This window comes from Entelurus aequoreus, linkage group LG10 (assembly GCF_033978785.1).
Source record: "Entelurus aequoreus isolate RoL-2023_Sb linkage group LG10, RoL_Eaeq_v1.1, whole genome shotgun sequence".
Taxonomy (NCBI): domain Eukaryota; kingdom Metazoa; phylum Chordata; class Actinopteri; order Syngnathiformes; family Syngnathidae; genus Entelurus; species Entelurus aequoreus.
In genome coordinates, this window is record NC_084740.1 from 72,082,879 (window position 1) to 72,187,878 (window position 105,000).

At 38.8% G+C, this 105,000-nt stretch overlaps 3 protein-coding genes across 5 annotated transcripts; 1 reads left to right on the plus strand and 2 right to left on the minus strand.

Moving 5' to 3' along the window:
• Window positions 1–1,115: 1,115 nt before the first annotated feature.
• Window positions 1,116–20,004, minus strand: hspd1 (heat shock 60 protein 1). The gene is made up of 11 exons (XM_062061615.1): window positions 19,839–20,004; window positions 14,940–15,115; window positions 10,438–10,773; window positions 10,277–10,372; window positions 7,134–7,227; window positions 6,895–7,063; window positions 6,725–6,824; window positions 6,414–6,659; window positions 6,175–6,349; window positions 1,835–2,013; window positions 1,116–1,763 (listed from the first exon to the last, which is right to left on the minus strand). Exons 1-11 carry the CDS (start codon window positions 19,939–19,941, stop codon window positions 1,602–1,604), a joined length of 1,836 nt encoding a protein of 611 aa, XP_061917599.1. The 5' UTR covers window positions 19,942–20,004; the 3' UTR covers window positions 1,116–1,601.
• Window positions 20,005–20,371: 367 nt separating this feature from the next.
• LOC133659012 (MOB-like protein phocein) lies at window positions 20,372–47,206 on the plus strand. Of its 3 annotated transcripts, XM_062061618.1 has the most exons (9): window positions 20,372–20,534; window positions 29,150–29,305; window positions 31,522–31,584; window positions 38,904–39,004; window positions 39,094–39,136; window positions 43,294–43,380; window positions 43,474–43,553; window positions 43,625–43,736; window positions 46,395–47,206. In XM_062061618.1, exons 1-9 carry the CDS (start codon window positions 20,532–20,534, stop codon window positions 46,527–46,529), a joined length of 780 nt encoding a protein of 259 aa, XP_061917602.1. In that variant the 5' UTR covers window positions 20,372–20,531; the 3' UTR covers window positions 46,530–47,206. The 3 variants fall into 3 exon arrangements, with proteins under 3 accessions (XP_061917602.1, XP_061917601.1, XP_061917600.1); XM_062061616.1 differs by lacking the exons at window positions 20,372–20,534; window positions 29,150–29,305 and adding an exon at window positions 30,877–31,020; XM_062061617.1 differs by lacking the exons at window positions 31,522–31,584; window positions 38,904–39,004; window positions 39,094–39,136; ... (2 more) ...; window positions 43,625–43,736; window positions 46,395–47,206 and adding exons at window positions 29,386–29,475; window positions 29,549–29,725 and having other exon boundaries at window positions 20,376–20,534.
• Window positions 47,207–48,069: 863 nt separating this feature from the next.
• rftn2 (raftlin family member 2) lies at window positions 48,070–74,136 on the minus strand. The gene is made up of 9 exons (XM_062059727.1): window positions 73,726–74,136; window positions 57,990–58,170; window positions 55,339–55,447; window positions 54,003–54,180; window positions 53,704–53,922; window positions 51,770–51,876; window positions 51,519–51,622; window positions 49,213–49,294; window positions 48,070–49,074 (listed from the first exon to the last, which is right to left on the minus strand). Exons 1-9 carry the CDS (start codon window positions 73,862–73,864, stop codon window positions 48,877–48,879), a joined length of 1,317 nt encoding a protein of 438 aa, XP_061915711.1. The 5' UTR covers window positions 73,865–74,136; the 3' UTR covers window positions 48,070–48,876.
• Between the last annotated feature and the right edge of the window lie 30,864 nt (window positions 74,137–105,000).

The following is a 105,000-nucleotide window of genomic DNA, read 5'->3' on the forward strand; positions in this document are numbered from 1 at the left end:
AAACTGCCAAGATACCTGTGGCGGTGGGGGCGTGGTCACCATGACATCGTGTAATTTGCATAATTTACTACAATGATTTGATTTTCTCAAAAAAGGCTCAAAAAATGTATACTTACTAATTAATAACAGTTTTGTTTTAAATGTCCATCCATTTTACAATATAATTACAACACTTTATGTACATATTTATATACAGATTTGAACAATAAGTTATTCACTGAAATATATTTGTGGTTCTTACAAAAAAATATCTTATGAAATATAAAAGCTAAAATGTCTCTTAAAGCTCTGCCCCTTTAATTAGGGCATACTAAATAATTTCACTTTAGCCTACTACTACAACCATATTATTTACCAGCAACATAAAGTGAAACAGAGGCAGAGGTGTCCTGCCACAGTCAGTAACAAATAAACAGAAAACAGTAGTGGTGGTAGATAGACACAGAGCTTCATCAAACATCTGATCCACTGAACAAAGAGCTCCAAAAATCTTGAACTTTAGACTGCCATCAGTTTTACTCCCTACACTTAACCATGTGTTTCCTACTGCCTGCAGACTTTGCACCCTTTGTTATATACACATGTTGTTTCTAATATAAATACATTTAATAAAGTCAAATACAAATAAGGCAACAAGAGAAGTATCCTACACTTCTCTTTTGTAAAGTAAATCTGAACAGCCGATATGGGCATCTACATCAACTATATGATTTGCCTGAGAAGCTGGAGGACAAAAAAAAATAAAAAATATTTGTGGTGGACGTAATTCTTTCGTGGCGGGCCGCCACAAATAAATGAATGTGTGGGAAACCCTGGTTTTGTTTTGAATATGTAGGCCTAGTGTGTATTTTAATAGTGTTAAAACGTTTGACAACCACTGACTTCTTACATTTAAACACAGCTTGAGCACTACTGCCACCTGGCTGCAGACTTGTGTATTGCTCAATGCATGAAGTCCTTACCCTCCAATGTATCCGAGAGCTTGGAACTTAACACTCGGCAGAATCATTAGAATGAATTCAACAACTGAAAGCTCAGTCAAAAAGTTCCTTTTCAAAAGCAGGTGACATCTCTCGTCCTCATCTACATTTTAGGCATACAAGCAGCGACAAGAATCATTTGGAAAATGGTTTAATTAAATCAAATGCGCCTAAACCTGCACCATCAGCAGGACAGAATCATGATAAACATATATATATAAAAAACAAAACTAAATTAAAGACAAATGCAACATTCCTGACTTCACACCCATTTTTGTTGTTAGGTCTTTTCAAAGATGGGAAGTTTTTCCCCTGCAGGAAGGTGATGGAAGCAGAACTAACTGACGGGTGTTTGACATGATTACTTCACTGGTTCCAGCTGCTCATGTGGGTGTAATAGTTAGACTGACCAGCAGAGGGCGCCGTCACTGTAAACGTTCTCCCGGTTGATCCTGCAGGGGAAAAAGCGGTGAAGTTGGGACAAGACGTTCTCCTCTGACGCGTGGCGGGGGAAGAATGGCCGACATCCTGGCGGTTGGTCAGTGAGTTTGAGGAGTCAGAGGTCAGTGCAGGCACCGCTCTGTCCTTTTCAAGTCTGTACAGTGGAGGGAGGCGGGCCTTCTAGAAGCCCATGCCCCCGCCCATGCCGCCCATGCCACCCATGCCTCCCATGCCGCCTCCGGGCATCTCCTTCTCCTCCTTGGGGATCTCCGTGACCACGGCCTCGGCGGTGGACAGCAGGGAGGCCACGCCCGCCGCGTCCAGCAGCGCCGTCCTCACCACCTGTGAGCGGGCACCTCGTCAGTCACGTGACAGGCGACACTTCCGCGTGATCAGAGTAGACGAGGTGGTACCTTGGTGGGGTCGATGATGCCCTTCTCCACCATGTTGACGTACTCGCCCAGCATGGCGTCGTAGCCCACCTCAGGGGGGCCCTGCAGGATCTTCTCCACCACCAGGGAGCCCTCCACGCCGGCGTTCTTGGCGATGGTCATGGCGGGGATGCGGAGCGCCCGTCGGATGATGTCCACGCCTGAAAGGCGAGTGGGTGAAAAGAACACTTAGGTTCTGCTTAATCTAACATTGCACTACTTGGTTACAACCAGCAGGGGGCACACTTATGTTTGCTGGAAAAATCTAAAACAGAGGCGTCCAACTTTACATTTTAGTAGTTTTAGCCTTTAAAACCAGTGCATTATATAGACTTTTTTATTTATTTTTTAAAATAACTAGTACCGTATTTTTCGGACTATAAGTCGCAGTTTTTTTCATAGTTTGGCCCGGGGTGCGACTTATACTCAGGAGCGAATTATGTGTGAAATTATTAACGCATTAGCGTAAAACGTCAAATAATATTATTGATGTCATTCACATAAGAGACTAGACGTATAAGATTTCATGGGATTTAGCGATTAGGAGTGACAGATTGTTTGGTAAACGTATAGCATGTTCTATATGTTATAGTTATTTGAATGACTCTTACCATAATATGTTACGTTAACATACCAGGCACGTTCTCAGTTGGTTATTTATGCCTCATATAACGTACACTTATTCAGCCTGTTGTTCACTATTCTTTATTTATTTTAAATTGCCTTTCAAATGTCTATTCTTGGTGTTGGCTTTTATCAAATACATTTCCCCAAAAAATGCGACTTATACTCCACTGCGACTTATATGTTTTTTTTAGGGATGTCCGATAATGGCTTTTTGCCGATATCCGATATTCCGATATTGTCCAACTCTTTAATTACCGATACCGATATCAACCGATACCGATATCAACTAGGGATGTCCGATAATATCGGCCTGCAGATATTATCGGCCGATAAATGCGTTAAAATGTAATATCGGAAATTATCTGTATCGTTTTTTTTTTAAATTAAATCAACATAAAAAACACAAGATACACTTACAATTAATGCACCAACCCAAAAAACCTCCCTCACTCATTCCCACAAAAGGGTTGTTTATTTCTGTTATTAATATTCTGGTTCCTACATTATATATCAATAAATATCAATACAGTCTGCAAGGGATACAGTCCGTAAGCACACATGATTGTGCGTGCTGCTGCTCCACTAATAGTACTAACCTTTAACAGTTAATGTTACTCATTTTCATTAATTACTAGTTTCTATGTAACTGTTTTTATATTGTTTTACTTTCTTTTTTATTCAAGAAAATGTTTTTAATTAATTTATCTTATTTTACTAATTGTTTTAAAAAGGACCTTATCTTCACCATACATGGTTGTCCAAATTAGGCATAATAATGTGTTAATTCCACGACTGCATATATCGGTTGATATCGGTATCGGTTGATATCAGTATCGGTAATTAAAGAGTTGGACAATATCGGAATATCGGCAAAAAGCCATTATCGGACATCCCTAATATCAACCGATATATACAGTCGTGGAATTAACACATTATTATGTCTAATTTGGACAACCAGGTATGGTGAAGATAAGGTCCTTTTTAAAAAAAATTATAAAATAAAATAAGATAAATAAATTAAAAACATTTTCTTGAATAAAAAAGAAAGTAAAACAATATAAAAACAGTTACATAGAAACTAGTAATTAATGAAAATTAGTAACATTAACTGTTAAAGGTTAGTACTATTAGTGGACCAGCAGCACGCACAATCATGTGTGCTTACGGACAGTATCCCTTGCAGACTGTATTGATATATAATGTAGGAACCAGAATATTAATAACAGAAATAAACAACCCTTTTGTGTGAATGAGGAGGGAGTTTTTTTGGGTTGGTGCATTAATTGTAAGTGTATCTTGTGTTTTTTATGTTGATTTAATAAAAAAAAACCCAAAAAACCCCCGATACCGATAATAAAAAAACCGATACCGATAATTTCCGATATTACATTTTAACGCATTTATCGGCCGATAATATCAGCCTGCCGATATTATCGGCCGATAAATGACATCCCTAGTTTTTTTCCTTCTTTATTCGGCCGGTGCGACTTATACTCCGATGCGACTTATACTCCGAAAAATACGGTAACTACAAATTAGCAAAAAAGCTAGCATGCTAACAGCTTTATGCCAACATGCTTACAGTTAGCATTACTCAAATACCTAAATATTTGACACTGAGGTGTACACCTGCAAAATTAGCAAAAAAAGCTAGCATGCCAACATGCTTACAGTTAACATTAGTAAAATACCAAAATATATAACACTGAGGTGTGTACTCAAACCGGATTGATAATCTGATCCGGTGAGCCGGCCAAACTATTGGCACGCAATTGGAGGCGTTTGTGTCAGTGAAGGACAGGAGGTCACTGGACAAACTGCTGGCCATCATAGACAATCCTGCCCATCCACTCCACCAGACAATTAAGGGACAACGGAGTTCATACTCCAACAGGCTCCTTCAACTTCCTTCCCGCACTGTGCGATTCAAGAACTCCTTCATTCCACACTCCATCCAGCTGTATAATCACTCGCCATACAGCAATAGATGACATCTGCCTATTACCTGACACCTGACATGTTAACTACTTCTCTTTGTTTATAATGTCTATTTTCTATTTCCTGCTGGACCTACTCTCTATTTTATGCTGTTGCTGTCATATAGACTGTATATACTGTAATATTGTACATGGTCATTGGTTTATATTGTATATATGTTATAGACATAATATAATATATCTGTATATAAATTACTCTGTACACATATTATGTATATATTCGTATATATGTTAGATTTTTTTTTTATAGCTATATTAGTCTATTTATACCTGCATTGTCCTTTCCATCATTGTAACTGAGCTACTGTGTTGAACAATTTCCCTTGTGGATCATTAAAGTTTGTCTAAGTCTAAGTCTATAGCTGCTTAATATACTAAAAAAACATCTAGCATGCTAATGTTAGCATCCTAAAATGCTAACTAACGTAATGTGTTTAAAACGCTAGCCTGCATTAAGTACCAAAATATGACTGGAGGTGTATAGCTACAAAATTAGCTAAACAAAGCTAGAGTACCAATGTTAGCATGCTAACCGACATTATTCGTCGACAAAATGTAATGCTGAGATGTATACATGCAAAATTAGCACAAAAGCTAGCATTGTAATAAAAAAAGGGTAATGGTTGTGTTAAAAAATGAGGTATGGGCTGCTCTTAAAGAATATGTACATAACTTAATTGTGCTTTTCAAAAACAGAGGCGAAAATAAACGCTAGCAGACTACCGCATTTTTCGGAGTATAGGTCGCACCGGCCGAATAAAGAAGGAAAAAAACACAAGTCGCACTGGAGTATAAGTCGCATTTTTTGGGGAAATGTATTTGATAAAAGCCAACACCAAGAATAGACATTTGAAAGGCAATTTAAAATAAATAAAGAATAGTGAACAACAGGCTGAATAAGTGTACTGGAGGTGTATAGCTACAAAATTAGCTAAACAAAGCTAGAGTACCAATGTTAGCATGCTAACCGACATTATTCGTCGACAAAATGTAATGCTGAGATGTATACATGCAAAATTAGCACAAAAGCTAGCATTGTAATAAAAAAAGGGTAATGGTTGTGTTAAAAAATGAGGTATGGGCTGCTCTTAAAGAATATGTACATAACTTAATTGTGCTTTTCAAAAACAGAGGCGAAAATAAACGCTAGCAGACTACCGCATTTTTCGGAGTATAGGTCGCACCGGCCGAATAAAGAAGGAAAAAAACACAAGTCGCACTGGAGTATAAGTCGCATTTTTTGGGGAAATGTATTTGATAAAAGCCAACACCAAGAATAGACATTTGAAAGGCAATTTAAAATAAATAAAGAATAGTGAACAACAGGCTGAATAAGTGTACGTTATATGAGGCATAAATAACCAACTGAGAACGTGCCTGGTATGTTAACGTAACATATTATGGTAAGAGTCATTCAAATAACTATAACATATAGAACATGCTATACGTTTACCAAACAATCTGTCACTCCTAATTGCTAAATCCCATGAAATCTTATACGTCTAGTCTCTTACGTGAATGAGCTAAATAATATTATTTGATATTTTACGCTAATGTGTTAATAATTTCACACATAAGTTGCTCCTGAGTATAAGTCGCACCCCCGGCCAAACTATGAAAAAAAACTGCGACTTATAGTCCGAAAAATACGGTAATAGCAAATAAATTGACATACAAAAAAGTGAGCTAAGTACAAACCAATTTTCTGGTCGTCGTTGGCAACCTTGAGGCTGTCCAAGGAGGGGATGCAGCGCAGCAGAGCGCAGCCGCCACCTGGCACGATGCCTTCTTCCACGGCGGCTCGAGTGGCGTTCAGGGCGTCGGTTACGCGGTCCTTCTTCTCGTTCACCTCCACGTCGCTCGTCCCTCCGACCTGACGGACGAATCGACATTCAGCGCCATGTTTGTGACATCGAGGCTGCCGCGCGCGCGCACACCTTGAGCACGGCCACGCCGTCAGACAGCTTAGCCAGCCGCTCGTTGAGCTTCTCCTTCTCGTAGTCGCTGGTGGTGCTCTCCAGCTGCTCCACGATCTCGCTCGCCCGCCTCTCCAGCTCGGCCGGCTTGCCGCCGCCCTTCAGCAGCAGCGTGTCGTCTTTGGTGATCTGCACCTCGCCCACTTTGCCGAAGTCGTGCGCCTGGATGTCTTCCAGTGCTAGACCCACCGAGTCGTCCCCAAACACCTGAGGAGCAGACAGGTATGGGTGCACTGCTGGCACTTCACGTCTAGGGGGGGAAGAGGACCTACAGTGCCCCCGGTGGCGATGGCCATGTCCTTCAGCTGGTTCTTCCTGTTGTCTCCGAAGCCAGGAGCTTTGACAGCAACCACCTGCAGTCCCACCTTCAGCCTGCAGGTAAAAAAAACACCCCACATTTCAGCAATGAGTCTGGCGGCGCAGGTGTTGTGACCGACCACACCTGTTGAGAACCAAGGTGCTGAGGGCCTCGCCGTCCACGTCCTCCGCCACGATGACCAGAGGCTTGCGGTGCTGGTTGGCGATCTCAAGGGCGGGAACGATGCTCTGCACGCTGGAGATCTTCTTCTCGCTGAGCAGCAGGTAAGCGTCCTGGAACTCACACTTCTGACCTGGAGGAGGAAATGGTACGTTCAAACGCCAGGCAGGAAGTTGCTTTCTAGAGTGAGGGGGAGTTCTCACCCTTGGCGGTGTTGATGAAGTACGGCGAGATGTAACCACGGTCAAACTTCATGCCCTCAATCACCTCCAGCTCATCATGGAGAGTTTTGCCATCCTGGAAGAGCAAAATATGAACATCGTCAGAATATCCAATATGGATATTTGATATCAGCATCATGCAAACTGTCCGATACAAGCAGCGTGTTTAAGTTAACATCTACACGTCCTCCAAATATTAGGGCTGTGGATCTTTGGGCACCTAACAATTCCCTCCGATTCCTAGGGTGACGATTCCATATCGATTCAACTCCAGTCACACAGATTCTTGCAATGTATTTGGTATAATCATTATTAATACACTTTTTCAAAACAGGTTACAGATTACAAAAGCTCCCTCCCGTTGCAAGGAGATGGCCTGAAAATATATTTTTACAAATAAAATTATAAAAAAAGTAGAGATGTCCGATAATATCAGCCTGCCGATATCGGCCGATAAATGCTTTAAAATGTAATATCGGAAATTATCGGTATCGTATTTTTTTAATTTTATTAAATCAATATAAAAAACACCAGATACACTTTTAATTAGTGCACCAACCCAAAAACCCTCCCTCCTCATTCACACAAAAGGGTTGTTTCTTTCTGTTATTAATATTCTGGTTCCTACATTATATATAAATATATATCAATACAGTCTGCAAGGGATACAGTCCGTAAGCACACATGATTGTGCGTGCTGCTGGTCCACTAATAGTACTAACCTTTAACAGTTAATTTTACTCATTTTCATTAATTACTAGTTTCTTGTAACTGTTTTTATATGGTTTTACTTTCTTTTTTATTCAAGAAAATGTTTTTAGTTTATTTATTTTATTAATTTAAAAAAAAAAAGGACCTTATCTTCACCATACCTGGTTGTCGAAATTAGGCATAATAATGTGTTAATTCCACGACTGTATATATCGGTATCGGTAATTAAAGAGTTGGACAATATCGGAATATCGGCAAATCGCCATTATCGGACATCCCTATAAAAAAGCTATACATCTTATTTTTTGAAAATTATGAATCGATTGAATGAATCACCCTAAGAATGGCAATTTATTGCTGATTTTTTGGTTATTCCTTGTTTTACTTTTGTAGCTGTATGTAGAAATAGCCCCTCTGAAGTGGCAGCTGGTTGCATCTTTTATGTCCTTTAATTTTTCCCTCGTTTTCATTCCAAGATGGCCGCCAGGAGAAACTCGTAGTTGTTGCCATTTCCTTTGTTTACCAAGTCAAATTCCTTGACCTTTAATTAGAGATGTCCGATAATGGCTTTTTTGCCGATATCCGATATTGTCCAACTCTTAATTACCAATTCCGATATCAACCGATACAGATATATACAGTGGTGGAATTAACACATTATTATGCCTAATTTTGTTGTGATACCCCGCTGGATGCATTAAACAATGTAACAAGAATTTTCCAAAATAAATCAACTCAAGTTATGGAAAAAAAATGCCAACATCGCACTGCCATATTTATTATTGAAGTCACAAAGTGCATTTTTTTTTAACATGCCTCAAAACAGCAGCTTGGAATTTGGGGCATGCTCTCCTGAGAGAGCATGAGGAAGTTGAGGTGGGCAGGGATGGGGGTGGGGAATATTGTAGCGTCCCGGAAGAGTTAGTGCTGCAAGGGGTTCTGGGTATTTGTTCTGTTGTGTTACGGTGCAGTGTCCTCTCGAAATGTGTTTGTCATTCTTGTTTGGTGTGGGTTCACAGTGTGGCGCATATTTGTAACAGTGTTAAAGTTGTTTATACGGCCACCCTCAGTGTGACCTGTATGGCTGTTGACCAACAATGCTTTGCATTCACTCGTGTGTGTGAAATGCCGTAGATATTATGTGATTGGACCGGCATGCAAAGGCAGTGCCTTTAAGGTTTATTGGAGCTCTGTACTTCTCCCTACGTCCGTCCGTGTACCACTCCATACAGCGGCGTTTTAAAAAGTCATAAATGTTACTTTTTTGAAACAGATACCGATAATTTCCGATATTACATTTTAAAGCATTTATCGGCCGATGATATCGGCAGTCCGATATTATCGGACATCTCTACTTTTAATCATACTTGTCCAATAAAGAGGATTCTGATAAGCACACAAGCTAAGTATATTTTTCTACTTTAGTCACAAGTCATTTACAAAAAGGAAACAGGAGCCAGCAGCCACACAACAGCCAAGCACACAATAGCACACAAGCTAGACATAAGTATTCAAGTGTCCTTAATTGAACAATATTGCCATGTAAAACAGACCATTGGTCAATATAAACAACAATTATAGTTGCATATTACTTAGACACAAAGTCTTCAAGGCAGAAGCGTATTAGAAAGTATCTAGTAACAAATGTGTCCGCACTATTCGACTTACTGCGTTTTGAGCTTAACTGATTATTGTGGCCACTAGGTGGCACCAAAAAGCAACACTACTTCAACTTAAAGACAGCATTTGTCCATTCCAGACTGTTAATAATAAATAAGTTAGTGTTTTTCATTGTTCGGACTAATTTCACTTGATCAATGTTCTAACATTCTACACTACAGAATAATAAATGCCTGTATTAGTTGTGCTGACACATGGGATCAAAATCGGTATCGGCCAACACTCGAAGCTACAAAATTAATATCGCAGCTTAAGTGACAAAACTGTATGGAGAAAACCCTAATCAGATAACTCATCTTTCAATTAACTCTTCCAATTTCAGTTACCATTTGTGGCTGTAGGCAACCTCCTAAATGTATTTATTACTTCAACAAATACGTGCATTTCAGGTATCACAAGCAGTTGTATCATCCTCAGCCTGCGCTTTGAACTCATCAGCCCTAATTATGCTGGTTCAGCAGTTTGCTCTTTACTGTAATTCCATTATTGGTTCTGTGGCAGCTGCGTTGTGCAAACATATTTGCTAATAAACCACCATGAGGTCGAAGAGAGCTACGTTCTTCCTCCCACTTTCTCATGCATGCCAAATCATTAAATGACACAAATGACTTGTTACACAGGAAATTACAACTTGCATGGAAACAGGAGTTCAGAACATTCCTCTGTATTAAAAATCTTTTTTTAAATTTTTTTTTAACCATGTGGTCAAATGTCTTTAAGACAGGGATACTAACCTTGACAGTGATGACTCCTTTGCGGCCAACTCTCTTCATGGCGTTGGATATGATGTTTCCGATCTCGATGTCGCCGTTAGCGGAGATGGTAGCGACCTAAACACACAGTTGGTTTGTGAGAGATGTTTCTAACTGGACAGTTTTTCTTTGCAAATGCTGACCTGAGCGATCTCCTCGGGCGTGGTGACGGGCTTGGAGAGGCGCTTGAGCTCGTTACAGATGTGCTCCACCGCCATCATGACGCCGCGGCGGATCTCCACGGGGTTGGCGCCCTTGCTGATGGTGTCAAAGCCCTCCTTGGCGATGGCGCGGGCCAGCACGGTGGCGGTGGTGGTGCCGTCACCCGCCTCCTCGTTGGTGTTGTTGGCCACGTCCTGCACCAGCTTGGCGCCGATGTTCTTGTATTTATCCTTCAGCTCAATACTCTTGGCCACCGTCACGCCGTCCTTGGTCACCTTGGGGCTGCCCCAGCTCTGCTCGATGATGACCGTGCGGCCCTGGGATGGACGTTGACGCACAGGTGAGGCTCAAATAACCACAGACTCGCATAGTGATTCATGACACAGTATCGCGATACTGCCATGGATGGAAAAACTCTTAGGAGAAACAATGGTACCTCAACGTATGAGTGTTTTGAGATAAAAGCAGTCTTTCGGCTCATTAAGTTGCAAGCAAAATTGGATTTACAAAATCCCAGTCTTTAGTGTCACAGTGAACTCCAGACAAAACATCCGGTCTTGCTCGCTAACGTTAGCTTATAGCGAGAGATCGACATAAATTTGTTTTTGAGAAAGTGAGTGTGAAGGACAGGGCTGAGAAGAACTGGATGATATTCATTGAAGAAATTAAACATGAGAACGTGTAGCTAGCTAATTTTGTGAAGCATTTGTAGCGTAACACTGCTAGTCCACGCTAGGGATGTCCCGATCCAGGTTTTTGCACTTCCGAGCCGATACTGATGTTTTTGCACTTCCGATCCGATACCAATACTGGCCTTATCCGAGCATGTATTAAAGTTTAAAGTTATTTAGCCTACTTATTTGTCAGATTCATGTTGAAAAGGGTTTTAGTACTCTTGATAACAACTAGCCAGCTGAATTAGGTGAGTTTGAATAATACACAATGGAGATGTTGACGTGCTGAGTTTCAAGCACGCGTTATTTTCTAGCAGGGGACTTTTCAAATGATGCTACATATTAGCAGTAATGCTACTTTTTATAGCAACGCTTTTGCCCCACACTTGACAAATTACGGTTGTCTGTTCGACATATTTCCACTTGAAGCCAAACCACCGCCAGACAATGGACCCCCTGCTGTTTTTGGGGGGAATTAATTCTTCCTTCATTATTACCGCTCACACGGCTGCGCTTGCATAACAGCTAACTTTAGCCATGCTGCTACCTCTCTGCTGGGAGAGGGCGTATACGTATGACGTGACAGTATGTGACGTATGTAGTAGGTGCGCTTGTCTGTCTGTGAGAAGGAGACACAGGAAGGAGTGGGAAGAGCCTGTAGTGTAATGCCAGCAGCTAAAAGCAACTGTGTGAGAATGTATACTCGAATATCACAATATAGTCATTTTCTATATCGCACAGAGACAGCTGACATTTTTACCGGTAACTTTAAATTCACAAGGCCGTCTTAACGGTTAGGACACAGACCTGTGTATGTGCTGAAGGTGTGCCGGAAAATGCGGAACGGAAATTAGGGAGCAGCAGAAAAGTGGAATGTGTTATTTAAATCGGTGCGTTGGAAAACACGGACCGGCCTCTTTTAAAAAACTGGATCTGGATCGGCATTTTCCCATGCCTTGCCGATACGCATTTTTTGGCAAATATCGGCGGCCGATCCGATCCAAATATCGGATCGGGACATCCCTAGTCCACGCCCTTCTGTAGCAGAATGAGTCGATAACGGCAGCCAAGGACCTTAAAATTATATCTAAATGATGGACACTCAGTGTTGGCGTTAAAGCACTTTGTGTCTTTTTACACATTGAAATCAAAAAGGACTCGCATTTTATGGAGTCCGGATTTTTTTTTTTTTTACCGACCCTGAACTCCGGTTTGCTTCCTTCCCTTTTTTTTTATTTTTTATTATCGATTATCGCTTACCGCCAGTGTTTTGTTTTGTTTATATTTGCTGGTGTCGTGCGAAATTCTGTATCCCTGAAATATTTAGTGTCCCCTGCTAAAGGAGCGCGCATAGGGGCAGAGCTCTGTGCCTTGTTCAGACAGCGGCAGCACTTTTGTGTTATTAGCGATGTCAATGATACAACATTCTTACAATCATGCTTTGATTGTCAAAAATGTTGGTGTGACATTCCGACCCAAATAAATGCTTTTGATCATCCGTACATGACGTGTTGTACTTGTATTCACATCGCTGCTTCTCTATTGTATACGTGTCATGCTGCAGAGTGGTTGACCAGTCTCCCTATTTTATGGAAATTACATTAATAACATCCTGTTATTTGGTTATTATTTATTTCATCTTCTGATAGATTATAAAATAACACCAATATAATAGTAGAAAATGGATGGATGGATAGATAATGGGAACAAACACTACAGGGTAGACTCAATTACATGTTTAAAAAAAAAACACATTTTATGCCAGAAAATATGTCCCACTTAGGTTTATTTTCCTCAACCTATGTACTAACATCATGTGGATTATATGTACAGACTTGGCATTGTACAAAACTTGTGAATTCTGACTTATTTTATTAATGACAAAAAAATAGTAGGGGATATGTAATATTTCAGCATATTTCTGTGCTGCCATTAAATGTGTCCCCCTTCTATTTCCCTCAAATTATGTAGTAACTTCATGTGGTTTATTATGTACACTTTTAGTATCATTTACAGCTAAATGTGTACATTTGGACTCATTTTGTTAATTACAAAAAAGTTAGTAGGGGATACCAAATATTTCAGCATATTTCTGTGCTGCCATAAAGTTTGTGCCCCTTCTATTTTCTTCAATTGATGTACTCACTTCATGTGATTTATAATGCACATATTTAGCATCAACAACAAAACCTGTGAATTTGGACTCATTTTAAACATATATACATTTGTTGAATAAAACCTCTTGTTTTTAATGAATGCTTAGGTCGGGGGTCGGCAAAGGCTCTTTAGCGCCGCACTAGTGGCTCCCTGGAGCTTTTTAAAAAATGTGTTAAAATGGAAAAAATGAGGGAAATTTTTTGTTTTAATATGGTTTCTGTAGGAGGACACAAAACGTTCTAATTGTTATAAATCCTACTGTTTGTTAAACATGCTTCACTGATGAGTATTTGGCAAGCGCCGTTTTGTCCTAATTTCAGCAGTCTTTGAACACAACTTCCTCTCACTCTTGTTAGCGAGCTAGCAAAGTAGAAGCTAACACTCTTACCGAGGTTGAGACCGCATTCGCCCTCCAGACGCCAGACATGCCTCTGCTTTAATTTCTCGCGTATCACAGATGAACTGCCTTAAAAACAGGGTCCGCTTTGTAAAATGAGCAAGTTTGTATTGTTTAACCATGTTTTGTACCATGTTTTTAACAAAAAAAAGAGGAAATATCCTCAAACTTTACATGTTGACACTGCCGTTTTTGCAAGTGACCCACTTCCAACCGGAAAAACGGGCGTCGTGACGTCACAACTATTGACAAATATAATTTACGGCAACAAATTTCATTATCGACAATGTCAACTAATCGTTGTAGTCCTATCAGACGGTAATGTTTTTTTAAGTTTAGATTGGGGTATGTTGTTTCTTAATAAGGAAAGACGTAAATATCTGTTTTCATATTAGCATTTAAGCTGGCGTGCTAGTCAGAATTTATCAACGTGCATTTATCAATCAAGCTTTTTTATCATTTGATTTAAAACTAATACTAACCATCAAGAAGTTGTCATTAATACAGTTTATGGTTACACCCCATACACTTGCATGACAGTAAAATAACACTAAACATTTGTTTAGCTAACGCTACTAATAGTTACGATTAAAGATATCAACTTGATTGTAGCAGCAGTGAACTTTCTTTTAATTTACAGTTTTTAGACCGTGAAGAACGGCAAAATGTTACTTGGTTTATCGGCGCTGTACAACCCCGCCCTGCTTATTTTGTTGCTCTATGTTTTACAGTAATTGACTTTTTATTTATTTTTTTTACACTCGTGTTCCCATTAATGTAAAAAAAGAGTGATTTCTTTAACATGAGTCATTGTTTATGGGTTTTAAGATTAACAGTGCGACTTCATAGCTTACCAAAGTCCGACTAAAACCATTTTGACAGATTCTTCAGCCCTGTGTGTAATGTTTTGGTATTGCTTCCTTACGGGTACTTGCTAGCATCATTCATTAAACCGGCATCAGCCTGCAGTTCACAAGTATCTTTTAAGTGTGACTGCCATCTACTGGTCACACGTATTATACCATGTATCAAATACATTTGCTTCAAGGTCGGTAAGGACACCCGGAATTATTCCGTACATTAGGTGCAACGCGTTATAAGGCACACTGTCCATTTTTGATGAAATTAAAGGATTTTAAAAGTGCCTTCTAGTAAAAAAAATAGGGTAACGGTTTACAAAGAGTACAATTCGACCCTGCAACAGACCATTTTACATGATTTCATATGGGAAAACCTTTTGACCAGCAGACTCTACCTTGGGGCCCATGGTGACGGCGACGGTGTCGGCCAGCAGGTCGACGCCCTGCAGCATGAGGGCGCGGGCGTCGGCTCCAAACTTAACGTCTTTGGCGTAGGCGCGCGTCAGGTGAGGAGCCAGCGCCCTGCACACTGGCCTCACTTGCTTCATGACTGTGGGTAGACGAAACATGGCTGCGGAGAGAAAGAAAGGGGAGGGGGATGGAAACAGTGTCACCATTGGGGGCAAAGTACAACTAAACAATCATTCTCCAAGGCCATTTGTCCATCCCACACAGGTCAGGTGGGTGACCAAGTAGCCACTGATGGCATGACACCTCTAAAATAAGTACTTACACTTGACCATTTGTCCTTAGTTGGGCACAATTCTTATTTTCCTAGCCTGCGCTCACACTTGAAATGCAATGCTCTGTTCTTTTTTATACATTACTGCAATTACCCTGACTTTGTGGATTATTTATACTAGTTCTAATTATTTCTACTGTGCAACGTGGCGGCCATCATTAATTACTTGCAAGAGAATCCATTGCTTGAACCAAATGTGTTGGTTATCTTTAAGGACTTCCAACTAATGTTTGTCCTCTAATAGCGTGGTTGAACGAAGGGCATGCAATACTCCACCAAGACACTAGGGGCGGTATTTTCCAGTGAATTAACTGAGCTACCTTCGTCGACAGCAAACAATGATAATTTAAAAAAAAGGTGAGTGTTACTGGAACTGGTAGTAATTGATGCGTGACAATTGCCACTTATATTGCAAATGTTGTTATGAAACCAGAGGAAATGACATATGAGCAAAGGTGTGCTGTACGATTTTTTCCGGAGGTGCATGTCAAGCTACGCAGGATGCTTTGGAGAGGGAGGGGCGAGCAAACGTGCGCATCTACGCAGGAGCATAATTCAGTCTTCAGAACAGTGTTTCTTAACCATAGGGCTGCCCAAAAATATAAGTAATACACTTGTCCACCACTTGTGGCAGTAATGACAATCCCAAACAGAAGAAGTCTGGAGCCATGGTCATAGACGTTCTTTAGCGCAAAAATATGACTTAATTGGTGAAGCTGTATTTTCATTTGCACTTAAATTTTACTGACACTTTACATATATATTATTGAGTTAAAATGTTGTTTCGCACTGTGTAATTGTATGTACATTTATTTTTCTTCAGTTTTTATGAGTCCCTTTATTTTTGTAATCAGCCTGACCTATGCTTTAATAATCTTTGTGAATAACACAAAGATTATCATTTGACAAGGTTTAAACTGCATGGTTATATATAAATATTGAACATGTTCCAACAGCAGGACCATCAAAAGGAACCTACACTTTAAAGTAAATGATCACAACTGTAACCCTTTCAAATCCAAGCCCTAATTATCCCTTTTAAGTGTTTATTTGCCTAATCTCCTTTCATGTGACTTTCACAGCCACATGACAGGGACATTTCCAATATTGTGCTGGCAGTCAGACAAAAAAACATTTTGGGGAATTAGAGATCTTTTCTTTTTTAAATTTAACTTTCAGTTTTCATGTACAGTACAGGCCAAACGTTTGGACACACCTTCTCATTTAAATCTGTATTCTTTATTTATAGGACTATTTACATTGTAGATTGTCACTGAAGGCATCAAAACTATGACACCTGTGAAGTGAAAACCATTTCGGGTGACTACCTCTTGAAGCTCATCGAGAGAATGCCAAGAGTGTACAGAGCAGTAATCCGAGCAAAGGGTGGCTATTTTGAAGAAACTAGAATATAAAACATATTTTCAGTTACTTCACCTTTTTTTGTTAAGTACATAACTCCACATGTGTTCATTCATAGTTTTGATGCCTTCGGTGACAATCTACAATGTAAATAGTCATGAAAATAAAGAAAACACATTGAATGAGAAGGTGTGTCCAAACTTTTGGCCTGTACTGTATGTGCATCCTTTCCCCAAGGCCATAATGAATAAATTACTTCCCTGGTTTAATCACGCAATTTATTTAGACAGTACAAGGTTTTTATATTTTTATTTTTTTACTTTAACAGCTATACAGTCAATGATCAAAAAAGAGTGAGGAGACTTTGACCACTGGCAAATTTCGCCCCTAAATTCAGCCTGAAAGAACTTTGGATAAAACTGTTACCAAGTTTTGTGCAGATAACTGACATGCATTTAAGTAAAATGTTGAAAAACATTTCCGGAAGACATTTTGACAATAAAATTACATGTGTATACAAATACATAAATAAGCACATTTTAATTATGAAAGCAAGTAAATTAATCATGATTCATCTAAATTCCAAAATCCATCCATCCATCCATTTTCTACCGCTTATTCCCTTCGGGGTCGCTGGAGCCTATCTCAATCTCAATCGGGCGGAAGGCGGGGTACACCCTGGACAAGTCGCCACCTCCTCACAGGGTCAACACAGATAGACAGACAACATTCACACTCACATTCACACACTAGGGCCAATGCAGTGTTGCCAATCAACCTATCCAAATGCGCATGTACCCGGAGGGAACCCACGCAGTCGCGGGGAGGACATGCAAACTCCACACAGAAAGATCCCGAGCCCAGGATTGAACCCAGGACTACTCAGGACCTTTGTATTGTGAGGCACTAACCCCTCTCCCACCGTGCTGCCTAAATTCCAAGATGTGATTTTAAAACACAACAATTTGACAGCCCTAATAAAAACATATTTAAAGGCTACATCGTGTTTAATTAAACCCTGAAGATGTGTTTTATTATTAATGAATTAGTGAACGAGCAGGCTTGTGCACTAAAGATGATATGCTAAGCAGCCACCACACGTGTTCTCTGAAGGGACCTCACAAGGTCATGTACTTTTACTATCAGGTGCTGCCAGGAATTATGGGCCTTTAGGAAAAAAAAATGTTCTACATATTTTACATTTGACATATTTTATTAATCTCCCGACTTGAAATTGTCCCCACATTCCCTCTTTAAATGCGTTAATGCCTAAAAAATGAACGAACTCCCCATCTTTACTAACGGACTACAATAACCTTTTTGTAGTGCATAACCCCTAATCTATTTAGTTTGTGACGCGTACGTTTTGCTAGACAATTGCATTACGTTTCATTTAGAGACGATATAGGCTCTACCCGCGTTAAGAAAACTATTTTAGGTGTGCATTTTCTTTGAAAAGTGTCCATTAGTGACGGGTCCGGCAACACTGATGCATCGGCGCATGCGTCGAGGTCATAGAGCAAAACTCTGTATCGGTGCGCGTACCGCTTTTAGAAAGTCACGTGACCAATCATGAGCTGTTTCGGTCACGTGACTGATACGTGAACTGTGTCGCACTGACGCCTCCTCTGTGCCCTGTGAGCGGGTCTTTTCTACGGCCGGAGAAATAATAACTAAGAGGAGAAATTGCCTAAAATTTAATACGTTGGAAAAACTGGGTTTTTTAAATAAAAATGTGTAAACGGCGTGGCGAAGTTGGTAGAGTGGCCGTGCCAGCAATCGGAGGGTTGCTGGTTACTGGGGTTCAATCTCCACCTTCTACCAGCCTAGTCACGTCCGTTGTGTCCTTTGGCAAGACACTTCACCCTTGCTCCTGATGGCTGCTGGTTAGCGCCTTGCATGGCAGCTCCCGCCATCAGTGTGTGAATGTGTGTGTGAATGGGTGAATGTGGAAATACTGTCAAAGCGCTTTGAGTACCTTGAAGGTAGAAAAGCGCTATACAAGTATAACCCATTTATCATTTATTATCATTTAAATTTTTTAAAAAAAAAATCATTCACAACACGTTCTCTTAGATTTTCATGTTATGATACATGTTCACATTATTTATTGATTATATCTAAAAAAAAGATATTTTTATTTAAATGAAGATATGAAATAATCTTAAATTAAATACAATGAATTGGTTTATATTATTGTATATACTAGGTCATAAAATCAGTGTCAGTTGAGTCGGTCCATAGGTTGCCTGTAGGGATTTTTAATGTCCAGCAGATGTCAGTATTTATTGTCACAGTACCGACACAGTATCAATACAGTTTTGCAATGTGTCGAAACGCTTCATGACGCCTCATCAACCCATCACTACTAAGCAGCCACAACTTATCGATTATAGAAATAGTTGGCGATTAATTTAGTCATCGATTCGTTGGATCTATGCTATGCGCAGAGGCTACTTTTTTTAAATATTTTTTTTAATAAACCTTTATTTATAAACTGCAACAAGTACAAACAGCTGAGAAACAATCAAAATAAGTATGGTGCCAGTATGCTGTTTGTTCCCCTCAATAAAATACTGGAAAGAATAGAAATGTAGTTTGTCTTTTTTATCCGATTATTAATCAAAGTAATAATCGACAGATTAATCGATTATCAAATTAGTTGTTAGTTGCAGCCCTACAGCCACCACACGTGTTCTCTGAAGGGACCTCACAAGGTCATCAACGGTGCTGCCAGGAATTATGGGCTTTTAGGGGGAAAAAATATGTTCTACATATTTTATGAGTCTCCCGACTTGAAATTGTCCTCACATTCCCTCTTTAAATGCGTTAATGCCTAAAAAATGAACGACCTCCCCATCTTTACTAGCCTAACAGACTACAATAACCTTTTAGTAGTGCATAAGCCCTAATCTATTTAATTTGTGACGCGTACGTTTTGCTAGACAATTGCATTAAGTTTCATTTAGAGACGATAAATAGAGTTAAGAAAACTCTTTTAGGAGTGCATTTTCCTCGAAAAGTGTCCATGTGCAGTACTGGATGTTAGCAAGTTCGGCTAGCTCGGCTAAAGTAGTCGGAACGTCGCAGCGCATTTTCTACTCTTTTTCGCGTCGCTTCAGTGTAATTCGGCGTAGTTAGAAAGGTTATTATGTTGGTGAAAGATGCTGGATAGTGTGGAGGTACTTACTTGCGACTTGGAGGGCTTGGAGCGGCGAGTAGAGGAGGCACGTCGGAGCAGACGAGGTGATATAACGAGTGGAAGCGAGGACCGTCCAGATGGAAGTGCACATGGCCTATCACATCCGGGTACTTCGCCGGCACGCCCGGAACTCTGAATAACGTGTTTGCGGTCATTGAAAAATGCCGTGCGTGTAGAGTTTATATGGAAAATAAACCCAATTCAACCACTAGTTGTTGTTTTATTATCATAAAAGTGGACAATGTGTCGTTATATTACATCACAGGCTGTGAAAAGATGGATGTTACTATATGAATGCTCGTTCCGGGGCCGACGCTTCCAGAAATTTCTCTTGCGCTATTGGAGGAAAAAAAAAAAAAACAGAGGTCAAAGTTGACATTGTGCAACATTGCACTATGTTCGAATTTGGACCCCCGACAAATAAATCACAATAAATTGTTGCAACATTTTATCCCTCGTTTAAAAGCACTGTTATAATGAATGTATCCGTAAATGACACGGTTGATGTGGAACGTTCTGGAATTTCCTGACACTTTGAGGAGGCCAGTGAAGGTCGCACGGCGCTGCGCATGCGCGGGAAGATTCTGGACGTTTCCTCACGTGGAGAGAGACATTCCCCCCCTTCAGCAGCAAACTCTGCAGGTGACACTTCGTCGACCACCGAACGTCACAAGATAAGCCATGGTAAGATTAAAATGATATGATCTTTATTCTTATAATAAAGATAACCTCTCCTTGTGTCAGAAAACTTCCGAGCTCAAATGCTAGCATGCGTGCCGGCTAGCATCAGCTAGCCTAGCAACATCTAATGCTAGCCTTCTATGCCACACATTGGCAAGGTCATGCAGCAAAAGGAAGCTATTTCCAAACTCTACGATTTGTTAAATATTGTTTAGAAGCTTTGTGTATAACTTACAATTGATATCTTACCTAATAAGTACAGTTATCTACGAGCGAATGAATGAACACCGTAGCATTCCATGTGTGTCACAATTGTTTCATTTTTACGAGGTGCAGACGATTCTACCAAAACTTCAACATATTTTAACCCCAATGAGTGATATTTCGAGGGAAGTTCACTTAATTGACTTTGCAAACTGAGTTATTGTGTAGAAATATAGGGAAATAACTACAAATGTACACTACATTCGCTAACCGTGTTACAAAAAAGATCAATTAGACTGATGCAAAATGTTGGATATAGAGAACATACAAACACTTTATTTATTGAGTCAAAAATATTAAAGTTCGGTGATTTGGTAAAATTGCAAACAGCTAAAATGATGTACAAAACAATCTATAACGTGCTACCCAAGAATGTACAACAATTCTTCTCAACTAAAGAGGAGAAATATAACCTTAGAGGAAAATCTAATTTAAAACATTTGTATGCACGTACAACACTTAAAACCTTTAGCATATCAGTATGTGGAATTAAATTAGGGACGGCGTGGCGAAGTTGGTAGAGTGGCCGGGCCAGCAATCGGAGGGTTGCTGGTTACTGGGGTTCAATCCCCACCTTCTACCATCCTAGTCACGTCCGTTGTGTCCTTGGGCAAGACACTTCACCCTTGCTCCTGATGGCTGCTGGTTAGCGCCTTGCATGGCAGCTCCCTCCATCAGTGTGTGAATGTGTGTGTGAATGGGTTAATGTGGAAATACTGTCAAAGCGCTTTGAGTACCTTGAAAGTAGAAAAGCGCTATACAAGTATAACCCATTTATCATTTATTTATTTATGGAATGGATAAGGTAAAGAAGTTAAACATTGTACTGATATGATCCAGTTTAAGGTTGTTCAAAATAATAGTGCTTACAAAGTACAAAGAAGAAGAATTGTGAGAAATACTTTCAACCTTATTGAAAATAAGATATTCTTCATCTCAGTATGTTAATAATGACTGAATTAATTAATTATATATTATAAAACTGTTGTGTATACTAATTCACAGATGGTATTTTATTATATAAAAAGGTCAGTAAATGATTCTATGTATTTGTAAACGCTCTGAAGTGGGAAAGGGGTAGGATTAAATAAGCTTTGCTTCTTCCTACTCTTTTTCGGACATGATGTAAAGTGAAATGATATGAAATTGTGTGATGCATTATACTGTAAGTGTGTTCATGTTCGAAATAGACTAAAGAAAGAAAGAAACTGCTTTTCACCAGTGGTAGTCTATAGGGGTGGGTATCTTTAGGCACACAACGATTCGATTCAGTATTGATTTTCGATTAAGTATTGATTTTCGATTCAATACGATTCTCGATTCATTACATTCTCGCAATGTAATTGTGATGAAAACTTTTTCAAAGCAGGTTTCAGGTTAGAAAACTTTGATTGAATCAATATGGCCTGAAAATATAGTTTTAAAATTGATTGATTGAGACTTGTAGTACCGTATTTTTCGGATTATAAATCACAGTTTTTTTCATAGTTTGGCCGGGGGTGCGATTTATACTCAGGAGCGACTTATGTGTGAAATTATTAACACATTACCGTAAAATATACAATAATATTATTTATGTCATTCGCGTAAGAGACGAAGCAAATGTCCGCATTCGTCACACACACGTCAGCAATCGTCACACACGTCATCCAATAAGAATTCGGCGGGGGCGGGTCACGGCAGAAGTGCATTGTGGGTCATGGGATGCTAACTGCTGCTACATCCGTAGCTATTAAAATGGATTATTTCAACATTGGCGGTAATTTATACAAACTGAGAAGGGCTGAACAAAAATGGCACCGAAAAGGAAATCATATACTGCAGATTACAAGCCGGACATAGTGAAATATGCAGCAGAAAACGGCGATCGAGCAGCAGAAAGAAAGGGAGCGGCGCATACCAGGAGCGACAACGAGGAAGAAGATTTCATGGGATTTAGCGATCAGGAGTGACAGATTGTTTGGTAAACGTATAGCATGTTCTATATGTTATAGTTATTTGAATGACTCTTATAATAAATGATAAATGGGTTATACTTGTATAGCGCTTTTCTACCTTCAAGGTACTCAAAGCGCTTTGACAGTATTTCCACATTCATCCATTCACACACACATTGTGTTACGTTAACATACCAGGCACGTTCTCAGTCGGTTATTTATGCCTCATATAACGTACACTTATTCAGCCTGTTGTTCACTATTCTTTATTTATTTTAAATTGCCTTTCAAATTTCTTTCTTGGTGTTTGATTTTATCAAATAAATTTCCCCCAAAAATGCGACTTATACTCCAGTACGATGTATATGTTTTTTTCCTTCTTTATTATGCATTTTCGGCCGGTGCGACGTATACTCCGGAGCGATTTATAATCCGAAAAATACGGTAGTAGATTGCACAGTACAGTACATATTCTGTACAATTGACCACTAAATGGTAACACCTGAATAAGTTTTTAAACTTTTTTAAAACCACGTTAATCAATTCATGGTAAGTGCTGAAGTTTTTTTATTTCTTTTAAATTTACTTTTGAAAATTATGTATCGATGTATAATTGGGTTGAATAAGAATCACGATTCGGATGTAAACAGATTTTTTGTGCGCCCCTACAACAGAGGTGTCAAAGTAGGGATGATGTTCGAAACCGGTTCTCCCGGTTGTTCGATAAGAAAAGAACCGTTCCATAAGAAAAGAACCGATTCCATGGACTCAAATCCCTTTTTGAGAACCGGTTCCCGTTATCGAGGCCACTATAGTAAAGAAAAAGAGTTGGTTCTTTATTCGAATCCCTGGGAACGAATCCCGTCCCACAAGAAATGCCCTGTGGGACATCACAGGAAATGACGTAGCTCAGTCATTAGATTGAGCTACGTCATTTCCTGTGATGTCACAGAAGCAGCAAAAATAATGGACCGGAAAAAACGCCTCAAGGCATGGCTATTCACCTATAGTGATCACACAACAGTCAATTTAAAAAAAATTTTTTTTTTTAGGGGGGTAACATCAAAATGTATTTATTTATTTTATTGTTGTCTTATAAAATAAAAGTGAGCTTTTGTTAAACCAAATATTGTGTTTTTTTCCATATACAACAACCTATCTGGATTCGATAAGAGAATCGATAAGGAATCGGTTTGATAAGAGGATTCGATAATGGGCTCGAACTCGATAATTTCTTATCAAACATCATCCCTATGTCAAAGTCGCTTTCACTGAGGGCCACATCGCATTTATGTTTGGCCCCAGAGGGCCGCTTCTAACAGTGAATACTATTATTACACAATTTTTTTAATGCATTTTATTAATAGATTTTTAAAAAACTAAAATGTATAAAAAATATGGTAAGTTGGAATAATTTCACCTCAAAATTGTGTGTGTTACTGTAAATGGAAAAACAAAACTGCTGTTTTTATGGGGAAAAAAAAAAAAGGCAGCTCATTTGCCAGGCTTTTACTGTGAAATTGACATTTGTTTTTTTACTGTAAATAAAAAACAAAAACATTTTGGCACCTGAGCTGCCAGTTTTTTTTTTTTTTTTACCGCAAATTAACAACTGTAGATTTTTCTCTGTATTACTGTAAATGCGAAAACGACAGCACAGTTTATTACAGCAAAAAAAGTACAGTTTTTTTTTAATTCAGAGAAAAATGCTGTACATTTTTACTATGAAATCCATTGCTACTTTTACATTGCACAATTTGATGCATAACTTACTTTGAAATCATTATTAGTATTTACTTCTTTTAAAAAAAATGGTTTGAATTAGACAATATTTAAGTTAACATAATTTGCGATTACATGGAGTACATATATTATTTTCTCCCAAAATAGAAAGAAATAATGCATTTAGTAAGAGAAGTTCAAGTACTTTACTGATATATATTATTTCCAGGCTTTCGAGGGCCAAATAAAATGATGTGGCGGGCCACATCTGGCCCCCGTGCCTTGAGTTTGACACCTGTGCCCTACAAGGTATCATTTGTTATTAAATAAAAACATGTAAGCACCTAATTTACCTCAATTAATGATATTTCGAGGGAAGTTCACACTAATTGAACTGCTTAATTGAATGTACAAACTGCTCTCTCCAGTTTTAATCTAATACAAGTACAAAATGACTTGCATATAAAGTTATTCAAGTTTTCTAGTTAAACGGTAGAAAAGGGGATCATACCCGTCTATGCAACTTGAATGCCTGCACTACTACTACAACAGCCTTGACTGCTATTTGTATTATGATAAACTCTGCGGCTTTGGTGTGTTTTTGTTTTGTAACAAATAGCAAAAATAAACTTCGGGAATCGAGCCAGGGGTATTTTTTTGAGGGTCTTCGTCCTTCACTACAACAAGCAAACAACTAACTTGTTTATCCAAAATTAAAACTAGCTATGTCATCACTAAACACACCATTTTTTCAGCGTCCTCGGCGGACTGCCTTGGTATTTTTATTACAGCTACTCCCACAGTCTTTGTCCCGGCAGGAATCAAACTACACAACCCCCTACCTCACCTCCCTACATCCACCCCCAAACGACCTTGAGTGGAGGTCATTTGAACGTCTGCGGCGACCATTTTTGGTGGTTTTAAGCCTCATTTGCAGGAATGCTAGCTGATGTTATTTATTCAGCTTGCTAGTTAAAGACATAATAAAGACAAGCTGACTTTCATTTGTATTCATTTGACTTCACAAAGAGGGTAAACAAACTTTGTCATGTGTCTTCCCCCAGCTTATCATGTTAATCATTCCTTCTGGCAAAGTTTATCTTTGACCACTTTCAACCAAAACGGTGCTTGTGTATTTGTGACTGCGACACAATAATTAATATCCAATTTGTTCCGCACTGCAATGACATTGCAGAATATAGTTCAGTTACAAAAGCCTCATGTTGCTGGGGTAATACAAGCTTTAAGCCCCCTAGTGGTTTTAGCTCTCTTACATATATTAGCTTTTGTGTAGGGCTGCAACTAACGATTAATTTGATAATCGATTAATCTGTCGATTATTACTTCGATTTAATAATCGGATAAAAGAGACAAACTACATTTCTATCCTTTCCAGTATTTTATTGAAAAAAAACCAGCATACTGGCACCATACTTATTTTGATTATTGTTTCTCAGCTGTTTGTACATGTTGCAGTTTCTAAATAGAGGTTTATTAAAAAATAAAAAAAATACAATTAAAAAAATAATTGCATCTGCGCTTGCGCATAGCAAAGATCCAACGAATCGATGACTAAATTAATCGCCAACTATTTTTATAATCGATTTTAATCGATTAGTTGTTGCAGCCCTACTTTTGTGTAAGAATCAGCATAATTCTGTAAGAATTTGGGATGGGTACCGAATTCGGTACTTTTACAGGCACCGACCGAATTCCGTCGGTACTACCGGGGTTCGATTAATGTAAAATCAGACAGTGACATATTTTGATACCTTTGTTGCATGTGACGTCAAGTCCGGTTGCAGACTAAACACCGGCTCACGTAAACGATCACTCAGCCAAACTCCCTCAAAGTAATGTTGCATTTTTCCTCACCAAGAAAGCAAGCATGCTTGGTAAAAAACACTCGAACGTAAAGGAAGGCTCCACTCTTCCAAAATGCCGTAGCTTGTTGCTAATTTACATCTGATTTGCAATAGAGAGGCTACTATTAGCATTAGCGATTTTAACACCTCCAAATTTAATAATAAAATCTACAACTAAGATGAATGTTACAAACAGCTGGTTTGTAATAAGCATAATACTTACAGCATAAACACTTTGTAGGGCGCAACGTAACAAATTCAGCTTCCTGCAAGATGCTACTTCCTAGTCAGACAACATACCATAGATAGCCTATACAATACTGCCATCTCATGTCTTGGAAGTACAACTGCATGCAAATGAGACCTAAATGTAATAAGAACATAAGTTATAACTGGACAGCACCGTTGTCATGATCAGCTCATTTTTAAATGTTACATTATGCATTTAAAAAAAAAAATCAAAGACAATATTTATTAACACACGCAAGTACCGAAAATTGGTACTATTGAGTAACTGTATTGATTCCCAGGGACCAGGAATTGGTACAGTATCGGTTAAAATGTAAACGGTACAAAGTTATGAGTGAAAAGTTATAATCTTGCGATAAAAATGTGTGCACTTTTTGAGTGTCATATTTTAGGGAAAATAAAAAATGTAACACCAAAAATACAAGTCATTTTTGTGTAAATAATTTTGTCATTTAACACTAATTTTTAATGTTATAATACATTCTACAGTACTAAAGTATTATATTTTTAGAAAAAGACAAAATTAAAAAAAAAAAAGTTTACTTGTATAAAATAAAATAAACAAGTAGTATTATGAGTCTTATTGTTTACAGGAACGTAGTCAAACTAGTAAAAGAAAAAGCTCAAACTTGACAAGAATATTACATTTTTGCAGTCATTAAGTGGGTATGGCAACAGAGTACAAATAGAAAATTAATAAATGATTGTTTTTACAAAATAGTTACAAAAAAGTCATTGAATAATGACATTTTTGTCATTTTACAGTAACTAGGTTCCAATATTTATGAGAACAAACTCTACAGCAGTCCTTCTCAAATAGTAGGGCGGTGCGATGCCAGGGGGGCGCGGGTGACATCGGGGAACATGCTTTTTTTTGCCGTAGCAGGATATGAAGAAGTACGTGTAGCACTTTGCTTCACTGTAACCACGGTGGGTGACGAGGAAAGACCATTGTGTTTCCTTTCTTGTTATTAAGCTTACAGTGTAATGCAGAGGTATAGTTATAACCATTTTGTAGACAAATTATTCTATTTATAGTCACGGTGGAGACTAAATATAATTAAATATGAGGAATATTGAAATAATAAATTCATAATTATGAGGAATAGTTTTCATTTTTGCAAGAATATATTCAAAGTATGTAATTAAAGTTTAAACTTAATTTGAATGAAAATATAAATGAATCATAATTATAATGTTGCAGTAAAAAAAAGTCATAAGAAAAAGTGTGCTCTTACAGGACTGACATTATATCTGTAGAATGGTAATTTTATGAGCGATTGGAAATGGTACATGGATAAATTAACATTTCTCCAAGTGAAATTAAAATAGGCGAGGTGGATCTTAAGCTGCATAAACCATGAAATACTAATTATACAAAGTGACACATGTTGTAATTTTCCATGAATTAAGTTGTAGTATTTAGTATAGTACGGGGGTCGGCAACCCGCGGCTCTAGAGCCGCCTGCGGCTCTTTAGCGCCACCCTAGTGGCTCTCTGGAGATTTTTCAAAAATGTATGAAGAATGGAAAAAGATGAGGGGAAAAAAATCTATTTTTTTGTTTTAGTATGGTTTCTGTAGGAGGACAAACATGAAACAAACCTCCCTAATTGTTATAAATCACACTGTTTATATTAAACATGCTTCTCTGATTTGAGTATTTGGTGAGCGCCGTTTTGTCCTACTTATTTTGGCGGTCCTTGAACTCACCGTATAGTTTGTTTACATGTATAACTTTCTCCGACTTTCTAGGACGTGTTTTATGCCACTTTTTCTGTCTCATTTTGTCCACCACACTTTTAACGTTGTGCATGAGTGCACAAAGGTGAGTTTTGTTGATGTTATTAACTTGTGTGGAGTGATAATCAGACATATTTGGTCACTGCAAGCTAATCGATGCTAACATACTATTTAGGCTAGCGATGTGTACATATTGCATCATTATGCCTCATTTGTAGGTATATTTGAGGTCATTTAGTTTCCTTTAAGTCATCTTAATTAAATGTATATCTCATGACACACTATCTGTATGTAATATGGCTTTTAATTTTTTGCGGCTCCAGACAGATTTGTTTTTGTATTTTTGGTCCAATATGGCTCTTTCAACATTTTGGGTTGCCGACCCCTGGTATAGTAGATTCTCCAGTAATCAAGGGATAATATTTTGAGGAAAAAGGCAAAAAATAGTACTTATAAAATAACAAACATACGTATATTATTATGAGTCTTATTTTTTTACAGGAACAAAGTTAAACTTGTGAGAGAAAAAGCTTAAACTCGATCAGAAAAATAATACATTTTGCACAAAGTGGTATGAGAACAGAGTAGAAACAGTAGATTAACACATTTATAAAGTCTCAATTATTAAAATGATCGCTTGACATGACAAGCGGTAGGAAATGGATGGATGGATGTTTTTATATTCCCACTACTATTGTATTGACTTACATAAATGCAACAAAAGGGAGTAATATACAAGGTGGACAGTGCCCCCTAGTGGTCAAACTTTGTTACTGTGGTCGTATTGTTGTTGTTTTTTTTTTTGTTAGTTTATTATTATTGATTTGTATTTCTTTTCAGGCCTTCAGAAAGTTCCTGCCACTGTTTGACCGTGTGCTGGTGGAGCGTCTCACCGCCGAGACGGTGACCAAGGGCGGCATCATGCTGCCAGAGAAGTCCCAGGGCAAAGTGCTGCAGGCCACAGTGGTGGCTGTCGGACCCGGTTCTGTCAATCAGGTCAGAACGTCACTCTGGGTCTTGTTTGCGTCAACTGTGGTTAGAAATACAAATATATATATATATATTTTTTGTTCCAGAAAGGAAACATACTGCCAAACAGCGTGAAGGTTGGAGAGAAGGTCCTCCTACCAGAATACGGTGGGACTAAAGTCAGTCTGGATGATAAGGTATAATGCACCCCTTTCTTGTTTTCTCAAAATGTCTGCTTCAATACTTGATCTTCTTCTTCCGCCTATTTAGGACTACTTCCTGTTCCGTGATGGTGACATCCTGGGTAAATATGTGGATTAAGTCAAGATAAGGAAAAAGTCATCCCCCTCCCACCTCGAGAGAAGAAATCATGTTTTTTTTTTATGTTGTATCAACTGTAAATAATTCTAACCACATTTTGTTACAATAATAAAAGATTGTCATTGATGTTCGCCTCCATGTATGCTGCCTTTCCTTATCTTTATTTCTGTGTTAATTCACTTTCAAAAAAAGCAACTTACGCTGCAGAATGTGTTGAGACAAAGATGATTTAGTAGCAAAAAACGTTGGAAAAAGTTCTGACTTGACAGTTTACAAATAAGCAAACGGCATCGGTCCATAACACAAGTCATTTTTTTCAATATTTAAAACAAAAAAGGTACATTAGCTTGAATGATGACATTTCAAGTAGTAGTACAAGTAATCCAATTATCGTGTTGTAATTCACAGGAAGATTAAGCTCGTCAAAATAGGTAATATTTTCAAGTAACGTAATCAATAGAGCTGTGAATCTTTGGGTGTCCCACGATTTGATTCAATATCGATTCTTGGGGTCACGATTCGATTCAAAATCGATTTTTTTTTTTCGATTCAACGCGATTCTCGATTCAAAAACGATATTTTCCCGATTCTAAAGGATTCTCCATTCATTCAATACATAGATTTCAGCAGGATCTACCCCAGTCTGCTGACATGCAAGCAGAGTAGTAGATTTGTGTAAAAAGCTTTTATAATTGTAAAGGACAATATTTTATCAACTGATTGCAATAATGTCAATTTGTTTTAACTATTAAATGAACCAAAAATATGATTTATTTTTGTGAAAATATTGGACACAGTGTGTTGTCAAGCTTATGAGATACGATGCAAGTGTAAGACTATTGTTCTTTTTTTTAAAATATGTCAATGAGGGATTTTTAATCACTGCTATGTTGAAATTGTAACTAATATTGATACTGTTGATAATATTAATTTTTGTTTCACTACTTTTGGTTTGTTCTGTGTGGTGTTTGTGTGTCCTCTCAATTGCTCTGTTTATTGCAGTTCTGAGTGTTGCTGGGTCGGGTTTGGTTTTGGAATTGGATTGCATGGTTATGGTATTGCTGTGTATTGTTTTTTTTGGATTGATTAATAAAAAATAAAATGAAAAAAAAAATAATTTAAAGAAAAAAAAATAAATCGATTTTTTAAAAATCAGAATCGATTCATCGCACAAGGTGAGAATCGCGATTCGAATTCGAATCGATTTTTTTCCCACACCCCTAGTAATCAAACGGTAAATAATGAAAAAGCATTGTAGTGACGTCATTTCGATGCCATATCTCCAGTATCGGTGTTGGGGCTTGTGTTGTGAAGTTATGGTACAACACCGCGGCTGGCCTACATCCGGGTATTTTGTCGAGATGGTCATGGCGGAGGGGACTGCAGTTCTCAGGAGGAATCGGCCTGGAACCAAAGCGAAGGTACGTTTCGAGCCGCCGGGAAGGAGTAAATATGGCTTAAAACGAACAACCGACTCAACGTGCTTCGTAACTGTTCGACTGGAGTGGTTTTACCGCCTGTCTTTGGTGGAATTTGTCGGTCACGGACTTCGATGCAGGGAGGGCCCCGAGCTCGCCAACATTAGCATTGGCTCCGTCTACTTGCTGGAGTTACTCCACGTCTATAACATCTAACGATTGTAACATGTTGTAAGTTAAACCAGAATAAGTCGTAAATAAACGTTGTTGTTGTTTTACCGACATAAAACCCCGTCTGTGTGTGTTAGTTCTGCAGGAAGCAGTCCTAGCCCATTAGCTAGCTTCAAGCTAGCTTGGTAGTCGTGAGTCATGGTCGAACGTAAACACAACATTCACCAGTCGACCCATTTCAATATTTACCTCGCTCATTGCTTCAGTTAAACAGTTGTCAGCATTTGTTTTTTATTTTGGGATTCAAACACGCCATTTTCCCCCTGTGTGTAGGACTTCTACAACTGGCCGGATGAGTCATTCGAAGAGATGGACAGCACCCTGGCTGTTCAACAGGTGTGTATGCGTATAGATGTATGTTTGTATGTGTGGACAGGCCACACTTTTACAGAACTACTTCAAATAGTGTGTTTATATTGGACAAAAAAAGGTTGGCCAACAACGTATTTTTTTCCTTTTAGGTCATATATGCATTCACTAGTTATGAGACAGAATTTCTGTAAAACACTCACATTGTGCTGTGAATCGGTGATAACACTTTGGGAGCAGAGAGACCTTCTCATTTCTGTCACAACTCTGATGGAAGAGTGCATGTGACGCTGAAGTAGGGCTGGTCGATATATCGCGGGTTTGTCTCTGTGCGATATACAAAATGACTATATCGTGATATTCGAGTATACGTTCTCACGCAGTTGCTTTTAGCTGCAGGCATTACACTACAGCAGGGGTGTCCAAAGTGCGGCACGGGGGCCATTTGCGGCCCGCAGGTAATTTTTTAACGGCCCCACGGCACATTCTAAAAATACGATGGAAAAAAAAAAAAAAACATAAAAAGTGGTATAAAAGAGCAAACAGGTGAAACGTAACAAGAAAATGTTGCATTATTTACTCTAATAACACAAAGCTGCCATGCAGGCTGTTTTTTCTTTAAAAAATAATCCATCCATCCATCCATCCATCTTCTTCCGCTTATCCGAGGTCGGGTCGCGGGGGCAGCAGCTTAAGCAGGGAAGCCCAGACTTCCCTCTCCCCAGCCACTTCGTCCAGCTCCTCCCGGGGGATCCCGAGGCGTTCCCAGGCCAGCCGGGAGACATAGTCTTCCCAACGTGTCCTGGGTCTTCCCCGTGGCCTCCTACCGGTCGGACGTGCCCTAAACACCTCCCTAGGGAGGCGTTCGGGTGGCATCCTGACCAGATGCCCGAACCACCTCATCTGGCTCCTCTCGATGTGGAGGAGCAGCGGCTTTACTTTGAGCTCCCCCCGGATGGCAGAGCTTCTCACCCTATCTCTAAGGGAGAGCCCCGCGGCGGAGGAAACTCATTTCGGCCGCTTGTACCCGTGATCTTGTCCTTCCGGTCATAACCCAAAGCTCATGACCATAGGTGAGGATGGGAACGTAGATCGACCGGTAAATTGAGAGCTCTGCCTTCCGGCTCAGCTCCTTCTTCACCACAACGGATCGATACAGCGTCCGCATTACTGAAGACGCCGCACCGATCCGCCTGTCGATCTCACGATCCACTCTTCTCTTTAAAAAATAATAATGAATCAAAATCAATGTCATTATGAATTATTGACCTATTCAAGGCTCCATTTACTTCACATTAAATATTTCACTTTGAGATATTTTGTGGGGAAAATGTTGCATATTTTTTGGTTGCCATTTAAAAAAAAAAAAAGTTTTTTAAAGAAGGGCCTAAAACGAACAAACAAAAACAACAATAAAACTTATAATTGACGGATAGATCTGAAGTTGATCTTGAGACTATTGTGGTAAAAGTTAAAAAAATGTTGGATTTATTTTGTTAAACTTTACTGAGCAGTACCCTTTTGGATGCCCAATAATTTTAGTGGGACTTTTTTTTTTTTTTAAGTGTCATTGCTCAAAAAATAATGAATTAAAATCAATGTTGTTATGAGTTATTGACCTTTTTAAGACTCCAATTATTATATAATCTCAAATATTCCACTTTAAAATTTTATTGGGGGAAATATTGCATATTTTGTGTTTTTTTCCATAAAAAAAACACGGTTTTCCTTGACAAAAATGGCATACAACTTAAATCTTTAAAAGCGTTATATTGACAGATAGACCTAATGTTGATTTAGAGCTTTAAACCTTGAATAATAATAATAATCATAATAAATAATGACACATTTGTAATATTTTTTTTGACCAAAACCTTTTGGGGTCCCCGGGATCATGTCTGAGTGGAGGCCTAAATGTATCTTTTTTTATATACACTACCGTTCAAAAGTTTGGGGTCACCCAAACAATTTAGTGGAATAGCCTTCATTTCTAAGAACAAGAATAGACTGTCGAGTTTCAGATGAAAGTTCTCTCTTTCTGGCCATTTTGAGCGTTTAATTGACCCCACAAATGTGATGCTCCAGAAACTCAATCTGCTCAAAGGAAGGTCAGTTTTGTAGCTTCTGTAACGAGCTAAACTGTTTTCAGATGTGTGAACATGATTGCACAAGGGTTTTCTAATCATCAATTAGCCTTCTGAACCAATGAGCAAACACATTGTACCATTAGAACACTGGAGTGATAGTTGCTGGAAATGGGCCTCTATACACCTATGTAGATATTGCACCAAAAACCAGACATTTGCAGCTAGAATAGTCATTTACCACATTAGCAATGTATAGAGTGTATTTCTTTAAAGTTAAGACTAGTTTAAAGTTATCTTCATTGAAAAGTACAGTGCTTTTCCTTCAAAAATAAGGACATTTCAATGTGACCCCAAACTTTTGAACGGTAGTGTATATATTGTATTGGTTTTTAAAATAAAAAATATCAAAATGGCCCCCGCTTGCTTTGATTTTTCAGTGTGCGGCCCTCAGTGGAAAAAGTTTGGACACCCCTGCACTACAGGCTCTTCTCACTCTTTCTTGTCTCCTTCTCACAGAGGCATAAAACAAGCGCACCTTCTTACATACGTCACATACGTATACGCCCTCGCGGAGCAGAGAGGTAGCGGCATGGGTAACGTTAGCTGTGGTGCGAGTGGTAATACGAGAGAAAGAAGGTGTGAATCTGGTAACAAATGAAGGAAGAATTAATTCCCAAGGAAAACAGCAGGGGGTCCATCGTCTGGCAGTGGTTTGGCTTCAAGTGGGAATATGTCGAACAGACAACCATCATTTGTCAAGTGTGGAGCAAAAGCGTTGCTACAAAAAGTAGCATTACTGCTAATTTGTAGCATCATTTGAAAAGTCACCTGCTAGAGAATGAAGAGTGCTTACTCCGCATGTCAACATCTCCGTTCGGTGCCACACCAACAAAATGCCGAGGCAACCATTTCCACATCAACACCGTATGAAAAAAAAAAAAGACATAAGGAGATAACGTCTGCCGGAACCTTCCACATAGCGAAGAACGTACACAATTTGATTTCCTATTGTGCAGCTCATTTTTATTTGACACTTATTGAAATATTTTGTGTGACATCATGCACAAAAGTGCACTTTATTTGTTTTAAACTATTGTAGTGGCGTTCTGTACAAAAAGTGCACTTTAATTTAGTGTTGTTTTGATTTGTCATCTTAGTGACATCATGCACAAAAGTGCACTAATAGCTTGTTTTAAAATGTCTGACAATTTTGCACTTTCTGTTTTGAAATGACATGAATGTTTGTGCTACTGCTTAATAACTGTTTAATTAATAAATACAGTTTTGGTCAATTGACTTAGTTGTGATTTCCCTCTCTGCATGAAAGTTTAAAATGAGCATATATTAATGCAGTATGAACAAGAATGTTTTAATGTAGACACATAGAATCATCATACTGCTGTGATTATATGCATCAAGTGTTCATTCAAGACTAAGGCAAAATATCGAGATATATATCGTGTATCGTGATATGGCCTAAAAATATCGAGATATTAAAAAAAGGCCATATCGCCCAGCCCTACGCTGAAGACGTCTACGCAGTCCACCAATGTTTTTTTGTACGGATCAAAATACTGGACCACAACAGTCATGCCAACATTTACACTTTCAGTACACATTTTGACCCTTAAAAACATTAACATTGAAAACATTAAAGTACCAATGATTGTCACACACACACTAGGCGTGGTGAAATTTGTCCTCTGCATTTGACCCATCCCCTTGATCACCCCCTGGGAGGTGAGGGAAGCAATCATTTTTGGTGATTTAACCCCCAAGTCACACCCTTGATGCTGAGTGCCAAGCAGGGAGGTAATGGGTCCCATTTTTATAGTCTTTGGTATGACTCGGCTGGGGTTTGAACTCACAACCTACCGATCTCAGGGCAGACACTCTAACCACTAGGCCACTGAGTAGTAGTAAAAAGGCTTGTTTGCTACACTGCGCCCCCGCGCCCCCTCTGAATTCAGGTCAACATGAGTATGCGGTTGTTTCAGATGCTGGTGCTGCTACGGCTTGTTGTGAAAATCCAGTTTTGCAGCCTCTTCTATAGCGTCTTGGAAAGTTCTGGATGTTTCCTTTTAATTAAAATCAGGAGTAACTGTACAACAAACTTTTTCCTTGGAAACAACAAAACAATATTGTCAGTAGCTGCTGTCATATTTTCCAAATAGTTCAAGAAAGACCACTACAAATGAGCAATATTTTGCACTGTTGTACAATTTAATAAATCCGAAACTGATGACATAGTGCTGTATTTTACTTTTTTATCTCTTTTTTTTCAACCAAAAATGCTTTGCTCTGATTAGGGGGTACTTGAATTAAAAAAATGTTCACAGGGGGTACATCACTGAAAAAAGGTTGAGAACCACTGCCTTAATTGTTTCCAAACAGTGCCTTTTAAAACGGCTGATCAAACAAAACAGAAGTCATCGTCATGGACCCACTAGCTGCGGAAGCTAGTTCTCCAATCAGCTAAACAGACTCAATAACTCCATTGTGACGTTTTGGTGAATTTATTGAGGAATTTGTGGAACTGAAACAATACAAAAGGAATGCCGTTGTAAGTTACTAAATACTAACACAGACACGTGTTAACGGTTTAGCTAATGCTAACAACGCTAGCTTTATAACATTACAATAGCAAAATAACACACCTACAGACATCACACATGGGACAGTTTAGTAAGTAAGAATTGTTTCAGTAATATTGTAAAAACTTACAAACGTTGCTTGGAGTGATGAATGAAGAAACCGTACGAGTAGAAACGCTATGGACAACTAGGAAGACGGAACAGCACTTGTACTTTCGGTTCAAAACTCTAAACAGAAGAGCACTGCAGCACCTGCAGTGAGCGAACTCGTCCAAAAGCACAAACAATAACACGCCTTTTCGGTGTCTTTGCTTGCTTTTTAGAAAACTATTTGCTTTATGGCGGTCAGCGGGAAAAAAAATCCATAAATTAGCCGCACCGTTTTATAAGTCGAAGGGTTCAAAGCGTAGGAAAAAAGTAGCTGTTTATATTGCGGAATTTACGGTACATCAGCAGATACAATATATACACGTATGTTACCAGTATTTAGTATATAAAAAGTGATCAGTGCAGTAGGTAATAACTGCATAAGCATCAGCCCTTCTTTTTTTTCACCGCAGCGGCCCTGCCAAACGACCCCTCCCCCACAACCCTTCCCTCCCTCCTGCTGTGCTGGTCGCTTTTCCAGTACGTCTCTTCTGCTTACCTGTCAAAACTCCCATTTTTGCGGTGAAATCCAGTTTTTGTCCTTCTTACCCGGCGTCTTCCCTGTGCCGTTGTGTTTGCTTTCACAACTGCAGCGATGGCGTCTGTCTGCGACACTCGGAGCGTGGGCTCATTAAAGGAGCGCCGCAGGTTTCATGTTCTGTGATCAAATAACGTGACAGAGATGGATGGACATGAAGAAGATACTTCTGCTAAAAATACAAACTTTGTGTAAATACCTTGAGAAGTAGGAGACTTATTGAATAAGTGAATAAAAGCAGGCAGCAGCTGACACATTCTCATACTTTCTGTAACATCCAGGCAGAAATGATGTCAGCTAGCTTGAAAAATGTCTCACCTATAAACTTTGTGAAACAGCCCAGAATTATTTCTATTTAAATGTTTGCAATATTTCAAAGTTTCTCACGAGGCAACCTTACAATGTAATAAATCTATAAAATGGTGTAAAAAAAAATAGTACCGTATTTTTCGGACTATAAGTCACAGTTTTTTTTCATAGACTTATACTCAGGAGCGACTTATGTGTGAAATTGTTAACACATTACCGTAAAATATCAAATAATAATATTATTTAGCTCATTCACGTAAGAGACTAGACGTATAAGATTTCATGGGATTTAGCGATTAGGAGTGACAGATTGTTTGGTAAACGTATAGCATGTTCTATATGTTATAGTTATTTGAATGACTCTTACCATAATATGTTACGTTAACATACCAGGCACGTTCTCAGTTGGTTATTTATGCGTAACATAACCCAGTGGTCCCCAACCACCGGGCTGTGGCCCTGACCGATTGGTACCGGGCCGCCCAAGAAATTAAAAAATAAAATAAAAATATATATATATTTTTTTATTATTATTTTTTTTAATTATTAAATCAACATATAAAACACAATATATACACTACCGTTCAAAAGTTTGGGGTCACCCAAACAATTTTGTGGAATAGCCTTCATTTCTAAGTACAAGAATAGACTGTCGAGTTTCAGATGAAAGTTCTCTTTTTCTGGCCATTTTGAGCGTTTAATTGACCCCACAAATGTGATGCTCCAGAAACTCAATCTGCTCAAAGGAAGGTCAGTTTTCTAGCTTCTGTAACGAGCTAAACTGTTTTCAGATGTGTGAACATGATTGCACAAGGGTTTTCTAATCATCAATTAGCCTTCTGAGCCAATGAGCAAACACATTGTACCATTAGAACACTGGAGTGATAGTTGCTGGAAATGGGCCTCTATACACCTATGTAGATATTGCACCAAAAACCAGACATTTGCAGCTAGAATAGTCATTTACCACATTAGCAATGTATAGAGTGTATTTCTTTAAAGTTAAGACTAGTTTAATTATCTTCATTGAAAAGTACAGTGCTTTTCCTTCAAAAATAAGGAAATTTCAATGTGACCCCAAACTTTTGAATGGTAGTGTACATTATGTATCAATACAGTCTGCAGGGATACAGTCCGTAAGCACACATGATTGTATTTCTTTATGGAAATGCGACTTATACTCCGGAGCGACTTATACTCCGAAAAATACGGTAGGTAGCAAGTTATTGTTATGTCGAGAAATCCCATATTTTTACCAATTTTCCCAGTAGATTTCCCATATTTTGAAATACAAATCTTGATGCTCCTCTTAAACACACGTAATAAAAGTTTTTGTGAAATCCCCTTTTGTTTTTTTCTGCTAAATTAACCACAACATTATGTCGCTACTGGTACGGTGTTTCCTTAAAAATAATGTTAAAAAACGACTTGTCCAGCTCTTTACTGATATGTTCTATTCATGTTTAAATAACCTTTACTGCAAATGAAAAAAAGGCTCCAAATTGACTACTAACAATCGGTATTGGCCCTGGAAAAACATTTGGGTCGATCTCCAGTTATGATAGGTTTAATAATGACTGGCGGCCCTTGTTTGTTTTATTGTCACCAAAACATCTTGTCGTGAACAAGCTCTGCTTTAACGAGGCTGGATGTGCACCTATTGTCTTACAGTACATCCAGCAGAACATCCGCTCAGATTGCTCCAACATAGACAAAATCCTGGAGCCTCCGGAGGGTCAGGATGAGGGCGTGTGGAAGTATGAGCACCTCAGGTATGAAAATGTGCAACTACAGTTTTCATTTGCTTACTTAAGAGTTTTTTTTTGTTGTGTTGTCTGATTTGTGTTCTGTCGATTTGTAGACAATTTTGCTTGGAGCTCAACGGACTAGCAGTCAAACTGCAGGTAGGTGCACCCTCTACTGGTTAGCTTGGTGCCAAGTAGTAACAAATTGTACTTCCAGACAACATTGTTCTGCTTAATAAATACCTGGTGTGGAAACAGCAGTTCAGAAAACCCAGTCGGAGAATCCAATGTCATATTTACACACAGGACTGCAATCCAGTGAAATTTTTACTTGGGTTATAGCTATTGGCTGTTCTATATCTTAGTCTGACTTTCATAATTGGCCATGACGCATGTGTAGAGAGAAGAATAACCTTGTGAGAGACAGAAAGTGAGCAAAAACAAAAAAAATATGTTTAGAACTACAATTGAACTTTGTGTCACTTTTTTTATGTGATTTTTGAGAGGAAGGAGGGCCCCACAGCAGCACCCACTGCTCCTTGAAAAGAGCGATACGGGTCTTCCTGTCAGTCTCCAAAAGCACTAGAAAATTTGCAAGATTTGTCACTATTAGCTTCTTTTAAAAGTCTTTAGAAAGGTCTAAAGTACTTAAGAAATATGGTGACAAACCCATTAAGTTAGCAAAGTTGATCCTTCCTGCTACATCTTCTTATTCTCTGGCAGGCCAAGTCAGTGCGCATGAGCTCTGTTAAGATGTTGGCTAAGAAGTTACGATGCAAATCGTCACCATCAAAGGGTAGCTCCAAATCTATTAGTGCAGCTCACCACAATATATATGAATGTATATGAGGGCAACACTGAAGGAGCTATATTTGGTGGTAGGGCTGGGCGATATGGCAAAAACCGTATCACTATATAACAGTTTTTCATTTGTCGATATCGATAATTATTGATATTTTTAATGACCTCTGGAAAATTAGGACCAGGAGAAAAATATATTGAATGAAAAAAAAAAACATTTAAAATGTAACCTTCCGCTGGTTATAATCCCCTCAGCTATCAAGGCAGAAAGGAAAGGAAATGTCAACACAAGCATGGAAAAAACTCAAATGTAAACAAAATTGTAAAATCACATTGAACACTTAACAATAAACACTTAAAACGAAGGTGCACAAAAAAGGAATATGTAAGAAATGATTAAAGTGTAACAAATAAGTGCAAAGTGTGGAAACAGAGAAATTAACTATTTTCTGCAGGTTTAGTGCCAGGAAGTTACAGCTGTGCTCTAAAGGGTGAGCACGGCCAAGGTGGTGTGGTATTACCGGTCTTGGTGGGGACGAGCGCCTTGCATAATTTAGAGATCACATTGGTCTGACTACGGTTCGTTTAAAAAAAAAAAAAAGAAAAACTGCCATACTGTCCAGGTGACTTTTCCTGTTTTATCCACAATTTCTTAATTTTTACTTTCTCTTCTTACTCCATACAAGACAACAAGTTGGCGCAACCCAAACTGATATTTGATACTGTCATCTGATTGGCTGTTAGCGTGTCCCTCCCACTGATCAGTGATTACTTTCTGTGTTGCTTGGTTACCAGAGAGCGAGTGCCTTTGTTCATGCAACCAAACTTGCTTTGCAACTTCCGTTTTCCTCAGACGAAAAATGTAATCGAACGCATTTTTTATTAATATTGATTACGTGTCTTATCACGTTATATATTGATATTGTTTTATCGCCCATCCCTATTTCGTACCTGATATAATGAAAAAAAACTCTTATTTAATATATAGGATTATAGATAGAGATGTCCGATAATGGCTTTTTTGCCGATATTCCGATATTGTCCAACTCTTAATTACCTATTCCGATATCAACCGATACCAATATATACACTTGTGGAATTAACACATTATTATGCCTAATTTTGTTGTGATGCCCCACTGGATGCATTAAACAATGTAACAAGGTTTTCCAAAATAAATCAACTCAAGTTATGGAAAAAAATGCCAACATGGCACTGCCATATTTATTATTGAAGTCACAGTGCATTATTTTTTTTAACATGCTTCAAAACAGCAGCTAGAAATTTGGGACATGCTCTCCCTGAGACCCACTACAACTATGGGAAGTACTATACTTTGACTTTCACAAAGTGCATTATTTTTTTATTTTTTTTAAACATGCCTCAAAACAACAGCTACAAAAACAATGAAGGCACAAAGCTTCAGTCCAGAGTATACTGGAGTAATAAAGTAAACAATAACATAGTCCTCCTTTAGTATACTGCCTGGCATACTTTATAACAGGAAATTATAAACTTGGCTAAATCTGCTCTGCTCTAACGTATTTGTATGAGTAACACAAATGTGCTGCAAGCTAGTGGTGAGTGCTTGAAGTGGCCTGGCAGTCAGTCAGAGCTTCTGAAATGCTGCGTTGAGACAGGGGTGGTTTTTGTTGTATTTTTGTTTTTTCTCGGCGGAGTCTTTAAGCGACAACTGTGTGGTACTACTTTTTTTCGCTGTTTGATTTTCATCCATCTTCCGCTTCTATTCATCGTGTATCTCCTTATGATTCTTAAAGAGGTGGGAGATCAAATTGCTCGTATTAAAGGAAGACGTCTTGGTTCCTCCTCGCATAACCGACTTTTTGCAGACATTGCAATTTGCCAGTTTTTTATCCGTCAGAGACACTTTAAAATAATCCCAAACCGTGTCGTTAGTCAGTCACCGAGCGAGCTGGCTTGTTAGCCAGGCTACAGCACCGGCAACAACACACTCTTGTTGTTGTTATGCTCCGCTCGCGGCGGTTTGATGAGGTCATCAAGCGTCGCCAGTAAACTTCTCATGCTGCAGTCGTGCTGCAATTCCTGTGTTGTGTGTATGGGAGAGGGGAGAAAGGAGAGGGGAGGGGCTGCTGACTGGGAGACGCAACTGCTCTGTATTTCTCATAAATTTTACTTTTTGAAACCGATACCGATCATTTCCGATATTACATTTTAAAAGCATTTATCGGCCGATAATATTGGACTGCCGCAGTGTTTCCCATAAACGGCCAAGATACCTGTGGCGGTGGGGGCGTGGCTATGGGCGTGGTCACCATGACATCATCGAGTAATTTTCATAATTTACTACAATGATATAATTTTCTCTAAAAAGGCTCAAATAATGTATACTTACTACGGTAATTAATAATAACAGTTTTGTTTTAAACGTCCATCCATCCATCCATCCATCCATCCATCCATTTTACAATATAATTACAACACTTTATGTACATATTTATATACAGATTTGAACAATATTATTCACTGAAATATATTTATTAATTGTGGTTCTTACAAAAAATATATCTTATAAAAATATAAAAGCTAAAATGTCTCTTAAAGCTCTGCCCCTTTAATTAGTGCATACTAAATAATTTAACTTTAGCCTACTACTACAACCATATTATTTACCAGCAACATAAAGTGAAACAGAGGCAGAGGTGTCCTGCCACAGTCAGTAACAAATAAACAGAAAACAGTAGTGGTGGTAGATATATACAGAGCTTCATCAAACATCTGATCCACTAAACAAAGAGCTCCAAAAATCTTGATCCTACACTTCTCTTTTGTAAAGTAAATCTGAACAGCCGATATGGGCATCTACATCAACTATATGATTTGCCTGAGAAGCTGGACAGGACAAAAATAAATAAATAAACATTTATTTATTTATTTATTTTTCTTTTTTTGTGGCGGCCTTAATTCTTTCGTGGCGGGTCGCCACAAATAAATGAATGTGTGGGAAACACTGCTGCCGATATTATCGGACATCTCTAATTATAGATAATGAAATTACGGACTATAGTTTCCTTGGATTATTTTTTTGTTTAAGTATTTGAGTGTCCAGCGGGATTAAATGGGACATTAAAAATGTGTTGCATAATGAGTTTCCCTAATAATTATAGGATTTAAATAAACAAATATTTACAATAAAAACTTGTGGAGGGAAAACCCAAAACATTTTTTTAAGTACATTTGTCTTCCTATTTTATGTGAATAATACATAACAGGTGTGTTAAAAGGGCGTTGCGATGCATACCTCCACCTGCTGTACAGAGTTGTAACAATAATCTACTTTCACAGACAGTCCCATTATAATGTGTTTATGACTGAGGGTGAACCGGTAGTGCCAAATACATTTGTGGGGTTCGGAACTAAAAAAAAAAAAATGTATAGGAAGTGCTGTTATTAAAGATAATATTCAACAAAATAACAGAGAGCTTTATTTACCCTCTTAGTCAAGAACATTTAGTCAGTTGTTCCCTTGCACGCAGAGCGAGTGCCATCCAGACACCTGCACCCAGATGACAGCCACCGAGCAGTGGATCTTCCTATGCGCTGCCCACAAGACCCCTAAAGAGGCAAGTCCCAGGCGCAGTCTTCCCGGACACGACTCCTTTTCCCAATCTCTGTCCCCTGCTCGACGTTGATTGTGTTTTTGTTTTCGTTGACAGTGCCCCGCCATCGACTACACCAGGCACACGCTGGACGGAGCTGCCTGCCTTCTCAATAGCAACAAATACTTCCCCAGCAGGTTAGTCGCGTCCTTCACGTCACTTCTTCACACAACAGCGGCACGTTTCAGCGTTTTATCGTCGCCGGCAGGGTGAGCATCAAGGAGTCGTCAGTGGGCAAACTGGGTTCGGTTTGTCGTCGCATCTACAGGATATTCTCCCACGCCTACTTCCACCACCGCCAGATATTTGACAAGTATGAGGTGCGTACGCTCCCAAAATGGCCGTTGGCAGCGCCATTGTTTACTCATGCATAATTAAACATGTCGGAAACATGGTAGGCAGAAGCGGACCCTATTCAATCCACGTTTCTGTGTTGTGTACCAGTGTAGCTGTTTTTACTCAAGGGAATGAAAATGTGTTTGTTAGTACAGCTTGAGCTGGTGAAGAACTCAATAGAGGGGTCCCGATACAAATGTTTCACTTTCGATTACGATACCAAATGTGGCCGGTACAGATACTGATGCAGGACGATATCAGGAGGAATCATACATACTTTTTATAATTTTGTAGCGTGGAATGTTAGAAATGGTTTAATCAAGTGAAAATGGTCCAACAGAGTTTGATTGATTGATTGAAACTTTTATTAGTAGATTGCACAATGCAGTACATATTCCGTACAATTGACCACTAAATGGTAACACCCGAATAAGTTTTTCAACTTGTTTAAGTCGGGGTCCACTTAAATTGATTCATGATACAGATATATACTATCATCATAATACAGTCATCACACAAGATAATCATCATAGTATGTACATGGAATTATTTACATTATTTACAATCCGGGGTGTGGGATGTGGAGGGGGGGGGGGTTTAGGTTTGGTTGGTAACAACACTTCAGTCATCAACAATTGCATCATCAGAGAAATGGACATTGGAACATTGTAGGACTGACTTGGTAGGATATGTACAGCAAGTAGTGGACATAGAGAGATCAGAAAGCATAAGAATTAAGTATCTACATTTGCTTATTTACATTTGATTATTTACAATCCGCGGAGGTAGGATGTGGAAGGGAGGGTGTTAGTTTAGGGTTGAAGTTGCCTGGAGGTGTTCTTTTAGTGCGGTTTTGAAGGAGGATAGAGATGCCCTTTTTTTTTACACCTGTTGGGAGTGCATTCCACATTGATGTGTCATAGAAAGAGAATGAGTAAAGACCTTTGTTAGATCGGAATCTGGGTTTAACGTGGTTAGTGGAGCTCCCCCTGGTGTAGGGTGTATTGTAGGTTTGAAAACGCTAACTTGTTCATTATTAACAGTCTGGAATGGACTTCTACTGTCTTTAAAGTGAAATAGAGTGGTAATTGTCTATACTGAGAGGCCACAATAATTCATTAAGTTAAGATCATGAGGCAGTTGGTTGAATGATGCGGACACGTTTGATACTGGATATTTTATAACAGCCTTGGACGCTTTGAATGTGTAAGTAATATGCAATACGGCTAAGCGATTATTGCAAAATTAATAATTACAATTATTTTGATTATCAAAATCACAATTATTAACACGATTGTTCACTAGTATTTATTGTACCGCCAAAATTCAACTTTGAATATATTTTGAATGATCCAGATATAAATCAGTAACAAATGAGCAAGTAAAAAAATCATAACACATTTGAATAAAAGCTTTTAGACTTATTTTACCACCGTAGAGTGTGTGCTTTTTGTAATGTAATAACGTTTTGTTAATTAAATGTAAAAATCCTCACATTTATAGATGCACTACATCTTTGGACAGTTTTGACCAGTATTTTAAGACAAAGCATAATCATTTTGTAAATGTATCAATAGGTGTTTAAGTGTTTAAAGTACTTTTGGAAACCTTGATTTTGTGAGCACAGTCAGCCCTTATGTCGAGCAAGAGGAGTGTGCTGCTGGTCTGAGCTAGGGCTGCAACTAACGATTAATTTGATAATCGATTTATCTGTCGATTATTACTTCGATTAATAATCGGATAAAAGAGACAAACTCCATTTCTATCCTATCCAGTATTTTATTGGAAAAAAAACAGCATACTGGCACCATACTTATTTTGATTATTGTTTCTCAGCTGTTTGTAAATGTTGCAGTTTATAAATAAAGGTTTATTAAAATAAATAAATAAATAATAATTTATTTATTTTTAATTTAAAAAAACAAAAAAAAACCTCTGCGCATGCGCATAGCATAGATCCAACGAATCGATGACTAAATTAATCGGCAACTATTTTAATAATCGATTTTAATCGATTAGTTGTTGCAGCCCTAGTCTGAGCTATAAACTGACTAATTGAGGCAGTTAAAAAAAAAGAGAAAGAAATGAAAATCAGAACCTCTCAAGTTGCGACTGCTGTTTGTACATGGATCTTACATCGATGATGTCGTTCACAATGACACAAGCAGATGAAATGTGTTGTATGTGTATGGATTCTTGTAACTAGCTCTGCTTTGTAGTTTAGCCGCTGTTTCAAGTGGGTGTCGCCACATTGTTTAGTTCAGGGCGAAGAGGAAATGTTTACCTTTTTTAAATGACTTCAACATCGGATGGGTACAACCCTATTATTTATTGTTCAGTGATAATTACAGTGGCTATGTAAAAAGAGTGGATAAAATAAACAATATTGCTTCTTTGAGACAGACGCACTCTCGGAGACTGGCATAGACAAACACAGCTCATTAGCGTAAAAGTTATAAACACCCAAATGGTGCGTTTACTAAAGCATCAAAGCTAACACTTCCAATACACTTTTGTTGGACCTCCGAGACGTATTTCAAATGGGAAAAAAATCCAATGATGTGACATTAAACGAGAGCGTGACGGGAGGAAAGAGACGGAGCGTCATGATCATCATGTGTTTCTCTCACGTGCGTGGACAGAATGAAACATTCCTGTGTCACCGCTTCACGCGCTTCGTGATGAAGTACAACCTGATGTCCAAGGACAACCTGATCGTGCCCATCCTGGAGGAGGAGGTGCAGAACACATCGTCGGCCGGTGAGAGCGAGGCCTGAAGCTCACCGGTAAAAAGCAAACAAGGGAGACAGGAGAAAGAAACGCACACACACACACACACACACACTACTGTACAGTGTACTAAGACTCCTGCCTGGTTACTTGCTACCATAGTCACCTGTGTCTAACCTGCAGGAACCGTTAGTGTACCTTCCTTGTTGGCCACGCTCTCACACGTCTCCTTTAGGGCACACTTCATCTTTTCAGCAGCTGGATTTGCAAAAACAAAAGTAATCAGTGATGGATCTAGTTGACACGCACCTGACATCCATGTAAATAATACCCAATCATCACCTCTGCTAGCTCTCCTTTTCTGACGGTGCTTCTTCACTCTTTTTCTACGTCTGCTTCGGTTTGCGTCGTCTCGTTTGGAGGGGAAGCTTCTTTTTCGCTGTCCCGCTACGGTGATCAATCAATAAATGAGTTTATGTATGATTGCTAGGGAAAGACAAAAGTAGGCGTGTCTTGTGTGCTAGAGAACAACTTGTAGTTTACTCCCAAGCGGAATATTCTTCGTGTTCATAGACCAATGTCTCACACCGCCTCCCTTGCATTAACTTATTTTGTTAATCCAACCCACCTTTTTTTTTTTTGGTTTTTAAATGGACTAAAAAAATAATTTTGTTACTGTCGACATTATCATGATGTCTGTTAATAAAAGACTTATTATTCTGAACCTGGCCTGGGAACTTTAATTGGCGTGAAAGGACAAATGAGGGGTAAATAACACCTGTGTTTATTGCAACAAACACCATATCCACAACAGGAAGCAAATTGTACAACTCAAAAATGACAAGTGGAGTTATTAATACTGACATAGGAGAGGAACACTGTACGTCTGTTTTTAAATGTCTTTTTTTTTCGCTACAGTAGCAACATTTTCATAACATGTTTATATATACAGTACAGGCCAAAAGTTTGGAAACACCTCATTCACAATAAAGCAAGAAATTCTACTAATCAACCCTGGTAAGGCACACCTGTGAAGTGAAAACCATTTCAGGTGACTACCTTTTGAAGCTCATCAAGAGAATGCCAAGAGCAAAGCAGTAATCAGAGCAAAGGGTGGCTATTTTGAAGAAACTAGAATATAAAAGATGAGGTGGCGATTTGTCCAGGGTGTACCTCGCCTTCCGCCCGAATGCAGCTGAGATAGGCTCCAGCATCCCCCGTGACCCCAAAAGGGACAAGCGGTAGAAAATGGATGGATGGATGGATGTTTTTAGTTATTTTACCTTTATTTTAGTTAAGTACATAACCCAATATGTGTTCATTCATAGTTTTGATGCCTTCAGTGACAATCTACAATGTAAATAGTCATGAAAATAAAGAAAACTCATTGAATGAGAAGGTGTGTCCAAACTTTTGGCCTGTGCTGTGATATATATATATATATATATATATATATATATATATATATATATATATATATATATATATATATATATATATATATATATATATATATATATATATATATATATATATATGAACTTCAGATCTTTCCTTTGACATAAAGTTTTCATTTTTTTTCAGTTTTAAGTCAAAGAAAAAGTTTAAACACAAAATATGCAAGATTTTCCTTGCTCAAAAATGGAAATCCATTTAGAAGATCTCGTTTGATGGCTTTAGCTTAGCCATTTCTGGGGGGGTTCCTGGAACTTAACTCCTGGCAAAAGCTACAAGAACAACTGTAGATTAAATTATTGTACAAATTATTGGACCAAAAGTTGGTACATTGAAAAAAAAGACTGTCGGTACCATAAACACAAACATCGTAATACTGTTGAATCGTCATTTCAAGACGAGAACTATGTGGGCAAAAGTATTGGGACAGAAAGTGAAAAGTGAAGAAAATGTGGACCTGTTCCCCTACTTTGTATCTGTAGAACTTTCACTCTTCTTCCAAGACTTTCTACAAGAGTTTGGAGTGTCTGTTGTTTTTTTTAATTCCACCAGACTCGCCCAAGCCTGCCTTGTGCAATGGAAACAGGACAGGAGCCTCGCCCAAACTGTCCCCACAAAAAAGGATGCAATGTTAAGAAGAATTAGTCATCAAATCATGATTTGTGTTGCTATCTTGTTAAAATGTGAGTCTGATGGCGTCCTGTGTTCCAGGAATGTAAACAGGAGTGTTGGAATGTTTCAGGACATCTTTGAGGGTAACAAAAGGGAACCATTGTCACTGTGCAGAAATGATGGGAATGAACCTTCTGGAACAAAAGTCGCCTAAAGCGGTGATCGTCCTCTCATTATGGCTTCTGTTAAAAAAAAAGTGCTTCCACAGTGGAGGAGCAAGGAGTCAGGATCTTCCTCCATCCGGGACCGCCTGAGCATCACACAGGCTCACATGCAGGTGACCTCCGCTTTCCCCTCGTCCGGATCAAAGCCGCCCTCCTCCAGGTGTGACAGAGAACTGGGGAACCCGCCTCCGAATACCGGGAAGCCGCCGATGCCCCCGGCCGCGGGGGAGAGCTCTTCCCTGGGCGCGGCGCTGCTGCCGGACCGGCTCAAGGAGCGACTGGCCACCTCACTGTGCACCACCTGCAGGTACACAGTCATTTTATGTACTCATTGGGGAAAGGTGTAAACACCGCAAATGTCAAAATAGTTTGAAAATCATATGCAGTTCCAACGTACGCCACCAGGGTGCAGTGTAGACCGAAAGTTCCATGTGCTCACCTGGTTCCTGTGGTGTGATGCTGCCTGATTCCTGACTGGTCTCTGAAGAAACACCACCTGCTTGGTGGCAAGATTCCCATCACTGACAGAGAAATTAAGAATTAGTAAGGAGGCACTTTTTACGCTTTATTTATGGAGGTTAAGTCGTGTCTATTATAATTATTTCAAAAATTCAGTTTATGAAAATTCAGTGCATACAAAAAGTTGTGTATTAAAATTCATTGCAGTAAAAAGATCAATGCAGAACCAGTCTGTAAAAATATTCTGTACATAAAAAATTTTGTGCATTAAAAATTGTATAGAACAATTCAGTGCAGAAAAAAACGGTGTAGAACAATTCAGCGCATAGAAAAATCAGTGTAAGAAAATTAAGTGTAAAAAAATCCATTGCATAAAAAAACAGTATAGAACAATTCAGTGCAGGAAAAAAACAGTGTAGAACAATTTAGTGCAGAAAAAATGTATTGCAGAAAAAAGCAATGTAAAAAAATCCACTGCATAAAAAACAGTGTAGAACAATTCAGCACAGAAAAAAATCAGTGTATAAAAATTCAGTGCATAGACTTAGACTTCCTTTTTATTGTCATTCAAATTTGAACTTTACAGTACAGATAAGAACGAAATTTCGTTACATAAGCTCATGGTAGTGCAGGATAAAAAAGCAATAAGGTGCATATATAAATAAATAAATAGGTTACTGTACAGATAAATATATTGCACTTTTTCACATGCATCCACGTTTATGTATGTGTTATATTGTCTTTTTTATTCCAGCGAGTTAATCCATTTTGGGGGGAGTTGAGAGGATAACTATGATGCGTTCAAGAGTCTTACGGCCTGAGGGAAGAAGCTGTTACAGAACTTAATTTTGCTCACAAATATTTAATGACACTGTCAGCATAATTTGATGTTAAAAACTTCAGTTTACAAAATTCAGGTACATAAATTCAGTGTCCAAAAAAAACCTAACTTTCGTAACATCCATCCATTTTCTAACGCGTGTCCCTTTCGTACACAAAGACACAAATTAACCTCCATGCCTATTCACTTGCCACATAACAATTGGTATGTTTACATGCACTAAATGAGTCTGGTTTCTCAAATAATCAGGTTTCTTTTGCTTCCACGTGTGTTTGAGAGGCCGCCAAACCTTTGAAGATGTTTTTCCTGTCATTTCAATATGCAATTTAAACATGTCATAAATGTTACTATAACATTAATATAGCTGCAGAAGTTCAATAATATAGTTGCTCCAATTAAATGAATGTCTAACCACCTACACCTAGTATTGGCTATAATTACATTTTTAGTTGTTTTTATTGTAAACATTCCATAAGGTGGTGCCACATTTACATGCTTTGACAGTGACATCACTATCTTGAATTTGAAAAGTTTAGCATTTTAACAATAAATTAAAAAAAAAAATCCAATAATAAGAATAACATTCTAATCTGTGGCTGCCTGAGGCTGAGCCAATCAATGTCAACGACACTGGATAGCACCTTCTGATCGGTTTGGTGTTATCTAGTGGCCAATAATACTATAGTATTGATATATTTTGTTCAATTAGCCATTTTTGTGCTTTAAAAATGCTTAATTTAGACCAAAAATATGGAATAATGCTTAGAAGAACAACAACTTTTGAGCGTGATGGGAAGACTGTATATGGACATTCTATGGAGGTGAATTTGTGTCTTCTTTTCGACATTAAATTTAAGTAACTGAATTTCTTGCGTTTGAATTTTGTTAACTGATTTTTTGTACATCAAATTAAAAAAACAACAGTGTTTTAAAATTCACTGTATAAAATTCCGGGTATGAAAATTCAATGTATAAAAAATTGTGACACGGGTCTTAAGATAGGATAGACTTTTATTTATCCTAAAATGGGCTTTTTTATGCCCTCTTTTTCCAAGTTCCACATCATGTGACTTCAAACTAGACACCTCATTGGCTGGTTCTGAGTCAGGATCAATTGCTTCAGTCTTAATTTACCGGAAGTGAATCTTGCTTTCTGAAGCAACACATTTTTCGACACTGAATTTTTTTCAATGAAATTTGATGTAAAATAAATTAAATTCACAAAATTCAAACGCAAACAATTCAGTTACATAAATTGAGTGTCAAAAAAGCTTTGGTAATAAAGACACAAATGAACCTCCGTACATTTCATTCTTCTATCATGAAATGAAATATAAATAACGAGCATCAGTGGAAAAGGAGCATTATTATACATTTAAAACCTTTTTTTTGGGTGTATTTGTGTTACGGAGAAGAAAAAAAGGATATGCTGTTTGCACGTTTACCTGTCATGGCGGATGATGGGCGTGGGCAGCACGCACATGAGCAGCCATCCAAACTCAGCCAGTGTGTGAAGGAGGGGCCCGTAGTCGGTTTTCACGTTGGAACCCTGCACAGATGCCACGCCCTCGCTTAAAAATACAAACAATGCACAAACGCGACCTAACTGCGCTCCAACGAACATCACGGCATATCTTAGCAAACTCCATACTCAGCAGAAATCTTGTAATAAAAACATATCGAGTTGTTTTCTGACCTCGATGACGGTCCACTGCTCCACCACGATAGTGTCGTTGGCGGGAGGGGCGGTGCTCTTTTCCTCGTACACGAAAAGGCCCTCCAGCGACCGCGGCACAGGCTCGCCTGAAACGTAATATTACTATTATCATTTTTTCTGCAAAGACTCGAAGCGGACATTTTGACCATAAACCCACAACGCTCTGAGATATCATCATCAGCGTGAAGAAACAGGAAGTGAGACGCTTCTAAATATGAACACAGTGCAGGGTTTGGTCATAATCACAACAGGAAGAGAAACAAAAATCCCTTTTTATTTTAGACATTCCAAATGGTGTCAGAATCACACTCTTCCTTGCCTGTGGACTCTCAGTGTGCACCAACTCATTTTGCACCAGGAAATAAGTCTCTTCTCATTTTGTGTAACCAGACTCTCATGCCAGGACTCTGTTTTTGATCGTGCGCAGACTCTGATTGCAATCGTGCGCAGACTGTCTGCCCCAGCACTGACTCAGTTTGCTATCATGCGCGGCGTTGGTACGAACACTGTTTGCACTCGTAAGCAAACTCAGTTTTTGATCAATTGTGGGCTCCGTTTTGACTTGTGCGCGGACTCAGTTTGCCTGTACCCGGACTCGGTTTGCCTGTACCCGGACTCACGTTGTTTGTGCGCGGACTCGGTTTGCCTGTACCCGGACTCACGTTGCTTGTGCACGGACTCGGTTTGCCTGTACCCGGACTCACGTTGCTTGTGCGCGGACTCGGTTTGCAATCGTGTTCGCACTCGGTTTGCGTTCATCTGCGGACTCAGTTTGCTTGTGCGCAGACTCCGTTTGCTCTTGACTTCATTTGCAATCGCCGCAGACTGCATTTTCCCGTGCCTGGACTCAGTTTGCTTGTGCGCAAACTGTGTTTGCGATCGTGTGCGGACTTAGTTCGGGATCGTGCGTAGACTCAGTTTGCTTTTGACTTCATTTGCAATCGTGCGCAAACTTAGTTTGCATGTGTGCGGACTCTGTTTGCGATCTAATTCGGACTTTGTTTGCATTAACGCGAAGACTCTGATTGGGATCGTGCGCTGACTCAGTTTGTTTTTGACTCCATTTGCAATCGTGTGCAGACTACATTTTCCCATCTGCGGACTCAGTTTGCTCTTGACTCCATCTTCTATCGTGCGCAGACTACTTTTGCCTGTGCCTGGACTCTGTTTGCTTGTGCGCAAACTGTGTTTGGGATTGTGCGCGGACTCAGTTTGCCTTTGATTTCATTTGCAATCGTGTGCAGACTACGTTTGCTTGTGCGCGGACTCTGTTTGCGTTAATGCGCAGAGTCAGTTTGGGATCGTGCACGGACTCTGTCTGCCTGTGCATTGACTTTATTCGCACTCGTGCACGGAGTCAGTTTGCTTGTCACTCCGTTTGCGATCGTGCATAGGACTCCTGTTGCCCAAGCTCTGACTCCATTGGCGCTTGTGCGCAAACTCCATTTGTGCTCCTGTGCTGACTACGTTTGCGCTGACTCTGTTTGCGCTCATAAGAAGACTCGGTTTTCGATCGTGTGCGGGCTATGTTTGTATTTGCTCGTGGAGTCTGTTCGTAATCTTGCGCAGGCTCTGTTTGCCCAAGCCAGGACTCAGTTTGCTCGTGCGCAGACTCTTTTGCTCGTGACTCCGTTTGCGATCGTGTGTGGACTACTACGCTGTCTCAAGTTGCACAAGCGCGAACTCCGGCACTTGGGCGCAGACTTCATTTGTGTGGACTCTGTGCTTGCACAGTGCGCACGTGTCTTTCCATAGCCACGCAACGGGCCAGCAACTCCCCACCTTTCCGATTTAAACGCCTACTGTCTTGCGGAAGTGTGAGCGCAGAGTACGGTTTCTATGCGCACAAATGTTGGCACCGTTTTGACGTCGTAATTCCAACCACAGTGCCACAGGAGCACGAAGACGCTGACCTCTGGGCGTGTCCCAGTAGACGAAGGAATCCACCAGCGACCAGCCTCGGCGGTAGTAGGCTGCCGTCAGCTCCAGCCAGTCGGCCTCCAGGGCGCTGACCACCTGACCCTTCCTGGACACGCGCATAGAGAGCGCCCCCTGGTGGTACTGACAGGCCAACGAGTCCAGAGGGGCACAACCGGGAACCCAGGAGTGGAAGAAGACCAGGAGTCGCATGTCTGGAAAGAAAGAAGGAGTTTGATGCAGATCATTGAAAGAATATTTGAGAAGACGACGTAAAGATGGTGCGTCCACAGACCAGGACTGTAGGTGTTCTCCTCCAGCTCCTTGTCTCCAGGTGGCGTGCGAGGGGGAGACTGCGGCGGCGAGTGACAGCCCCCCTTAGGACTGTGCATCCTACCGCCATTGCTCAGACCGCTCACCTGCTGGAGGACCGAGCCCACGAAGCGAACTCCTCCTCGGGCGCTGCTGTTCACCTTCAGGAGAGACCAAAAAAATAATGGCTTTTTTGCCGATATCCGATATTGTCCAACTCTTGATTACCGATTCCCGATATCAACCGATTCCGATATATACAGTCGTGGAATTAACACATTATCATGCCTAATTATGTTGTGATGCCCCGCTGGATGCATTAAACAATGTAACAAGGTTTTCCAAAATAAAACAACTCAAGTTATGGAAAAAAAATGCCAACATGGCATTGCCATATTTATTATTGAAGTCACAAAGTGCATTATTTTTTTTAACATGCCTCAAAACAGCAGCTTGGAATTTGGGACATGCTTTCCCTGAGAGAACATGAGGAGGTTGAGGTAGGGGATAGCAGGTGGTGTATATTGTAGCGTCCCGGAAGAGTTAGTGCTGCAAGGGGTTCTGGGTATTTGTTCTGTTGTGTTTATGTTGGTTACGGTGTGGATGTTCTCCCGAAATGTGTTTGTCATTCTTGTTTGGTGTGGGTTCACAGTGTGGCGCTTATTTGTAACAGTGTTAAAGTTGTTTATACGGTCACCCTCAGTGTGACCTGTATGGCTGTTGACCACACACACTTGTGTGTGTGAAAAGCCATAGGTATTTTGTGATTGGGCCGGCACGCAAAGGCAGTACCTTTAAGGTTTATTGGCGCTCTGTACTTCTTCTTACGTCCGTGTACACAGCGGCGTTATAAAAAGTCATACATTTTACTTTATGAAACTGATACCGATAATTTCCGATATTACATTTTAAAGCATTTATCGGCCGATAATATAGGCAGCCCGATATTATCGGACATCTCTAAAAAAAACAAACATTCCAGATTGAAATGTGTGCAACGTTTTTTTTGCTTATAGACGCAGCGAAGACAAATTAAGTGCACTACTCAGCTGCAACCAGCAGAGGCGCTGCTGAGTCAGTCTCAACTGAAGAGAAGTTGAGCTACAACGACTTAAATCTCCTATGGAAGCATTATTCTTCCCCTAGGAAACAGGAGTTCAGAACATTCCCTTCTCATAAATATATTCCCTACAAACCATGGGGAATTTACTCAAATGTCTTTGTTCATGTGGACTGCGGACGATTTTCAGTCACGTATGGAGAACATGGCTTGCCTTCAAGAGAAGTTACGCTGACATGACAATTGACGTGAGGCTCACCCTGTCAATGAGCGCTCGAACGGTATCGCCCGTCAGCGAGTCCCCGGGTAGCGGCCACTCCTCCACCCTCAGCATGGGCACGCTGTGACACATGGACGCCGTCTGATGACTGTAAACAACAACAACAAATTCACAGTTTTTAAATCAGATTAATAACACTTTTGAAATTGGATTGATCACGATTAATAATGTTGCGACAAAACTTGTTGTCAACAAAAGTACGACAACATTGCCGCATTGTTTGTTGTCAATGTACTTGTAGCATTCTTGCTAGCTCAAAAACATGTTTGGCTGTAAAACGCTATTTTAAACTTGTTCTTTAATAAGAGGATTAATTGTTGCAATTTATGCAAATTAACTCGGTTTTATTTTAAAGGGGAACCGCACTTCATTCATAATCTATGTGGGACAAGAACATGTCTTTCTTTTTTATGCATTCTAACGCGTAAATAGACGCGAGTAATAGGTAGCTAACAAAGGAGCTGATTTAGATCTAGCTATTCCACCTATAAAGCGCTCTAAAAAACATCCTAAAGCTTCCATCAACGTTTTATATACACGCTGTAAGTATGTATGTAATGTAGTAACATTCATAATAACATATAATATTTACATATTTTGCTAATTTCAAGTATACGGCGGTGGATTGATTTCACAGATGCAAAACAACGTTCAATTTTCCCTTAAGTAACTGCTAATCATAGCAGACTTTATGATAGTACTTTGGGACAAATTATGATTTAGAACATGGGTGTCAATGACCTTTAATTATACGCAGCATTTACTTATAGACCCAATGCAAACAACCTTCTCTAGTCATGGTGAAAAATAAAAAATAAATCCAACCAACACAAAATGTCACACACAACATAGTAAAAACATTTCTAAATTACACCCATTTAAATCCATTACAAAGCAATTGCAAAACACTCTCCACACTTATCCATGTTTTGGTTGCTTGATATTTTTGATTGATTACAAAACATTAAGGAGACGGAAGTTAACAAGGGAGAAGTCCAACTTTCACATTCCTTGCATGGAGTGAGAAAAGAAAGTAAAAATTAACAAAAGAGGAAAATTCACCTGGACAGTAAGGCGGTTTTTGGGATTTTAAAAATGGGACCAATGTGGTCTAAATGATGCAAGACCGGTGATACCACACCACCTTTGCCGCACTCACCCTTTAGAGCAGTGGTCCCCAACCACCGGGCCGCGGCCAAGTACCGGTCCGCGGACCGATTGGTACCGGGCCGCACAAGAAATAAAAACTTTTTTTTTTTTTTTGTGAATTAAATCAACATAAAAACACAATATATACATTATATATATCAATATAGATCAATACAGTCTGCAGGGATACAGTCCGTAAGCACACATGATTGTATTTCTTTATGAAAAACAAACAAACCCCCCCGCCCCCCAGGTCCGTGGGACAAATTTTCAAGCGTTGACCGGTCCGCAGCTACAAAAAGGTTGGGGACCACAGCTTTAGAGCATTGCCGTAACTCCCTGGCACTAAACATGCAGAAAATAGTTATTCTCAGATTTCTCTATGTTTACATTTTCACACTTTGCACTATTTTATTACACTTTATTAAACATTTCTCACATATTCCTTATGTTTACACCTTCATTTTAAGAGCTTATTGTTAAGGGTTCTATGTGATTTTACAATTTTTTATTTATTTTTTTTTACATATTTTTGAGTTTTTTCCATGCTTGTGTTGACACATTTCCTTTCTGCCTTGATAGCTGAGGGATTATAATCAGAGGAAAGTTACATTGGAAATAAAAATGTTTACATTTAATTAGGGCTGCAACTAACGATTAATTTGATAATCGATTAATCTGTCGATTATTACTTCGATTAATAATCGGATAAAAGAGACAAACTACATTTCTATCCTTTCCAGTATTTTATTGAAAAAAAACAGCATACTGGCACCATACTTATTTTGATTATTGTTTCTCAGCTGTTTGTGCATGTTGCAGTTTATAAATAAAGGTTTATTAACAAAACAAAAAAAACAAAAACATTTATTTTCTTTAAAAACAAACAAAACAAAAATTGCCTCTGAGCATAGCATAGATCCAACAAATCGATGACTAAATTAATCGCCAATTATTTTTATAAATCGATTTTAATAGATTTAATCGATTAGTTGTTGCAGCCCTAAATTTAATATATTTTCCTCCTGCTCCTTATTTTCCATAGATCATAAAAATATCAATAATTATCGATATAGACCGATTTAAAACCCTTATATCGTGACACAGTTTTCAGCAATATCGCCCAGCCCTACGAGGCAGAGAAGTTATTGGGGGATTAGTTCTAAAGGAGAAAATGTGTATTTTGGATCTTTTGTGACACCAGTCTTGGGACTTTTATGACAATGCAATAGAAAAAAATGAATGAATGAATGCCAACCAATCGAGTCCTCACGCTATTGGCCGCGGATTCCTGTTGTCAAGTGGCTTTCCAGCCAACAGAAATGAGCGTTTCAGTCAGACAGGCCCTTTACCAGCATGACCTTCTTGCATAGTTCCGCATGAAATATGCAGCTAGCCCCATCAATCATTCATGGAATTACTCGACAGTTTGGCGAGAGCGCACTTTGGTTTGAATTTTTGGAAGTTTCAAGTGAGCCTACCTTAATCTGGGCCGGGCCAGGACGACGCGGTAGAGCAGGCTGAAGGGGAGCGAGCGCGTGCGGCCCACAGACAGGATGATGGGGTGCAGGGCGGTCAGGACGTAGCCTTGCGTGTAGTACGGCTGCAGCGCCTGGGGCAGCTCGGCCAGCGAGGAGACGTACTGCACTGTGGGACGGCTACCTACAACATGGCGGGGTGGAGGACAAGATCCGGGTCAACCAATGCTGTGATAGCGCTAACTGCTGAGCCAGCATTAATAACAACAAACATGACTTTCACACCGCCAGCTGGGTGGCCATCGCAACATATCAAAGCGCATGCAGATGTAGATACAGGCTTGCCCCTAGTTTGCCAAGATACCTGTCACCACGACGTCATTGCCTAATTTGCATATTCTGCTATGATAATAGGATTTTCTTTAAAAAAAACAAAAAACAAAAATGTATACATACATTTAACAACAAATCTGTTATTAATAATTAGTAATAACTAGAGATGTCCGATAATATCGGACTGCCGATAAATGCTTTAAAATGTAATATTGAAAATTATCGGTATCGGTATCAAAATTATCGGTATCTGTTTCAAAAAGTACAATTTATGACTTTCTAAAACGCCGCTCTGTACACGGACGTAAGGAGAAGTACAGAGCGCCAATAAACCTTAAAGGCGCTGCCTTTGCGTGCCGGCCCAGTCACATAATATCTACGGCTTTTCACACACACAAGTGAATGCAAGGCATACTTAGTCAACAGCCATACAGGTCACACTGTTACAAATATGCGCCACACTGTGAACCCACACCAAACAAGAATGACAAACACATTTCAGGAGAACATCCGCACCGAAATAAACAACAACAGAACAAATACCCAGAACCCCTTACAGCACTAACTCTTCCGGGACGCTACAATATACACCCACCCCACTCCAGCAGCACTGAGAGCGGACTCAGCCAAACTACCTCTAAGTCAGGGGTCACCAACGCGGTGCCCGCGGGCACCAGGTAGCCTGTAAGGACCAGATGAGTAGCCCGTTGGCCTGTTCTAAAAATAGCTCAAATAGCAGCACTTACCAGTGAGCTGCCTCTATTTTTTAAATTTTATTTATTTATTTGGTCTCGCTTTGCCCGACATTTTTAATTCTAAGAGAGACAAAACTCAAATAGAATTTGAAAATCCAAGAAAATATTTTAAAGACTTGGTCTTCTTTTGTTTAAATAAATTCATTATTTTTTTTACTTTGCTTCTTATAACTTTCAGAAAGACAATTTTAGAGAAAAAATACAACCTTAGAAATGATTTTAGGATTTTTAAACACATATACCTTTTTACCTGTTAAATTCCTTCCTCTTCTTTCCTGACAATTTAAATCAATGTTCAAGTAAATTAATTTTTTTTATTGTAAAGAATAATAAATACATTTTAATAAAATTTTTCATTTTAGCTTCTGTTTTTTCAACGAAGAATATTTGTGAACTATTTCTTCAAACTTATTATGATTAAAATTCAAAAAAATTACTCTGGCAAATCTAGAAAATCTGTGGAATCAAATTTAAATCTTATTTCAAAGTCTTTTGAATTTCTTTTAAAATTTTTGTTCTGGAAAATCTAGAAGAAATAATGATTTGTCTTTGTTAGAAATATAGCTTGGTCCAATTTGTTATATATTCTAACAAAGTGTATATTGGATTTTAACCTATTTAAAACATGTCATCAAAATTCTAAAATTAATCTTGATCAGGAAAAATTACTAATGATGTTCCATAAATTATTTTTTTAATTTTTTCAAAAAGATTCAAATTAGCTAGTTTTTCTCTTCTTTTTTTCGGTTGAATTTTGAATTTTAAAGAGTCGAAATTGAAGATAAACTATGTTTCAAAATTTAATTGTCATTTTTTTCGTGTTTTCTCCTCTTTTAAACCGTTCAATTAAGTGTAAATATCATTTATTATTAATAATAACATAGAGTTAAAGGTAAATTGAGCAAATTGGCTATTTCTGGCAATTTATTTAAGTGTGTATCAAACTGGTAGCCCTTCGCATTAATCAGTACCCAAGAAGTAGCTCTTGGTTTCAAAAAGGTTGGTGACCCCTGCTCTAAGTAATGTTGCAATGTTCAAAGCCAACAAAGCAATTGACTTGAAGTAAGGCCAAAAATGCGCTAGCTAAGCTTAATGCTAATATAGATCGGCTTTGCACGAGCGATTTTACGTACGTGGTAATTTCAACACCTCCAAACTTGTTATGAAAACTACAACTCGGTTGCACGTTACAAACAGCTGCAGCGAATTAATTACAATACTTACAGTATTAACACTTTTTAGGGTGTAACAAAATACTAGATTTAGGAGTAAACCATCTTACTTTAATACTATCTCTGACAGGGTAAACTAACTTTCAATAAGCAGAAAAGGAAACTTTTTTCGGGAATTCTTAAAACCCATTGTTAAAAAAAACATAGAATCCGTTCGATTAATTTATCGACGATTAATCAAAACTGTTGTTTGTTGAAATTGCGATTTGATTGCTAAGGTGCTAACGTTAGCTCTGTCCATGACCACACCTCAGTATAAACTTGCAACTTTCCTCCAAGCTGTGGTCAGTGAAAGCCTTACAGAAGACTCCGCCTTAAAAAGTATGTCAAACAGCTCCGCCCCCTTTTGAGCTCTTGAGCAGCCCGGTGGACAGCTGTGAGACCAGCGGAACCCCAATGAACCCAGTCAAGTCGCAGCCGGGCAAACACTTTACTGGCATTCCTGCGGGGACCGACGCCCCGCCCTGCTTGCCTTGCTGTGCGGATACACAACAACAACAACAACACAACATAACATTCCACAGCTGCACACCGGACACACAAGTCACTTTTACGACGACTCTCGTTACACTTTAGCACAAAACCGTGGAATACTTGTCTCAAATCGAAACAAGGCCGCGTTCAATGTGTCCCCTGAGGACCATACACACACACACACACACGCACGCAAACACACACACACACACACAGTGTTATGAGGAGCAACACCCCCTCCCATCCTGCTGCCACTGGCTCTGTCAAAGCACACTGAGGCCTCTGTTCAGGGCTGTGAAGGAGCAACAAAAAGCGACGGCGGACAAAATAAAAGCACTGACGGAATAGCAAAGAGGCGGAAAAGAAACGGAGGTTCGGAAGAAACAAGAGGCGTCTCATTATGCCGTGACGGATCGGCCGCGGAGACGGGGGCGGGAGGGTGTTTTAGAGCAAAGTGGATTTTATGAGTCCATTAGTGAACGGGAGAGTTTTAGGAAGGAGTGAGGAGGAGAGATCTGCCCGGCAACCAGCAGATCGGGTAACAAGGGAAGTGTTAGCAAAAGTTGCGCCACGCTAGCAACCGCAAATCAGATTAAAATGGATTCATAATGTAGATATTTACATACACATTTTACACACAGTAGCATTAAACACCAAGTTATTACTTTTCTTTTGTCAGATGCTGAAAAAATTGGTTTGCTAATGCAATTTAGACTATTACGTCAAATCTGCCCGGCAACAAGTGTGACAATGTAATGTTAGCAATAATGGTATCAGGGGGCTAATACACAACGCTAACATCTAGAGATGTCCGATAATGGCTTTTTTGCCGATATATTCCAATATTGTCCAACTCTTAATCACCGATACCGATACAGATATATACAGTCGTGGAATTAACACATTATTATGCCTAATTTTGTTGTGATGCCCCCGCTGGATGCATTAAACAATGTAACAAGGTTTTTCCAAAATCAATCAAGTTATGGAAAAAAATGCCAACATGGCACTGCCATATTTATTATTGAAGTCACAAAGTGCATTATTTTTTTAAACATGCCTCAAAACAGCAGCTTGGAATTTGGGACATGCATGAGGAGGTTCGGGTCGGGGCGGGGGCGGGGGTGTATATTGTAGCGTCCCGAAAGAGTTAGTGCTGCAAGGGATTCTGGGTATTTGTTTATGTTGTGTTACGGTGCGGATGTTCTCCCGAAATGTGTTTGTCATTCTTGTTTGGTGTGGGTTCACAGTGTGGCGCATATTTGTAACAGTGTTAAAGTTGTTTATACGGCCACCCTCAATGTGACCTGTATGGCTGTTGACCAAGTATGCCTTGCATTCACTTGTGTGTGTGAAAAGCCGTAGATATTATGTGACTATTATGTGACTATTATGTGAAACTAAGACCGATAATTTTGAAACTGATACCGATAATTTCCGATTATTACATTTTAAAGCATTTATCGGCCGATAATATCGGCAGTCCGATATTATCAGACATCTCTACTAACATCCCATTATTACTATTGGACGTAATGCGATTGAGCTATTTGTTTATGTTAGTTTGGCCCGTTAGCATGAACGGAACGTTACCGTTTTTTTAATTAATGTGGTCATAAATCTAAATGTTGGACATTTGTTTTTGTCAGGGTACTTGTTTGGAAGCAATGATGTAAATAAAACATCATCTAGCCCCTACCCACCCCTGCCACAAATAGATTGCAGTCCTGTTGGAAACACTCAAATTAAGTCGTAACTTTTCACGGTAATAAAGTCGTACATTTTTAACGAAAAAAATGATTTTGCGGGACCTGTCAACTTTGCTACTTTACTCTTAAAACATTGCAATATTTTTGTAGTAGTACATTGACTTTTGTCCCACGTGAGTGTATTATTTTTTTACAACGTACAGTTCTGCAAGTTGGTGTTTGTCGTCGATAAAAGGTCGATTACGTCACGTTTACGGTGCATTTTCGTGCATGAACGCAATGGTAACGTTTTAGGTAATTTGTAGCAATGCTAGCAAAGTTACATAATTGCAGTACATCACGTGTTTACACTTGCACAGTTCAACATGTCGGAAAAGGATTTGAGTTACATGCTAAAAGTATCTGCATGCTCATGGTTGCTAGCACACGATGCTAACATCGCTTCCAGCAACAATCATTTTTTTTGTACATTTATTTGGTCACAAATCCAAATATTGAAGGAATACATTCATAACTCAATAAGAAATCTTCCTGTCAACAAGCATTTCTACAAGCAAAAGTTACTAATTGAAGCGTTTGCAGCGACCATGGCTCTGCGCTACATGCTAACATGCTAAAACCACAATGCTAACATACCACTTCTAGTCATTTAGCGAACGTTATTTTTAAACAGTTTTTTCAAATCCGTCTTGGTAGTTTGTATAACACAATGCCAACATGATAAAATCACTTAACAAAATTGTACACAATTGAATGGTAATCAAATGTACTGTATATTCTTGTTAGGTTAGCTTGTAAACCTGCTAACACTAGCATTAGTTGACGAAACATTTAGTTATCCTTCTTACTTTATTTGGTCAGGTAGCTAATGCTAAATCAATCAATGTTTATTTATATAGCCCTAAATCACAAGTGTTTCAAAGGGCTGCACAAGCCACAACAACATCCTCGGTTCAGATCCCACATCAGGGCAAGGAAAAACCTCAACCCAGTGGGATGACAATGGGAAACCTTGGAGAGGACCGCAGATGTGGGTGACCCCCACTAACATAATAGTGAGAGTCCAGTCCATAGTGGATCTAACATAATAGTGAGAGTCCAGTCCATAGTGGATCTAACACAATAGTGAGAGTTCAGTCCATAGTGGATCTAACATAATAGTGAGAGTCCAGTCCATAGTGGATCTAACATAATAGTGAGAGTCCTGTCCATAGTGGATCTAACATAATAGTGAGAGTCCAGTCCATAATGGATCTAACATAATAGTGAGAGTCCAGTCCATAGTGGATTTTACATAATAGTGAGAGTCCAGTCCATAGTGGATCTAACATTATAGTGTGAGAGTCCAGTCCATAGTGGATCTAACATAATAGTGTGAGAGTCCAGTCCATAGTGGATCTAACATAATAGTGAGAGTCCAGTCCATAGTGGATCTAACATAATAGTGTGAGAGTCCAGTCCATAGTGGATCTAACATAATAGTGAGAGTCCAGTCCATAGTGGATCTAACATAATAGTGCGAGAGTCCAGTCCATAGTGGATCTAACATAATAGTGTGAGAGTCCAGTCCATAGTGGATCTAACATAATAGTGAGAGTCCAGTCCATAGTGTATCTAACATAATAGTGTGAGAGTCCAGTCCATAGTGGGTCTAACATAATAGTGTGAGAGTCCAGTCCATAGTGGATCTAACATAATAGTGAGAGTCCAGTCCATAGTGGATCTAACATAATAGTGAGAGTCCAGTCCATAGTGGATCCAACATAATAGTGAAAGTTCAGTCCATAGTGGATCCAACATAATAGTGAGAGTCCAGTCCATAGTGGATCTAACATAATAGTAAGATTCCAGTACATAGTGGATCTAACATAATAGTGAGAGTCCAGTCCATAGTGGATCTAACATAATAGTGAGAGTCCAGTCCATAGTGGGGCCAGCAGGAGACCATCCGGTTACTATGCTAAACCGTGCTAATTTGCCAATTTACACGACAACGCGACATTATCTCGCCATCAGACTCTCGCAAACGCCGCTGGGCGGGGGCGGGCGTCCACGTGTGCGACTTCCTTTGCCAGATTTAATAAATCAAAACCCCAACTTTAATCTGAAATAATCCAGATGAGCAGATTAAAAAGAGATTATAGAAAACTGCACTCATCACTGGAAATGATGACAGACACACACGTATTTTCATAAATGGGACAGTGGACAATGGCCGTCATCTACAGCATAAATCTGACTTTTATTTTTAGTTTGTGGTGTTTTGTGTTATGAGTGTTTGTTTGTGGAGTGTGAATAAAGGGCGACACACTTCAGTAGTCATGTGTTGTCTGGCTCCTCTTTTCCCTGTTTATTCTTCGTCTACGAGACTATTATTGTTTTCCCCCGTAAACTTTTGAGTCACCGCTATTATGGGCAAGAACAACACACACTTTGTCTCACTCACTACAGAGACTTTTTAGAAGAGGTCAAATTTGCACACAAAAAAACCATCTCAACGTACCCAAACTGGAATAGGTTTAGCATTTTTGGATACTTCTGTAAAACATAGAGGCAGACGTAAAATTGATGTTTTATTTGCATATAAGAGTAATACAAAAAGAACAATTAGTATTGGATTTTCCCCTTGAAAATGTTATTTTCTTATTTTTCATTATAAAAATACCACATTTCCAGGAATTTCACATATTCTAGGATTGTTTGTACCATGCAAACTGATTGAATTTTTTTTTCAAAAGTCCACATTTCTCAACTGATACAAACCATTCCACCAATCAAGGCTACCGTATTTTTCGGAGTATAAGTCGCTCAGGAGTATAAGTCTCACCGGCCGAAAATGCATAATAAAGAAGGAAAAAAACATCTATAAGTCGCACTGGAGTATAAGTCGCATTTTTGGGGGAAATGTATTTGATAAAAGCCAACACCATGAATAGACATTTGAAAGGCAATTTAAAATAAATAAAGAATAGTGAACAACAGGCTGAATAAGTGTACGTTATATGAGGCATAAATAACCAACTGAGAACGTGCCTGGTATGTTAACGTGACATATTATGGTAAGAGTCATTCAAATAACTATAACATATATAACATGCTATACGTTTACCAAACAATCTGTCACTCCTAATCGCTAAATCCCATGAAATCTTATACGTCTAGTCTCTTACATGAATGAGCTAAATAATAGTATTTGATATTTTACGGTAATGTGTTAATAATTTCACACATAAGTCGCTCCTGAGTATAAGTCACACCCACTATGAAAAAAACTGCGACTTATAGTCCGAAAAATACGGTATTTATTTTTCATGTCAAAATATTCCTGTTTTTTACCGGATTTCCCACTTCTCCATAACACTTATTCCATATTAAGATGCACATTTCCAAACCAACTCAAAAAATTCCAAAGTCAAAATTAAAGATGTCCGATAATATCGGCCGATAATTGCTTTAAAATGTAATATCGGAAATTATCGGTATCGGTTTAAAGAAGTAAAAGTAATTACTTTTTAAAACGCCGCTGCACGGAGCGGCGAAAGTATAGTATTTCCCATAGTTGTAGTGGGTATTAGGATTATCTCAGGGAGAGCATGTCCCAAATTCCAAGCTGTTGTTTTGAGGCATGTTAAAAAAAAAAAAAAGCACTTTGTGACTTCAATAATAAATATGGCAGTGTCATGTTGGCATTTTTTTCCATAACTTGAGTTGATTTATTTTGAAAAACCTTGTTACATTGTTTAATGCATACAGCAGGGCATCACAACAAAATTAGGCATAATAATGTGTTAATTCCACGACTGCATATATCGGTATCGGTTGATATCGGAATCTGTAACTAAGAGTTGGACAATATCGGAAAATCGGATATCGGCAAAACAGCCATTATCGGACATCTCTAATTAAAATGAATCGCGATTCTTACTCGTAACAATTCTTAATCAATAAAAATCGATTTAAATTTTTTTAAATTATTTATCTATTTATTTTTTTAATCTGTCCTGTCCAGTCACTCAGACAAATCATATTGTTGATGTAGATGATCATATCTGCTGTAAATATTTACTTTAGAAAAGAAAATGTTGGATTCATAGCCCTACTGGGTAGTGTGCGAATTGTTAGCATGTCGGTTCAAAATCGACTTTTCATCATTTAAACCAAATTTCAACTGAAATTGCTTTTTCTAGTTTTAAATATCTTCTTTTTTTTTTTTTTATAAAAAAAAAATTATAGTCAACAAATCTATTCAGTTTTTAAAAAAAAATAAAACAAAGTCGAACTGCTGGGTGCCATCCATGCAAATAAACACTCGAAAAAAATCAAAAATAACCCCAAAAAAATATAGAAACTTTAAAAATATATACGTTCAGGGGTGTCCAAACCTTTTTCCATTGAGCACACTGAAAAATCCAAGCATGCGGCGGCCACTTTGATATTTTTCGTTTTCAAAACCAATACAATGTATAAATTTTTTTTCAACCTTTAGGGCTCCCCTCAGGTTTGGTCCTGGGGACCCGGAAGGGTCTCAGCCATTTAAAAAAATAAAAATAAAGTCATATTATTTATTACTATTTAACGCTTAAATATCTAGATCAGCTTCAGGTCTATCTGTCAATATAAAGTAAAAAAAATAAATAAAGTTTTATGCCCTTTTTGTAAAAAACAACAACATGATTTTTATGGCAAAGCACAAAATATGCAATATTTCCCCCCTAACTTTAAGGGAAATATTTGATGTGCGTTAATTAGAACCCTAAATAAGTCAATAATTCATAACATTGATTTTAATTCATCATCATTTTTTGAACAATGACAGTTTTTTTTAAATGATTGGGCATCACTCATAAAAGTGTTAAAAATAATCATTCCAATAATTTTTCAACCATTTTTAAATTATTTTTATTTTTATTTTGTTTGTTTGTTTTATGCCCTTTTTTTTCAAACCTTTTTTTTTTTTAAATGGCAAACTCTAAATATTGAAATATTTGATGTGAAGTAATTGGAGCCTTGAATAGGTCAATCATTCCTAACATTGATTTTGATTCGATATTACTTTTAAATAAAAAAACAACCCAAGAAAATGACTACAGTACAACATTTCACTATCTATTGATATAATCCCATATATTTAATATTGTTTTTTAAAATTATTTTATTACCAAATACTTCAGTGTACGTTTAACTAAATATAGCAGGAGACGTCTTTCTGACCTGGATCTTCTCGCTGCGTTGAAGCTACGTTTCTAGGACACTGTCAAATTTGTCTAACGCTTGAATGTGGACATGGAGCAATTAGCGCCCCCCGCCCCCGCTCGCTCCTAACTCCCAGAGCTCCCAGTAACCCCATTCTATACGTCATACTGAGGGGAAACAAGAGCACGTCAAAGCGAAGGCGCCTCATGGCTTGGACTGCACTTTATTGACAAGAACGTCAACATCAGTCATGTGATGGCATGATTTTTACGTGACGTGCCTGAAGAAAACGGACATGTTGTCATTTTTTCCTGCCTGGGAAGCCACCTGAGTCGCTCTCAGCTTGTGTAGCATCAAATAGCTTTTTCATGCTGCGTCCAAACTGGACTAGAACTCCGGTAAAACAAACAACGTGACAAAATGTAATATGGTCACAAATGGATAATAAACACATTATAATGGGACTGTCTGAGTGTAGCTTGTTGTTGCAACTCTGTAGAGTAGATGGCGGCATGGCTGGCCTGCCAGAGAGTCAGAAGACATAGCAGGACAAATACGTTTTGCCAACTTAGTGGCTTTGTCGCCATATTTAGAGACTATTCAGACTCTCTTTATAAAAAAAGCGACGAGCGATCTTATCGGACACTTTTAGAGACTCTAACACAGTGGTTCTTAACCTGGGTTCGATCGAACCCTAGGGGTTCGGTGAGTCGGCCTCAGGGGTTCGGCAGAGGTCAAGACACACCCGACTCATCGTGTAAATAACAACTTTTCCCTATCGGCGTATTATGGATACCCCCAAACAATGTTCCCTCTAATTTTCCATAAGCGTGAGCAAACGCAAAAACTCCTTGAGCATTCAGTGGAGCCCATGTGAGCAACATCAGACGTGCACATGAACTGTGGTCACACCAGTCCCAAACCTGACTAAATAACAAGTTCAATGTTTTATTATTATAATCAAATGACAGCAGTCATTTCCATGAGATTATTTTCTAATATAAGTGTTTTGGCCCACTTACAATGACAATAACAAAACATATTGTTTTTTCAGGAGCTGTGTACTATTATTGTATGTCTGGGTGGGGGTCCTGCTTTGGAAATAATTTGTACCCTTTCAGATATTGCATTTAGTTCCCACTTAAACATTCACATGTTGCACAATGAGATGTAAACATGGGATCATGTGTACATTCCTGTAACTTTCTGTTTGTAAAATATATCTTTATTAGTATTTCTTTAATATAATAACATACATTAATGATTCATATTTATAAATTAAGATTAAATTAAGAATTTTAATTTTTTCACTAAAGAAGGGTTCGGTGAATAAGCATATGAAGCTGGTGGGGTTCGGTACCTCCTACAAGGTTAAGAACCACTGCTAACATGAAAGCATGTATCGCTCTACTCAACGAGCAGCGGGTGCTTTTCATTTGTATTTCTAAGCATATTTATGGCAAATTGTTAGGGGTGCTCCAAAAAGTTGTTTTACGTCTTATTTATTTCAACAACAAAAAAAAAATTGCAAAAAAAATAATGCAAATAAAACCTTTTTATTTTTGAATAATCTGTTTAAAAACATTTTTTTGAGGCTATTTCCGCGCTTACTTGTTGCACGTTTACGTCATAGGTCAACAACCAATTGGATCTTTTGCAACCTGTTTCGAAAATGTTTTATGATCATTTTCATTGTATTGCAAGAATCGGTTTGAATCGAGAATCGATCCTTAATCGAATCGTCACCCCAAGAATCGTAACTGAATCGCAAGTTGTTGTAAGAGTTCCATCTCCACAAATGATGCAGATCAGACAATGACATTGTTTCGCGCCAACTCCGCCCCCACACGACCCACTGCCCAAACTAGATTGCAGTCCTGTAGGGAAAACTCAAAATAAGTTGTAACTAGGGTCGTCCCGATACCAAAATAAAGGGGACCACAAAAAACGGAACATCTTACAATACATTAAACATATGTTTCTTATTGCAATCAAAGAAAAATGTTGCCCTCAAATAAAATAGTGAACATACTAGACAACTTCTCTTTTAGTAGTAAGTAAACAAACATCCATCCATCCATTTTCTACCGCTTGTCCCTTTTGGGGCAGCGAGGGGTGCTGGAGCCTATCTCAGCTAAAAGGCTCCTAATTTGTCTGCTGACGTATGCAGTAACATATTGTCATTTTCCATTCTATTATTTTGTCAATTATTAATTAGTAATTTACTGTATTTTTCAGACTCTAAATCGCAAGTTTCTCTTCATTCTCTAGCGGGTGACTTTTCAAATGATGCTACATATTATGTAATGCTACTTTTTGTAGCAACGCTTTTGCCCCACACTTGACAAATTACGGTTGTCTGTTCGACATCTTCCCGCTTGAAGCCAAACCACCGCCAGACGATGGACCCCCTGCTGTTTTTCTTGGGAATTAACTCTTCCTTCATTTGTTACCAGATTCACACCTTCTTTCTCTCGTATTACCACTCGCACCACAGCTAACGTTACCCATGCCGGGCGTATACGTATGTGACGTATGTAAGAAGGTGCGCTTGTTTTATGTCTCTGTGAGAAGGAGAGACGAGAAAGAGTGAGAAGAGCCTGTAGTGTAATGCCCGCAGCTAAAAGCAACTGCGTGAGAACGTATACTCGAATATCACGATATAGTCATTTTCTATATCGCACAGAGACAAACCCGCGATATATCGAGTATATGGATATATCGCCCAGCCCTAGGAAGAAGCAGATCCTATTCAAACTGTGCTGGAAACAATACACACATTAGGTGTCTGAATTCATCAATTGTAATTATTTGCGTTTTTCTGTATTTTGGACCATAAATCACGAGTTTTGCGACTTAAAACATTTTTTTTTTTACATATTAGCAGTGTGTGCTCACGATCGTATCCGGTTTATGACCGAATCACCATTTTCTTTCCAAATAGGTCACATGGTCACCAGACGAGTGCATGAAGGGATTAACCCCGAGGGAAAAAAATCACAACGTTCCACTCAGATTATCATTAAATTTCATATATAGTGATAGCTAGTAGTGGTCGTCAATGAAGGTGTGTGAGTTACTACTACAACTACTACGAAGTAGTAGTAACCTAGGGGAGGGAAAACCTTCCCTGACCTATTTCTCCATAGGCTGAAAGAAGAAGGAGCCTGTTGCTGGGAAGAATGCTAACATTAAAGCAAGGATGCTAACAGTGTCAAACACCAGAACAACAACATAAAACAATAGTATGTTTGGGGAACCATGGCGCGATTAGGAAGAACCCTGTGTTGATTTCCCTGACTGATCATCAAAAAATGTATTACAGAGAGAAAAAAATACAATAAATATTATGAAATATGAATATAATTTTAAAACAATTTTCCCCATACTGCAATTAAAAACAAAATATTGTACAATCTTAATAAATTATATTTGTATTCCATTATTTAGCAACACTAGCATAGCTGACATCACAGTCACTTTTTAAAGCGAAGAAAAAAAAAACCCTACTATATATGACTGGTGGATGCTTGTTATTCCAAGATGTGTAGCGAAGCCTGTCTTTCAAATGGGCTGCTTGCGGATGCCTAGAGGTCGCAAACTTTATAGTTTGTTTCAAGCCTTATATCCCGTCGTATTCTGTCATAACATGACTGCAAATTGTTAGCCGCTTTTCTTAGACTGCTTTCATGTTTGTGTGGACGAGACAGCGGTGAGTGACACGCCTGAACAGCAAACTAGATACCGACAAGCAGGATTTATTCAACATAATTAGTCATTGTGAAAAATATAGACACTTTAAAAATATATATGTTCAGGGGTGTCCAAACTTTTTTCTCCATTGAGGGGCCACACACTGAAAAATCAAAGTATGTGGTGGCCATTTTGATATTTTTAATTTTCAATACCAATACCATGAATAGATTTTTTTTCAACCTTTAGGGCTCCCCTCAGGTTTGGTTCTGGGGACCCGTAAGGGTCTCAGTCATAACTGTTTTTTTTAAAATAAGTTATATAATTTATTACTATTTAACACTTAAATATCTAGATCAGCTTCAGGTCTATCTGTCGATATAAAGTAAAAAAATATATTAATACATTTTTAATACCGTATTTTTCGGAGTATAAGTCGCTCCGGAGTATAAGTCGCACCGGCCGAAAATGCATAATAAAGAAGGAAAAAAACATATTTAAGTCGCACTCTTATACGTCTAGTCTCTTACGTGAATGAGCTAAATAATATTATTTGATATTTTACGGTAATGTGTTAATAATTTCACACATAAGTCGCTCCTGAGTATAAGTCGCACCCCCGGCCAAACTATGAAAAAAACTGCGACTTATAGTCCGAAAAATACGGTAAATTATTTTTCATGCCCTTTTTGTCAAGGAAACCCCTGATTTTTATGACGAAGCACAAAAATATGCAATATTTCCCCCCTACATTTTTTTAAGTCCTCGGCTCAGATCCCACATGTGAGTTATTTGGAGCCCTAAATAAGTCAATAATTCATAACAACATTGATTTTAAATCATTATCCTTCTATGAACAATAACAGTTTTTAAAAATAAAATCCCACTAAAATTATTGGGCATCCAAAAGGGCCACACTCATAAAAGTGTTAAAAATAATCATAATCACCCTTTTTTTTTTTTAAATGATTTTTTTTTACTTTTTTGTTTTATGCCCTTTTGGTAAAAAAAATTATGTTTTTTTATATGGCAAACACACACAATATGCAATATTTCCCCCCTATTTTTTTTAAGTGGAATATTTGGTGTGAGTTAATTGGAGCCCTAAATAAGTCAATAATTCATAACAACGTTGATTCATTATCATTTCTTGAACAATGACAGTTTAAAAAAAGAAAAGAAATTCCACTAACAATTTTGGGCATCCAAAAGGGCCACGCTCATAAAAGTATTAAAAATAATCGTACTTTTTTAAAAATTTCAACTTTTTTCAATGATTTTTTTTTAACTTGTCTGTTTTATGCCCTTGTTGTCAAAGAAAACGTTTTTTTTTATATATGGCAAACACAAAATATTTAATATTTTCCCCAGATAATATTTCAAAATGGAATATTTGATGTGAATTAATTGGAGCCTTAAATAGGTCAATAATTCATAACAACATCGATTTTGATTCATTATTATTTTTTGAGCAATGAGTTTAAAAGAACAGCCTAAGTATTTGTTTATTAGCATCAACGTCGCAACTTTCTCTTGTTACATTTCACCTGATTGCTCTTTTATTCCACTTTTTAATGTTAAAAATTATAATTTTTTATTTAATAGTGTTTTTAGAATGTGCCATGCGCCGTTAAAAAATTAGCTGCGGGCCATAAATGGGCCCCTGGCCACAATTTGGACACGTCTGCTTTAAGCCACTGATGGTAACGTAACATAGGTGGCTGAGTTTTTGTTTTATATTTGAAAAATTTAACTTAGAGCTACAGCCTTTTAGTTAGGTATTTTTACAAAGTCGTGTAGTGCACTAAAAATTATTATAATGATAAAATTAGTTAGGTTGGAAGTATTCCAAGAGCTTGTATTTAAGCATAAAAATATAGTGTTTTGTGGCAAAAAAAGCACAGATTTTTTCAAATTCATTTTCAATGCGTTCCTGAATTAATGTTAGAAATGATTTAATGTTTTTCAGTATCAAATGGGAATTAAAGGATTTAATTTTGTCAATAAAGTTGATCTATATTTATTTGTTTTCTTTCATGTTAATAAGGACACAATGTTATGCAGAGGTGTACTTATAACAGTTTTATAGACAAATGACACCATTTATAGTTGCAGCAAAGCTAAAAAAGTGTGGCTGCAGAACAAATGTTTTAAATAATATTTAGTGCCGATGTAAAAATGCTACTGTGTGATTCTGTAATAGATGCCTGGTACTCTCTGAAGTTGAGTGAATAAACACCCCCTGCTTCTGTATGAGGACCATGTTATTTATGGACACCACAAAGAAACTCTTGAAAGATGATTTTTTTATTTTTTTCAAAGTTTGGAGTAAAAAGTGACAAGCAAATACCTTCCAAGCTGAAGTCCAACAGGACATAATCGTAGACGGTCTCGGTTTTAGTCTCCACTTGAGGTCTTTTTAGCGTGGAGTAGATCTTCCCGGGGCTGCTGTCCTCCGGGTCCTCCAGCTTCCTCAAGCCGCAGCCCATGGCCTCAGTGGCGGGCAGAGAGCACCGGAGGAGCCGCTCACAAAAAAAAAACAACGAAACAAACCTTAAGCTTCCACCCGCCGTCTCCCGGGGGGTGTCTCACTTCTGACGGGATGAGTTCATCCTCACACACGCTGGTGGTCCTCCAACGGGGCTATTGGACAATAGAGGCGGAACAAAAGAGCGCTTAAGTCGGTGCTGAAAGACTTGTTGTCCCGCTGTGTGGAGGAGGAGTAGCGTGCTCTTGCCTTGGAGGAAAACTTTCCCACGCAGTCAAGCGCTACAAAATGACTCGACTTCCTGCTGCGTTTTTCAAAATAAGAGCACTTCTCGTTTTTGTCTTCCAAAAGGTTTGATTGATTGATTGATTGATTGAAACTTTTATTAGTAGATTGCACAGTACAGGACATATTCCGTACAATTGAGCACTAAATGGTAACACCTGAATACGTTTTTCAACTTGTTTAAGTCGGGGTCCACATTAATCAATTCATGGTACAAATATATACTATCAGCATAATACAGTCATTACACAAGTTAATCATCAGAGTATATACATTGAATTATTTACAATCCGGGAGGTGGAATGTGGAGGGGCTTGGGTTGCTATCAGCATACTTCAGTCATCAACAGCAGCAGCTTTATTTTTTGTCCATTCTTAACATGTACAAGACACATAAGAACTGAAATTGCATAGCATGGCACACATAAACCTGGTACATGTAATCACAACAACTCGCAACAGAGGAGGGGAGAGTTGGGACCCTGGAGGCCGGCTGCCGCTATTAAAGCGCTACTCAGCCCCCACAGCCCCCACAGCCCCCACAGCCCCGGAGGAATTAAGCAGTCGTGAAGGCTTTACCACCCTCACCAAAAGGCAAGACAGAAAAAAAATTATATCATCTGAGAAATGGACATTGTAACAGTGTAGGTCTGACTTGGTAGGATATGTACAGCGAGCGGTGACCATAGTGAGCTCAGAAAGCATGAGAACAAGTATATACATTTGATTATTTACATTTGATTATTTACAATCCAGAGAGGTGGGATGTGGTGGGGGGAGGGGGTTAGGCTAGGGTTGTAGTTGCCTGGAGGTGTTCTTTTAGTGCGGTTTTGAAGGAGGATAGAGATGCACTTTCTTTTACACCTGTTGGGAGTGCATTCCATATTGATGTGGCATGAGTTAAGACCTTTGTTAGATCGGAATCTGGGTATGACGTGGTTTGTGGAGCTCCCCCTGGTGTTGTGGTTATGACGGTCATTTACGTTAAGGAAGTAGTTTGACATGTACTTCGGTATCAGGGAGGTGTAGCGGATTTTATAGACTAGGCTCAGTGCAAGTTGTTTTACTCTGTCCTCCACCCTGAGCCAGCCCACTTTGGAGAAGTGGGTAGGAGTGAGGTGTGATCTGGGGTGGCGGTCTAGAAGTAATCTGACTAGCTTGTGCTGGGATGTTTGGAGTTTAGATTTGAGGGTTTTGGAGGTGCTAGGGTACCAGGAGGTGCAAGCGTAATCGAAAAAGGGTTGAACAAGAGTTCCCGCTAGAATCTTCATGGTGCTTTTGTTGAACAGAGAGGAGATTCTGTAGAGAAATCTCGTTCGTTGGTTGACCTTTTTGATTACCTTGGTTGCCATTTTATCACAGGAAAGATTAGCCTCTAGAATGGAACCTAGGTAGGTGACCTCATCTTTCCTGGTGTATAAGGGGGTGTATATTGTAGCGTCCCGGAAGAGTTAGTGCTGCAAGGTGTTCTGGGTATTTGTTGTGTTGTGTTACGGTGCGGATGTTCTCCCGAAATGTGTTTTTCATTGTTGTTTGGTGCGGGTTCACAGTGTGCCGCATATTTGTAACAGTGTTAAAGTTGTTTATACGGCTACCCTCAGTGTGACCTGTATGGCTGTTGACCAAGTCTGCTTTGCATTCACTTGTGTGTGTGAAAAGCCGTAGATATTATGTGACTGGGCCGGCACGCAGAGGCAGTGCCTTTAAGGTTTATTGGCGCTCTGTACTTCTCCCTACGTCCGTGTACACAGCGGCGCTTTAAAAAGTCATACATTTTACTTTTTGAAACCGATACCGATAATTTCCGATATTACATTTTAAAGCATTTATCGGCCGATAATATCGGCAGTCCGATATTATCGGACATCTCTAATAAAAATGGTAAAAAAAATACCCCACCAACTAGGGTTGTACGGTATACCGGTACTAGTATAATATCGCGGTACTAATGAATCAAAAACGGTACTATACTCTGTTTGAAAAGTACCGGTCCCCCATTTATTTTTTTTAACGGGCATGACGGCGCACACACATGGAGTACTTACAAGCAGACACAGTGTGTAGACAGAAAAGGGAGAACGGACGCATTTAGGCTTAAAAAACTAACGATAAAGGTGAAGTTATAACACTGAAACGTCCTCAGGAAGAGGTGCTTTAAGACATGGCTAGCTAGCTAGTGGCTAATGTCCATTTGAGTGTTTCAGCTACTTCTAAATCACTAATCCTCGTCTCCATGGCGACAAATAAAGGGATTTCTTACAAGTATCATCCCTGCAGGACGAGGAATAGCTAAACATGCTTCACTACACACCACAGGAGGATACAATAGTTCACCGGCGTCACCACTAACAAAAAATAACACTCCTCAATGTAAACAAATGCCATGGGTCTATCTACACTTGACATCCACTGTAATGATACCAAGTACAGGAGTGTATCTAGTCGATACAACTATGATTACTTTGATATTTTTTATCGTCACAAAATCTTGTTTTCAAATTCACATTGTGTTTATAAACATAGTAAATACGCCCTTGGCCACATGAGGACTTTAAATACGACCAATGTATGATCCTGTAGCTAATGTAAAGTATCCAAACAACAAGAATAAGTGATTATTACATTTTAACAGAAGTGTAGATAGAACATGTTGAAACAGAAAATAAGCAGATATTAACAGTAAATGAACAAGTAGATTAAGCGTGTCCTTTATAATGTTGACAAAATAATAGAATGATAAATTGTACAATATGTTACTGCATACGTCAGCAGACAAATTAGGAGCCTTTGTTTGCTTACTTACTACTAAAAGACAAGTTGTCTTGTATGTTCACTATTTTATTTAAGGACTAAATTGTTCTTCGATTGCAATAATAAACATATGTTTAAAGGCCTACTGAAATGATTTTTTTTTATTTAAACGGGAATAGCAGATCCATTCTATGTGTCATACTTGATCATTTCGCGATATTGCCATATTTTTGCTGAAAGGATTTAGTAGAGAAAATCGACGATAAAGTTCGCAACTTTTGCTCGCTGATAATAAAAAAAAGCCTTGCCTGTACCGGAAGTAGCGTGACGTCACAGGAGCTAGGATTCCTCACAATTCCCCATTGTTTACAATGGAGCGAGAGAGATTCGGACCGAGAAAGTGATGATTACCCCATTAATTTGAGCGAGGATGAAAGATTCGTAGATGAGGAACGTTACAGTGAATGACTTGAGAGGCAGTGATGGACGTATCTTTTTTCGCTCTGACCGTAACTTAGGTACAAGCTGGCTCATTGGATTCCACACTCTCCTTTTTCTATTGTAGATCACAGATTTGTATTTTAAACCACCTCGGATACTATATCCTCTTGAAAATGAGAGTCGAGAACGCGAAATGGACATTCAGTGCCTTTTATCTCCACGACAATACATCGGCGAAATGCTTTAGCTACGAGCTAACGTGATAGCATCGTGCTTTAACTGCATATAGAAACAAAATCAATCAATCAATCAATCAATGTTTATTTATATAGCCCTAAATCACAAGTGTCTCAAAGGGCTGTACAAGCCACAACGACATCCTCGGTACAGAGCCCACATACGGGCAAGGAAAAACTCACCCCAGTGGGACGTCGGTGAATGACTATGAGAAACCTTGGAGAGGACCGCATATGTGGGTAACCCCCCCCCTCTAGGGGAGACCGAAAGCAACGGATGTCGAGTGGGTCTGACATAACATTGTGAAAGTCCAGTCCACAGTGGATCCAACACATCAGCGGGAGTCCAGTCCACAGCGGGGCCAACAGGAAACCATCCCGAGCGGAGACGGGTCAGCAGCGCAGAGATGTCCCCAACCGATGCACAGGCTAGTGGTCCACCCGGGGTCCCGGCTCTGGACAGCCAGCACTTCATCCATGGCCACCGGACCTATGCAACTCCCCCTCGCAAGGGACAGGGGAGAAGAGGAGAGAAGAAAAGAAACGGCAGATCAACTGGTCTAAAAAAGGGGGGGTCTATTTAAAGGCTAGATTATACAAATGAGTTTTAAGATGGGACTTAAATGCTTCTACTGAGGTAGCATCTCTAACTGTTACCGGGAGGGCATTCCAGAGTACTGGAGCCCGAATAGAAAACGCTCTATAGCCCGCAGACTTTTTTTTGGCTCTGGGAATCACTAATAAGCCGGAGTTCTTTGAACGCAGATTTCTTGTCGGGACATATGGTACAATACAATCGGCGAGATAGGCTGGAGCTAAACCGTGTAATATTATATATTATTTATAAGAAATAAACCCCTGACTGGAAGGATAGATAGAAAATCAACAATACTATTAAACCGTGTATATGTAAATACACGGTTAATGCTTTCCAGGCTGGCGAAGGTTAACAATGCTGTGCTAACGACGCCATTGAAGCTAACTTAGCAACCGGACTATGCTAAAAACATTAGCTCTCCACCTACGCCAGCCAGCCCTCATTTGCTCATCAACACCCGTGCTCACCTGCGTTCCAGCGATCGGCAGAAGGACGAAGGACTTCACCCGATGCGTTTGGCGGCCCGGAGACGTAGGAAGTCAAGGTGAGGTCGGCGGCTAGCACGGCTAGCGCTCCAACAAAGTCCTTCTGGTTGTGTTGCTGTAGTCCGCTGCTAATACACTGATCCCACCTACAATTGTCTTCTTTGCAGCCTTCATTGTTCATTAAAAAAATTGCAAAAGATGTCCAGAATACTGTGGAATTATGAAATGAAAACAGAGCTTTTTGTATGGGATTCTACGGGGTACCATAACTTCCGTTACGCTGACTTCGTCACGCGCATACGTCATCATACCGCGACGTTTCAGCCGGATATTTCCCGGGAGATTTAAAATGTCACTTTATAAATTAACCCGGCCGTATTGGCATGTGTTGCAATGTTAAGATTTCATCATTGATATATAAACTATCAGACTGCGTGGTCGGTAGTAGTGGCTTTCAGTAGGCCTTTAATGTACCCTAAGATTTTTTGTTAAAATAAAGCCCAAAATGCCATTAGTTTGTTGTCCCCTTTATTTAGAAAAGTATGGAAAGTATCGAATTACATTTTTGGTACTCGTACCAAAATATTGCTATAGGGACAACCCTACCAACAAAAGATAACATTGATCATGTCATCAGAGTACAAGTCAATTTGCATTCATTCAACGTGTGGCCTTGATCAAGCGGCTCAGTCCTGTTACTGTAGTACAGCGTGGTCCGGTCGGTCACGTGACTCCGACACCCCCGCCCCCGAATGAGACCATCTGTCTGTCGCCTTGTGACGACCCACTCTCATCTTGAGCAGTAATTCAATCATCTTATCTTCCAGCTCTCGTGTATACCGAGCAACTCAAAGGCTGCCTCTGTCATCAACCGCCAGGTGTGCCCCCCCGTCACCTCACAGCTGGATGCCACACCTTTGGACCTGAATCAAGGTTGGACAAAACCACTTCCTGTTTCACACAAAATGACTCGGACATTTTTTTTTTCTCTTCTGGATTCCATTGTGACTAAAACAACAAGAAAACTCATGCAATTAAACAGCAGTGAGACTGTCAGCCAACAACAACAGCTGCATTTATTCTTGCCAGGGTCACACACACACACTCACACACACACACACACACACACACACACACACACACACACACACACACACACACACACACACACACACACACACACACACACACACACACACACACACACACACACACACACACACACACACACACACACACACACACACATACATTCTTGTATTTGTTACCTTCTTGAGACCTACCTCTTTAGGACCGCCCTTTCTAGAGATATAAAGGATATAAAGGTTTGTATTTACAACATTAATAATATATACATACTATGCAAATATAAAAAAGCTTGTTGTGAAAAATGATTTGGAATTTCACAAAAAAAAGGTCACAATTTCACAAGAAAAACTTACGATTTTGGCAGTATTATAATAAAAGTCATAATTTACTCAATGCAAATCAAACTGTCACGGCGCGGGCTCCGTTGGCAGCGTGCCGAGACACGCCCACATGCCGGCAAGTCTGTGTCCGATCAGCAATCTGCACACCTGGGACTGATGAGGCCGAGCTGTATAAGGACCAGTGGACCCAAGGATCCTGGCCGGAACTTAACCATTGGTTACCCTACGCTTTCTCGAGTTCTCCTGTGATCCCCTGTTGTTCCCCTCTGGATTCTGGACTGCCTCCCTTCATCCTCAAACCTCCGCTTGGACACGGACCCCTTGACGCCTCTCTCAGCCCCACGGACCTCCCGCTTGTCTCAAGGACCTTCTTCTGCTTAGCCCCTTTGGACTTGTTTGCTTCCTCATCCAACAAATAGGTAATACTCAACAGCTAATCATTCATACACATAGTCTCCCACCATACACCCCTTTTGGATTAGTCCATTCTCTTGTTTAGTATATATATACCGTATTTATCGGACTACAAGTCGCAGTTTTTTTCATAGTTTGGCCGGGGGTGCGACTTATACTCAGGAGCGACTTATGTGTGAAATTATTAACACATTATCGTAAAATATCAAATATTATTTAGCTCATTCACGTAAGAGACTAGATGTATAAGATTTCATGGGATTTAGCGATTAGGAGTGACAGATTGTTTGGTAAACGTATAGCATGTTCTATATGTTATAGTTATTTGAATGACTCTTACCATAATACGTTACGTCAACATACCAGGCACGTTCTCAGTTGGTTATTTATGCCTCATATAACGTACACTTATTCAGCCTGTTGTTCACTATTCTTTATTTATTTTAAATTGCCTTTCAAATGTCTATTCTTGGTGTTGGCTTTTATCAAATAAATTTCCCCCAAAAATGCGACTTATACTGCAGTGCGACTTATATATGTTTTTTTCCTTCTTTATTATGCATTTTCGGCCGGTGCGACTTATACTCCGAAAAATACGGTATTCAGTATTGTGTATTATTATATATATCGTGCATATATATATAATAAAACGTAGAACAACATTACCCCCTTGTGGAACTGTGCCGTCACTACTCCCCTTGTATACATAACACAAACTTTTACAAAAAAACGTGAACATTTGTGCAATATTATGATAAAAGTTGGAATTTTACTCAATAACAGTCGCAATTTTACAAGAAAAACTTAAAATTTTGGCAATTTTATGAAAAGAGCCGTAATTTTACTCGACAAAAGTCACAATTTTATAAGAAAACTTAAAAATTTGGGCAACATTACAATAATAATCGGAATTTTACTTGGCAAAATTATGACAAAAGTCATCATTCTACTAAAAAAATGTCACTATTTTACAAGAACAACATAAAAATTGGCAATATTGTGATAAGTCTGAATTTTTTATGAAAAATGTCACAATTTTGCATTAAAAAGTAATAATTTTACATAAAAAAGTAATCATTTTACGAGAAAATATTGCAATATGACAAAAACAGAAAGAATATGAGAAATTGTTCCCAATTTTATAAGAAAAAGTCGACACATTGTGAGAAAAAGACTGCTTTTAGTTCATTTATTTTTTTTGTTTTTGAATTGGTTTTTAATATTCATTTTTTTACTTCAAGTTATTACAGTATTTCTCTATGCACATGTATATATTTTTAATTCATTTTGGCCAAAGGGGGAGCATTTCAATTTCTTACACACACTTGTTATTACGTATGTTGGCCAGAGGGGAGCACTTTTAAAACCGACACACAGTCAATTTGAAAAATCCCTCCTTTTTGATAGATTTCACCACCAGGGGTGCAAATGAGACATCCTGTATTAGATGCAATGGTTTTCCGTAGTGGGACCATGATTTATGTCCTAAAAATCACCGGTCCTCATATGGAAGATACTTTTCCTTGTTGATGTCTCAAGAAGGGTAGAAATACAAGAACACACACACACACACACACACACACACACACACACACACACACACACACACACACACACACACACACACACACACACACACACACACACACAGGCCCATTATTCTGCGTGCGTTCATATTTTGTTGTTCTCTCTGATGATGTGTAGCCAAAGGAAGGAAGGAAGGAAGGAAGGAAAGAGAGGAGGGAGGGAAGGAGGCCAAGGAGAGAAGTAAAGAGGAAACACTTAAAAAAGTATATTTATAGAACATTTATACCGCTTTGTGCTTACTTTTATTGTATTCTAATGAAAAAGGACGACTGCTGAATGAGGTTGAAGTGTCTGGCAACGTTGAACCGTGTTGATTCGTAGGTGAATAGCGACATCTGGCGGTAGTTAAGAGTCACGGCACCCTATTAAATGCAAACAATGTGAGTTTTTTTTTAAAAAAGGACTCCTGCATTGTTTACTGAGAAATGAACGACATAAAATCCCAATTATTGCAAAAAAAAAAAAAGGAAATGAAGCATATTCGACCCTCAAAGGTTTTGTATTGAACTCGGTTATATGACAATGTTGCAAATGTACAACGCAAGATGACTTTGGTTTAATGTGATTCGATTCTATTTTAATGCAAGCTCATTTAATGTAAGTCAAATATGTTTAATGTAGACTTTTAGTTGGGAACCCACGTCAATACTTCTCAGCACTTTTATTATAACTGATTTGTCCTTATAGACTTAGCATAGTTAAATTAATTAAAACACTTAAATTAATTTAAAAAAGAAAACAAAATTACAATTGATGTACCAACCTTGTGTTATGGCCCTCAATGTATTTCAACTGTAATAAATTATATAATATACATTAAATTAAATAAATTAAACACATCAAATTAAATTAAATGTATTAGACTTAGCACAGTAAATTATTAAAACAATTACATTAATGGTAATTAATAAAAAAATAAAATAAAATTACATTTAACGTACCAACCATGTGTTATGGCCCTCAATGTATTTCAACTGTAATAAATTATATAATATACATTAAATAAAATAAATTAAACACATCAAATTAAATTAAATGAATTAGACTTAGCACAGTACATTTTTAAAACAATTACATTAATGGTAATTAATACAAAAATTAAATAAAATTACATTTAATGTACCAACCTGTGTTACAGCACTCTATATTTCACGTGTAATGAATTAGATTAAATGAAATTGAAAACATCATCTTTAGTCTGTTAAAATAGCCAATTTTCTTGTATATTGTCATATTTCCAAGAAAGTTGTGTTTAATAATTAAAAAACACACTATTTAACTCTAGTAAGCAAGGCAAGTTATTTATAGAGCAGAATTCCTACGCAAGGCAATTCAAAGTGCTTTACAAGAAAATTAAAAGAAGGCAAAAATAAAAAATTTAAAATCACGATTCAAATTCAAATCATAAAATAAAATCATCATTAAAAACAATCATGATTTAAATCAAAAATCATAAAATAAAATCATCATAAAAACAATCATAATTCAAATTAAAATCACAATGTACAATCATAATAGAAATAATCATAATTCAAATTAAAATCATAAAATAAAATCATCATAAAAATAATCATAATTCAAATTAAAATCGTAAAATTAAATCATCATAAAACAATCATAATCCAAATTACAATCATAAAATAAAATCATAAAATCAATCATAATTCTAATTACAACCATAAAATAAAAACCTCATAAAAACAATCATAATTTTAATTAACATCATAAAATAAAATAATCATAAAAATGATCATAATTCAAATAAAAAATAAAAAAATGAAATCATAAAAACAATCATAATTCAAATTAAAATCATAAAATTAAATCATCATACATCAATCATAATTCAAATTACAATAATAAAATAAAATCATCACGAAAACAATCATAATTATAATTAAAATCATAAAATTAAATAATAAAACAATCATAATTCAAATTAAAATCATAAAATAAAATCATCATAAAAACAATCATAATTCAAATTAAAATCACAAAATAAAATAATCATAAAAATAATCATAATTCAAATTAAAATCGTAAAATTAAATCATAAAACAATCATAATTCAAATTACAATCATACAATAAAATAATCATAAGATCAATCATAATTCTAATTACAATCATAAAATAAAAACCTCATAAAAACAATCATAATTTTAAGTAACATCATAAAATAAAATAATCATAAAAACGATCATAATTCAAATTAAAATCATAAAATAAAATCATAAAAACAATCATAATTCAAATTAAAATCATAAAATGTAATCATCATACATCAATCATAATTCAAATTACAATAATAAAATAAGATCATCACGAAAACAATCATAATTCAAATTAAAATCATAAAATTAAATAATCAAAAAACCAATCATAATTCAAATTAAAATCAAAGAGTGTAGATAAAATAGTTTAAGTTGTTACATGCACAATTAAATGAAAGTGTTTTCAACTTGGATTTGACCATTGCCAAAATGGAGGCCTGTCTCACATCTTCTGGAGGACTATTCCAGATTTTAGGAGCAAAAAACTGAAATGCAGCCTTACCATGTTTGGTCCTGACTTTTGGCGCCAGCAGAAGATCACTCCCTGAGGTTCTCAGAGGCCCAGATCAGATGTCACATTTGGCACAAGACCGTGAAACGACTTGTTTTAAAGTCTATTCTCTGAGCTACAGCAGCCAGTGCAGTGACATAAACACCGGACCAACATGAGCATATGTCCTGTTTCTAGTCGGGACTCGAGCAGCAGCATTGTAAATGTACTGCAGCTGCTTTACAGTATAATATTACATTTTGTATAATATATATTTTTAGTTATACATATATATTGTAGTGTGTTGATAATGAAATACAATGATCATACACTAGAGCAGGGGTCACCAACCTTTTTGAAACCAAGGGCTACTTCTTGGGTACTGATTACTGCGAAGGGCTACCAGTTAGATACACACTTAAATAAATTGCCAGAAGTAGCCAATTTGCTCAATTTACCTTTAACTCTGTTATTATTAATAATTAATGATATTTATCTTTGTGGAAACACTGATCATCTTAATGATTTCTCACAATAAATATATATAGAAACAGATAAATATCAATATGCAACACTTTATTTTTATATTTTCTCTAAGTGCACATTTTTCAAATTGAACATTTTCAAATGATCACTTCTAAGACAGTCTTGTGAAATCACAACATCCCATTTTAACTAGCTAGCCACTAACATTATTTTTAACAAATCATGAATTACTTTGCACCATGTTTGTACAAATAATAACTCATGTAAAATACAAAAGTAAACGCTCAAATTTTTAAATCATGTCACACTTTGAACTGGACACCAAATCTGTTATCTGTTTCTTTGTCAGTTAGTGGGAAGCCTGGCATTGCATGCTGTTAACTAGTGTGTTGTACTCTGGTGTGTAACTTGACACTGCAACTCTGAGTGAGTCTTGCAGATGTGCATCAGTGAGGCGTGTTCTGTGTTTGTTCTTGATGAAGTTCATGTCAGAAAAGGCTGATTCACAAAGATAAGATTTTTCCTCATTGTTTGCGGAACCTTCTTAATCTTTTGGACATATTTTCACAGCAATCTGGCCTTAAGCTTAATTATGATAAATGTAAAATGTTAAGGATCGGAAATCTAAAGGGAACATCCTTTCGAATGGAATGCAAAGTGCCTGTTTTGTGGACAGATGGACCAGTTAACATACTCGGTGTTGTTGTCCCAGAAAATCTGGAAGATCTAGGCTCAGTAAATTATGATAATCGACTAAGAAAGCTGGACAAAATTATGCAATTATGGAAAGGGAAACCCCTAACCTTGTATGGTAAAATGTCTATTGCCAACTCGTTAATTATTCCTCAATTTATTTATTTGTTTTTGTCATTACCAGCTCCATCACAAAACTTTTTTAAGATTTATGAGCGGAGGGTCTTCGAGTTTGTCTGGAACGGCAAACCAGAAAAGATTAAAAGAAAGGTTTTGTACAAAGAGTATGAATATGGGGGCTGGAACTTCTCAACCTTGAAGCTATGTGTCTGTCTTTAAAAGCATCAATTGTTCCAAAGATGTATTTAAACATTGAGTGGTACACAAATGTCCTGTTGGACAAAAAACATGTACTGTATCAAAAGAAATTGTATCCTTTTTTACAAGTGATCCCCTCCCAGAGAGTCTGCTGGGAAACATGGCGGGGTTCATAAAGGAAACAATCCACTCATAGTGGTGTTTTCAATTTGATGTGCCAGAAAAAAGAGACGATATTTTGCAGCAGTTAATATGGATGAACTCCAATATTGTAATAGGTGGAAAGCCTTTCTTTTGGAAAAATATGTTTGAAAGAGGAATCATTTTTGTCAATGATATTATCAATGAGAATGGTAAAATTATGAAGTATGATGAATTTAGAGCTATGTATGGTGATGCTTGCTCAAGCTTTTCATTTTATCAACTAACTGGAGTAATTGGGAAAAGATGGAAACAAATAATTAATTATGGAACTACTAAATTATTAGTTTGTAAACCTCTAATAAGAAATTCTAGTTGGTAAAAAGGAACTAAAATAATAAGAATTTTTTTTAATTTTATTTAATAAAGAAATCTTTGAAGGCTGCCTCATACAACACAAATGGAAAATGGGAGGACTTTTTTGACTGCCCGTTGCCATGGGATGCCATATTCAAACTAATATATAAAACCACTATCGATGTGCAAAATCGTTATTTTCAAATTAAAATTATTTATAACTTCTTACCCACAGGGAAAATGTTAAAATTATGGAATATGACAGAGTCAGATGATTGCCGATTTTGTTGTCAGGAGCCTGAATCCACCCTGCATTTGTTTTGGTATTGTCATATTGTGTCTTTGTTTTGGGTGGAAGTTGAAAAAATGTGTTTAAGGATTGGTTTGTTTATGAAGCTTAATGTGGTTTCTGTTATTTTAGGAGAGTTCATTGACAATCATGATTTAGTCAATTTAATTATAGTACTCGGTAAAATGTTTATTTTTAAGGCCAAAAAACAGATATTCACTTAGTATTACTTTCTTTAAAACATTTATTCAGTATTTTCTAACTTTAGAAAGTTACATGGTTGAAAACGATAATGATGCCAAAAAACATTAAAAAAAAGATGAGAAGTCCTCAAAGGCTTATTTTGAAAGTATAATTATGTTTATAGATTATATGATATCTGTTGTTGTGTTCCCTAATTTGAGTGACCTGGACATAATCTGGACTGTACATAAATGCTTATTTTGAAAATGTAATTTTGTTTATAAATTATATGCAATCTGTTGTGTTCCCTAATTTTTTTCTGTGTACATGAATGAAGGTGTGTGTTCCGACTTGGACATTATCTGGACTGGGCCTGGTTTAAAAAACCCTTTAAACAAATCTAATTTCATTGACAACCTGGTCTGTTGAAGATAAGGCCCTTTTTTAAAAAATAAAATAAAATAAGATAAATAAATAAAAAACATTTTCTTGGATAAAAAAGAAAGTAAAACTATATAAATATAATTACATAAAAAATAGTAATTAATGAAAATGTTAGTGGACCAGCAGCCTATACAATCATGTGTGCTTCAGGGACTGTGTCCCTTGCAGATGTGTTGTCTATGTTGTGGGAACCAGAATATTGGTAGCAGAAAGAAATAACCCCTTTTGTGTGAGTGGGTGTGGATGAGTGTGCATGGGGGAGGTTGTTTGGGTTGATGCACTGATTGAAAGTGTATCTTGTGTTTTTTCTATGTAGATTTAATTTAAATTTTTATTTATTTATTTATTTATTTTATTTTTTAAATTTATTTATTTATTTTTTAGAACAGGCCCGCGGGCGACTCATCTGGTCCTTACGGGCGCGTTGGTGACCCCTGCACTAGACTATCAATTGAATTTATTTATTATAAACATTTTCTATGACTTTGTCCTAGACCAGTTTCCGGTCGAATTTTTTTCCTAACTTCTGATATAAAAACAAAAATAAACACAACATTTTTCTTTTCGGTTATCATCAGAGGTACAATCATCAAATTTGACTCTCGGGTCAAACATTTCATAGCCCTGGACGTCCAATAAAAGTAAGAAAAATGAGTCAAGCTCTACTTCGTTTTTACATGAAACATAAACAACTTCTTTTTCTTCGTTCTCCCTTTTAGCTGTTACTTGTGTCAAGGTCCTGAAAATAAGTTCACACACAACTGAGCCCACACACACACGCACACACACACACACACACACACACACACACACACACACACACACACACACACACACACACACACACACACACACACACACACACACACACACACACACACACACACACACACACACACACACACACACATTCTTGTATTTGTTACCTTCTTGAGACCTCTGAAAAATGCCTACCTATTTAGGACCACCCTTTCTAGATATATAAAGATGTGTATTTACAACATTAATAATATATACATACTATGCAAATATAACAAAGGGGATCTTTTAGTTAATTTTTATTTTATTTTATTTTTTTGTTTGTAATTGCTTTTTTAACCTTCATTATTTACTTCAAATTATTACAGTATGTCTCTATATATACATATATATATATATATATATATATATATATATATATATATATATATATATATATATATATATATATATATATATATATATATATATATATATATATATATATATATATATATATATATATATATTTTAAATTCATTTTGGCCAAAGGGGGTACATTTCAATTTCTTACACACAGGGAGAGCACTTTACATTTTTACACACACTTGTTATTTCATATGTTGACCAGAGGGGGAGCACTTTTAAAACCGACACACAGTCAATTTGAAAAATCCCTCCTTTTTGGGACCAACCTAATTTTGATAGATTTCACCACCAGGGGTGGAAATGAGATCTCTATTTTGTTTTTTTTACAATGTTCTTAAGGCCGATGACAAACACTTTGGGCAACTCAGCTGGAGAAGCTAACTGTTAATGGCCACTATAGTCTTAGTACCGTAGTCGTGTATTTGTTCATCCTATGGTCACATATGAGACGCGGGTTGTCTTACGTCAGCACCGGAAGTCGTAAAATCAGCCGTTCACCTGGAGGTTTTTTTGGGGGGATGAATAGGAAAGTCCTTCTTTAGCTACCGTCTTGTTTCATCATATATTGCTGCCTGTGCACCTGTCAATGTTTACTTTTGTATGCACCTTATCAATCAATCAATCAATGTTTGTTTATATAGCCCTAAACCACGAGTGTCTCAAAGGGCTGCACAAGCCACAACGACATCCTCGGTCCAGATCCCACATCAGGGCAAGGAAAAACTCACCCCAGTGGGACGTCAATGTGAATGACTATGAGAAACCTTGGAGAGGACCGCATATGTGGGTGACCCCCCCCCCCCCCCCCCCCCTCTAGGGCGACCGGTGCAATGGACGTCGAGTGGATCTAGCATAATATTGTGAAAGTCCAGTCCATAGTGGATCTAACATAATAGTGAGAGTCCAGTCCATAGTGGATCTAACATAATATTGTGGGAGTCCAGTCCATAGTGGATCTAACATAATAGTGTGAGTCCAGTCCATAGTGGATCTAACATAATAGTGAGAGTCCAGGCCATAGTGGATCTAACATAATAGTGAGAGTCCAGTCCATAGTGGATCGAACATAATAGTGAGAGTCCAGTCCATAGTGGATCTAACATAATAGTGAGAGTTCAGTCCATAGTGGATCTAACATAATAGTGAGAGTCCAGTCCATAGTGGATCTAACATAATAGTGAGAGTTCAGTCCATAGTGGATCTAACATAATAGTGAGAGTCCAGTCCATAGTGGATCTAACATAATAGTGAGAGTCCAGTCCATAGTGGATCTAACATAATAGTGATAGTCCAGTCCATATTGGATCTAACATAATAGTGAGAGTCCAGGCCATAGTGGATCTAACATAATAGTGAGAGTCCAGTCCATAGTGGATCTAACATAATAGTGTGAGAGTCCAGTCCATAGTGGATCTAACATAATAGTGAGAGTCCAGGCCATAGTGGATCTAACATAATAGTGAGAGTCCAGTCCATAGAGGATCTAACATAATAGTGAGAGTCCAGTCCATAGAGGATCTAACATAATAGTGAGAGTCCAGTCCATAGTGGATCTAACATAATAGTGTGAGAGTCCAGTCCATAGTGGATCTAACATAATAGTGAGAGTCCAGTCCATAGTGGATCTAACATAATAGTGAGAGTCCAGTCCATAGTGGATCTAACATAATAGTGAGAGTCCAGTCCATAGTGGATCTAACATAATAGTGAGAGTCCAGTCCATAGTGGATCTAACATAATAGTGAGAGTCCAGTCCATAGTGGATCTAACATAATAGTGTGAGAGTCCAGTCCATAGTGGATCTAACATAATAGTGAGAGTCCAGTCCATAGTGGATCTGACATAATAGTGAGAGTCCAGTCCATAGTGGATCTGACATAATAGTGAGAGTCCAGTCCATAGTGGATCTAACATAATAGTGAGAGTCCAGTCCATAGTGGTTCTAACATAATAGTGAGAGTCCAGTCCATAGTGGATCTAACATAATAGTGAGAGTCCAGTCCATAGTGGATCTAACATAATAGTGAGAGTCCAGGCCATAGTGGATCTAACATAATAGTGATAGTCCAGTCCATAGTGGATCTAACATAATAGTGAGAGTCCAGTCCATAGTGGATCTAACATAATAGTGTGAGAGTCCAGTCCATAGTGGATCTAACATAATAGTGAGAGTCCAGTCCATAGTGGATCTAACATAATAGTGTGAGAGTCCAGTCCATAGTGGATCTAACATAATAGTGAGAGTCCAGTCCATAGTGGATCTAACATAAGAGTGAGAGTCCAGTCCATAGTGGATCCAACATAATAGTGAGAGTCCAGTCCATAGAGGATCTAACATAATAGTGAGAGTCCAGTCCATAGAGGATCTAACATAATAGTGAGAGTCCAGTCCATAGTGGATCTAACATAATAGTGAGAGTCCAGTCCATAGAGGATCTAACATAATAGTGAGAGTCCAGTCCATAGAGGATCTAACATAATAGTGTGAGTCCAGTCCATAGTGGATCTAACATAATAGTGAGAGTCCAGTCCATAGTGGATCTAACATAACATTGTGAGAGTCCAGTCCATAGTGGATCTAACATAATAGTGAGAGTCCAGTCCATAGTGGATCTAACATAAAATTGTGAGAGTCCAGTCCATAGTGGATCTAACATAATAGTGAGAGTCCAGTCCATAGTGGATCTAACATAATAGTATGAGAGTCCAGTCCATAGTGGATCTAACATAATAGTGAGAGTCCAGTCCATAGTGGATCTAACATAATAGTGAGAGTCCAGTCCATAGAGGATCTAACATAATAGTGTGAGTCCAGTCCATAGTGGATCTAACATAATAGTGAGAGTCCAGTCCATAGTGGATCTAACATACAATTGTGAGAGTCCAGTCCATAGTGGATCTAACATAATAGTGAGAGTCCAGTCCATAGTGGATCTAACATAAAATTGTGAGAGTCCAGTCCATAGTGGATCTAACATAATAGTGAGAGTCCAGTCCATAGTGGATCTAACATAATAGTGGGAGAGTCCAGTCCATAGTGGATCTAACATAATAGTGAGAGTCCAGTCCATAGTGGATCTAACATAATAGTGAGAGTCCAGTCCATAGTGGATCTAACATAATAGTGAGAGTCCAGTCCATAGTGGATCTAACATAATAGTGAGAGTCCAGTCCATAGTGGATCTAACATAATAGTGAGAGTCCAGTCCATAGTGGATCTAACATAAAATTGTGAGAGTCCAGTCCATAGTGGATCTAACATAATAGTGAGAGTCCAGTCCATAGTGGATCTAACATAATAGTGAGAGTCCAGTCCATAGTGGATCTAACATAAAATTGTGAGAGTCCAGTCCATAGTGGATCTAACATAATAGTGAGAGTCCAGTCCATAGTGGATCTAACATACAATTGTGAGAGTCCAGTCCATAGTGGATCTAACATAATAGTGAGGGTCCAGTCCATAGTGGATCTAACATAATAGCGAGAGTCCAGTCCATAGTGGATCCAAGATAATAGTGTGAGTCCAGTCCATAGTGGATCTAACATAATAGTGAGAGTCCAGTCCATAGTGGATCTAACATAATAGTAAGAGTCCAGTCCATAGTGGATCTAACATAATAGTGAGAGTCCAGTCCATAGTGGATCTAACATAATAGTGAGAGTCCAGTCCATAGTGGGGCCAGCAGGAGACCATCCCGAGCGGAGACGGGTCAGCAGCGCAGAGATGTCCCCAACCGATGCACAGGCGAGCGGTCCACCCCGGGTCCCGACTCTGGACAGCCAGCACTTCATCTATGGCCACCGAACCTGTGCCCCCCCTCCACGAGGGAGAGAGGGGCATAAAATAAAATAAACGGCAGATCAACTGGTCTAAAAAGGGGGGTCTATTTAAAGGCTAGAGTATACAAATGAGTTTTAAGATGGGACTTAATTGCTTCTAAATTAATTAAATCAACAAAAAATACTCACTTTGGAGCAATGTTCACGGACTCTAGTATTTGGCTCTCTATTAGATGCAATGGTTTTCCGTATTGGGACCATGATTTCGCTTCCAACTTGTTCCCTAAGTTACTTTTCTCTTGTTGATGTCTCAAGAAGGGTAGAAATACAAGAACACACACACACACACACACACACACACACACACACACACACACACACACACACACACACACACACACACACACACACACACACACACACACACACACACACACACACACACACACACACACACACACACACACACACACACACACACACACACACACACACACACACACGCACACTTTTCTCAGTCTTTTTTTTCACACCAGTGTGCAGGCAGCTTCGCACTAAGGCACGATTTGACTTTTTAACTCTCTACATAAAGAAGTATTTGACTAAACTCCGCCGACTTTTGCTATTAGGAAGCCCGTCAGTGCACAGAAATAAGAATCACACGCTTAATAAATACAGTTTGGACCTTTTTCCCCGCTCAGGGTCAGCGCACAAAACCATTATGAAACACAGAAAAGTACAAGGTCAATAAAATATGTTTAAAAAAAATGACAGATTGATGTGATGACAAACATTATTATATAAACCCCTACGCCGCTCACAGCCACCAGGGGGCGTGATTAATGGTATGATACGTTGTGATCCATGAACCTGTAATTTACTGACTTGTTATGAAACCGTCACTGCGTTGTCAAGTTCAGAAAAAAAGAGCAGAAAGATGCTATTTCAGCAGCCGATCACAAGAAAGTGTGAGCGTGGAAGTCGGCGCACTAATGGACCTCACCGACCGAACACATTCCACAGCTGCGTGGCTCATATCTACTCCGCCTGAAGGACCTCTGCAAATATTTTTCGAGGGCTCTCTTTGGGCCGTGTAAGAACGAGTCGAGAGTACGACGACGGGACTCGGCCAAAGAATCAACGTTGTCATGTCGTCAGCGTTATTCAGTGGTGCGACAGCCATGCGACTCACTTTTAAAGTGCACGCAGAGGTAAATCCAACAGCTTGTGGTACTCCAAATGCGGCTACTGCCATCTTGTGGAAGAACTACACCCGGAGGTTGCCTACCAAGCAGGCACCAGACATAAAAACAACGTTGAAAACTTGTTGAATTAGGTCCTGACGTTGAGCAACTAAAACCTACCTGTAGAGGTTGCCCTAAAGTGCAGGGGTCACCTACGCGGTGCCCGCGGGCACCAGGTAGCCCGTAAGGACCAGGGGCCATACTTATCAAGCTTCTTATAGTGCCATTTTACACTTAAGTCCTGAGAATTTGCGAAATTTAGTCCTACTCTCAAACTTAAGAATAAAAGCTTTTTATCAACGTTCTTAAGTCTAAGAATCACTCCTACTCTCCACGATATTTAAGAGACCTTCAGAGGTGTCTTAAGTGGTTAGGAGTTGCCAGCAGGGGATGGCACTGAGGCGAGAGAGACGTGCGCGAACATTCAGGGAGCGGAACGACGTTCTGGATTTGTTTGATGACGAGCAGCTGATCAAACGGTATCGTTTAGACAGAGCGGGTATTATTTTTGTCACAGATTTAATACTTTTCGATTCCATGTTTATTTCTGCATGTGGCTGCAGTGGGCTAGTATATGTAGAGCCACCCACACCAGTTTCAAATTAGTTGCCTAATTAATGAATTGGAAAGAAAATGTTATGACAGTAGCGTATGTGTGTGGCCGTGAGGTGAGTGACGTCAGTGAGTGTGTGGGCGATAGAAGAGAGGGAGCGGTAGCGTGAGTGCCGGCGGGGACTAGTTTGTTTTGTATTATTTTGTAGTTTATTGTCAAAATATACACTCCCATTGTCCACTTAAATATTTCCAAGATATTTCTTTATTCTTAGACAACGGATTCCCTTCCGTGATTGGTCATTTCTATGGACACAGAAATGACGTCACCTAAAATTCCATTTACGGCACATAGTAATGTCGTCATTCAGCTCTGAGTGTGACACTTAAGATTCAGTCCTACACTTCGCTGAAAGTGTGAGTAAGACGCTTGATAAATAACTTTTAAGTGCCGCTCTCAGCGAAGAATTTATTTACTCTTAAGACAACTCTTAGCAGACTTCTTAGGAGTAATTCTAAGAAGCTTGATAAGTACGGCCCCAGATGAGTAGCCCGCTGGCCTGTTCTAAAAATAGCTCAAATAGCAGCACTTACCAGTGAGCTGCCTCTATTTTTTAAATTGTATTTATTTACTAGCAAGCTGGTCTCGCTTTGCCCGACATTTTTAATTCAAGGAGAGACAAAACTCAAATAGAATTTGAAAATCCAAGAAAATATTTTAAAGACTTGGTCTTCACTTGTTTAAATAAGTTCATTAATTTTCTTACTTTGCTTCTTGTAACTTTCAGAAAGACAATTTTAGAGAAAAAATACAACCTTAAAAATGATTTTAGGATTTTTAAACACATATACCTTTTTACCTTTTAAATTCCTTCCTCTTCTTTCCTGACAATTTAAATCAATGTTCAAGTAAATTTATTTTTTTTATTGTAAAGAAAAATAAATACATTTTAATTTGATTCTTCATTTTAGCTTCTGTTTTTTCGACGAAGGATATTTGTGAAATATTTCTTCAAACTTATTATGATTAAAATTCAAAAATATTATTCTGGCAAATCTAGAAAATCTGTAGAATCAAATTGAAATCTTATTTCAAAGTCTTTTGAATTTTTTTTGAAATTTTTGTTCTGGAAAATCTAGAAGAAATAATGATTTGTCTTTGTTAGAAATATAGCTTGGTCCAATTTGTTATATATTCTAACAAAGTGTAGATTGGATTTTAACCTATTTAAAACATGTCATCAAAATTCTAAAATTAATCTTAATCAGGAAAAATTACTAATGATGTTCCATAAATTATTTTTAAATTTTTTTCAAAAAGATTCGAATTAGCTAGTTTTTCTCTTCTTTTTTTTCGGTTGAATTTTGAATTTTAAAGAGTCGAAATTGAAGATAAACTATGTTTTAAAATTTAATTGTCACTTTTTCCGTGTTTTCTCCTCTTTTAAACCGTTCAATTAAGTGTGAATATCATTAATTATTAATAATAACATAGAGTTAAAGGTAAATTGAGCAAATTGGCTATTTCTGGCAATTTATTTAAGTGTGTATCAAACTGGTAGCCCTTCGCATTAATCAGTACCCAAGAAGTAGCTCTTGGTTTCAAAAAGGTTGGTGACCCCTGCTCTAGTGGGTTCCTCGGACCACCACACACTGCCAGGAGAGCCCGGAATTCAGGGTATAACACTGTTTTATTTTCATCAAAAATGTCTTTTCCTGAGCTCGTGTTTCTCTCTCTGGCTCCCACTCCAACTCCGACAACGTGTCTCATCCCGGCTGCTGCTAATAAAGACGACAGGTGATTAGATAACAAGGCCCACCTGGGCCATCTACTCACCTGTCGCTGCCTTCGAGGCCGGTCCTGGCACACCCTGTTCCGCGGCAGGCCCGCAGGCCACGCCCCCCACCACACTACCGTTGAAACGACATGCTTTTTGACGACGTTTATTCAATGTTGGTTTCTGACGTTGATTTTACATTGAATTTTGGTCAATTCCCAACCAAACCAATATTCTACAACATAAATACAACGTTGAAACAACATGCTTTTTGACGACGTTTAATCAATGCTGGTTTCTGACGTTGATTTAACATTGAATTTTGGTCATTTCCCAACCAATATTCTATAACACAAATACAACGTTGAAACAACATGCTTTTTGACGACGTTTATTCATTGTCAGGTTGTGACGTTTATTTGACCATTGAAATTTGCAAGGTTGTTTCGGTGTCAGTTTTAAAGGACATGTATGTATAATCAACGTTGTATCAATGTCTTGTGCCTACTAATTAAAACTTTGCATTTACAGGAATAATATTTTCCGACCGTTACAACGTTAGCATCTATGAGCTCGCTAAATAAATCTGATTAAACTATTTCCTGTAATATGTTTCAAGCCTCATGTTCAGTGATTAAAAAATTAAAGTTCTCAACTGATTTGTTACGCACCAGGCAGAATTTTGCAGACATTTCCAAATCATACAAAAAGTGCAGTGAACAAAAACCCAGGGACCAAAATTGGGTAACACTTTAGTATGGGGAACATATTCACCATTAATTAGTTGCTTATTAACATGCAAATTAGTAACATATTGGCTCTTAATTAGTCATTATTAAGTACTTATTAATGCCTTATTCTGCATGGCCCTAACCCTAACCCCAAACCTAACCCTAACCCTAACCCCAACCCCAACCCTAGCCCTAACCCTAACCCTAGCCCTAACCAACTATTTTTCTTTATACTTAACCTTAACCCTAATCCTAACCCTAACCCCAACCCTAACCCTAAGCCTAACCCCAACCCCAACCCTAACCCTAACCCTAACCAACTCTTTTTCTTTATGCCTAACCCTAACCCCAACCCCAACCCCAACCCTAGCTCTAACCCTAACCAACTCTTTTTTTTATGCCAAACCTAACCCTAACCCCAACCCCAACCCTAGCCCTAACCCTAACCCTAACCCTTACCAACTATTTTTCTTTATACTTAACCTTAACCCTAATCCTAACCCTAACCCCAACCCTAACCCTAACCCTAACCCCAACCCCAGCCCTAACCCTAACCAACTCTTTTTCTTTATGCCTAACCCAAACCCCAACCCCAACCCCACCCCTAGCTCTAACCCTAACCAACTCTTTTTCTTTATGCCTAACCCTAACCTTAACCCTAATCCTAACCCCAACCACAACCCCAACCCTAACCTCAAACCTAACCCTAATCCTAACCCCAACCCCAACCCTAGCCCTAACCCTAACCAACACTTTTTCTTTATGCCTAATCCTAATCTTAACCCTAACCCAAACCTAACCCTAACCCTAACCCCAACCCTAAACCCAACCCCAACCCTAACCCCAACCCCAACCCTAGCCCTAACCCTAACCCTAACCAACTATTTTTCTTGATGCCTAACCCTAACCCCAAACCTAACCTTAACCCTAACCACAAAGCCCAACCTTAACCCCAACCCCAACCCTAGCCCTAACCAACTCTTTTTCTTTATGTCTAACCCTAACATTAACCCTAACCCTAATCCCTAAACCCACCCCCAACCCTAGCCCTAACCCTAACCAACTCTTTTTCTTTATGCCTAACCCTAATCCTAATCCTAACACTAACCCTAACTCTAAACCCAACCCTAGCCCTAACCAACTATTTTCCTTTATGCCTAACCACAAACCTAACCTTAACCCTAACCCCAACCCCAGCCCTAACCCTAACCCTCTAACCCTAACCCCAACCCTAACTAAATAACTCTAAATTAAGTCTTTGTTACTTACAATATGTTCCCCTAGTGTCCAAATAACTCTTAATTAAGCCTTTGTTACTTAGAATATGTTCCCCATACTAAAGTGTTACCCAAAATTGCTATGATAGTCGGTGATCATGTTTGTCTTCTGGCTTTTCAGGATGGATGATGTCCGACTTTGGAGGGAACGTCAACTTTTTGTCAGCTCGTTTTAGTAAGTTTCCTCTTACGATTTCCCTCTGTTAGACTTTAAAGGAAAACTCTTGTTGTTTCGGGCCTTTGTTTATTGTTTGTGTGATGCTCGTTGTGCATGTTGCGTACTCAGAATGATTTTCTCATACAATGCTGCATAGACCGCCATTGTGTTCCACGTGGATGCGTACTGTTCTCTTCGAGCAATCAAGCCTCCACAAGGTCAGCCTTGTATAACGTTTGCTGTAGACTAACTGGACAATTTAATAGGTACACATTTAGGAAGCCAGCCATGCTAGAAGGAAGTTAGCAAAACTACCACAAAATTATCCAAGCTACCAGGAAATCAGCCAGATTACCTGTGAGTTAGCTAAACTATCAGGAAGTGAATCAGACTACCACAAAGTCAGTCAGGCTAGCAGGAAGTTAGCAACACTACCACAAAGTTAGGCAATCTACTATAAAGTCACTCAGGCTAGCAGGAAGTTAGCAAAACTATCACAAGGTGAGCCAATATACCATAAAGTCAGTCAGGATAGCAGGAAGTTAGCAAAACTACCACAAAGTTAGCCAAGCTACCAGGAATTCAACCAGACTACCATAAAGTCAGTCAGGCTAGCAGGAAGTTCGCCGTAACTATGACTAAGTTTGTCAGGCTACCAGTAAATTAGCCAAACGACAAGAAAGTTAGCCAGGCTACCAGGAAGTTAGTGAAACCACCAGGCATTTCGCCAAATTTCCAGGAAGCCAACCAGGCTGCCAGGCGATTAGCCAGGCTACCATAAAGTCAGTCAGGCTAGCATGAAGTTAACAAAACTACCAGTAACCCTTGGTCAAATCCAGTGTCGTGAAAAAAACGAGCAGTGCCCAGCCAATCCAGGAGCTCGTCGGCATTGGGTAGGCGTCAAAACGTGACACCTCATTTACCTTGCGGTAATCCACACAGAACCGCACAGACCCATCCTTCTTCCCTACCAGAACGATGGGGCTGTGTGACTCTTCTATTACCCCTAACTCCAGCATAGACTTTAATTCTTCCCGAGCCACTTTGCGTTTGTGTTCGGGGAGCCTGTAGGGCCGAGACCGCACCGTAACACCCGGGCTGGTCTCAATGGGATGTTGGATGAGGTTCGTGCGGCCGGGCCGAGGGGAGAACACATCAGAAAAGCACTGCTGCAGCCTGGCAACATCTGCTTTATGCGCTAATGTGAGCTGATTATCACAACATTTGCAGCCTAAGCAGAGAAGCCCAGACTTTCCATCTCTGCAGCCACTTCGTCCAGCTCCTCCCGGGGGATCCCAAGTCGTCCCAAGGCCAGCTGAGAGACCCAGTCTCTCCAACGTGTCCTGGGTCTTCCCCATGACCTCCTGCTGGTCGGACGTACCATGAATACCTCCCCAGGGAGGCGACCGGGGGTCATCCTGACCAGATGCCCGGGCCACCTCATCTGGGTCTTCCTAATGTGGAGAAGCAGAGACTTTACTCTGAGCTCCTCCCGAATGTCACAGCTTCTCACCCTCTTTCTAAGGGAGAGCCCTACCACCCGACGGAGGAAACTCATTTCAGCGGCATGTACCTGTGATCTTGTCCTTTCGGTCAACCCAAAGCTCAAGACCATAGGTGAGGGTAAAAACGTAGATTGACCGGTAAATTGAGAGCTTTGCTTTCCAGCTCTGCTTCTTCTTCATCTCGAGGGATCGATACAAGGTCCGCATCTCTGCAAACGCCACACCAATCTGCCTGTTGATCTCATGATCCAGTCTTCACTCACTCGTGAACAAGACCCCAATGTATATGAACTCCTCTACTTGGGGTAGAATCTCGTACCAAACCCAGAGATGGCACTCCACCGTTTTTCAGGGCGAGAACCATGGACTTGGGGGTGCTCATTCTTATCCCAGTTACTTCACACTCAGCTGCAAACTGACTCTAGTGAAAGCAGCAAATCCTGGCCAGATAAAGCCAGCAGGACCACATCATCTGCAAAAAACAGAGACCTAATCCTGCAGCCACCAAACTGGATCCCTTCAACGCCCTGACTGCGCGTAAGAATTCTGTCCATAAACGTTGTAAACAGAATCGGTGACAAAGGGCAGCCTGGCGGAGTCCAACCCTCACATGAAACAGGTCCGACTTACTGCCGGCAATGTGGACCAAGCTCTGACACTGATCATAAAGGGAGCGGACCGCCTGATTGTGGCACTTCCCACAGGGCTTTTCGAGGGACATGGTCAGATGCCTTCTCCGAGTTCACAAAGTACATGTAGACTAATTGGGCAAACTCACATGCACCCTAATGGCCGTACAGCTGGTCCACAGCTCCATGACCAGGACAAAAACCACACTGCTCCTTCTAGGTCTGATGTTCCACCATCTGACTTAGTCTCTTCTCCAGTACACTTGAATAGACCTAAATAGTCCAATTCAAAACATCACTCAGGTTCAGATACGGGCCGCCGTTCCTCCCAATCATGCCTCTGTAGGTCTCACTGTCATTGCCAGTCCCCCATTAGAACAAGGGAATCTCCTGAAGGAGCACTCTCCAGTACTCCCTCTAGGGAATCCAAAAAGGGCAGGTACTCTGAACTACTGTTTGGCGCGTAAGCGTGTAACGGGGGCCAGCCAGCATGGCTGGACCATGTGTATGTTGGTGAACCTCACTCCCTTCAAATAGTGTGCTTGCCGCTAGGTTAGCAGCTTGGGCTTTTAGCCTAATGGCTGGCACACTTACCTCTCAATCGGACGACGTGGGTTCGCACCATGTTTGGAGCGGTGGCAGTATGGGAAAATGGGAAAACACCACGCAGAACACAACAGTCAAGACCCGTCCCCCCCACCTGAAGGCGTAGGGAAGCTATACTCTCGTCTACTACTGGGGTTGGGAGAGTGGCCGTCCCAGCAACCTGAGGGTTCCTGGTTCAAACCCCACCTACTACCAACCTCGTCACGACCGTTGTGTCCTTGAGCAAGTCACTTCACCCTTGCTCCTGATGGGTGGTGGTTAGGGCCTTGCATGGCAGCTCCCGCCATCAGTGTGTGAATGGGTGAATGTGGTAATAGTGTCAAAGCACTTTGAGTACCTTGAAGGTAGAAAAGCGCTATACAAGTATAACCCATTTACCATTTACTAGGTTAAACTCCAACCTACAGGCTCTGAGTCGTGGGGCAACACGTTTTTTCCTCCCTTTCCCACACTGGGCCCGTTTGCAGCGGAAAAGAGTCCAGCCCCTCTCGAGAGGACTGGTTCCAGAACCTTTGCATTGCGTCAAAACGAGTCCAACCAAACCCAGCTGGAACTTCTCCACCTTGCGCACAAGCTCAGGCCAGGTCAGTTCCACATCCACGGCTAGCTTCTGTTGCCGAGAATCGTACCGCTAAGGTCCCCGCCTTTGGCTGGCGGACAGCTCACATTGCGCCCGACCTCTATGGCCCTGCCTTGAGTGGTGAACCCATTGGAGGGGGCACCTCTTGCTCGGCAAACCCCACCTCCGGGCCTGGCTCCAGAGGGGTGCTTCAGTCACCCGAGTCTGGGCGAGGGAATTCCGTGTCCATGTTTGTGTCTTTTCATGGGGGTCTTCAAGCTGCACTTTGTCTGGTCCCTCATCCAGGACCTACTTGTCTTGGGAGACCCTACCATGGGACACATGGGACACACAAACTCCCCTGCCTTGATAAGGTGGCAGCCATGATCCAACATAAATGTGTGTGAATACACAAACACATCTGATGCTTTACTCAATCACATCCTTGCTGGGTGGAAGCCCCACAAGGCTGCACGTTGTCAACAATCCTCCCAGAGTGGGATGTGTCCTTGAGGAGGACGTTTAATCCCTCCGAGCATTCTTGGAAAGGGCTGTTGTCTCGCTGGCCGTGACTTCTGACCCACCCTTCCTGCCTTCTTTCCGTGCAAAATAAAAAAAAAAGCAATTTTGCAGCAGTACTGAATAATGTATCGCACTGCTTTATATTGGGCCGTCTGAGACAATTCCGCTTGGCATTGATTCTACTGATTGATTGATTGAGACTTTGATTAGTAGATTGCACAGTTCAGTACATATTCCGTACAATTGACCACTAAATGGTAACACCCCAATAAGTTTTTCAACTTGTTTAAGTCGGGGTCCACTTAAATCAATTCATGGTACAGATATATACTATCATCATAATACAGTCATCACACAAGATAATCATCAGAGTATGTACATTGAATTATTTACAATCCGGGGTGTGGGATGTGGGGGGTGGGGTTAGGTTTGCTTGATATCAGCACTTCGGTCATCAACAATTGCATCATCAGAGAAATGGACATTGAAACAGTGTAGGACTGACTTGGCAGGATATGTACAGCAAGTGGCGGACATAGAGAGTTCAGAAGGCATAAGAACAAGTATATACATTTGATTACCGTATTTTTCGGACTATAAGTCGCAGTTTTTTTCATAGTTTGGCCGGTGCGACTTATACTCAGGAGCGACTTATGTGTGAAATGATTAACACATTAGCGTAAAATATCAAATAATATTATTTAGCTCATTCACGTAAGAGACTAGACCGGGGGTCGGCAACCCGTTTAGCGCCGCCCTAGTGGCTCTCTGGAGATTTTTCAAAAATGTATGAAGAATGGAAAAAGATGAGGGGAAAAAAATCTATTTTTTTGTTTAGTATGGTTTCTGTAGGAGGACAAACATGACACAAACCTCCCTAATTGTTATAAATCACACTGCTTATATTAAACATGCTTCACTGATTCGAGTATTTGGCGAGCGCCGTTTTGTCCTACTAATTTTGGCGGTCCTTGAACTCACCGTATAGTTTGTTTACATGTGTAACTTTCTCCGACTTTCTAGGACGTGTTTTATGCCACTTTTATTCTGTCTCATTTTGTCCGCCACACTTTCAACGTTGTGCATGAGTGCACAAAGGTGAGTTTTGTTGATGTTATTGACTTGTGTGGAGTGCTAATCAGACATATTTGGTCACTGCATGACTGCAAGCTAATCGATGCTAACATGCTATTTAGGCTAGCGATATGTACATATTGCATCATTATGCCTCATTTGTAGCTATATTTGAGCTCATTTAGTTTCCTTTAAGTCCTCTTAATTAAATGTATATCTCATGACACATGTAATATGGCTTTTAACTTTTTGCGGCTCCAGACAGATGTGTTTTTGTATTTTTGGTCCAATATGGCTCTTTCAACATTTTGGGTTGCCGACCCCTGGACTAGATGTATAAGATTTCATGGGATTTAGCGATTAGGAGTGACAGATTGTTTGGTAAACGTATAGCATGTTCTATATGTTATAGTTATTTGAATGACTCTTACCATAATATGTTACGTTAACATACCAGGCACGTTCTCAGTTGGTTATTTATGCCTCATATAACGTACACTTATTCAGCCTGTTGTTCTCTATTCTTTATTTATTTTAAATTGCCTTTCAAATGTCTATTCTTGGTGTTGGCTTTTATCAAATACATTTCCCCCAAAAATGCGACTTATACTCCAGTGCGACTTATATATGTTTTTTTCCTTCTTTGTTATGCATTTTCGGCCGGTGCGACTTATACTCCGAAAAATACGGTATTTACATTTGATTATTTACAATCCGAGGAGGTGGGATGTGGAAGGGGGAGGGTGTTAGTTTAGGGTTGCACACTGGACACAACATTAGGAACAGCTGCACAGTCTTTAGAGTAGCAGTAGAGTGGAAAAACAAGTTGACTTTATGTCCAATTGTATTTACAATCCGCAAAGTATGTGAAAGTGCCATCTAAACATCGCAAAATGCCACACATCCGGTCGGACATTTTAAATATGCCGCTCCAAAAACCTTGTGTAATTTCCGTAGATTCTACGTCACGATAGTAACACTTCTGCACCCTGACCATATTATCAGATCAGTCATACTGGAAATACGCAAAAAATTGGAAAGAGATGTGCTGTTTATCAGTCACAATCCTTATGAAAGACAAGAACACATATGGTTGGCTTTTTTATGCTTTCAAAATGGTAAATAAATAGCTAACAATTGTGTCAACAGATGGAGGGGCCTCTATTGTCCCATTAGACCCTCTAAAAACATCCAGAAAGTGGCGCGATGATGTCATTTTATCGATGTGAAAATGCAAGAAATGTAATGCGAGCGCATATCATTATGTCAAGATAATGGCACTAGCATTTACTTAATTTAAGAATATCTTTCAACATATTGAGAAAAAAGGTCTCATATTTGTTTTTTCTCTCAAGAAAAGTGCACTTATTAGTGAGAAAATACTTATTTTAATGGTATTTTTGGGTTCATTGAGGTTAGCTAATTTTACTTGTTTTGGAAAGTCTTGATAAGCCAAATTTTCTTGTTCTATTGGCAGATAATTTTGCTTAGTTCAAGTAAAATGCCCTTAATTTTTGTATTTTTTTCCTTGTTTTTGAACACTGACTTTTTGCAGTGTAGCAATGCTGCTAATGCTATGTGTTACTTTTAAGCGACATCCGCTTAGCACTCGGCTTCTAAAACTTTTTGCTCATCCTCTTTATGTTCGGGCTCAAAAATATAAGGTTCCGGATCATAATTTTCCACAAAGTAATCGTTGTTGGCTCTCACAAAGTCTGCTTGATTAGCATAGTGGTTGACGGGGAAGGGATCTGTGGTTCATCCTCTATGTCACGGATCAAAATGGCTGGAGAATTTATGTGAGATTCGTACTATTTTGACTATCTATTTATTCGCACACTTTTTAAGTCTTTTGGTGTCATAAATCCGACATATA

Bases quoted from the DNA above. Each gene is read 5' to 3' on its own strand.
- LOC133659012 (XM_062061618.1), top strand. The intron at 29,306-31,521 runs GTCAGAACGTCA...CCCTGTGTGTAG, and splicing joins GACCCGGTTCTGTCAATCAG to GACTTCTACAACTGGCCGGA. The intron at 39,005-39,093 runs GTATGAAAATGT...GTCGATTTGTAG, and splicing joins TGGAAGTATGAGCACCTCAG to ACAATTTTGCTTGGAGCTCA.
- hspd1 (XM_062061615.1), bottom strand. From the start codon at position 19,941: ATGTGCACTTCCATCTGGACGGTCCTCGCTTCCACTCGTTATATCACC. The intron at 10,774-14,939 runs GTAGAGTCTGCT...CGTCCATCCCAG, and splicing joins CCGTCACCATGGGCCCCAAG to GGCCGCACGGTCATCATCGA. The intron at 1,764-1,834 runs GTACCACCTCGT...GCCCGCTCACAG, and splicing joins GCATCATCGACCCCACCAAG to GTGGTGAGGACGGCGCTGCT.
- rftn2 (XM_062059727.1), bottom strand. From the start codon at position 73,864: ATGGGCTGCGGCTTGAGGAAGCTGGAGGACCCGGAGGACAGCAGCCCC. The intron at 58,171-73,725 runs GTATTTGCTTGT...GCCATGTTGTAG, and splicing joins GTTGGACTTCAGCTTGGAAG to GTAGCCGTCCCACAGTGCAG. The intron at 49,075-49,212 runs GTGAGCACATGG...GTGTACCTGCAG, and splicing joins CATCACACCACAGGAACCAG to GTGGTGCACAGTGAGGTGGC.